The sequence below is a fragment of the Lontra canadensis genome, unplaced genomic scaffold (genome assembly GCF_010015895.1).
Source record: "Lontra canadensis isolate GAN:19392208 unplaced genomic scaffold, GSC_riverotter_1.0 scaffold92, whole genome shotgun sequence".
Taxonomy (NCBI): Eukaryota; Metazoa; Chordata; class Mammalia; order Carnivora; family Mustelidae; genus Lontra; species Lontra canadensis.
In genome coordinates this window covers 3,287,001-3,431,179 of record NW_022631086.1, presented here as the reverse complement: position 1 = coordinate 3,431,179, position 144,179 = coordinate 3,287,001, and the positions used below count along the sequence as shown (strand labels likewise).

At 36.0% G+C, this 144,179-nt stretch overlaps 1 protein-coding gene across 2 annotated transcripts; it reads right to left on the bottom strand.

Annotated features, from left to right (window-relative positions):
• Window positions 1–27,978: 27,978 nt before the first annotated feature.
• Window positions 27,979–99,539, bottom strand: OPRM1 (opioid receptor mu 1). Of its 2 annotated transcripts, XM_032836403.1 has the most exons (4): window positions 98,964–99,539; window positions 48,027–48,379; window positions 46,796–47,316; window positions 27,979–28,142 (listed from the first exon to the last, which is right to left on the bottom strand). In XM_032836403.1, exons 1-4 carry the CDS (start codon window positions 99,254–99,256, stop codon window positions 28,104–28,106), a joined length of 1,206 nt encoding a protein of 401 aa, XP_032692294.1. In that variant the 5' UTR covers window positions 99,257–99,539; the 3' UTR covers window positions 27,979–28,103. The 2 variants fall into 2 exon arrangements, with proteins under 2 accessions (XP_032692294.1, XP_032692295.1); XM_032836404.1 differs by lacking the exons at window positions 27,979–28,142; window positions 48,027–48,379 and having other exon boundaries at window positions 46,976–47,316.
• Between the last annotated feature and the right edge of the window lie 44,640 nt (window positions 99,540–144,179).

Sequence of the window (144,179 nt, the reverse complement as noted above, 5' to 3'; positions counted from 1 at the left end):
TCTATCTCTAGACTAGCCAACTTAACCCATTTATATTTATAGTGATAATAGATAAGCAAATTGGGAAATATTGTCTTCTATTTTCTGGAAGAGATTGTGTAAAACCATGTTTAATTATTTCTTAAAAGTTTGGTAGAATTCTTTAGTGAAACTATCTGGACTTAGAAGTATCTTTTTTGGGAATTTTTAAATAACAAATTCTATTTCCTTCATACAGGGTGTACAAATAATTTGATATTGGACAACTTGTGATAGTTTATGATTTTTAAGGAATTGGTCCATTTCATCTATGTTGCCAAATTTGTTTTGAGTTGTTTATAATATCTCCTTATTATCTTTTGATGTCTGCAGGGGCTGTACTGTTAACTCCTATTTTATTCCTGATATTGATAATTTATATCCTTTTTTTTCTTTATCAGCCTTGCTAGACATTTGTCAGTTTTATCTTTTCACAGATATCTTTTAATTTTATTAACTTTCTCTATTGCTTTTCTGTTTTCAATATTAGTTGTATTTAATTGGAAAAATAAGAAAAAGTACATTTATTCAATTTTCCTAGAAATGGAAATAGCTGATGAATACTTACTAGTAGGTCATCAGGCCTTCCCAGACTCAAATGCAATTCATTTATCTGCATTTTCTAGTGGTTTATACAAGTGAAGACAGGTTTTTTTTTTTAATTTTAATAAGTCCTTTTTATTTAATTAATAATTTGGGTTTTTTTTTGTTTATTTATTTATTTAATAATAACTTTAATAAGTCCTGGAGAAGAATAAATTCATTGACAGATGTGTATCCTAGACAATAATTATAAAAAGTGCAGATGAAGAAGAGAGAACTGTGTGCTGGAATGGTCAGGGAGGGCTTCATTGGGGAGGTAAGGTTTGAGTTGGATTTTGAGATACAGATGGAGCAAGAGGAAGAGAGGAACTAGGAATGTCAGTCTGATACACAAAGGGGCAACATTAAGTCAGAAAAACACAAGATGTATTAATGAAATAAGCTATTTAGCTTTCTGTAGAAAAGTAATCAAAATAAATATTAACTTCTTTTATTGAACCTGTATTATGCCCATGGATTTATATCCATGTGTATATGTATATATTAATGACCTGGTATTCTGCTATGTTAGAAATGAGACTCCGTTACTCTTGTTGGAGTTTCTCTATTCTGGAAAGAAAAACTTTAGGGAATCTAAAACTACTATCTAATTGAATAGAACTTAAAGAGACATGAAAAAGAACTAGTCTACAGCTGGGGTTAATATAATCCATCCACCTAGTTGATGGATTGTGGGACCACCCAATGAGAATGGACTAAAGAGCAAGATGAGTGGCAGAGCCTGTGGGACTGTAAAAATAGAAATTTGGCAGAGAGGGCCAAAGGTTGGAGGGGACAGATTGCTTTCTGAAACGATTATACTGATACTAAAACCAGGTAAAGTTAGGAGAAAAAAACCAGACCAATGTCCCTGATAAATATAGATCTGAAAATTCTTAAAGCAATAAAGTTCAGCAATATATAAAAAGAAATATGTGCCATGACCAAGTGGAGTTTATTCTAGGGATGCAAGGCTAATTCATTATTTAAAATCAGTCAACAAATCTACCATATCAATAAGCTAAAGAAGAAGAATCACATGATTATATTAATTGATATAGCATAACTTGATAAATCATATCTACCAAAAACCTATAGCTAACATTATACTTAATGGTGAACCACTGAATCCTTTCCCTCCAAGACTGGGAAAAAAAAGACAAAGATGTTCACTTTCACCACTCTTATTCATCAAAATGCTGAAAGTTGTAGCCTGTGCAATAAGACAAGAGAATGAAATAAAAAATCATAGAGATCACAAAAGGAAAAAAGAATACAACTTCCCCTTTTTTCAGATGCTACCATTGTCTATGTTGAAAGTCCCAAGAAATCTTAAAAAAAGAAAAAAAAATCCAGAAAAGCAAACAGAAGTCTCTTGAAACTAGTAAGAGAGTTCAGCAAAATCACAGAACTTAGAGTAAACAGACACACACACAAAATCAGTTGTATTTCCATATACTTACAATGGACACATGGATACTGAAATTAAAAACAGAATACCATCTATAATCACTCAAAAAATGAAGTATGTGTTAATCTGACAAAAATGTGTGAGACTTATATGCTATAAACTATAAAACAATGAAGAAAGAAATCAAAGAAATGTAAAAAACTGGAGAGACATACCTTGTTCACAAGTTAGAAGTCTCAACACAGTAAGGTTGTCAATTCTCCCCAAATTAACGGACAGGTTTAATGATATCAAAGTCCAAGCAAGGGGAGAAATGTCAACAAGACAGTGGAATAGGAGTTTCCAGTACTTACCCCTCAAAGAAACTCAATTTGAGCAACTATTCCCACTTGAAAATATCTTCGTGAGAGATAAGGAATCCATGAGAGAAATTATAGAACTTGGGTGTAGCACAGAAATAGACCAATATTACATACTGTAGAATTAAGAATGAATAAATGACCTATGCATGGTCCCAGATGTCAGGTTCAGAGTGAGTGAGGGTTAGGCTACTTGCATTTTCTCTGCAAGTCAAGTGTCCAAGCGCCCAAGGAAAGAGGAATCTATGGCACTACAGTTGCCATAGGTCTACATGGGAACTTGGTCATGAAAGGCGTGAGGCAAAGATGCATGGAGGCTTATAGACAGGGAAAGCTTTGTTGTGCTGCAGCCCAGGAACATGAAACTTCAGACAAGAGGGCTGGAATTCTAGCCCTGTCTGAAGTTCTGTGCACCAGGGCTGCCAGGAATTCCATCATCCCACTGTCATCAAAACTTTAAGGGAATAAATAGAGAAAGAATTCATGGAAAGGGCTGGACTTCCAGCCATGATGGCCCTGGGGCATATAGGCTGAGGCTTAGGGGTAGGGCTGACCATTAGAATATTTATACTAAGGGTATAAATAATAAGGGTATAAATAAGGATATAAATAAGGGTATAAATAATAAAGGTATAAATAAGGATGGGACAAACTGGTAACTTCTGACACTGATACACATTGCCTACATATTATTCGTAAGGCAATGTGCTTTATATACATGATTTCTTTTATGTGAGGTAGGTTTTATCCTTTTGATAAATGAACGCTAAAGCTCAGAGTGGTAATTGCTTTGCCCCAAACTGTGCATCCCGTAAGAGCTGGAAGTGGATTAGATTCCATTCCAGTTTGGCTTTGGCTCCATTACTAAGGCTATGGGACTATGCATGGGTTGTTTGTTTGTTCTTGCTTCCACAGTGTCTAGTACTGACTTATAATTGGAATGTAGCAAATAATGATTGTTTTGACCACGTTATGAGAGCATCTGAGTTTTTAGGGTGGGGCAATGTGGAAGCAGTCCACAGGAGGTTTGCACAAAGTGTGGGTTCTCTCAGAGGATAATCAATAGGGTGGTGAGCATAGAAATGGCGTCCCCTGTGGGCTGAGCTATTAAATCTATGCTTAATAATCTCTCAGAGCTTTCTGGGGCTGCACGTGATTCTTAGGAGGCACATCTATAAGAGGTTATTTTCATCAATAAATGGCTGAACTTTATATTATTTTAAGGTTGATGATGCAATAAATCATAGGTCTGGTAAGAGAGAGAAAGAGAGCTTGAAAGTTGGAGTTCTGAAAATCTTACTTCCTTTGGGGAGGATAAAAGCTGTGGTTCTTTTGTTGTGATAATGACGGACTGTCAGTGTCTGTGCCTGAATCCTGCTCACTGAATAAATGTTGGTAATTGCTAATTGCCTTGAGAAGAAAACTGACTCATCTGGAGAATGACTTGCATATCAATGTTTCAGGCCCCCTTTCAGCACAGAGGGAATGCAAACGGGGTTATTTGTCACTGCTGGAGTCTGCATACGTGCTTCCTCATCTTACTGTGGGGTAGGCTGATTCAAGTGTGAGATACCTCCACGGGGAAATTTAAAATGTGAGTAGTGGGATCTCATGCTTCTTGTTTCTGGCCATTTTGGTCTGCAGGTCATGTTTTTCCTTTCATACACGATGGCAAAAATGGAAGAGCGTTTGATTACATTTCTAGCAAGCCAGATAATAGGGTCTGATATGAGTGGCTACCCACACTTGCCTGGGTCTTGAAGTGTCTTTCACCCTGATTGCTTCTCTGAAAACATATTAGCTAGCTGTAGTCATAGTGACACTCTTCCTTTTCTTAAGGACAATTTTATACTAAGAAGGGTGTCCCAGTGATCCCCATGTCTGGTGCTCTTTCTGACATGCCAGTGACCAGATCGGAGAGAATGATCATGGTCAGGGTGAATGGGAACATGGGGTCACTTAAAGGGCACTACTATTGATTGCTGTCCTTTCCACTGCGGTTGTTTAACTATATGTGTTTTCTGGTTTGTGGTTTGCTGCAGGTTGAAAGAACATTTGAAGACAAGAGCTTCTAAGGGTAGAACTCAAGGAGTTTGAGATACATTATAAAGGGGAACCATGCTTAAGTCTCCAGCGGACTGCTCCTGACCTTTCCAAAATGTGGTGCACACCTGATCCTCTTCGCATCTTTTCTGCTGGATTCTGACACCTGTCAGCATAAAATGAGCAAACCTTTTAGAATCTCTAAAAGTAAGAAAGAGAGCTTTATTCAAGCCCAAGTTAGGACAGCTGCCCAGAATATATGCTTTTTATAGGGATGAAGGTGCTCTGGAGAAGGAACAGTATTTTCAGGGTTTTATACTTTTCACATCTTGTAAAATCTCAAAAGATTATGGATGATAGATTAGCATATAAGCAGGAGTCAAGAGTTTCATGGCAAAAGAATGGAGGTGTAGGAGCATTGATTGATATCTCAAGGACAAGATGGTTTTTCCTTAGGCTACTCATTCACAAAGCAGATGTACAATGCATGTGTGGTGGGCTCTCATCAGGTTTTTGGTTTTGAACAAAGTTTATGTGTTGACTTAGAAATCTAAACTGACTTCCTTTGTATATCAGCCCTTTAGAGAGTTTTTCTCTCATCATAACTAGTGTACAGACAAAGGATCATCAATCCCAGGATAACCACCTTGATACCCACAGTGAACAAAGCTTTGTCAGGATGCAGACTACAGATCTGACCTACAGAAATGGTTTAAGTCTCAGTTGGCCACCAGACTGCTCTGAAAGCCCCATGACCACATAGGAAATTGGTGGGAAACAAAGAAGGACTCTGAGACCTTCCCTTCTCAGCATGAAATCTAATTTAAGTAGACAGTTCCTGTCATCTATTTTTGATAAGTGGGCTAACTACGATTCCCATTTCCTCTTCTCGAATAACGTTTCTCTTCGACTCTTGTCCTAAAAATGCATACGAATTTTTAAATGAGCTGCTCAGTCAGCCAGTTTCTGGAAGAGAACTGCCTGTACTTTTGTAAGACTGTCTGATTGCTCCTGCAGTCTGGAGCAGAAGTTGGAATAAAAGGAGTCTGAATCATGGATGAAGCTCTTTTGACAAGTCGCTGTTTTGTGTGTGTGTTATTGCACACAGTGTGGTGTCTATATGTTATGTGTCCAGCACTTTTAGTGCTGAGTGTACTCCCTGCCTCTGCCTGGGAGTTAGAGAAAGCGGGAGTGAGAATGCGGGGGTAGGGTGGTCATTTGGGCACAACTCCAGTACAGAGCCATCGTATCTGCTCTCATTATCTTGATATCCCAGAGAACGATGCGTCTTTCCTGCAGACATGAACTGGCTCAAAGAAGCTGACACTCTCCTGATTCTCAAAACAAGACTTGGACTGAATGTTGGTGTACTGGAAAGGAGCACATTGCTAACTGTGTTTACTCTAACACGTGGGGAGACTTTTCCCCACTCCAATTCTAAGCATGAAACAACTTCTTAGCTTGGAGATTCTGGGGGGAATAATCCATTGCCTAGAACCTGGGTATAAACATAACTCTACTTTTAAGACTGGTGTCGGGGAATTTAGGTGGTTGGAGTCAGGCATGGATGCCACTTCTTAGTGATCTTTCAAAAATACAAATCTAATCATCTGATCTTCCTCTTAAAGATTTCTGATGGCTCCCCACTGTCCACTGAATAAAGTATACATTCCTTAAATAATATTCAAAGTCCTTTAAAACTTGATTTCAGCCAAACTTAAAGCTGCTTCATTGTTCAGCTCTCAAACCCTATCCTCCAGGCACAGGTCCTTCTCAGCAGGCAATACTTTGTAGTAATCAAAATCTCTTTGACCTTTTCTGTAAAAATCAACAAGCTGATTCTAAAACCTATATGGAAAGTAAAGGGCCAAGAATAGTAAAGTTAATCTTGAGGGCAAAGAACAAAGTTAGAGGCCTTATGCTATTAGATAGTCAAGACTCCAAATTTCTGTATCTAAAACATTGTCAGTGTTTCAGATAAGGATAATCCATTCCACCCAACCAATCGAATGGATTGAAGAGAAACAAACCTAGTAACATACAGTTACTTGAGTTATAGCATAGGTGTACTACAAGACAGAGGGGATCCCATCTTTCCAATAAATGGCCTGTTACTTGAATGTCCATATGGAAAAGTCTTCTTAATTTCATACACATAAATAATTGATGTTATGAAAGGATTATGGACTGCAAAAGTAAAAGATTCTAGAAAAAAACAGGAGAATATCTTCTTCATTTTTTAGTCAGCAAAGATGTCTCAAACAGGTTATAAAAACCACTATCATTGATAAACTAGAGTGTATTAGAATCTAAAAGTTTCATTCATCCAAATATGCCCATGGAAGAGTAAAAGGTCAAGACATAAACTGGGAAAAGATACTTTCATGAATATATCCAATAAAAAACTTGTATCCGCAGAATGTAAAGAACACCATTCAGAGGTCTTGAGCAGAAGAACAAAGGTGTGCTTCATCCAGTAATGCTAGGCAGAGAAGACATTTACATGTATTGGGATTTGGACTTATGTTTTTCTTTTCAAAAGCCTCACATTTATATCTTTTTAAAATACGTAACCTACAGCTATCCAAAAAAAAATTTATTTATTTATTTATTTTTAGACTAACTACCTAACAGTGAGAAGCATGAAAGGTCACTTTTTTTTTTTTTAAAGATTTTATTTATTTATTTATTTATTTATTTATTTATTTCTCAGCGAGAAAGAGAGAGCACAAGCAGGAGCATAGCAAGTAGAGGGAGAAGCAAGCTCCCTGTGGAGGAAGGAGCCTGATGGAGGACTTGATTCCAGGACCACAGGGATCATGACCTGAGCCCAACGCAGATGCCTGACAGACTGAGCCACCCAGGCATCCCTATCCAATATTATTTTAAAATTTTTCCTTACCATAAAGTGTTTTCATATGGAGATAACTACCCCATTCAAAAAACCATACACAACAACTTAAAGTATGCTCTAAAATTTACCTTAACAAATTTCTTATTTCTTGCAAAGTATTTCACTGCTTAAGATATTAAATTCATTTTTGAAAAGTAGACTAGAAGTGAAGGTGATGAGGGAACAGAAGACTGGCTGAGGACAAAGCAAAAGGCTGACACCTTGCAACCCCCCCCATTCCTGGGTGGGACATATGTGACATTCTTTAGGAATCTCCCAACTGTCTTAATGTTAATAGCTTGCTAAAAAGGGAAAAATGTACAAAACTGGTGAGTACTTTCTTTCCTCTTCCTTGACTCTCATTTCAGGGGCCCTTCAAGGAGTATGGTCTTATTGGAACACATTCATGTCAATTGCTTAGACAGCAATCCTCTAGGTGGCTACTCTATGGGGAGGAGAAAGTCTGACTTTTGGCTGAAGTTAGTACCCTGGCCAGAATGGTAATAAGACCCAGAAACTTGATGCCCTCTCTCTATTCTTGTTCTTATACAAAGTTGTCTGTCTTGGGCATGGGACAACCACCTAAGTCAAAAGGATGGCTGCCAATCTTAAGACTCCCATGTGAGGTTTCCTCCTGATTGATCTAATGTGATACCTTCCACATCCCTGGTCTAGCCACGTCTAGCCACAGGACCTCCTCTGGGAGCTGGCCGAAACCAGTACCCAACTGAGTTAAAACCCAACTGGGAACTGTTTCCTAGGGGAGTTGGCTATAAGGACACATGTGTCAGAATGTCACTTAGATCATGATGGATTTCAGTCTTTTACTGTTTCTTGTCAGTGTTCTCTACTAATTACTAAAAGTTATAAAAATTGACTAATTTCCCCCTGTAAAACTTTTCTGTATTTTCTATGGGTTAAAAATGGCAGGGCAATAACACAACTTCCAGAGTATAGGATGGCACAGTATCTTAGTCCATTCACCAGGCACCCATTTGTAGCCTAGGATGTGATGGGGAAGAGAAGGGATGCCAGCAACCCCCCCATCCCCAGGGTCTTTTATGGCAGGAATGCCTTCACAGAAAGGTAGAATGGTGATCAATAGCAATTTTTGTTGAGGTATACCTCTGGTCACTTTTGACACCTGGAACCTCTGATGTATCCTGCATGGGACACCACCCAGGAGTTGGGGGGGATTTTGGTAATGGACTTTCTTTACTTTTCTAGGAATATAGGATCCTCTTCTTCTGTGCCCAAGGATTCTCCCTTGGGATGCCTTTTAACCCACTGGAATCAATTCAAACTGCAAGATTTAAGAAAGTAAAAGATGATTTTCTTCTGTAACACTGAATGGCCTCAGTACTCCTTAGGAGATGAGGAAAAGTGGCCCATAAATGGGACTTTAAGTTTCAAGTTAATCTATCAGTGAGACCTCTTTTGCACGGAGAAGGGCAAATGGACTGAGGTCCCATACATCCAAGCCTTTGTGGCCCTAAATCTGGATCCAGACCTGTGGGCCTCTTGTAGAGTGTGTCTAATCCTCAGCCAGATTAACCACCCTCCCCAGATATGTTGGATGATGATTGTCTAAATAGGCCAATTCCTCTTAATAAACCTGGGAAGTTAGAGGAATCGCCGGCCAGTCAAAAGAAAGAGGACACTGGCTCTCTTGCTATCCCTCTTCCAAACCCCAAGACCCCTCTTCCCCCCTACACCTCACCCCACTGGACATACCATGAGCAGGATTCCCTATCTTCCAGGAGCACCATCTAAGTATGGGATGCATCCTCTTAGGGAAGTTGCTAATGGAGAAGTGGGCACAATTAGGGTCCATGTCCATTCTCCATGGCAGATCTGGCTCAGATAAAACAACAATTAGGATGATATTCTGAAAATCCCTCTCAATTTATTGAAGGCTTTCAAGAAGTATCTATTATGTTTGATTTGACATGGAAGGATATATATATATATATCATTTTAACTCATTGTTGCACCCATTGGGGGGGGTAATGAATCTGGGAGGGAGCATAGGAGTTCGCTGATGAGCTGGCAATGAGAGATAGGGATCATTACCCAGTTGGGGGTGCTGCTGTCCCTAGTACCGAACCACACTGGAACTATCAGGAGGATAGTCCAGGGAGAGAAAAAAGAGACCATATGATCACTTGCTTGATAGAAGGAATGAAAAAAGGATTTTCTAAACCAGTAAACTTTGATTAACCTCAGGAAGTCACACAAGGAACTGACAAAAATCCAGCTCTATTTTAGGGATGATTGGTAGAGGCCATCTGTAAATACACAAATTTGGACCCAGCCTTGCCTGAGGGAGTAACCACACTAAATATGTATTTTATAAGTCAGTCATCACCTGACATCAGCTGAAAACTAACTAAAATGGTTTTGGGCCCTCAAACTCCCCTCCAATGCCTACTAGAAGCTGCAATCAAAGTCTTTAATAATAGAGATATGGTCTTAAGGCAAGAAAAGGACCAGCAGAGTAAGATACAGGCTCAAATAGTGGCTGCCATTATTGTGGATTCCCCACAGCATCAGACTAACCAGAAGCAACAGAAAAGGCCGGTAACAGTCAGAAAACTAGGTAAGTCCCCATGCTATACATGTGACCAGTTCGGACACTGGGGCAGAGAATGTCCAAGCAAGTGCTCTCCACTAGGGCCATGTCCTGTCTGTAGGGCCTTGTCCTGTCTGTAAAGAAACAGGACACTGGAAGAGAGACTGTCCTCATCTCCAGAGAGAGAGGAAGACAGGAACCCACTTCCCTGCCCAAGAGTCAAAGCTGGAGGAACTGGCATTATGGGGCCCTGAGGCTGGTCCAGCTCCCTTTGACATCAGGATGATTGAGCCCCTGGTTACCCTGGATGTGGGAGGTAAGTTTGTCAATTGTCTTATTGATACAGGAGCCACTTACTCTATCCTTATTCATCACTCTGGCCCTACTTGTCTTTCTAACCTTAAAGTTGTTGGCATAGAAGGGGAAAGTAAAACATGCCATCAGACAATGCCTTTAACCTGTAAATACAAAAGTCCATCTGTAACTCATGTTTTTCTAGTCCTTCCATCTTGTCCCACTCCATTACTTGGATGAGACTTAATGTATAAACTGGGTAGCTGATTTGCTCTTACTGTAGAGGGGGATGGCTTGTTCTCTTTAATGTCTGGAAAGCTAAAACCATACCCTACTATCTCTTCCAAAGTCTGGAAGGAAGTAAATCCACAGTTCTGGGATTGTGATATCCCAGGATGGGCTCTTACAGCCCAACCCGTCAAGGTGACCTTAAAAGACCCAACCAGTATACCTCATAAAAAACAATATCCTCTAAAACCTGAGGCCAAAGCTGGGTTACAACCACTTATTGATAAATTTCTAAGACATGGTATATTAAAGCCTTGTCAATCTCCTTATAACACTCCAATTTTACCAGTAAAAAAGCCAAGTGAGGAATATCAAATGGTACCAGTTTTAAGAGCTATAAATGAGGCCGTAATGCCTATTCATCCCATAATGCCAAATCTGTACACTATTCTCACCCATGTCCCTAGTGACGCCAACTGGTTTATAGCTCTTGACTTAAAAGATGCCTGTTTTTTGCATCCCACTAAGTGAGGAAACACAGCTGTTATTTGCTTTTGAATGGACCTCACCTTCAAGCCCACAGTCTCCTCAATTAAGCTGGACAGTCTTACCACAAGGATTTAAAAGCAGTCCTCTTCTATTTGGAGCTGCACTTAGCAAAGATCTCTGTGATATATCCTTGCAAAGGGAACAATAGTTCAATATGTAGATGACATTCTAATCTGTAGTCCCACAAAGGTGACATTTGATAAAAATTCTATAGCTTTACTTAATTTTTTGGCAGATAGAGAGTATCATGTATCCTCTAAAAAGGCACAAATACCTCAACAAAAGTTACACTATTTAGGATACAAACTAACACCAGGTCACCTTATTCTATCTACTGATAGAAAAAGGGCCATACTGGATCTTGAACCTCCAACTACAAAAAAAACAACTTCCACGCTTTTCTAGGTATGACAGGTTTTTGCCCCCTATGGATTCCTGGATTTGGACTCTTAACCAAACCATTGTATGAGTCTGTTAAAGGTCCTGATGAGGAACCTTTGCTCTGGACTAAAGCTCAGCAGATGGCCTTTCAAACATTAAAAGCTAAAACTTCTGCCAACTCCAGCTTTGGAAGCTTGGAAAAACCTTTCACTCTATATGTAGCAGAAAAGCAAAGCCAAACCTTGGGAGTTCTCACCCAAAAATTAGGAAATGAAACAAGGCTGGTGGGCTATTTTTCAAAGTCACTTGACAATGTAGCCCAATGGTGGCTCACTTGTCTTCGTGCAGTGGCTGCCACGGCCCTCCTGGTAGAAAAAGCCTCAAATCTCATGATGGGACAGTCCCTGTAATGACTTCACATCAGGTCCAGAGTGTCTTAGAGACCAAGGGCCACCAAAGGATGATGGGAGGCTGCCTTACTAGACACCAAGCTATGCTTTTAGATACACCTGAAATAATACTTAAAACTTGTCAGACTTTAAACCCAGCTACTCTTATGCCTGGACCTGACCATCATACCTCTATAGAACATAACTGTTCAGAAATCATTGATCTTGTCTATTCTAGCTGGTGAGACTTAAAAGACTCCCCTATTAAAAATGCAGATGATAGTTGGTTTACTGATGGCAGTAGCTTCACAGATAAGGGAGAAAAAAGAGCTGGATATGCTATAGTTAGTCTGATTCAAACTATTGAGGCGAAACTCCTTCCAATAAATTCTTCTGGCCCAAAAGCTGAAATAATAGCACTTATCTGTACTTTTCAATTGGCAAAAGGTCTAAGAATTAACATTTACACTGACTCCAAATATGCCTTTCTGGTACTACATGCTCATGGAGCTATTTGGAAGGAAAGGGGATTGCTATCAAGCCATAACTCCCCAATCAAACATGGACCTGAAATCATTGCTCTTCTTGAGGCTATACCTCTGCCCAAGGAGGTAGCAGTGATTCACCTCAAAGAACATCAAAGGGATATGACCTTAGAATCTAAAGGAAACAATTTAGCAGACTGTGCAGCCAAAGAGGCAGCAAAAGGTAACCGGATATTAAGCCTTATACCAGTCTTAACTCCAATGGAGTCCATAACTCCTGTCTCTTCAGCCCAAGAAATTCACATTGCTCAGGAGTGAGGATGTTCTAAAACTACACAGGATCAGCTTGTTAACAAAGAGGGAAAATTTTTATACCCAAGAATAGTCAATGGAAGATAATACAGGGCCTATACCAGGCTACTCATTTGGGCAAAGACACTTTAAAACATTTAATTAAAAATATATTTGATGGAGTAAATTTGACAGCCACAATAAAACAGGTTTGCTGATCTTGTATTGTCTGTGCCCAAGTAAATCTGGAAGGTGCAGCTAGCCCTCCCCCTCTTTTAAAACCAGTCCAAAGGTGTGGATCCTATCCAGGAGAAGACTGGCAACTTGATTTCACACAAATGCTACCTTGCAAAGGCTATAAGTATCTATTAGTGTTTGTTGATACCTTCCTCTTGGAAAGTAGAAAAAACTAATCATACTTTAAAATGCCATCTTGCTAAACTTAGTCTAGAAACCCAGGAAAATTGGGTTACTCTCTTACCAATAGGACTTCTCAGGATAAAAACTGCTCCAAAACAACCTCTAAGACTCAGCCCTTTTGAGTTATTACATGGCAAATCATTTCTTTTTGTAGATCTGTTATTAGATGAAGATTATAATGCTTTATTAAATTATCCATTGGAAGCTGGTTTAACTCATAAGTTACTCAATGAGTATACTAATCATATACTCCCAAAACCTTATTTAACTATAACTGAAAACCCACCCCATGTAAATTCCTGAGACATGGTTTATTTAAAAAATTAGAAGTCGGATACAACAGAAAACCTGTACCTCCTTCACAGGAACCCAGTGAGCGAACTAATGTGACTTCATACTCCTGTGAACCCATAGAAGACCTCAAACTCCTCTTCAAACAAAGATGAAGGTTGTATATCTTCTCTTTGTTTTCCTTTCACCTATCTTAACTGACAACTCCTTCCCTACAGTGGGCACAGCATTATGCTGAACTACAAAATCAAATGGGTTGTTGGATACGGGGAATTTTGCCTATGTCAAATATGTCTGGGTTACCCTGGTGATTTTCCTCTTTACAGGCACTGATTGGCACTCTCTACAGGATTATATTTCAGAAATAATATATGGAGACAGTATGTACCAGGATAAATCTATCACTAATCAAGATGCTTCTTCCTAAATGAAGCAAGATGGGATTGGGAGGGAGATAAAACCATAAGTGACTCTTAATCTCACAAAACAAACTGAGGGTTGCTGGGGGGAGGGGGTTGGGGGGGTGGGGTTATTATGGACATTGGGGAGGGTATGTGCTATGGCGAGTGCTGTGAAGTGTGTAAACCTGGCGATTCACAGACCTGTACCCCTGGGGAAAAAACATATTATATGTTTATAAAAAATAAAATTAAAAAAAAAAAAGATGCTTCTTCCTGGCCCATGATCAGTAAGATATGGAGTTCACCAGGACATAACCAAACTTTTTCATACTCTCAAACTATTAAAGTCGTAACTGACCTTACAAGTCCACAAATTAATACACACCAACCAGGGCCTAAGCTACAAAACCCTACTTATCGCTGTACTGAGGATGGTATATATCAAATTTGGGATACATATTTGTGGCTCACAGCCTCTGTTGGACAGCTCAGTCAAAAGGCAGTTTTATGCTGGGAACGAAAAAATCATATATATTATACTTGGGCAAGTAACACACGACATCTAGGATGGCTATCATTAGAAGCATGTTCCCAAATAATAGTACTCCAAGCTACTGACTGGTTTGCTACATATTGGGTAACACGACCCGGCATCAGATGGCCAGGTCCAAATGGAACCCACTGGATATGTGGAACTAACCTGTGGCCCTGGCTTCCTCCAGGGTGGATAGGTTGCTGCACATTAGAATTTGTCTGGATTCATGGACACATTACTAAAACCATCACTACCTCAGCTAATCTCCCCAATTTAAAACAAAGACGGACACGATCCTTTTTAAATGGTATGATCACTTAACATCCATTTTTTGCTCCATCTGTAGGACTAGAGGATGTCATGTGGCATGTAAAAGCCCTTAATAAATGCACTGCAAAGGCACTCAATGATTCACCAAATAACATCTCCTTACTTAATATCAAAGTCACACAGATGTGCAAGGAGGTCTACAAAATAGAATGGCCTCAGATGTCTTAACAGCAGCACAGGGTGGCACATATGCAATTATTAAAACAGAATGTTGTGTGTACACCCCAGATTATCATAAAAATGTCACAGGACTAATAAAAGACATGAATACCAGATTGGGACTCTACAGGATCCTTCTCTCTCTCTCTCAGTGATTGGTTAAGTTCCTGGTTTAAAGAAGAACTATGGTCAATGATTAAAGATCTCTTTTTTGGACTTCTCATTCTTATAGCCTTACTAATCTTAATATGTTGCCTTCTTCAATGTTTCTCTACTTGGTGCTGAGACTCCATTGCTGCAATGACTTCCCATCGACAGATTATCCTGACTACACACAGAGACACTTCTTTACTGCCAGTGCTGGATTCAGCTGCTTCCATCTTTCCTAACTCCCCTACGCATTTCTCAACTGATCAGTGTTGACCCCAGTAGGTAGAGACAACTTTATGTCCCTATTCAGCAGGAAGAATTTACAGAAGATGAGACCTTCCACCTTCAAAACCTTAAAAATTTAAGGGTCAAAATTGTTCAGGGGGGAATGATGAGGGAACAGAAGCCTGGCTGAGGACAAAGCAAAAGGCTGACACCTTGCAACCTTCCCCCCCATTCCTGGGTGGGACATATGTGACATTCTTTTTTTTTTTTTTTTTTTTTCCACATGTGACATTATTTTAGGAATCTCCCAATTATCTTAATGTTAATAGCTTGCTAAAAAGGGAAAAATGACCTTGACAATGGCAAGGCCTCTGGTATCCAGTATCTTTTAGGTCCTCTTTAGCATATGAAGGTTCTATTGAAACCTCCCTTTCCCTTACCTCTCCCAGCCCCATCATACATAACCTGCCACCCCTCACAACCCTGGGGCAGCATCTCTTCCTACCCATGGGTCCTGTTCCCTTGCTTTAATAAATCACCTTTTTGCACCAGAGACATCTTAAGAATTCTTTCTTGGCTGTCAGCTCTGGACCTCTCTTACATTCTAAAACTTCATCAAAGGTACCTACATTTATTTTCAACACTGGACTCTATAGCAGAGGATTTTTTTTTTTTTTTCTCTACACAGTTGGATTAACAATTTTAATTGAAGGAGTCATAGTTGTCAAGGTTTAGGGACACTTTAGTTTTAAAAATACAAACTATTGAAGAGAAAAAGTCCACTTATTTCAATCATTTTAAAGTACTTAGTCAATATAGAGAACCAGAAAGACTCTACCAAAAAACTGCTAGAACTGATAAATGAAGTCATAGGATTTAAAATCAATATACAGAAATCTGTTGCATTTCTATACAACAATTATGAATCAATAGAAAGAGAAATTAGGAAAACAATCCCTTTGCAATTGCACCAAAAATACTAAGATATCTAAGAATAAACTTAGTCAAAGAGGTGAAAGACCTGTATTCTGAAAACTATAATACACTGATGAGAGAAATTGGAGATGACACAAAGAAATGGAAAGACATTCAATGTCCATGGATTAGAAAAATAAATATTGTTAAAGCCTATACTACCCAAGCTACTGTACAGATTTAATGCAATCCCCATCAAAATACCAACAGCATTTTTCAGAGAAAAAAAAAATCCCGATATTTGTATAGGACTGCAGAAAACCATTAGTAGCCAAAGCAATCTTGAAAAAAAAAAAAAAAAAAAGCAAGGTTGGATGCATAATAATTCTGGACTTCAAGTTATATTACAAAGTACTGTAGGGATCAAGACAGTATGCTACTGGCACAAAAATAGACACATAGATCAATAGAACAGAATAGAAAACCCAGAAATAAATCCACAAATATACGGTCAATTAATCTTTGACAAAAATAAACTATTATAACTTCATCAAGATAAAAACCTTCTGCACAGTGAAGGAAACCATCAACAAAACTAAAAGACAATCTTCAAAATGGGAGAAGATATTTGCAAATGATATATCTGATAAAGGGTTAGAATACAAAATCCATAAAGAACTAGTCAAACTTAACACCCCAAAACCAAATAATCCAGTTAAGAAATGAGTAGAAAACATGGATAGACATTTTACCAAAGAAGGCATATAGACGGCTAACAGACACACGAAAAGAAGCTCAACATCACTCATCATCAGGGAAATACAAATCAAAACTCTAATGAGATATCTCCTCATACCTGTCAGAATGGCTATAATCAACAACACAGCAAACAACAACTGTTGGTGAGGATGTGGAGAAAGGGGAAACCCTAGTGCACTCTTGGTGAGAATGCAAATTGGTGCAGTCACTGTGGAAAATACTATGAAATCTCCTCAAAAAGTTAAAAATAGGACTACCCTATCATCCAGCAATTGCACTACTAGGTATTTACCCAAAAAATACAAAAATACTAATTCAAAGGGGTACACGTGCCCCTATGTTCATAGTGACATTATCTAGAATAGTCAAGGTATGGAAAGAGCCCAAGTGGCCATAGATTGACGAATGATAAAGAGGAAGTGGTACACACATGCGTGCACATACACCCACCCACACCCACGCACTGGATTTTTTTTTTTAATTTTAGAAGCTTTTTTATTGTAGTGCACACAGGGATGTGAAAAATGCATCGTCACTACATTATGCAGGCATCTAGGTGTGCAATAATTGATCAACATCCCTGAAAGTGTGACTGGAGATAACAAATCATATAAAAAAGAAATGCTATTGTTTTAAAAAGGGTTTAAATATATACATATATTTATATTTATATACATATGAATTCAAGCAACACAATGGAATATTATTCAGCCATACAAAAGAATGAACACAACCATTTGCGACAACATAGATGGAGTGAGAGAGTTTTATGCTAAGTGAAATAAGTCAAAGAAAGACAAATGTCATATGATTTCATTCATATGTGGAATTTTTTTTTTAAGATTTTATTTATTTATTTGACAGAGATCACAAGTAGATGGAGAGGCAGGCAGAGAGAGAGAGAGAGGGAAGCAGGCTCCCTGCTGAGCAGAGAGCCCGATGCGGGACTTGATCCCAGGACCCTGAGATCATCACCTGAGCTGAAGGCAGCGGCTTAACCCACTGAGCCACCCAGGCGCCCTCATATGTGGAATTTAAGAAACACCAAAAACCCCCACAAACAACCAAAGGGGGTAAAAAAAAAAAACAACAGAGAGAAAGGCAAACCAAGAAACAGACTCTTGACTATAGAGAGCAAACTCTTGGGTGGTAGAGGGAAGGTAGGTGGGAGGATGGGGGAAATAGGTGGTGGGGATTAAAAAGGGCATGTGCTGTGATGAACACCAGGTGTTGTATGGAAGTGTTGAATCACTGTATTGTACACCTGAAACTAATATTACACTGTATGCTAACCAACTGGAATTTCAATAAAAACTTCAAAAAAAAAAAAAAGTACTTATCAAAGTCATCTGTTAGTCAATTCTTGGGTTCCTTATCTACAGTAACATTAATTTGGAGAATATTCTTTTTAGGTAAGTTATGTGCAAATGAGAAAGACAAGAGGAAAATTTATATATCACTATCAGATTTTCTTTATTAGTCATATATATCACTGTACATTACATGCAAGAAAATCACAATATAGCCCCAAATGATTATGTATTCTGACACAACAAGAATAATACAGTCAAAAGTTTATACATTTACATACAGCTATATTCAACAGTTAAGTAGGAATAAAGTAAAAATAGTTTACTGATGTGCTCACTGTTTGATGTATAAGTCAACATTCTAATTTGCACATGAGACCACTTCTTTTGAAAGCTAAAGCTGACCATCTTCTCCTATCTGGAAATGTGCATAAAAAGCAAAATGATAGCTTCATCTTTACTGCACATGAAAATATTAATTTTTCTACAATTAAAAAGACATTACGATGGGACCAACACATTAATTAAAACCAAACAAGAAACAAAAAACTCAAGAAAGACTACTAGACAAACATGAAAACAACATTGTATATTTTTAAACATTCCTCTTTGGCATTACCACAATCAACAACATACAGTTGATCCTTGAACAAGGTGGGAGTTGGGGGCAATTACTACCCTGACCACACAGCTTAAAATCTGCATAAAACTTTTGACTCCCCAAAAGCTTAACTACTAATAGCCTAATTTAGACAGGAAGCCAGTATAAACAGTCAATTAACACATATTTTTTATGTTACACATATTATGTACAGTATTCTTACAATAAAGGAAGCCAGAGAAAAGAAATGTTATTAAAAATCATAAGGAAGAGAAAATACATTTACAGGACTATACTGTATTTATAAAAAACGAAAAAACACTTGTAAGTGGACCTGTGCTGTCAAATCCATGTTGTTCAAGGGTCAGCTGTACTCATTTGTCTCTGTTTTCCTGGCAGGGCCATCTAGGTGAAATATACTACCTAGGGAAATATTTTTACCTATTGTGGTAAGAGCAGGTATGGGAAAATTTTTAAAAATAATCAGGAAGCATGTTGTGCTCACTGTTAAATCTATGAGCTTCATACTGTTTTTCTAACAATGTGGTTATGTTTTCATTTACTTGGCTAGAAAATCTGTAAAACACGAACAATTCTAGACTTTTCTTTTTATGCTACCAGTTGGCATTTGTATAATCAGCTCCATGGATATTTGCTGCATAGAAGTTGAATCTACATGCAGAGCAGCAGATCTGTTTATCTCCTTCAGTCCCCAACACATTCAAGGAGAAGGATCGGTTCTGCTTTTCTCTCAGACCCCTGAATGGGAGCCATGAGAACAAAATCAATGCGTAGAGAGTTGATTGCTTACTTTGGATCTGACTTCAAACTATAGAAAAAGAAAGCAATAATTCTGCTGCCATTTCTATTGCTAGGGAAAAAGTAGTTTGTGGATAGGGTGGGCATGAATCTCTATAAAATATTTGTGCTAAATCAACCACAGAGAATCTCATTTAATAAAACATTTAAAAAATAATATTTTGATTTTTCCAATGAAACATGGGTATCTTTTTAAGCTAAGTGTTTTTAGTTGCCTAAACTTCAAATATAATTAAAATCATGCAGCACACCTTCTCCTTTCTAATGGAAATTATCTTTGGAAAACAAACTGTGTCATTAATGTTACAAGAAATTTAAAGACAAGTGACATGTACCCAATGCTTAGATTCACACTTAAAAAAAAAAAAAATCCCTCGACTTTTTGCTATATTTGATATAACAGATTTTTGAACTTCTTTTTTTAAAGGTCCACTTGCAATTTCTTTTTTATTTAACAGAAGAAAATAAAGGAGCAAGATCACCTGTTTTAAGTTTCCAGAATTATTAAGTAGATGAAAAATTCAGAAAATGTATTGCCAAGAGAAGGATGTGTTATTGGAAACTGGCATTTCTTTTTTAAATTCCATTCAAATTAATGGGAATTTATATTTTTATACTCATAAGGTAGAAATTTTTATGGTGGGAGTATAAAATTATAAATTGTAGCTTTGAATTTTATGGATTCAGGATTTATGACCAAATTTTTCAGTGAAGTTAATGGTTCGGATGGAGATAAAAGCATAATTTGAAGTTCAAATTAAGATTTAAATAGAGAATGTATAGTTTAAAGCATTTTCTAATCTTCACTTTGTTTCTGGAGTATAAATGTAAAAAAGCTTGCAAGTAATTTATTGATTCAGGACCTTCCAAATAAGGAGCTAAGTTCTTCATAAATTTTATTTCATTAATTGCTTTCTATTTTGATTACAATTACCATATAATTTCTAAGGCTTCATTTTGTTACGTGTATATGTCCATGATAGTTATTTTCAAATATACTATATAATCCAAAGTACCTGACTGATAACAGAAACTTCAAACAAACCAGACATTTCAAGAATCACAGAGTCTTCTGATGTTCAAGAGGCTGCAGAGTTTGGAAGGTCACATGTTTGTCGGGCCAGGAACTAAATAAATATGTTTGAGAATATGTATAGATCTTTTTTCAAATGATTGTAGATGTTCTTATGAAATGAAATATACACCTGAAAGTCTTATTGACATTTTAGTTTTTCCATTATGGATTTTCTCAAACAGTGGGCTCTCAAACTCAGTTTTTTTGTAGGAATCTCCAATATCATAAAATGTTGACAAGAGCTTCTTAGACTTCAAAATATTGCAAAATACAGTTAGAAATCAAAGCTATTCTCTTTTAACATAACAGAGTCAAAATGACTTAGTTTATAGAACCAATCTAAAATTAATTTCCTACCATTTACAAAGACATCTGTGCACTATGCAAAACCAGAGCCAAAGGGAAGACTTCTAGCTTTTACATTCATGCCAGAAGCAGCATGACTGGTACATGGCAGTCACCACTCAGTGGATTCTTCTCTCCTTTCCCTCAGCCCTGCGTGAAGTATAGGGTGGCTTTTTCCCCATGGTGTCTTTAAGTGCTCAGTGGCCAGCTTTCTCTAAATGAGAAACAACCAGCACGATCACTTCAATGGTCTTTAGGATCAATAAGAAAATGAACCAAATTGATCTCCCAATTTCCTCCTGGAATCCTCAGCCTTGTTATGAGGAAAATACTTTAAAAGAGATGCTCATATTTTTATGTGTATATCCATGCTTATGGGCCAAGCTACATCCTGGTGCAGGTAACTTCAAGAGACTATCCCTGTTTTTAGATTTGACTGGAATTATTTCGTGGTGAATATTATTTATAATGAATGGATCAACATCCATTATTAGGAATTGCATTATACATTTGGTTTATGCATTTGTTTATGATAAGATATAGCTCATTCTTAGAAAAGGAAGGATTTCATAAAAGTGAAAATGAAATTGTGTCATCAACATTAACCCCACCTCCCATCCCCAGTAAATGGATGAAATTTATTAAAACAAACAAAAATCATGGGGCAGTTTAAAACACAAATTTTTCTTATTGTTATTATTTTTTCCCCCAGTCCATGTAGAAGTTATGTAATTGATTCATAGGCAGCAAGGGGATCCTAAGAACAACTTGCCAGTTTCTATGATTTGCAATATTGAGTTTATAAATTTTGAAAATAACCTGCTATTTGGACCTAATTTATACAGATATAGTAGACTACATGGAAAGTACCTAGCTGCGTAGGAAGCCTATTGGTTTGCTCCATTCTCTTGAGAATTAAGGGCCATGAATTTCCATAAGGCAAATGAGTTTTGAGTTAATACAGCAATGATCAGTAGCAGCTTCCCACTGAGTCAGAGCGCTGGGTGAGCCTGGGGGCAGATGGGAACAAATTGTCTCACAGCCAAAGAGAGTAACAGGAAGGCCTTGTTATTTTTCTGTTTTTTGAATGGACTCCTGCAGAGATGAGAGCAGGCAATAGGAAGCAGGTTTACCACCTGCAGAGATGCAGGAAAAGAATCGGCTGATAGGTTTCTTGTGCTAGTCTGGTTATTAGAGATTGAATTCTGATTGGTTCTAAAGTCCAAATGATATAGAGAAGAGGGACATTATTTGATGAAATGGGGAATGTAAATGGCCCAGCATGTTGCCAAGCCATGAGCAAAGATATGTCTCAATTTTCCATTATACTCTGGCAATGATGACCTCCTACACTGGCCATTACAAAAGGAAATTCATCGGGTAGAGAAAATTGAGGAACATGCATGTGTATGATGACAGGGTGAAGTCAAAATTTTTGAACAGCAACGAAAAATAAACCAACAACAATAATGAATCCCTAAACCAACCAACTAACCAGGCAACTAAGAAAGAAAAAAACCTCAAAGAGTTGGCAAAAAAGGAATAGGCATTCTGAAACATCTGATGGACCATTTTATTCTAATTTACTTTATAAATGGGAACTCTTTTCTTTTGAAAGTCTCCGGTAGTCAGTCTCCTTAGGGAATAACGTCCACTGGTTTTAGAGCACGGTATCTTGACCATGGCAAGAAAAAAGTCAGATGTACTACTCTGCCGAGAAAACTGTAGAAATTCATACTGCATTTCAGTGTTATGCCATATAACGGAAATTTCATGTGAATTGCATTGTCTCATTTTGGGAAAGTAAAAATTCTAATATGGGCTGCAAAAACCAGTGGGATCCATAGGTTAACTTTTGATTAGAGAACTTTTAAGGGCATAATAAAAACCGTATGCCTGTAATTGGCCCTTTCCAACTTAGAATTGGGAATATCCCTGGAAGCCTAATCTGTGTAGGCAATTGCAGACTCTGGTCTCTTCTGAGAGGCACCAACTGATCTTTAGGCTTGGTTGTTTTGATGTCATAGTGGTCTGGGGTGGTGACATTATGACTATTACCAGATGTAGAATGTGAAAAGTATCTCTACTTCCCAGAAGCCCATCTCTGAGGGAACCAGAGAAAGGACAGCCTATGAGACACACAAATTTTGCAAATATCGTAGTGTTGGGACATTGTTTCCCTCGACAAAATGGGGAAAAATAATTATATTTTTCTCAGTGACTCATCTGCTTTGGCCTCCACTATGGATGGTAAAATCGATCATCAGGTCACGCCAATGTGATTTCCTCTCCCTTTTCTCTGGGAATCATTAATTAAAACAGTTTTACTGTGCTTACATTAACGAAGCTCACTCATGCTGTTCAGTGTATGTGACTGTGTTCAGTTTTACCCAGACTCTCAAAAACATAGTGTCCCATCTATTCCCTCCCTTTCTCTTCTCATATCTTCCTCTCTCTGTCTGTATCACTTATTTTTTCATTTCCATTTGGCATTTTGTAACCCTGTGTATTCATTAAAAACTTTCTAGCTTTAGTGGGTAATGCTAATTGAATAAGACATTTATGTTTTGGAAGGAAAACAACAGAAATTTATTTTAAGAGAATTGGAGGTAAATATGATAGCCTGTTCTCAAGATTTAGGTTCTTTAAAAAATCAAGTAGCAAAGTAAGAAGAAGGAAGTTGTAGGTAATGTTAAAGTGCATCTTTTCCTGGAGGATTTTTGTTGTTGTTGTTGCAAAACATGCCTATTACAGAGCACATGACGATAATAAGATAAATTTCCCTGCTGTCTTCAAAAAGAACTCTGTGTTCTTTTTCTGAAACTATAAGACAAATATACATCTATTCTGTATAGGCAATGCAAACTTGCTAACAATGTGACACTATTAGCTGGAACACAAGTAATAAACTTTTTTTTTTTTTTTTTCAGTTGCCCTGGTTTAGATTTCATGGACATAGTTGTAGGGGGGGAAGCAAACTATGTTTGACTCATGAGATAGCTCTGAATGACAACAAATCATTGAGGTTTGCAATTATTGAGATGTATAGAGGCAAATTCAGTTCCTACAAAAACTGTATCTCCCCTCATGATGTATATTTAATATTACCATTCTTTCAAATTCAAAACCGAGGATACATCATCTGAAAAATCAAAGCATATTTATGCTTGCATTGAAAGCTTTGGGCCTGTTATGATTAATTTCAGACAATTTTTATACTACATAGGATTGTTTATGCTCTTTCTACAAGTATATAGAGGTTTCACTAAAACACAAAGCTATAAGACTTGTTTGCATTCAAGTGTGGTTTCTGTAGGTCCTGTTTCTTGTCTAATATAGTCTAAAGAACTGTTGCAACCTAAATAGATCCCTACCTGCTCTACATAATGCACACCTTTTAGAAACAATCTCTTTGTATAAAAGGTAGTGATGCCAACCAGCTCCTCTGAGTGGTAGTAAAGTATGATGCCAGATAATTCTGATGGTAGAATGATAAAAATGAGTAAACTCTCTTCTTCTGTCCTTGTCCCTTATGGTTCCACTCAATTCTTAAATCATTTTTTTCCAAATAAATAACAACTTTTGCATTGTTTCAGATGTTGTAGTACAGTCTAGAAACATCTTAATCTATTGTCATAGAGTTTTATTTTGTCTTTAAGCAGACAGGGCACTCTTTTGGATGTGACTGGATCAGAGATTTAACTAAGTTTCTGGAAGTTGGGAGAGAAGGAAGGAGCTTACTCCTTGTACCACATGAAATCACAGGGCTATTTTTTCAGGGAGGAGTCAGGGGTATGGGGACATTAGAACCCTAAGCACTCCTTTCCAGGTGGGTTGGCTTTGAAATGCAAACCTGAACCCCTTTCAAAGAGCAGAGGAAGAAGTAATTACCCCAATTTCCTCTGTAACATTGTAAAGTTTAGGTGCAATTTCAAGTGCAGATTTTAAAATTCTCACTTCATACAAGGTTATAGGAAATGCAAAGTGAGTTGAAAATGTATATGATGGGGAAAGCCCCAGAAAAATTGATCTCCCTCTGAATATGTGCCAAGGGTCTAGAATCATCTTTTCATATATTTGAGTCAAGACTGATATATTTCAAAGGTTGATACATTCAATTTTAATTTTTTCTGAGCCTTTAAAATGCCCTTAAAATGTATACGCCGCTATTCGATGTTACTTCAAAAGTACCTTGTTACAGGATGCACTTTCAGTCCACCCTCAATCCACTGTATATAATCCTAAAACCTCAGTGTCAATGGTCTTTACATTTGTAACTCAAGTGTCTAGGACACAATAATATTAGGTAAATCAAACTGAACTTGACTTATGTGCTGACTCCTTTAAAAAATGCCAAGACATTACATGACAAGAGCTTGAATATTTGCCACACACCATGGCGCACTAAGCTTTTGCCATTTGGTTTTGCTTACTTTTGAACAGCTAGCAATGTACATACCTCCTTGTGGTTTTAGTTTGATCTCAGTGGTGAACAATGACTGGGTTGAAATTATTATTAATTAAATTCAACTGCCTCCTGGCTAAATGCCACAAAGCTAGACCCTTTAACTGGCTTGTCATTTTAGGCTCTAATGTCCTAATGGCAGTGGTCTTAAATATAATCTGAAGGCTGTATTCTGGCACTATGATCCTGAAGCATCTTCTACCAGGGAAAGTACAGTGGTTAGACCAAGGCACTGATGAAGGTTGGTGTTTGTTCCCATCCCTCCCCTCATTGAAGGAATATGGCTCAGAGAAAAGAAATATGTTGAAAATGTAGGCAAAAATCTCGGTGCTTTTGTAATGGCAGCAAGGATTCCTGAAGACACCCATTTCCTATTCGTGGATATTTCTATGAAAAGGATTGTATTTGTGGCTGTAAATGCACAGCTATAGTAGGGGCATGTGTGGTTCACAGAGAAGCTGAGAAGTTAAGGCTACTATGCCTTACCCTTAGTTTACATCAATAGTCTGCTTCACTGGAAGAAGGCCAAACCAGAAGAAATCCTATCTGTAAGGACGGGAAGGTGAAATGAGAAGGAAGAACAAAGCAGAACATTACATTTTCTTTATATGCAGATTTCATAAGGAACTTTAGCTCAACCAACTGAATCAGGGCTGACACTTCCCCATTTGCCATGGAATATCAAGGCAGTTCTAGTAAATTTTGTGACAATCGTTTTGAATGAAAAACATTGAAAAGCATATTTATTATTTACTTCAGAATGTTTTAACTAAGAGCTGGTCATTAGGCAGAAATGATTGTTGAAAAACATCCTTATGAGTAGAAAGCAGTACTACGTCATCTCTCGAGAGAACTGATATTACAACCCATTAAAGGGAAGAATTTTCCTCCCCAGTGACTTACATACAGATATTTCATTCTCCTTCATTGTGTTTCATTTGAATTATCCTTTTACTTGTGGAAGCTCTAATTGTCTATATGCATATATGTATTTATACACAAATGCATTTATTTAACAATCCAAAACTTTTTAAGGCTCTGGTTTAAATTACTTTGATCAGAAAAAAATAAAAATAATACATATCATTTCTGGGACATAATATTTGAGAAATAGAGATTATTAGAGGCAAATGTAAGACTTCAATATTCAAGATTCAAGATAAAATATTATCTTTTTTTTTTCTTTTTCTTCTCATCCAATGGATACATGTGTTGGGTCCACATAATGACAGCTAGCTAAATCTGAGACAGTAAATTTAGTTATTCTGGTCCAGGGTGTCTTGGATATTTGATCTGGATGTCCAGTACATATTTGTGTCTTATTATATTGAGGAACAGATATAACTTTTAATATTGAGTCTACTGGCAGCTTATAGACATAGAAATACTTTTTTATAAAGGAAATTGGCACCCTGTCGTGTACTATATCTTCATAGATAACTACAATGTACATGACTCATTTAATCAACCCAGACAAAAGTTCAAAGTGGAGGGCTCTTTTTTGCATAGGCCATCTGACTTGACTGTCTATATAGATCAAATAAAAATGGGTGATTGCCAAATCTCTACTGTATTTTATATGAAAGAAAACCAGTCAAAGAGGAGAATTGTCTTACAGAAATTACTTAGAAGACTGACATTTTACAAAGGAAATCTTGACATTTAGCAAAGATCAAAAAGACCAACATATTGGTGATGACATTATATAAACACAATCTTCAGGAAAATATTCTTGGGTCACTGTTAATATTTCAGGTCCAAGTAACTCCATAGGATTGAAAAGAAGATTAACCATTTTTATCTATGATCACTTGCGTCTTCCTGTTTTGAGATTAAGTTTATTGGATACAAATTTTTAAAAAGGCTTAGACTATCATTTTATCACAGAATTAAAAAAAAAGATAAGATAATTTACAAAAGGAACATGCAGTATGGAGAAACTACTGAGAAATGAAGAATAAGTACATTTTAAAGCTTGACTTCCTCCCCAGGTGAAGTGATGAGTTCACTGATCCACAATTACCTTTTATGAATACTTAGATAAAAGATGGGATCCTCACAGTTAAAATTACGGAGCAAACAACTGAAAGCCTAAAAATGGACAATCTCCCATGGACTCTTGGGAAGTACCTGCAATGCACAAGAGTCAACCTTTCTGCAGCTGACACACTGTTGTGTTTCAGATTACATTTCATGCTAATTACTTCCTCAAAATTATGGAGCTAGGTAGGAGACATTATTCTTTAGAAGAATACAAAACAAAGAAACAAAGGTGGAAATGATGTCTTAGCCAATATTAAGGTTAATATTAAAGGTAAAAGATAGAAGAAAGTATTCCTTACAGAAGACTAGATAAAGTCTTGAGCTTTCCACACAAGTTCCTTTGATCAGAGGTGGACTTACTTTACATGTTACCATGCTAAATTTAACAACTGATGGTTTTTGCTTGATGAGGTCATAAATATTTGCTTGAAAACAAAATATTACACACAAAAGGGCCATCTTCTATGATGACCTCAATTCACATACCATGGTGCGTTTTGGTCCCATTGGACATCTTCTTAGTGATTATGTACACAAGCTGGACTTTTTATTTAGTGTGGTGTGGTCCTTCCTTCCCAGCAACTGACTTAGTTGAGATGTCCTTCACATGTGTAGAGTGGAGTGCGCAGAAGATCGAGTTTTGATGACTCAGGAGCAGGCACTTTCCTAGGAAACTAGAGTCTTCCACAGGTTCTTGCAGTGACCTGCTTCCACATAGATGGTGGCTTCTAAGCTCAGTGAGGGTCTGAATGGCATGAGACCCACCTAGGGCAATGGAGCAGTTTCTGCTTCCAGATTTTCTAGCTGAAAGAGGAAAGAGCAAAGATAGCATTTCAAATTGGGTTGCAGTGCACATTTATCAGGCATCTTCGGTGGGTCAGAATTGTCCTGAGGGCCCTCAGTATACTTTCACTTGTAACCTTCAGAGCTTTTATTAAATGTCAAGACATTAATTGATCTCTTGGGTTATTATGAATAATCTCTTGGATCATTATGAGTATGCTATCGCATTTGTACACACTAATGAATAAGAATTATACACTAGTAATCAAAGAGATATTATAGATATTGGCTTCCTTGAAAAAATACATTTTGAATCCAAATCCCTTATCTCTCTCTGTTCTTGACTCTCTTTCTCCTTCTTTATCCTCAAATTATTCATGACTTGACAAAAATTTCAAAAGAATAGCAGTGTCTCTTTTTGCAATACCTTTCATATTCTTCATTTCTAGATGAAGACATTTTTATTTTTCATTCAGTTCTCAAAATTAATGGATTTTTTTTTTTTTTTCTGAAGCAACCAATTTGAAGTTCAGGGACTTTTGCCACCCCCACTTCCACTGTAAAGCTGGCATATACATTGAGCAATAACATGACATTTGTTCACACACATAAAAATGTGTTTTGGTATTTTCAAATATGGGAAGAAAATTGTGGCAAAGAAATACATTTTGTAATTAACAAGTAATCTCTGCTGTCATTGATAATATATTCTTTGGTGAGAAGGAAAGGAGGTCTTTATAGAGTCAGTATAAAGGGAGGGCTTTTCCTTTAACTTTATTCTAGTAAATTTCACACTTCAGGAAAAGTGCAAGAATGAGAATAGCATAAAGAACATTTGTGTACATTTTATCCAGACTCACCTGCTATTAACATTTTATCCCATTTGTTTAATCATTTGCTTTCTGTTTTTTTTTTTTTTGCTCTTCTTCTACACACACACACACACACACACACATGCACACACACTATCTCTCTGAACTATTTGATACTCAGTTGACTTTTTGTCACTACAGATTTCAATATATATTTCCTAAGAATGAAGAATAGAAAGATCAGAATCGTCATTTGGAGAGGCAGTCTACCGGGAACCCTGGTTTTCCTGAACATCCTTGCTGACTGTGCCAAACTGCAAGGCTTAACCCTCCTCTGGCCTGGAATAGTTTCTGCAGGTGGTCACATAAGCAATTAGGTAGGCCTGGGTGACCACAGCATTGATCACTGTGTGAAGTGCCTGTTCCTAGGGAGGTTTGTTTATTACTTGCCCTCAAAAGGGCTGGGACTTTAGCTCTGGGTTCCTTAACTGTGACACAACCCATTGTGTGTGCAGCCACCATCAGGTCCCATCACACTGCCCAGTGGGATTTGGGGACAGAAGAGTCACTGCTATGCTAAAGTTTCTGCTGCTGTTGTGCTATAAGTACTAAACTATTGACTTTGGTCTACATTTGGCCCCTAAATAGTTGTAGCAAAACAACCTGCTTGCTTGCTTGCTTGGTTTACTCCTTTGGAATCTGGTTACTTATAGCCATCTTCTAAGAGGTTCTTCCCAAACTGGCACTATGAGCGGGATGTCAAGATAGACAATGACTTTTTGGAAGATAAAAGGCGAGGGCTCATGGACTGGGTTTGGAAATATGAAGAAAGTCCTTAAGACCTTGGGATGTGGTAGGAAATGTTCTGGCAAATGTGCTACAGAAAGAGTCATCCACTCCTGTCCTCGCTATTGACGAACACGACACAAGTCAATAGATGGGGGCTGAGTGATGAGGGATAAAGTCTAACTAATTGCCCAAATGGTGCCATGGTTGTTGCTTGCTCTTCTATGGACACGGAGGCTAAGAGAACTTTCTGAGCCCCACAAGGAAAGAAAGCACAACTTCACCAGTTTTAAGTCAAGACTAGAAACAACTAGAGGGCAAATGCCTCTATAATGAATACTAAGACATAGATCCATAGTGAGAGGGAAAATAGAGATATCTAGGAGTGCTTTGATCAATAGGTCGAGGAACAATTAGACATGTGACTGATGAAGGAGTTAGGGAGGTTATAGTCTTAATGAATAAGGAGACTTTCTTGAGGCCAATAAAATCCCATGAAACCCTGTGGAGAAAGCTACTCAAAGGCTGAGGCTGCTCTAGACTTGTTCTACCCTGAACAGAAAGACAGTTTGATTATGATCCCACATCCAGAGAATGTCTGGTTCACTTTTAAGATTATCCCCTTTCCTACAAGGTGGTAGCATTCTACTACTTTTTTTGGTGGGAGACCTTGTGTTAGAAGCTGTGCTTGCTAAGGGCCATTAGACACCCATGATAAAGATAGAACTCTCTAAACCAGGCATTCTCTGCAATTTAAGACAAAGGCCAAGATGGGACCATCCAATGTCCTCCAAATTATAAGGAAATGCAATATGCCTCTTAACCTGCAGGATCGCAAAGTAGAGGCAGATGGGATAATCACCAAAAAAATGCAGTCCACATATAAGGCTACGACAGGCCCCAATGGGGCAGTTAGTAGTTCATTACAAATAAAACTCTGTGCGCCTCCATAGAACCAGATTCTTTTGTGAAGACTAATCTCCCTTTAATGGGGAGCTAGGAAGCCATGTGGCTATCTTAGGGAAAATATCTCCTTTGGAACCCCTATTGTCTGACCCCCATTTCTGTATTATACTTTGAAAACCTTTAAAAATAATGGATGAAGTAAGGTATTTTCATTTACAGCAGGGATCAGAGATCTCATACCCTTAGAATGTCAGAATGGGGTAGGGGAGAAAGGTAAGGGGGGGGTGAATACACACACACACACACATATATAAATGAATATAAAATGAATATAAAGAGATATATATGTATGTATGTGTGTATATATATGTGTGTATGTGTGTGTGTGTGTGTGTGTGTGTGTATAATATCTGTGCCTGAAAGACTAACATGCTAGGTTCTCTTGAGAGGTGGGGACTACACATTCAATTAGCCAGATTTGAAACAGAATAAAATGAGAAAAAAAGTGACTGTTTGGATCCTTGTCATGCACCATTTTTGTTGCTCCCAAGACTGAATGTATAATTGGCATTGATAATTTACATGCTTGTTAGGTGTAGGGTTGTTCTCCAAGGGAGATGTTCCTGATATGGAAGAGCCTCTTGTGGGTGGGTGATGAGGGAGATGCATGCACAACAGATCACACCTCCACTTCAGTTTCCCTTCCATGGTCTAGAAAAGACCCAATTTAGAATTCCAGGAGAAGGCGAGGAAATCACAGTTTAAATGTAATACTGCTTATGAAAAACACTGTATCTTAATATAATAGTTCTGTGTCCCTGGTGAAAAAAGCTAAGGCGATCTGGAGGCTTATGCAGGATAATTGCCAACTGAATTCAGCTGGTGCTCCTACATCCTGGCTACTCCAGCCATTGTGACTATGACTGAAGCAATTGCCCATAGTGGCACCTGCTATGCTATCCTGAACTTTGGTCATGTCCTTTTCTCAAATGCTTTAGCCCCTGGAAGACCCAAATCCCTCACCTGGCTGAGCCCCCAGAACATACTGGGCTGCAGTAGTAATACTTGAACCTTCCTGCGATTTGCCACCAATAGGTAGGTTGACACACAGAACAAACCCTCTCTTTTTGTTGGTGACATGGTCCTACCACATTGATGATATTATCTTGATAAGCCCTAATAAAGTTAGCAGATGCTAACTCATATGAAGGCCCAGGAAAGCTTGTTAACAGCTTGTTAATCAGAATTAACATTCTGATAAGATATAGGGACCAACCATCCAAATCAAATTTTGGGAGCAATGTGGACTACAACTCAGAAGCGGATTGTGAAGACAGTAAAGAGAAGAGAACTATGGATCTCTGCTTTCAGGAAGGCAGTCTCACAGTTGCACCATTCAGGCATTGGAGATAATATGTACCTTATCAATGTATGTATTTGTTGAGTCTGAAAGTTAGTCAGAAAATCTGACAAATTTGACTGAGGGCCTAAGCAGCCCATAACCCTGGAGGTTGTTCCAACATCCCAGCCCTGGGGCCCTTTAAAGCTCCATAGGAGGAGGCAGCCTCCATGGGGAAAGCCTCTGCATGCCTCCTTGGTACCATTACCTACTTGAGTTGGGGAAGGAACTCCTTAAACGTTGGAGGTGCTGGGAGAGGGAAATAATGAACCCTCTCTTTGTCTCCAAATACTAGCTCCACAACCTGGCAAAATAATCACATGGTTCATTGAGACAAGAAGCATCTCTGACTGACAACTTGACCAACTGCCGAGTAGGTCTATGTATTGTGGGATAAGGAAAACTCATCAGTGTTTGGCTGGCCCTGAGTGACTCTACTGTGTCTAATGTTTTCAAAGAAAACTCCTAAATGTGAAGCCCCCTGCCCATGTACAAATGCACAGATAGATGTGATCTTGTTTTAGTCAGGGTCATACCAATTAATTTGCTTTTCCTGACACCTGAGTGCTCTTGGGTTATGCCATGTATGGCTATCAAGGCTGTAATTACTTGATGACCCTGCCCATATGGATTATCCAGATTAATGTAATGATGATCCAAAACAAATTTATCGACAAATTCTGAACTAAAGTAACCTGTCCCGTCAGTTATATGTTTGTATGTGGAGAGAATGGGCCACAGGATTTCTCTCTACTGGGTATGGTGGGGGCTGCTGGTTAACTCTTCTTTGTCTCCTGCAATTATTCGCAATGACACCATTTCTTGGATCACATTCCCTTTGTTAGGTCCCCAGATAAAGAGGGCTGTCCAATGCTGTCTGACCTGAGGGATATGACCTGTTTTCATGTAGCAGTGTGAAAATTGTGCCCCATCATCCAATTCCACATTGTACAGACAGTCAAGAACATATCCATTATATTAGCTACCATAGCCAATGGGAGATCAGCAGATCAGGCTAAACTCTCTGATTGTAAATGGAACGATTGGCCTTAGATTATGTTCTTGTTGATATGATTGAATTAATTTGTTGTGTTTGAATTAATATTAACACTGGTGGTACAGCTTATACATACTCTAAGAAAGAAAGCTAAATGGTTATCAGAAATAAGACCTATTAGCACTCTCTGGGACTTACTCAGTTGAATATAGATCCTAGAGTGATGACTGAGGTTAATACTACAGATTAACCTCATCCTCGGATATGATTCTGTGGATAATAAGTCTAATCAATTATAGATTGAAATAAATAGAACAGATTTGGGTTCTAGCCCCCATCAGTATGTCTAAACCAAATTGCTATAGGTGGCATCTGAAAATTGAGTTCAGCCAAAAATATGTTGAGCTGACAGGTGAGTTATTGGGAAGGATAGTTCTCCAAGCACCCTTACACATTCTTGCTGACTGAGTTGTGTTGCAAGCAAGGTCTATCTTCTGACTCTGAGATCTTTCTATGGTCACATAGTCAATTAAGAACTTTTGCTGCCTGACTGTGTGAGGACCACAGCATGGCCATTTTGTGATTGTTTGCTCCTAGGAAAGAGGATTGGTTTGCTTACTCCTTGCTACAAAAGGTGCTGAACTCCTAGTTCTGAGCTCTTCAGCTGGGTGCAATCCGCTGTGCGCATAGTGACAATCTGGGCCCATTGTGTTGTACCATGGGACACAAGGGCAGGGTATCAGGGCTCCCACGCTGATGCTCCTGCAATCCCATGAGTAGTAAATTGTTTTCTCTGGTCCACTGAATCACATTGTATATTTTTGGTACCCATGGAGTGGTGCCAAAACTACTTGCTTGTCGAGATATCTCCTTTGGAAACCTGTAACTCCTTTCTATTTCCTGAGTCTGGGATTCTTTCCCAACATGACCATACATACACATTTCAGTAAGTTTGACATTTGACATTGATACACTATTTTAATCTACCATCAGTTTTCTAATTTTGTCAAAAGTTTTTTTAACTGTTATTTTTTTCCAGGAAGTCAATTAACAAATCCTCTTGGGCTATTTTTTAGCTTATTTTGAACAATAAAATTTTATAAAGTTTTTAGATTAAACTGAGCTGATTTGAGGCATTTTTACTCTCTATCCACACAATAATTGGAGTTGGTTTCCTACCTCCGAAGGGAATTTAAAAGATTGTTATTTTGTCTTTTTTTAACCAATGTCATCATTCTATGGAAGGAAACAGAGGTCTTAAGTGGTAAAGTGACATACCTGAGTACTGGTCAAAGAAAGATAGTTCAATATTCTTTTTTTATTTTTTTGCAGCCACTTTTTTTCTACTTTTGTTTTCTCTTCCCTATTTGTGATGCATCCAAAGTTGCAAATGAAACCAATAACAGAGTTGGGTACTTTTGAAGCTGATCAGAGTTTCAGCCAGCAATAGGCTTCAAAATTTCATTATTATAGAATCATAAAAACAAAGCCACAAAAAATCCCTAGAGTTGATGCCTAATAGACAAAAGTCTCCATTTACCTCAATGATATAGAACTCATCCTTTTTTTCTAAGCTCCTTTGCCTGAATAGACATATTGAGATCTAGAGTATGACACATGGTCAAACTTCGGTAAAGGAGAATTCAAGGAGAAGTGAAATAATCTGGTAGTTCCAAAGGATCCTGACTCACTGTGCCATATGCTTCCTCCTGCTCTTAATGTGTGTTTATTTTGTTCAATATAATAAATCTTTTCTCTCATGAAAAGAAGCTTTGGTGGTTACTTTTGTTGTTCACTAGGAGAAATTAGTCCCCAGTGTCTGAATGGGGTGATCAGTCAAAACCAGAAAGGAGCCCTAATTTGTTGTCAGATAAAAGAGATCAGGGATGTCTTGCTTGGGAAGATCTCTTATGCAAAGACTGGCATGGGATGCCAAGCTCACATAGCTGGTTATTGGCAGCCTGGCACCAGAGCCCAGGCTTCTGGTCTTGTGTTCTTTCACAAGAAAGACTGTAATTATTCAACTTCTTTGGAATGCATCTCACTGTTGAGTATAGATGATTTTTAAAAGAAACCTATTTTCCTCAAAGTCATTTTATTCAAAACAGAAGAATGTACCAATTATGAGACTTATTCTTAGCAATGTGTGGTTTAAATCAGTGAAAACATATCCCAAAGCTACATAGACATTTTCCCCCTTTAGGATTGTAACCAGAAAGTGGCAAATTTCAAAACAAAGCAAAACAAAAGTGAAAACCAAACAAAACACAACCTGTTCAATTTCAAACTGAAGCAAGTTTCAGTATCTTGTTTGTATTTAGGCCATACATTTTAAATGAGTGAGACTAAGAGCTCAATGATCAATTTTAGAATCCTAGTTAATACCGGGGATAAAAGGATGTTGCCATTTATTCTAGTAAGACATTGAAGTTTGAAAATATTTGTGCCTAACTAGCACTTACGGTCTACAGTGGGCTTTGAAACTGCTTGGTGAAAGCTCCATTCTGTGAGATGTTAGGAGACATCCTTTGAAACATCTTTGAAACTATCCTTTACTTACACAGGTAAGTTTGAGAATGTTAGCTTAAAAAACAAAATGCAAATACACACACACATATGTATATATACATATATATGTACATATGTATATACATGTATATATATTCACATATATTTAATATATATAATACATATATTAAAAGAAACCCATTTATACTATATATGAAGTAAATGTGGCACACACACAGACACACACACACACACATGCAAAGCAGGGTTTTTCAAAGCCTTTACAATGTTAATATGCAGTACTAGTCCCCATGACCAAAAAAAGACATGCAACATTTCTGAAAATTTGTGTAAAGAGCTATTTTCTCATGGAACGTATATTAACATTTCACTGTAGTAGTGTGCTGTAAGATCCTTATAGAAAGTCATTTGTTCTGATTCCTTAGACATCAAATCTTAACACCCAAATTCTGGCCACATTCCCTTCCATGGAGGCAAATGCTTGAACATTCAAGGCCTCCAGTGACAAAGAAGTCTTTGTATCTCAAATCTTAGAAAAGTCTTTCTTTGGTTGCATTACAATCCCTTTCCCTGTAGCTTCCACCTGTTGGCTTTAATTGGAGTTGTACTGCATAAGTCCAATTCCCTCTTCACATCCATTCAAGTATACAAAGAGAACACTCTTATCCTCTCTGAGTGTCCTATTTCTCAGGTAACCATGTGCTGTTACTTCAACCATTCGTTATACTGAAGAATTTTAACTTTTTTCACCTTCTTAGTTGCTCATCTCTGGACATATTCTAATTTGCATATTTCATTCCTTGAAGAATGTGGTATATTAGAGTAAAGTTAACGTGTCTTAAGCTCTAGATACTAGACTTCTGTTGATATGATTATCTATCATTGCAATAGTTGAGATGGCCTATATCATATTGCTGATCCATGAAATAAAATCTATGACATTTTTTCATATCTGCTATCACTCACATTCTGTGTGTCTATAGATGGATTTCTGGAGTAAAATTTTTCCCTCGTAACTACTCTAGCTGTCGTTTTTGCTTACTCTTCTAGTATGTTTATTCCCTTATCCTAGCATCTAGGTTATTCAGCATTCCTCCATTGGTTGGGACTCCTAAGATGGGAATCTGCCAAAGCTTATAAACCTATCTCATTATACCATTATATCCAGATCATAATTCAACATATCATAGCATTATTAAAAACTGCAAGAGCTGGTCAAATCTCTTGCTAAAAGCACTAATGACACCGTGTTTGTTCTGTATCCTCTAAGAACACAAGATTCCTTTTACCATAGTTCTTAGAGAGCTTATCTTGCCTCCTACAGGTTATTGCTTCCTTTCTAAGTGTTCTCAAAATATATTTTAATAATTTGTTCTAGGTCCTAAAAAATTTAGTGCAAAGCTAAATATTCAGTGAGGGGTTTTAGTTGCTGCAAAGTTGCCATTAAAGCTGTGACTCTATTTCTTTCCCCCAGTTTTCCAGGAATGTCGCCCATTCTTCTTTGCTTCTGAGGTTATGATTTATGTTTCATTAATTGTGTTTCATTTACAAATTCTCTTAATGTTTCACAATATTCAGGATACCTGACCTTATTCTGAGTATCCTATTATCCTTTAACAGTATCTTCACACTTACTGTCCTTTAATTCTTTCTAAAAATGTTTTAGGCTGAAGATTTTTTTTTTTTTTCTGAGAGAGACACTTGAAAATAAAATAAGGTTTGAAGAATTGTGCTTTTCTCTTGTTTTTCATTAATACTGAGTCTTAATCTTTGCAATGCTAGCAGTGCAGAAGGAAGCTTTCTTTTGAGAAATCAGTGTGGTATCTCTCAGGATGCCTGGGATCTAACTCCTATTTTGGGACACTGCTTTAAAGACATCACAACTAATTTCTTCATCATTTAAATGTGGTTGTCACATTAGATCAATAGTTCTCAACTGATTCCTCCCCTCTCCCTGCCACACCCCTGCCACCCCACACCACGGGACATTTGGCAATGTCTGGAGACATTTTGGCTGTCACAACTAGGGGTGGGTGGCTACTGCTTGCATCTAATGGATAGAGGACAGTGACACTGCTAAACATTGCAATGTACATTCCCTCGAAGCAAGAATTAACCAGCTCAAAATGTCACCAGTACCAAGGTTGAGAAGCCTTGGCTAGGACCAAACTTATGATTCCTTTTGTCACCATTCTTTTATTCCTTTTTAATTTCCTTTACAAGAGCCGTAATTCAATTTCTTGGGGAAAAGAAGAAAGGAGATGAAAAGTGTAAAGCCTCATTGACTGGCTTAGAATAATAATGCTAGCCAGTTTCTTGGCAAAGTATGTGGACTATGGTGTATTATATTCCATGAAAACTAAGTGCTAGCTGCTACAATTATCATCATTTTCACAGATGTATCCATTGAAACTGGAGAGTTTCAGGACGTGGTCAGTGGTAGAATCTAAATAAATAAACATACCACCTAAACTTTTAGGATTTTATATTATATCTGCTATTGTTATCTAATTATAAAATGTTCCCTCACCTGCTGAAATTTTTAAATAAATTTTAAATAAATTTAAATAAATTTAAAGATACCAGAGTATATATAATACATATTAGCCTGACTTTTTCTTTAGTCATAAAAGTTTTCCTAAACTCTATTTGAAAACCAGATACTTGAAAAGATTCTCACTATCATCTTTTAAAATATTTGGGAAAAAAAGGCACAAAATTTATAAAAGTGTGTATCTGGCTTATACTCCTCATTTGTAGGATAAGGCAGTTTGTATTGGATGATCTCTAGTGTTATTTTTCCCATTACAATCACCTAAGAACTGTGAATATTTTGCATATGCTTGATAAGTCCATTTGCCTTAATGGGATTTAGATGTTGATATTTATGTATAGTGTAGTCATTTGAGAGTCTACTTGTCCCACTGAATTTCTGAAATAACCAGAAAAAATTTCAGTTGTTAAAGTATATGGTAACCATATTGCAAGCTTCCATCTCTCTGCAGCATGGTAAGGTTCTGGGAGTGACATGTGTCTCTTCTATTTCCCAAGGACAATTCAAAGAAATCATTTTTTAGGTTGATTTGAATTTGAATGAACCCATATATAATTATATTTGCAGATTTTTGAATATAAAGACAATTTGGCTAACATGATAGAGGAAAAAAAAGAATGGTAAGAGTGAAATATTCTTGCTAAATTGGTAAATTATAAGATGGATTAAATAAGTGATCATATTGTCAAATATGATCTTTCTTGAGTAAAATATTCTTATTTCTTAATGTAATTTTCCATAGCCTTTGCTTTCTTGTTTTCCAATCAGATGTCTTAGAGGTAAATATCTCATCCCAAAAAGAAAAAGTTATGCATTTGTTATGCTTTAAGGGACTTAGGCATACCATTTTGGAATTCTGGATCGTTTCTTTATCTATCTCTTTTGACTTTTATGAAGATTTGATAATGTAGGTGGAAAAAGGGGAAACAACCAAGTAGGACTGGATAGATTTCCTAGATTTCTGGTGTCGCTAGGATTCCTGGTATCTGTATGGAAAAAAAAGAATGTGGCTGATTTCAAACACAAAATGTACTCTTTTCCTCCGTCCCTCTCTCCCTCCCTTCCTTTCTTCCCTCCTTCTTTCCTTATAAATACTATGCTTTATAGACAAATGACATGAATTATATTTCTCAATATCCATTCTTGGACTGACAGAGCCATTATTTTAAGTCACAATGAGACTTTCAGCTTATATTTATTTAATATTTGATAATTATAGGGAACTAATTTATCAGGCTAATTACTTATTTGTATGTATTCCTAGTAAGTTCAGTTGTTATGGAAAGAAAAAGTAGTTCATTTTCTTTTATTCATAAGCAATAAAACAATAACATTAAATTATACTTAAACTTACCTTCCACTCAGATATGATTAGTAAAATAATATTTATGGGTATTTGTTCCTTCAGCATTCATCACTGGTAATGCAGAAGATCAAACTCATGACATCTTGAGAGCTGGCATTATAAACTTTTGGATATGTATCATGAAAACCATTCATTTTTTTTTTAATTTTTTTTTATATTTATTCCTCTTGTTCTAGGGCTGGGATTGGTTTCAGCAACTAGAATCTACCAACCTGATTTTATTTTTTATTTTATTTAATTAATTTATTTATTTTAAAGATTGTATTTATTTATTTATTTGACAGAGAGAGAGAGAGAGAGAGAGCACAAGCAGGCAGAGAGGCAGGGAGAGGCAGAGAGAGAAGCAGGCTCCCCGCTTAGCAAGGAGCCCGATGCGGGGCTCGATCCCAGGACCCTGAGATCATGACCTGAGCCAAAGGCAGCGGCTTAATCCACTGAGCCACTCAGATGCCCCAAAATCATTCATGTTTTCAAAAAGTATTATTAAAACTATTTAGCATTCAAAATAAATCTTGTTAGTAGTCTCCTCTTATCCACTTTCTACTCACTTCAATGCCAGGAACTCCATTATATAAGAAAGAAATTTCTTAGTGTAAAGGGAGAAGGGCAACAAAAGTTGTGACCCTAGGTTCTTGATTTCCATGGAAATAATAATTAGAAAAGAAAAATCAAGACATGTTTTGTTTTAGAAACTTGTAGTTCTCACAAAGTAACCCCCAAAATAATTTGTCATTTGTAAAATTGTAGCAATTTGCAAATACTTATTGCAACCTACCAAAAGATACAGCAATCAGAATGACATTCAAAAGTTAATGACTGGTTTGTGATAGGTCATCTTCATTCAGTTTGTTTGGTATGAAGAAAAAAATGCAAAAACAAAAAAATACTATGTAACTGTATTTCAAATTCGTAGAGGTGGAAGGAAGAATAAATGTGTTGTAGAAAGTTAAAAGAGCAAAATATCCACCTTTCATATTTAGCTCCTAAACTATATAGATAGCAACTAAAGATTGACATGTTTCAAAACACTAAATTTTCCATGATAAATGATTATGAAATAGCAATTCACCACTTAAGGCCAGCTGAATAAGTAACACCTCATTTAAAGTTAGTTTTTTAAAGATGAATATATTGTTCTATTTTATCAGTTAGTTACATCAGTTGAAAAAACAAGCACAGGAAAATACTGCAGTAATTATATTAGTTAATCTAATATTTGAAACTTAACCTCCCTGAAAGATGTGAACATTCATTCAAGAAGAACGCTAGCTAATTCATGCATCAAGGTTCACTGTATGGTTCTGATATGCAGAATAATCTTCTGGTTCAACCCGCTCATGCTGAAGTTGAAAAAACTGAGCTCTTATAAGATGAAGGGCTTTGTTCCATCACATGTTGGACAGGCAAAACACGACTACTAGAACATTCACCTGACTCCCTGTCCTGGTCTCTTCTGGTACCATCACCCACCAAGCTGCCTTTTCTAGTAGGATAAACAAGATTTATGAAAATACTAAGTGAAACTCTCTCACATGAATGAAAAATTCTACCTATGGAAATGCAAATGGTATCACTCAGTGAGAATTAATATGACCTTAATGATGGCAAAAAATTTTCATTCAAATAAGGGAACTCATATATTCATAACCCAAGTCCTTATTATTAAATTTATAATTTCCCAAGCTATTCATTAATCTATTTGGATGTTTATCATTATACACAGATACACAGATAGCTACAAATACATCTAAACAAGCCTACATAAAGACCTTATGAGATTTGAATCATTAGTACGTAAATACTAAAATTTAGTTCTAAGAGCTACCATTGAGAAGAATGACAACCAGTCTGGTAGGGCAGTAGGGCATATAGATTAAAATCAAATTCAACTGGATTCATTCCCCACAGTTCCTTTTGTAACTATGACCTCGGACAGGTGAACTCTGTAAACATTAGTTTCCTCAACTGTAGAGATAAAGATCCCTACATAATGAGGCTAAATAAGATATACTGGGCGCAAACTGGGCAGTAAGTGTTATTTCTAATAGTCTTAAAACCAAATGTTTTCTATGAATAAACATATTTTTTAATTAAACAATATTTTCTCCTCCCAGATTATGGCTGAGTTATAGAAACATGACATTCTTATTGTTATTTATTAAAGATATTATTCATTTAAAATCTAAATACATTCTAGGCCTACATACACATAAAGAGGCACTCCAATATCATGCACATGTGCACACACATACACACACACACACACACACACGTAACTGGATCCATTTTCTTTTTAAACCCTAGAATTGAAAGAATAGCCATTTTGGTTTTATTCATAAAATATGCATTAATGTGATCAAGCTCTGTAATTTTGTGAGCTATTCCCATTTGGGGCTTTTGTGATGGAATTGAAATTCTTTTCCTTCTCAAATTATCTCTCCACAGATGTTTTATAAAAAAAAGTCAGATGTAGTTTTTGAGAATGATGTGGTTGGTTTAAAAAATTAGGCTTCTGCTTTTAGTTTAGCTGGGGATAATATAGTTTTGTAGTTAATACTATTGCAAAGCATCTCCTAATTTCTGGACATGTGGCTTGCATTAAAATGTCAAGAAAATGCTTTAAAAACAGTAACCAGGGGTCTTAGGGCTGGACTTGTCATGTTAATGAGAAGAAGTTGGCAGAAGGTACCATAATATTAGGTTTATCAATGTTATATCACTATAGCCTATAAAACTCACTGATAGAAAACTAAGGTTTTGTCCAACTATAGCTCTATAGCTACACTGTTTTGCTAAACACAAGACTAATTTGGTAGAAAATTTCTTGCTAACCAGCTTGACTAAAATGGTAGCCAGGTTAGACAAAACAGTAACTTTAAGCAGTATTTGGATAAAGTTACAATTTAAATCAGTTTTCAGTTTCATGTTTTATTCAAAATTCAGATACTTTTCCCCTACCTTGACCCAGCGAACCAGAGTTTCTTGGAGGAGTGTCTCAGAACTTATACTCTTAATAAGGTTTGAGAACTTATGGTTGAGACCATGGAATAATATTTGGGCACAAAGTGGCATTGTGTAAGAAAGCAGAGGAAAGCTTTGGATTAATATTAGAAGCCCAGGGTTCTGCCTCTTACTGGTGGCTTGATCTTTATGATCATTGAGCCTCCCTAAGCATGCAGGTTTTCATGTTTACCCATCAGGTTTGTTGTAGGAAGCCAAGGTGATAGTGCACTTTTTAATCTGTATGCTGCGATACTAATGTAAGATAGCATTATTATGATGGTTATGGTTAGTACAAACTCTTTAAATAATAATCCAACTGGTCTAAGAGTGTTGTTTCTTTTCCCATATAATGTTAAACATTAAAGGACATAGTCTAGGTATCACAACAGAAATGCATTATGGAATGCAGTCAGGGTGGGAAGCCAACCAGTGAAGGTGGGTTGCAGGGCCAGCGTCTCAGGTCTGAGCTGATCGGAATTGATCTGAGCAAATGGGGGATGAGCTCTGAAGCAAGGTTGAGTCTAGCAAAAACTGTCGACTGGTACCTGTACAGAGAAATTAAATTGCACGGATAGCAGATGCAAAATGAATGTCTTTGCCTAAGTCTATCTAATAAAAATCTAGAAGCCATAAAGACAACGAGCTGAACATAAATCAGGCATGGAGTTTTACAGCTGGAGAAGGAGCCTGAGCCCTGGAATTCACAAAAGGACATGAGGACATTTTTTATTTTACTTTTTTATACTTAGTCAGGGCAAGACCTCTTTAGGGCACTGAATCCAGTTTGTGGCCAGCTTATCAACAGCACTTGTTAGAAATAAAATTAGAAGACAAGCACAGATGTAACAATTTTTTGTTTTGAAAGTAGAAATTTTGATCAGAGGACTAGCGAAAAGAAAAAGAAGAACCCCTCCCGTGAATATTTTCCAGTTACTGAAGGGTTAGCCTGGAATAACGTCAGAGTGTTATGCAAGCATTGGGGTTGTCCATCAGTTGCTTAAGAAAGGGGTCATTCTCAGCCCCTTCCATATCTCCTGAAATATCATGAGCCCTCTCATCATTCATTCATTCAACAGATGTTTTTGGAGTAGTTTTTGAATGTGTCAGACACTGTTTTAGGTAGATGCTGGAGGAAGAAAAAGAGCAAGGCAGATGTGGTTCATGGCTTCAAGAAGCTATGTCTGTCCAGGGCAGCATGTGCCTACTGTAAGTAGGTACTCCTTTGCAATGTAACTGCAGCTACTACCATCAGGAGGTAAGGTCTGTTTTGCCACACCTTGAACCTAGAACCTGGAGCTACCATGAGGACAGCAGGGCTAATACGCCACCCCCTAGGCTGAGCCTGGCTAAAACTGGAGGAACATTCTAGGCCAGCCCAGCTCAAACTACTGATCTACGGAAATGCAAACTACATAAATGGTTGCTCTTAGCAGCTATGTTTTGGAATGATTTGTTAGGTAGCAAAAGCTGACCGAGTCACCCTTAACTATGTAAAAATGATGCAAAGTTTATTTGGGGCACAGAATTTTCTCACATGGCTTATGAAATTACCTTGATAACTGCCAACTCTTCATTTTGCGCTGTAGGGACATGGTCTCAGTGTACAGTTGTCAGAATACAGACACCCTGGGAAGGTTTGATATTGGATCTCTGATCTGCAGAATATGAAGTTGACTAATGTGCTTGAAACGTGACATATAGCGTATAATCTATTTCTTGGAGAAAATACAAATATGTAGGCGAGACATAAACATCTACAACAGTACCAAGTCCAATCAAGCAGTCAAAAAGTTCATGCAAATCCAATTAGCTTTGCTTTGCAACATAATGGATCATGGTGTTAAAACAAAAACACAAATGAACAAAAAACCCAAAAACCTATCTGTCAGTTTCTGAATTTGTCTGACTAACCAACTACATCCTATATACATGGCCATAAAGTGTCTGATTTTTTCCTTCAAATAATTTCATTATTTTGATATATTATTGAAACTCTCACCAAAGGCTTATGTATTGTTCCAGAAGTCCCTGTGTAACCGTTGCGATTCTAATGATGACACATCAGTGGAGATGAGTGAAAGAGATCTTTGCTTTATCTTAATTTTCAAGTATGTCAGAGTGTCTTTTCCTCTTTTCCTGGCAGCCACTCTTCTGTCCAGCCCTCTCAGCTGGGCATTTTGGGAAGGCAGCCAATTCCAGGGCTAATGTGTTTCTGCTGTTATCTGACACTGATCCTGCTTCATAGAGGCAACAATGAAGATAAGCCCTAATTGGATGTATTTTTAAAGCAAACCTTTTAGTTACTTAGAACAGAGCTTCCTCAATTAGCTTCCTTTCCCTGCTCTCTGGCTGTGCAGGAACCACACTAAATGGGAAAATGCTGGATCTGCACGGGAGTCAAGAACAGGGTTGGGACAACGGAAGGATGATCATACTGAACTCAGGAGAAGCGCTCCATCAGACAGGCCAGGAGCCGTGCCTCCAGGAGAGCTGGTGAGGGAAGGGCACTGAGAAATTCCCATGTGATGAGAGGCCCCGCAATGGTCTAGGGTAAGGCTACTCACAGCCACACCCCAGCATGTCTGCAAGAGAGGGAAGGTAGGGCAGGCCCTGACAGAGGGAGAATCAATACTTCATAGTGGGCTCCGTCCCTGTGCTCCAGGGGAAGTACTTTGTTCCAAGGCAAAATGTGTTAACCTTGGTTTAGGATTGAGAGTTTCAAATTGCATTCTGTGATGTATTATCCTCAGGTCAGAGAAAATCTCTTTGAATCCTTACCCTCTCTAAGTTACTCACAGGGTTTTGATAGCTGCTGAGAGCGAGAGCTGCTTAGTAGAAGAAGCAGGTTTAGAGGTCTCGATGTGGAAAAAATAGAAAAGAAGCAGAGTAGATTTCTTTCTGTCTTTGACTCAGTCGAAATGGAGCTAGAAGTGGCACCAAGTAAATGAATAATTTCCCTTTGGTTGGCAGTGAGTCGACCATCATTACCTTAGACTGCCTAGAGGGTCCCAAGTTCTGGTGTTCCTTTTAACAATATTTAGTATCAGAGGTGTGAGGATTAGTGTCGCCTATGGCAGACCATGTGGACCTCCTTAAGCTAGACCTGTGGTCAGTAGGAAAGGGTGAGCCTGGGCAGGGTTGAGCTGAGGGCCTGTAGTGGGTGTGGGGGAGACAGAGTGGGACCTGGAGAAAAGTAAATGAAGAGGAAGCAGCTGCTCTGTACTGCAAGGCTCTTCTCGTCTGCCTCCTCAATTAGACTTCCTAGTCATTTTTATAAAGGCATCTGTTCTCACGTCCTGGCCTCTGACCAGGTTCTGACTCAAGGATTTACTTCACTGGAAGTTGAATTTCAGTTCTGTGTTCTAAAATTATGGAGGCAGTGATTTTTGGATGCTGACATTATTATTTGAAACTTTACTTATTTACATTAATATTAAGAGTTAAGTGGTATGTTTGATTTACTTTCTAGTCAGATTCCACAGTTTGCACATCAGTGGCTTATCAAGGTCATATTAACTTAGAGACACTTTTTTCTCTTTTCTGATTCTCATGTGATTATAATACTGTATATAAATCTTGACTTCTCCCTGCAGGCTGCCCTCTGTACTCTGTGCAAGGGAATATATCTTCCAAAAAATAGTCACTCCTCGCCATATTAACTCTGACTGGTATAACGACTGTTAAAAAAGTAAGTTAGTTCCAATAATTAAGCGATATGTTTGAGGTTTACACTAGAGTTCAGGTGTAAAAATTGACAAACCGATGACTGAACAAGTTAGAGCTGGAAATTTTTTTTTCTATCTTTTCTCCTTTGCTGTGACATTGATTTGCTGGGAACATCTGGCACCCATCACCACAGTGAGTGAAGTGATGACCCTTTCTGTTTAACTACAGGGCCAGAACAGGACTGACTTTTAAGAAGTGACAGGGATATTGGAATGATATGCATGAAACATAAACATTGGGGAAAATGAGGACAAGTCTAGAACATCATCACGTCCACAACGTGCTATCATCATTAATTTTGTATAGAAGCAACAGCTGTGAAGATACTGATTTTTAGTAGCTTTATGGATTTCTAGTTGGTGTACCTCTATATCTAAATAAATATACACAGATACACAGAGCTGTTTAAATAATGTCAAGTACCTCTCTGTCACAGTGACCATAATTTGCTCTCCTCCCTCAGTCTTCATAAGGGGGGAACCTCCATCCCTTAGTTACTAATTCACTTCTAATGGTTTAAAAGTTTGGATTGGAACAAAAATCTATAATTTTTACGGCATCCCCCGTAGGTGTACCCAGTTCTAGAAGCTGCATACCTGATGGTTAGTCCTATCCACTGTATTGGCCGTGGAGGGGTGGTCTCGGGTGTTCTGACGGATTCGAGTGGAGTTCTGTTGCTCAATGGTAGAGGAAGTTGGGATACAGAACTCTCTGAAGCATCGTTTGAAGTTTTCATCCAGAAATGCGTAAAGGACTGGGTTCAGGCAGCTGTTAGTGTAACCTAGAGCAATGCAGAAGTGCCAGGAAACAGTCTGGAATGTAGTTTCTGGGATTGTAATCAAGGCTTTAATGATGACATAAATGTGAATGGGAGTCCAGCAGACAATGAACACAGCCACAACCACCAGCACCATCCTGGTGATTCTTCGCAGATTCCTGTCCTTTTCTTTGGAGCCAGAGAGCATACGGACACTCTTGAGGCGTAAGATCATCAGTCCATAGCACACGGTGATGATGAGGACGGGCATGATGAAGGCAAAGATGAAAACACAGATTTTCAGCAGGTTTTCCCAGTACCAGGTTGGGTGAGAGAATGTGAGTGTACAATCTATGGAACCTGGAAAACAATAATTATAAGGCAGAATGAGCAGCAACAACTAATTACAGCTTTGACCAGAGCTAACTTAAAGCCGTTAAAGAAAGCCAATAAGGGAAGGTTTAAAGAAATTGAGGGAGAAAGCTCTCTGTTGATTTTCAGGGAGTTATTTTTAGATTTTTTTTTCTAAATATCTCATGTTTCATCTATTTTGATCACATTAAGGTTTCATTTAATGAACAATTATGGAACCTTTCACTTGAGCTAGATCCCCTATGAGGTCCATGTTGACATAAAAAATACAATCATTGTCCAAAGTCTATAGGAAGTTCCAGGTAATGGAAAAATTCTTTCCACTTTTTGATAGGTGGTTCATGATTTTGATATGAGGACTAGAAAAATAAATTTGTCATGTTGACAGCCATTTGAAATTTTAAAACACCTTAATGTTCTTTTGGGTTTAAGTCTAATTAATCTTGTAAGAGATATATTCTTATTTTCCCATCATTTTGATGAAGTCAATACAGAGAAATCAGGGAACAATAGATTATATTTTCTTTAAAATGTTTAGCATCTTAAATTTAGGAGAGAACTCCTATTACAAAACATTCAAAGTCATTTTGCTAGAAAAAAAATCACTGAAATTACAATTTGACTAAGAAGTTGGACCACTCATGACTTTACCAGCACGTCAGTCTATAAATCCCTCACCCCTCAGGCCTGCAACTTACCATGCCTGTACTTTGTTGTTGCCATGAACATTACAGGCAAGCCAATGGCTGAAGAGATGATCCAGTTGCAGACATTGACAATTTTGGCATTGCGGGGAGTGCGGAAATCCAGGGCCTTGACAGGATGGCAGACTGCGATGTAGCGATCAACACTCATGGTACAGAGGGTAAAGATGCTGGTGAACATATTATAGTAATCTATGGAGATCACAATCTTGCAGAGGATGGTTCCAAATGGCCATGTGCCCATTAGGTAATTGACGCTCTGGAAGGGCAGGGTACTGGTTGCTAAGGCATCCGCTAGGGCAAGGTTGAAAATGTAGATATTGGTGGCAGTCTTCATTTTGGTGTATCTAGGGGGTGAAGGAGGAGCAGTGGCAAAGTTAGAAAGAGACCAGTGTGAAATATAGATAAGCTTCCAATAATAAAAAAATATTGCAATGGTTAGTGGAAAGTACTTGAGATGAGATATGGGAGAACTCGTTTCTGATACTAGATTGGCTATTCCTAATCAAGTGTCTATGAGCTAAATAAAGTTTCTCTACCTATCAATTTTATAAACTGTAAAATGGTCATAATAACAGCTAACAAATGATTTATTGAATTTTTTTAATGTGCCAGGCACTGCGATAGATGTAATAGACACAGGGAGTGCTCAGTCATATATCCAAGTCTACTGATATTCATGAAATGAATATAAAATGAATGATAATTCATTTTAACTCTAAATATGTAAAAGAAAAATTTCAGATATATATAGCTAAAAGTATGGAAAAATGTAATCATGCAAAAATGTGTATGTATATATATCAATGTAATAGTACAAGTGTGTTTCTATGTGTGTATAAATATATATTGGTGTATGCACACACCCACACACACCGAGACTATTTTGGTGGCACAAAGAAGAAATGAAGGGGAAAGGTAAGGGAAGAAGGAAGGCATCCTGGAATTATAAATGTGCAAGTTTAATCTTACATTAGTAAGAGTAGGTTATTCTGGATAGAACACCTAAATAAAGGCATAGAGTTGAAATGGCAAGATGTGTGTATTTTAGTAGTGCCAAAAAGTAAAATCCCACCAGAGAAGGACAGTAACTCTGGCTGGGTAGGAATACAGAGGCCAGTTCATGGAGCGATTTGTATGCCATGGTAAGAAGGCTGAACTTTATCCAATCCATGATGAGGATGTTTGTTTTGTTTTTATTTTTTAATAGCTTTATTGAGGCATAATTGACATACAATAAATGGCCTATAATTAAAGTGTATGATTTGATAAGTTTTGACATATGTACACACTTGTGAAACAATTATCTTAATCAAGATCAGGAATTGGCAAACTACAGCCTGCAGACTCGGTTGGGCTACTGCCTATTTGGAAAGAACACACTCACATTCATTTAATTACTTCTTATCTGTAGCTGTTTTGATGATGCAGTGGCAGAGTTGAGTAGTTGTGACAGAGACCATATGGCCTGCAATGCCTAAAATATTTACTATCTTGCCCTTTACAACAAAAAATCCCAACTCTTGATCAAGATAGTGAACATATCTATCACCCTCAGAAGTTTCCCTGGGAAGCTCCTTGATCTTTCCATTTTCCCTTCCCTGCCTTGAACTCCACCCTTTGCAATCACTGATCTTGATCTGTTTTCTATCATTATAGGATGGTTTTCATTTTCTAGAATTTTATGCAAATAGAATCATTCTATATGTACTCTTTTTTGTCTAGCTTCTTTTGCTCTGCATAATATTTTGAGATTCATCCACATCTTGTTGCATGTATCAATAATACATTCTTTTTATTACTAAGTATGGATATTATTATTATTACTGAGTATGGATATGGATATCATTGTGTGGCTATGACAGACTTGTTTATCCATTTACTTATTGATGGGAATTGAGTTGCAGGTTGTTTTTGGATACTGAGTTAGCTGTTCTGAACATTAATGAAGTCTTTGCATGGAAATATGTTTTTCTTTCCCCTGTGTAAGTATCTAGGAGTGTTATATGTCTTCAAAGCCACAAAAATTAGAACTTAGAAGGGATGAACAGGTATATTGACAATACTACTAAATTATATATGATGGTAGAGGAATATCTTGCTAATATATTGTTCAATTGTCAGATGTATTTGACATTCTGTATCTATTTACCTTAATGTTAGGAACCATACTCAGTTTCACTCTGGGAAATGACCTTTTCCACCTTTAGTCTGTAGGCTTTGCAGCCTCCAAGATCAAGTGTAGGCTTTGTAGTGGGCTCTGTTACTAGTTCAGTGCATCAAGATGTAAAGTGTTTGGGGCCATGGTGAATGTTCAGGACTGGTCTCATGTTTCCACCAGAGCCCTCTGAGTATAGTATTTTTAGATAATTAAACCTGAGAGAATGTAGGGTTGTTGGAAGGGGCTGTGTGAAAGTGGATCCAATACGGAGGATGTGGATTTGAGAGAGCAAGAGAGGAGTATCTGCCTGATGCCAGGAACTTCTTGTTTACATGGGGCAATCAATTGTCTCAACTTAGCCTGTGTTTTTCGGTCCCATGAAATTAAAAAGCTAACTCATCTAGCCCAAGATGGCTGCTGGTTGGAGGAGATAGTATTATGGACTCATTTTCTTAGGGCCTTAATTCAGTGTTGAGGGAAGTTGGTTTGATTTCAGTAAGCACCAGGAAGCTGCAGTTATAATGAAGGATTTTATGAACCCTCTCAAGGTCAAGAGGTTCAAATTGTTTATTCGAGCTTTAAAATTCTGAGACACCAACTTGACTGTCAAACTTGAGGAAGTTGCAGGAATGCCTGCAAGTCTGATCTGGGGCCTTTTGAATCGGTTTAGAAGTTTTATTCCTTTAAAAGATTTAAAAAGACCTAGAGAAAGCCATTTAATCTGAGGAGGTAAACCAACCCTGACGTTAGTGAGGACTCTAAATGTGGCAAACAGAAAAAGGGTAATTCAGACAAGATCCTCCAAAGTTCAACAACAAGCAAATAAAAACAAAATTCAAACTATGACTTTAAGGATTTTAGAATAACCGACCTGGATGCTGAAGAAGTTTTAAAAAATTTGATATTTATAAAAATAAATTTCCTCCACAAAAAAGGGGGGGAAAAAAGAACCTTATTAGCTACACCACTGATAACAGACCTGCAGGATACAAAAGCAGGCTTGACTGTCTTAGTCACTTCCCACTCAGCTGACCTTACACTTTACATCTTATCTTTAAGAGTGTATTATGTTAAATAATCAGGTTCTTTACTGTCAGTTTTATGACTCAGAATGCCTCTAACCTTTTCTTCAGGCTCATCTTAACACTAGGTATTTATTGATGTATGTTTATTTCAGTTAAAAAAAATTTCCTCCCCCAGAGCGAGATGTTTATGAAACAAAATTAGGTTAGGGTCCTCTATCACGAGAGTGAAAGTGAGTATCTACAAAAGCTGTTTCAATTGGCATTTTACAGGAACAAAGCCGTTTGAATTTTCTCAATTTATCCAAAGAGCTTTTCTCTAAAGATAGCCAGTGTTCTTACCCCAATTACTCACACTTTGAGTCACAGCAACATATAAAAGAGGGTTTAGTAATTTCCTAAATATATGTAAGAGCATTATACAAGACCAAAGGTTTAAGAATTCCAATTGCCTCCAACATATCTCTGAAGGCTTGAATCTAACAGGACAGTCTGATCAGAAAAGGGGTCATGCCGTCTAGCAAACATGAGCTTTTCATTCTGTTTCATTTCGTTCCAATGCAGTGATATGAATTTTGCCTCAGAAAAGTTACATGAACAGTTGGTCACACTGTAAGTTACATCAACAGTCGGTCACACTGATGTATACAAACCAGTGTTAACAACCATGACAAAGAGGTTTACCCAAGTGGACCTGAGAACATCTCGTTCTGGGGGAAGGAAATTTTTTTAACTGAAATAAACATACATCAATAAAGCTTCTGGATATTAACACACGAGCCTCTTGTCATCCTTTGCACCTCTTCCTTCTTCCTGTGCCATGAATGAGTTTGGTGACAAAGTTGGCAAAGTGAAATGGGAGGAATACATGGCATGTCCTTGGAGTGTCTCTCCTGAACTCACAAGGCCTTTCTGATCTTGGCCGGTTTTAGTGTGCCCTCTGAATTAGGGATTTTCCTCGAGGCAGAGGCTTAATCTATTTTTTTTTCTTTCTATTATTTTCTTTTCTTTCTATTATTTTCTTTCTATTATTCCCATTGAAATTTTCCTAGTATGTATTTTTTAAAAACCTGTTCCAAGTGATTGAGTAGCTAATTTTCTATATAAATCCAAATATATTGCCATGTAATTATTATTTTTGAAAAATTGTATTCTCCAGACCCACAGTGTTGGACCCATTTTATGGAGCTTCCAGATGCTGTGTTGGGGGAAGCATTATGAATCCCATTTCATTGGCAGCTCAAATATTTTCCCAAGTTTCATGTGCACTTTTTGTTTGTAAATACCCTTCCTTTCTTTGTGGTCATAAAAGAACTTCTGTTTATTTTCAGACCTGTTCTTGGTGTCATTTTCACAATTATTACTACTTGAAAATACATCTTTACGTCTTTACCAACATATGTTAAATGAAGCCACACTGAATAAATTACTTGTGTAAACCCAATGCGCTTTGCAAACCTTTTGTTATGGTTTTATTTTGAGTTAATTTTTGAATTGTGATGGCCTTGTCTCTGGCCAGAAAAAAAAAATAATGAAGAAAGCTTGAAAAGAAGAACATATTCTAGAGTCAAGCTTGTCAGTTTTATACCATGTCAAGCCCTTGTCACAGTGCTCTGCTACTCTCTCTAGGAATTCACAACACAGCCAACTGGGATGTGCAGAAGACTTTCACCTCTTTTTGGGCTAATTTTCTGCTCTTTCATGTTTTTACCAAATGGAGGTTTTTTTCCCTCTTTTTCCCTGTTTGCCAATCCCTGTGAAGTAGAAAGGCATCTAATCCAGTAAGGATTCAATCAGCCCTTTCCAGCACTGTGCTTGGAAAGATACTTTTATTCTATCTGCCCTGACTTCTATGTCTATCCACCCTCACATAAAGAAATTCATATGTTTAACAGAGAAGATAAGGTATTAATTAGATGAGCAAAGTGGTCATATGACTACCTACTTAAATTTCTCATTTATTGTCCATTTTATTTTGATATTTCAGGCAAGTGTGTGTGTGTGTGTGTGTGTGCGTGTGTGAGAGAGAGAGAGAGAGAAAGAGAGAGAGAGGGAGAGTTTGAGATCTAAAATCTAAAATAACCAAAGCCAAGGCCAGTGATGATACTCTCATTAACATAGAAAGAGACTATATACTAATTTATTATTTTCTTTTATGTTCTCCACTAGTTTAGGGCAAGAGGGAACAGGGATTTCTCATTTTTGCCATAGAATGTTTTAAAATATTTCACTTACATTTATTTTGAAGTGGTTTTATGTAGTCAGTGATCAAATTTCTAATAAGCTTATACTAAAAAAAAAAAGAGACAGTAGTAACCTCAGACCTCCAAGCCCTGTGGACAATAAAATGTTGCCTGCTAGTTTGGTTCAAAAAAGAAAACAGAGAGAGGTTTGTAGGAAATTAAACAAAGAGACACTTCTTTTCAGAGGTTAATTGGTTCTTTCTGTCTCTGTGTCACCAGAATGTGATGACCATCAGGTACTTTTTGGTCGAGTGTTCCTTTCTCTTTATCCACACTTGCTTTATTTTTTATTCTCTCTTTTTATTCTTTCATTCTCCTCCATCGCCCACTAATGATAATTCATGAGAAAAATATCTTTCACCCATAGCAAGGGAAAAATCTGCTTTCTTGAAGTAGATTGAATGGATGAACGCTTTAAATAGAAAATGTGAGTTGAATAAGTGATTATATTTTGCATTCGTGGCTCGGAAAAATCAATGTATAATCCATGTTTCCTCTTAATAATTGTGTAGAATCCTAATGACATTACAATCAAATACATTTCTATTGTATCAATTTTACTGCTAATCTCATCATTTCCTTTTCTATTGCCTATTCTTTGCCAATTTTCCTCTTTATTTCTCTTATTTTCTTGTATGCATTTTTGTTAGATTCTTCAAGTTCTCCTTTTGGAAATGGAACTGAGGTGGAGGATGGAGTGAGAACATGGTCAGATGCCAATGCACCACGCGTCTGGTCAGAGGAAAAAGTGAGAGACTACCATTATGGCTAAGAGAATTTGTGTAACCATTTTTTTTTTTTTTTTGGATTATGCTTTTTGGAAGTGCTTATTTCCTGCTTTATTTCATTTCTGGAAATTTTGCCTCAGGACATGAATAGCATTTATTTCATCAGAAGTTTATATGAAAAAAAATCATCTTTTGCCTACTTGATGCCAAATTCTGTGATAAATAATATTATGTATCATAGAAAAATATTACTATGCTAAATCCTCTGATGTACTTAACCATTATAACTGGTTGAAATATTCTTATCTATAGCTTTAGATTTTTGTTTGCAGGAAAATATCATTTACTTAGACAAACTGACTTCCAAAACAGCATGAGAATATTTACCTCAGAGATAGAAATTTTTGGTTAATAGAAAACAATGTTTTGCTTTTATTTTAAAGGACTGATTTTTAGAACTTAGAAATATCTTAGACTTCAAATTTGGAAGTTCTCAGAGAAAAAGATAGGTCTTCTATTAAAAATTTTGTATATAAAAAAGAATCAAGTGTATATTACCACTAACTTCAAATAATGGTTTATCCCTAGGTACTTGTTTAATAATGAAGGAACAACAACAACAACAACAACAACAACAAAAGAACACAACTTCAAAATATGATAAAGCAGTTCTACCAACAGCAATATTAGAAAATTGCTTTCTAAAGAAGATCAAGCATATGCTACAGATTATAAATTTTTAGAAGGCATAGTCTTCCTGTAAAATTATTACCTATTATACTTAATACAACAAATATAAGGCTTCATTTATACTTTTGGTGATGATGTACATATGATCACTCACTATAAGTAAAATATGAAAGATAGCACAAATGGAAAAGTTAAATAAAAATAGAGAAAATTATCCATTCAGCAAAGACTCAGCACAAAATGCTTAGCAATAAGCAATAAATGCTTATTGAATGAAATTAAATATAGAAAGAAGGGGGTGCCTGGGTGGCTCAGTGGGTTAAGCCTCTGCCTTCGGCTCAGGTCATGATCCCAGGGTCCTGGATCGAGCCCCACATCGGGCTCTCTGCTCAGCAGGGAGCCTGCTTCCCCCTCTCTCTCTGCCTGCCTCTCTGCCTACTTGTGATCTCTATCTGTCATATAAATAAATAAAATCTTAAAAAAAATAAAATTGACTTAATGTTAGAAAGAAGAATTTGTGTTATTTTATCTTATTGTAGTAAAACAAGCCAAATGTTTTTTAGGGAATCAGCAGTTTTTAAAGTAAAAGTAAAGAGGGAATATTCTTTTTTTCCCCCATCAGTTCATTTTCAAATTAAAAAGAACTTGGATCAAAAAGTCATGTAATTATAAGAAGGTACTGTAAGGGGCTTTCTAAACCACATTGTCTGATCACCTCGTTTTATGGTAAAAGAGTCTGAAGCATGGAAACACGTACAAATGTTTGAGATTTTTCCTCCCATTTATTTAGGCTTCACCTAGAAGTACAATGTGCCTTCTGTACTGTAATGTGGGCCATGTACATCTCTGGGAGTGCGTTGCTAGCAACATTGCAAAGTACTTTGCCCCAAAAGTGTTTGGGCATCTAGTTAAAACATGGTAGATATGCAAAGCTTTTTAATCTAAAAAATGGCCATGCTGGGAACATCTTAGAAACTTTGAGACATTTTCTCATTATATTGAATGTTGTAACAGAATCATAGTTTTTAAAGAGTGGAGTTCATATCTTTTGCTTTACTTTCTCACAATCCTTTATCAATTCTATGTAGTTGATCCACAACCTCTCTCAGGTTCTATGACTCCCTTTCCAGCTCTCTTTTGAGTATCCGCACCTGCCATTGGCTTCTCAAGTGCAGTATTTCCCCAGATGTGGTCATTCTTTCTTACTCCTTAATCACCACCTCCACCACTATCACACAATCAGCAAACACAAAATAATTAGTAACATCATTTAAGAAGATGTAACAAATGGTGAATTGAGGTAATTAGGAAGAAGGGTCAACTGGACTTAATTACTTTTAAGAGATAGGGAATAAAGGAGGAAGGGTATAATATGAGTCCTAAATTCTACTACGGAAGAATGGAGAGGGTAGTAGTACCATTATCTAACAGGAAGGGAGGACAGGAAAAGCAGATTCAGTACTGATAGTTTGATTTTGATTTTTTTATGTTGTGGGACAAAGGAAAAATTATTGTTTGAATTTCAGCTAGAGCAGTTCATTCGTAAGTCATCAGCCTCTGGATGGTAATTCCAATCATGCAAGGGGATGAAATCACTTTGTGGTAAGATGCAAAATGTGAACAGTGTTAAGACAGAGAAAGACAATGTTTCAGAAAAGGACAGAGAAGGAAGGAAGTAAAGGAAAAGGAGAGAGGCAGAGAAAGGGTATAAATGTGTTACACAGGACGCATTGGAGTGTGAGTGGGAAGGAAATGAGGTTTGAAATGTCAGAGCTAGAATGTGGGCACGTCTTTTAATCACCAGACAGATACTTTTTTTGTAAGTGGGGAGTTTGACTTTTATAAATATCCAATCAAAATAGTTCTTCCCTATCATGACTATATTTGATTATATAGTATAAAATGCAATTACTCAAAGATAATAAAACTATGACAATTGTTTGAAATAGAATTTATCAGAATTCTTGATTTTGAAAGCATGAATTTGTAACAGTCCTATAGCCATTAGTGTATCTATATGTGAAATTGCATATTTCATGCCTCCTAACATATTGGATCACATCTTACTTATTTGATAAATGTTTTTCTGATAAATCTTATAGCTCATGTAAGAAATTTGATATATATTTCCCTAAATTTGACAATTTATAATTTTGTACCATTCCACCATCAATCTGTAAAGGAAAGAAATTTTTCTAAAGAATCAATAAAAATAAATAAATTTTGATCGTTTATGTTAGAGGAAAATTAAATTGGTTTTCTTCTTTTTCATGGAAAATGACAGTTCAAAGTTGTATCAAGTGAGGAGGCATTCAAAAAACTATATGGCCTAAAATTTACGAAAGTATTACAGAGTATGGCAGGGAGTTAACTAATAAAAATATTATTATTATGGATTTTGTGATGTTTGTGGTATTTATCAGCTTTTAAAAATTTGTAGTTTGGGGGCATGTCAGTGGCCCAGTTGGTTAAGTGTCTGCCTTCTGCTCAGGTCATGATCCCAGGATCCTGGGATTGAGCCCCACCATGGGCTCCCTGCTCAGCAGGGAGCCTCCTTTTCCATCTCCCTCTGCTGCTCCCTCTGCCTGTAAACTCTCTCTCTCTGTCGCTCTGTCATAAATAAATAAAATCTTTTAAAAATTTGTATTTTTAATGATTTTTCAACATAATTATTTTCTTTAATTTCTAAGTTCAATTCAATTAATTTAAATTTAATTTCTAAAATAATCTTTAATTTAATTTTTAAAAATCAATTTCTTGGAGTTCCAAAATGTATGAGCTTTGAGCTCTACCTCACATATTCTGAGCCCATCCCTGCCTGCTTCTCAGCTCCCACCCATAGGGAACTTCTTGAGATTCAATCCCATGATCCTTTTGGTTTCTGTCCTGGGCTTTCCCCCACACAAGTTAACTAGAGGGCTCATTTACTGCATGTGGCAGGGGTGCCTCTGGATGGCACAATAGTTCTCAATTTCAATAATCTCTTATATCCCATTTTTAGATCTCCACCATATAATGCAAAACCATCTCAGTTCCTCTCTCTGCCTTGTTCTGCCTTGCAACCATTTTACTCCACCATCACTATTCAGTGGTACCATGGGATGCTCTGTGAGGCATCTCATCCCAGAATTCCAGCCAGGTATGAGATCAAATCTCTTATTGTTTTGAGTTCACAGATCTGTGATTTATATACCCATAAAGAATTGGCCCCTGGAGTAAGTAGCCATGTGGGCAAGTGATAAGGGCAGGGGCCCAAATAAAGAATTGACCTATTTGTTCTCTTTTTCCTGTCTTTCAAAGCTGAGAAAATTCTCTCTCCTCTCTGTGTTGCAGGAGAATCACAATTTTTGCTAGCTTTTCTGTCCTAACTTATGGTTTATTGTATAAACTCTACTCTCCCGTCCTTTAGGCTGAGCTTTCCATAATCAAGCCCAAATATTTTCCTTTTTTGTCTACCTAGTCATGCATTTTAAAGCTAAGGCTTTCAAAACTCCATCATGGAACTTACAGTCAAGAACTTAATTTTTTCCATCCTCCCTGGGTTCTTTCATAGTTACTTCTTTTTTGGAAAAATAGAGATTAGCCCCATAGTTTGATTTTAAATATAAAAGAGCTACAGGATTAAAAAGGAATTAATGATAGGGAAAACATGCATTAGGTAGTATTTTAGTTTATTCTTTTGCCAAGTACCTATTAGATATCTGGTGAAAAAATGAAATAGGTAGTTGGAGTATGCAGTCTAGAAGAGGACATACTGGCAAAGTGGATATGGGAGGGGTTAACATTTGTATAGTATATAAGCCTGGGGCCCTGGAAGACCAGTTGAGAAGAAAGTCTCTATAGGGAGAGAAAATGGCTCAGGTTAAAGCCCTGATAAGGGAAAAGGAGAGTAGAAGTGAGTTGGGAGATGAACTATGAGAGGGAGATGAACCATGAGAGACTACGGAGTCTAAGAAACAAACTGAGGGTTTTGGAGGGGAGAGGGGGTTGGGGGTTGGGTGAGTCTGGTGGTGGGTATTAAGGAGAACACGTATTGCATGGAGCACAGGGCGTGGTGCATAAACAATGGATCTTGGAACACTGGGAAAAAAAAAAAAAAAAAACAAACCCTCATAAAGATGGAGAAGTAAGGAATAGCCAGGATTTAAAGAAGAAACTTAGAGCTGGGGTTAAAGAAACCAAGGAAGAGAAAAGTGTCATGAAGTCTATAGTGGTCAACTTCACTGAATGCTGCAGAGATTAAGTGAAAGGAGGACAGAGATATATTTGTTTGCCTTAGCAAAATACAGATTATTAATGGTCTTGACAAGTGCTGTGGAGTGGTGGGGGTGGAAGATATGTAGATAGAGTTAAAAAGCAAATGGGTAGATATGAACAGATACTTCTCCAATGAAGACATACAAATGGCTATCAGACACATGAAAAAATGTTCATCATCACTAGCCATCAGGGAGATTGAAATTAAAACCACATTGAGATATCACCTTACACCAGTTAGAATGGCCAAAATTAGCAAGACAGGAAACAACATGTGTTGGAGGGGATGTGGAGAAAGGGGAACCCTCTTACACTGTTGGTGGGAATGCAAGTTGGTGCAGCCTCTTTGGAGAACAGTGTGGAGATTCCTCAAGAAATTAAAAATAGAACTTTCCTATGACTCTGCAATTGCACTACTGGGTATTTACCCCAAAGATACAGATGTACTGAAAAGAAGGGCCATCTGTACCCCAATGTTTATAGCAGCAATGGCCACGGTTGCCAAACTGTGGAAAGAACCAAGATACCCTTCAACGGACGAATGGATAAGGAAGATGTGGTCCATATACACTATGGAGTATTATGCCTCCATCAGAAAGGATGAATACCCAACTTTTGTAGCCACATGGACGGGACTGGAAGAGATTATGCTGAGTGAAATAAGTCAAGCAGAGAGAGTCAATTATCATATGGTTTCACTTATTTGTGGAGCATAACAAATAGCATGGAGGACATGGGGAGTTAGGAGAAGGGAGTTGGGGGAAATTGAAAGGGAAGGTGAACAATGAGAGACTATGGACTCTGAAAAACAATCTGAAGGGTTTGAAGAGGTGGAGGGGGTCGGAGGTTGGGGGAACCAGGTGGTGGGTATTAGAGAGGGCTCGGACTACATGGAGCACTGGGTGTGGTACAAAAAACAATGCTGAAAATAAATTTAAAAAATGATTAAAAAAAAAAGTAGAGCATTCCTGGATTAAAGCCGAACCCTATCATTAAAAAAAAAAAAAAAAAAAAAAAAAAAAAGTAAATGGGTCCCCAGCAGGAGGAAGACGTAAAATGTTCTGCATACTTTTGCTATGCAGAACAGAGGGAGTTCAGGAAAGGATTTTTTAAAAACTTGATCTGATATTCGAGAGAGAATGTGTGTGTGCTATAGAATCATGTAGCAATGAAAATTTGATGAATTGAGGGAAATAGAGGATACTAGTGAAAGCAATGTCCTTGAGAATCTGAAAGGAGGTAGGATTCACAGCACACGTGAATGTCTGGTCCCTTCTTGATTACTACGAGCAGCAAGACTAAAAGTAGGGAGACAGATACAGACAAGGTCTTCAGACTCGTTGAAGTTTGTTTGCATGCTATATTTTTCCAGCGAAATTCTTCTCTTGACCTCATTTTCCATTTTGTGGTTTCCATTTCTGATTTTTGTTTCACCAAGTTTTAGGAAAATAAAAAACCCATATGCACTGTTTTCAATTCTACTCTGTAGGGACACAATAAATATTTATTAAATGAATGAATGAAGAAAAAGTCTGAGGTGTCAATGAACAAGGTGATGGAGCAAGAAAGATGGGAGATCTGGCAGAGAGGAGAGTGGGAAAGTAAATTCATCAGAGAAACATTTGCTTGGCAGTGGTGGGCACTCACTTGAGATTTGTAGTTTGCAAAACAAGTGGTTAGAAAGAGGGATGGAAACCCTCAGTTTTGAGGGAATACCATCCTCAGGGTCTGAATTAGGAGCTATTAGTATGAAAGGAGTAGGGATCCTTAAAGGGGAGATTTGGAATTGTTGATGGATAGTGGTAGGGTGTGACTATACAAGATGAAGATAAAGTCAAGCTAGAATAAAATATCACCAGGAAGCTCCATTCAAACCCCATCCTTCATGATGCCTCTTATCCTTCCCAAGTCGTGATCTAGACATTTCCCGTAATGATTACTGTTGAGATGCTGGATGCTGCTTCTAGTACTACCATGCACTCTTCTGGTCCTGGCTCATTCTGCTGTTTTCCTGCTTCCTTCTCTTTCTCTTTCTCTTCCCCTCCTTTCTTTTTTCCTCCTGCTTTTCCTCCTCCAGTATATATGGTTTGCATGCAGTTGTGCACTTGTTCTATCTTCTGTAGCATGCCATTCTTTCAAAACAGGTATTGTGTCAAACTTGTTTTTTTTTTCTCTTCAGTCTTTAAATTCATTCCAATTCCTTTATGGTAACACAAGTTATACACAAGTTCTGTATGAAACTAAAGACCTTTGAAGTACCAACTCCAATATCAAACTGTTGTCTTTTCCCAAGCACATATACACACACTCTTCTTATGGCTTTGGTCTATTACACCACTTTTACAATAATTATATGCATAAACATGTACCTTTAGAAAATGTGCAATGCCGCATTATTTTCTTAAGAAGTACCATGCTGTCTGCAGTATTTTTGAGTTTCTTTAGTTTTTCAGTCAGCAATATGATTTTGAAGGCTTTCCATTTTAACACCTGAGACCTAATTCATTCTTTTTAACTGCTTTCTAGTAGTTCTTTATATAAATATGCCTCATTTTACATATCCTTTTAGCTGGTTGGCATTTACATTGTTGATTTCTTCAATATTAACAAGAGCACGTGGATTTCATGCCCGTCCCTTATGCTCATTGCAAGTCTTCCTCTGGACCCTCACTGCTGGGTCATGGATGATGCATGCTTTCTGTTTAGAGAGGGTCTCCCTGATAACTTGGCAAAGGGGCTATATTCCCACCTCTAGCATGAGACCCTTTCTGGTTCCTACATGCTTCCCATATTTGGTGTTAACTTGAAAACATGTATCAGTCTGATGAGTGATATATACTATCTTATTATCATTTTAGTTACCACTTATTACTCTAAAGGTTGAAAATAATTTCATGTATTTCTTGGTACATTGTATTGCCTACTCAATATCTTTTCATTTTTTGCCCATTTTTGTTAGGTTATCTTTTTCTTATTGATTAGTAAGAGGTTAAAAATATATGTTGCAAATATTTCCTCACAGACTACTGTTCTTTATTTTATGTTATTAGTGGTTTTTTTTTTTTAAATCCTCCAGCTGTATCAAATTTTGACTTACATTATGGGGGGGTATGTGTTTGTGTGTGTGTGTGTTTGTGTGTGTGTGTTTGCGTGCACACACACCTTTTTCACAAAGGCCTCTTTTATTCTATTTCAGAGACCAGTAAAATCTCTAAAATTTCCTTTCAATAACTTAAGAAAATTTGAATGCATTTTTGAATTTAAAAATGATGCATGCTTAATGTAAAAATAAGTCAAATAATACAGGAAAGTACAAAGAGTAAAAGAAAAAATCAACTGAAACTCTAGCCACTGGAGAGAGAGGGGATTTGGCTATTTTGGCTAATATCCTTCCAAACATCTCATATACGCGAAGAATAACGTTTATTAATGCTGGCTACATGCCTGTTTTGCATTAACCAATTTACAAAATTGATGGGACAGGCATTTTATCATCTCTATTTTAGAGATGATAAACAAAGGCTCAGGGATCAGCAGTCTTACCCAAGGTTGTAAAGCCAGTGAGTGACGGAACTGGGATGACCCTTGTCTGTTCACTGCTCTGTGTTCCCTCCCCCAAACAAATGAAAAGTCCCTCAGGGCCAGAGTCTGAGTCTTAGTACTCCTCCATCAGATTTACAGTAGGCACTCAGAAGTGCTTATTTTATTTGGTTACTTAAAAAATACACTTAACCTCTTTCAAAGAAATCCCTGCACATAATTTCATCCTGCTGATGAAAGATGCTAGTTTCTCTTATTCTGTCTCATTCCTATTGTTCAAGTGATCAGTTTTAGTACTTGGAATGGATTTTAGTGTTTACTTCAACATCTGTAAATAACATGCTTCTAATGTATGTAGAGGATATAACTTCTAAAATAGTTTTGTCATTCGAAGTAGTTCTTGCTCACCTTGAAAATACTACTCCATCTTTGTCTTTACTCCAATGGCATTGATGAGGACTGATTTTATTACCTTACATCATGTTATTTTCTCTTCTCTTTCTTTGAAATTTTTACCTCTATCTATTATGCTCTTGAACCTCATTAAAATGTGAGAATTTCTTTTTAAAGAATTATTGTTCTTGGCATTCAGAGAACCCTTCCAGTTTAAAGTCTCATCACCCTCTTCAGTCGCGGGAAATTTGGGGCTCTTATTTCTTCAAAAATTGTGTCTCTTCTATTCCCTGTGTTCTCTGCTTCTGATAGAGACATCTTAGCTATTCTATCTTCCCTTCTGGTACCTTATTTGCTTTTTCATTCTCTATTCCTATCCCATTTACTATATTCTTCCAACTCACTGACACACTGTTTACCTCCCTTCATTTTGTTTTTCAGGTCACCCATAGAGTCTTGAATGCTAAAAATTGTGGCAGTTATTCTCAGGATTTCAAATTTGTTTCTATATGTCACAGACACGTAAGTGTCAGCTCTTGCCCTGAGTTCTTTACAAACATTAAATAAATAGGTAGTTATTATGATTAACTCCACTATACAGATGCAAAAACTAAGACAAACAGTGGCCAAATAAATTAGCGTAGAGACTCCTGACTAGCAATTGCTGGGGCCAGGATTGAGTCCAAGTTATTTGGGTCCTTAACTACCATCTTTTTAAAATTAATAACCATTTCTTTTATCCTAATTGCTTCTTCTTGTTTCATGGGCATAATACTCTTTTTTCTCCCCCTTGAAGATACTAAATATAACATCTTAAAGTTCTTATATGATTGCTTTTTAGTTGTTTCCTTAAGTGTAAATCATTTTGTTTACTGTATTCTCCCCCAGATGCCATCTCTTTTATGGTGTGGTCACTCATTAACAATATGATTACTGTTGATTTTGAGATGATCCTTGAAATCAATATTCCTTGGTAGACAGTTCACACATCTGCTGTACAGCCTGACCAGGAGCAGAATTTGGAAACTGCTCCTGAGCCTTGTCCACCACAGTTTTCCACAAGAACTGACGGTAGGATGGGCTTGAGTAGACATAGTCCATTGGTGACTACCTTCTAATTTTTAGTCCATTGCTGGTCTCTTAGGTAAAGCTTAGTATCTCTGCTCCAGGCACTGCATCAGTTTTAAAATGGACTTTGTTGCTTTTGTCTAGTTTGTAGACTGGAAAATACACAAAGGTCAACTAACATGGCTGCTAGTGCTGTGGAAATCCACTCTATTAAAAAATTCCCTCCGGGGTGTTCTCCACAACCTGAGGCTTGGATTGTCTGTTTTTTTGCCCCAGATATTTGTTCAGGGTTTTAGTTTATCTGAGGTGAAAGAATCTTTTTTCTTCTGAATTCATATTTCATGAGTAGAGTCATCAGTGACTCAAGAATTCAATCTCTATTGCATCATTCACTCCTTTCGAAAGGAGGAAGAGTGACATATCTAGTTTATATGTTTAGGGATTGGATATGTATAACTCTATCCCTTCTCCTGTCTCTTTCTGAGACTCATATGCTCAAAGGAAACGCATGTTATATCCCACAACCTCACGTTCTATATTTTAAAGGGGTTGATTTCCATATGGGGAGGTCACTAGTGGTCCAGGACTATGAGTAGGTGGGTGAGTATATTTCATTCTGGATTTATAATTAAGAAACCATGAATAAGGCATATCTAAGTCACACCTACTAGAAAAGTACTTATCCTAATAAAGCTGATATTTTTTCTTCATTCACTGATTCATTTCATCTCATCTCTCAGTTGGCTCAAACATTAGCAAGGAAATTAGGCATGGCATTTAATAGCCTCTTTAAACATCCACATTCCCTTCCAAGAATTTCTCTGTAATTTTCATAAATTTACATGTGTCTATTCACTGATTTATTGCTCTAATTTATGCCATTTTAAAAAATAATTTGTGGGGTGCTTGACTGGCTCAGTCAGAAAAGTATGCGACTCTTGATTTCCAGGTCTTGAGTTTTGAGTCCCACACTGGGGGTAGAGATTACTTTAATAAGTAAAACTTAAAAACAATAGTTTCTAAAAGTTGTTCTAAAGTTTGGAGGCTGAGTGGAGTGCTGTGTTTGTTTTAATCAATCTGAAAATGAAACATTGTATGTATTTACCCTCAACAAGTACTTGAGTATTCAAGAAAAGCAAATCTTGTACTATTAGTGATTTTGAGAATAAATTTCAGCCTTTTGGATGCTTACACATGAGATTTTAGTGCTGTGCAACATATGTGGTGATTATATTAGAATTAGCTAATTGGACTAATTGGACTCTTTTGGACTGTAAGCTTCTGGAATATAGGGACTGTGCTCAATCCCTCCTCTACTGCTTGCCCGAACAACATGATGAATTCTCCCGACTCAAACACCTGCATCAATATATATCTCTTTAAATATGACATTCCTCTTCACCTCATATTCCTAAGGAATTCTCTCTACCCTAATAGAAATAAATCATACCTTCTCATCTGATGTCATCTTATCACTCCCACATCAATCCCCATTTTTATCTCTTCCCTATTGCCAGAGGAGAGCAGGGGATGGCATATAATGACAGTGAGGCTGAAGAATATGAGGGGAAAAGCCCCTGCCAGCTTTCACAGAGCTAGCCTAGTTGCTAACAGCCAGGCTGTGGTATTTTTCTGTGGAACATAATTCTATAGAATATTAACATCGTAAGAGAACTCTTCATGGCTGTGATGCCACAAGACGAAAACCAGTTGACTCTATAACTATGTCTGAACAGAGATAAAACCCAAATCACCCACAGCCATAAAAATGCCAAACATCTCCTCTCTCCTGGTTAGCATTAAGTGACCGCTGCTTCTTATTCAATGATGACTCCAGCCCTACTTTGTTTATTCTGTGTCCTAGATTTAAAAAATTTTTGATGCTCCTACATTAGATTAGTCTTACTTGGAGCAGTACCCTGTCCAGATAGACCTCTGCTTCCTTGAATTCAATCTTAAATCACTAAACAGGAACTAAAATTCCTGTGGTGTACTGTCTCTTTCACTGCAGCAAGCTTACTAAGTCTAGTTTTGTTTGGCTCCAGATGTATTCCTGGTGGCTTTCAGCTGGTGAGCATTGATAGTAGAGTGTACTTGGCTCAGGACATTGTACCAGCATCATCAGGCTAACAGCAATCAGCGATTGGAAGGAGCATTAGTAATTTTCCAGTGATGTCCCCAGATGGGTATAGGCCATTCAGAGGCATTGTAACTACAACAGCTGCCTGCACCACTGGAATCCTGGTGAATGTATTCACTCAATGTCTGTCTGTAGCAGTCAGAATCCTTTCCAGATGGTCCTGGGGGCGGGGGGAGTGGTGGTGGTGGTGGTTCATATTGGTTACCATCTCATCTTTTTCCAGGGCTGTTGTCCTCTTTCTGAGCCTATGACCATGCACTGTGCCAGTAGCTGGATCTTCCCTATGCCCTCGGTAACTCTCCGCCTACTATGCATTGCATTCCTGCAAATACTAATTGAATGTGGTTTTTTTAGGTCTAGGAGTCATGGAAGCAAAAAATCTGCTTGCTCAATTATAGTCATATGTTTTGTATTTATAGTGTTTCTTTTCAATATCTTCTTAAGATACTTCAGATTTTATTTATTTTTAAAGATTTTATTTATTTATTTGAGAGAGAGAGAGAGAGAGAGAGAGAGTGAGAGAGAGCATGAGTGGGGTGAGGGGCAGAGGGAGAAGCAGACTTCCTGCTGACAGGGAGCTTGATGTGGGGCTTGATCTTAGGACTCAGGAATCATGACCTGAGCAAAAGGCAGACGCTTAACTGACTCAACCCCCCGCTGCCCTGAGATAGTTCACATTTTAAAACGACTATCTGATATTTTCCTAATTAAAACGTTAAGTGTCAGGAGATTAAACAACAAAAACCTTACCTTTTAGAGGAGGAACATTCCTGGTAATTCTCTAGTCCTACGAACTGCTTCCTTACTCTGAAGACCAAGGCCAGTCCCATTAAAATGTTATGAATAACACTTTAATGTTACTGAATAACAAAAACTACCTTGATTTTGTTAATTCCCCCCAATTTAGCATTTTAATCAAGTTGGGAGTAAAACAGTCCCACATAGAAGGAAGAGCACTCAGTTTAGAATTAAGATACACAGGTCTGAGTGCGGTGGCTTGGGATCTTGGCCAAGTGGTTGAACTTCACAACTGTAAAGAGATGATTATGTTACCTCTAAAAATCATCATTAGACCAAAAAGTTATGATGGTGATAGGTGCTATTTTTAATGATTGTAACCATAGTCAACATTTACTGAATGCTTTTTGCCAGGCATTGCTACACAATAGTGTCCCTTGTCTGTGGGGACGGTGTTCCCAAGGATGCCTGAAATTGTGGGTAGTATCAACACCGTGTATACTATGTTCTTTCTTATACAGCCATACCTATGATAAAGCTTGTTTCTAAATTAGGTACAATAAGAGATTAACCACAATAACTAATAATAACATAGAGAAACTCTATCAATATACTATAATAAAAGTTATGTGAGTGTGGTCTCTGTTTTCACCAAAATGTCTTATTCTACTATGATCAAACTTCTCGTGATGATGTGAGATGACAAAAGGCCCATGTGTGGAGATGACATAAGGTAAATGATGATAGACATTGTGACACAGCATTAGTCTATTGACCTTCAAATGCTACTTTTAGAAGAGGGTCATTTTCCCTGAGGGTACTCGTAACTGAAATTCCGGAAAGTGAAGCCTCAGACAAGGGGGAACAGCTGTAAGCAGTTTACTTGGATGTTTTTGCCAGTCTTCCTAACAGACTTATGGATTGCATATTAGCACTTCTTTTTGCAGAAGAATAAACTGAGGTCCATGGAGGTTAAGTAGCTTGCTCAGGAATAACAGTGGCAGAGGCAGAATTTAAATTCATATCTGTTATGGTTTACGCTCTTCACTATTATGTGGCATTGCTACAACACATACCATACAATATAAGCTGTCTATATAATAATGACTAACTTTTAAAAAGTGCAGCAAGGTTTACAAATGCTTCTACATAACAACGTGTAAACTAGTGCTCACAAAAGTTCTATTGGTAGCTGCAGGCACCATGGTTATTGTCCCCATTTTAAGGAGAACAGAGGTTTGGAGCAGTGTCCAGACAAACATGTATAGCATTATACATTTGAAATACCTGGAGGTTTTGTTGCTATGCAAGCAAAATACCTATATAATTTAGATGTTTTGCATGTGGGGTGTGTGTGTGTGTGTGTGTGTGTGTGTGTGTGTATCCTCTAGAAATAAGTATTTCAAGTGTTTAACAACAGCACAGCATGTTGGAGAGAATCATGAATTAAGATACTGTTCAGGGAGTTGAAATAGGAATGTTCACATTGCTCCTGAGTTTTGCAACAGAGAGATTTAATTAAGATACATGAAGACTCAATTTCAAATTCCATTTGTCAAAACTGTTGATGAGCGTTCCCTGTTTACCTCTTCTAATGTGTCATAGAACCTGCAGTTATCTAAATATTTGGCATTCAGTTAATTCCTGCAAAAATAGTTGTCGAAAATCTTTCAGGACCAACTGAGGGAGAAATAAAGGTAATACAATTAGCTTCTCTAGATCTTCACTTATGTAAAGTAGTCTATTTATGCTGACTGTTTTCCATCCAAGAATTATAAGTTCTTTATAACTTAATGATCATGCCTACCTGGGATTTTTCTAGGAAACAGAAGTCAGTTTATTGAGTTTTTTCCTAAGTATTTTCAGGCAGAGAGATTTTTTTGGAAGGTATTTCCCTTCCCCTGTGGAGAATTCAATAGCGCTTGTTGGGAGAAAAAAAAAATGATTCAAAAATATACTAGTAACTTGGCAAAGCAAATAAGGCCCATTAGTTTTTAAAATTTGAACATTTAGTCTCATGGTGTGATAAGAGTTATTAAATCAAATGGAGCTGTCTTTCAAAATGTCTATCAACATTTTCAGTTACAATTAATGTATGTAACTGTACTTTTAATAGGAAAACTTCAAACAACGTCTCAATATATATTGGTGAAATAATGTCTCAACTTATATATTGGTGAAAAAGCCCTCTGATGAATATTTTATTGCTTTTCAAGATCATCTATTACTTTAAAAAAAATTTCTCCCCTTTTATTTTCATATTATTGTGTTTTTCTTCATTATAAGATTGCATACCATTGTAAAAAGTATGAATATAAAAAGTGAAATACAGAACATCATAAGCTAATGTGTAGATACAAACTCTCATAACATTTTACTGTATTTAATAGTCTAATTTTGTGATCAAAGTTATACACTTCACATTTCCTTTAACTTAATATAAAAATTATATGGGACTTTATATTATGAAATAGAACCTCTGAAGAATTATAGGCATGTCTTTAATTTTTATAGAAAACATTTATATTTTCTTTTTTAACAAAAAATATTATTTCTTCATTTTTCATGTTATATGTATTTTTTTATTTCAAGCTTTTATTTAAATTCCAGTTTGTTAACATATAGTATAATATTAGTTTCAGAAGTAGAATTCTGTGATTTGTCACTTACCTACAATACCCAGTGTTTATTACAACAGACCTCTTTAATACCTATCACCCATTTAAGCCATCCTCCACCCACTGCCCCTCCAGCAACTCTCAGTTTGTACTCTATAGTTAAGAGTCTATTTTATGGTTTGCCTCTCTTTTTTTTCCTCCTTCCTCTATGTTCACCAGTTTCATTTCTGAAATTCTACATATGAGTGAAATCATATGGTATTTGTTTTTCTTTGGCTGACTTATTTTGCTTAGCATAACACATTTTAGTTCCATTCATGTCATTGCAAATGGCAAGATTTCATTCTCTTTGATGTCTGAATAATGCTTATTGTGTGTGTGTGTGTGTGTGTGTGTGTGTGTGTGTGTGTGTAGCTCCCACATCTTTATCCATTCATCAGTTGGTGGACGTTTGGGCTTTTTCCATAACTGGTTATTGTTGATAATGCTGTTATAAACATTGGGGTGCATGTTATCTCTTCAAATCAGTATTCTTGTATCCTTTGGGTAAATACGTAGTAGTGCAGTTGCTGGGTTGTAGGGTAGCTCTATTTTTAACTTTCTGAGGAATTTCCATACTGTTTTCTACAGTGGCTGCAACAGTTTGCATTTCCACCAACAATGTAAGAGTGTTCCCCTTTCTTTGCACCCTAGCCAACATCTGTTGTTTCCTGTGTTAACTACAGCCATTCTGAACAGGTACAAAGTGCTTTCTCATTGTAATTTTGATTTGCATTTGCCTGATGATGAGTGATGTTGAGCATCTTTTCATGTGTCTGTTAGCCACCTGTATGTATGTCTTCTTTGGAAAAATGTCTGTTCATGTCTTCTGCCCATTTCTTAACTGGGTTATTTGTTTTTTTGGTGTTGAGTTTGATCTGTTCCTTATGGATTTTGTATACTAACCCTTTATCAGATAAATCATTTGCAAATATCTTCTCCCATTCTGAAGGATGGCTTTTGGTTTTGTTGATTGTTTCCTTCATTGTGCGGAAGCTTTTTGTCTTGGTGAAGTACCAAGTAGTTTGTTTCTGCTTTTGTTTCCTTGTCTCCAGAGTCTTATCTAGTAAGAAGCTGCTACAGCCAATGTTGAAGAGGTTACTGCCTGTGTTCTCCTCTAGGATATTTATGGTTTCCTGTCTCACATTTAGGTCTTTTATCCATTTTGAATTCATTGTTGTGTATAAGAAAGTGGGAAAGAAGGTGTGTATAAGAAAGTTTCTTCCACAAATGGTGTTGAGAAAACAGGACAGCAACATACAAAACATTCTTTTGTATGTTGCTGTCCTGTTTTCTCAACACCATTTGTTGAAGAAACTGCCTTTTTTTCAATTAGATATTCTTTCTTGCTTTGTCAAAGAGTAGTTGACCACATAGTTGTGTGTCCATTTGTGGGTTCTCTATTCTGTTTCATTGATCTATGTGTCTGCTTCTGTGCCAGTACCATATGGTCACTACAGCTTTGTAATATAACTTGAAGTCTGGAATTGTGATGTCTCCAGGTTTGCTCGCTCTTTCTTTCTTTCTTTCCTTTTTTTTTTTTTTTTTTTTTTAGGATTTCTTTGGCTATTTAGGTTCTTTTGGGTTCCATACAAATTTTAGAATAGTTTGTTTTAGCTTTGTGAAAAATGTTATTGGTATTTTGATAAGGATTGCATTAGATGTGTGGATTGCTTTGGGTAGTATAGACATTTTGACAATATTTGTTCTTCTAATCCATGAGCATGGAATGTCTTTCCATTTCTTTGTGTCCTCTTCAACTTCTTTCATAAGTGTTCTGTAGTTTTCAGAGTACAGATGTTTTACTCTTCGTTATGTTTATTACTAGGTATCTTAGGGCTTTTGATGCAATTTTAAATGGGATTGATTCCTTGATTTCTCATTCTGCTGCTTCATTATTGCTGTATAGAAATGCCACAGATTTCTGTATGTTGATTTTGTACCCTGTGACTTTACTGAATTCATGTATCAGTTCTAGCAATTTTTTGGTGTTTTTTGAGTTTTCTATATGGAGTATTATGTCATCTGTAAATAGCTGAAGTTGACTTCTTCCTTGCTGATTTGGATACCATTAATTTCTTTGTGTAGTCTGATTGCTAAAACTGGGACTTCCAGTACTGTCAAATAACAATGGTGAGAGTGGGCATCCCTGTCTTTTTCTTGATTATAGAGGAAAAGCTCTCAGTTTTTCTCCATTGAGGATGGTATTAGCTGTGGGTCCTTCATGTATGGCTTTTATGGTGTTGAGGTATGTTCTATCCCTCTATCCCTACTTTGTTGAAGGTTTTTATCAAGAATGGATGCTGTGGGTCCTTCATGTATGGCTTTTATGGTGTTGAGGTATGTTCTATCCCTCTATCCCTACTTTGTTGAAGGTTTTTATCAAGAATGGATGCTGTGGGGTGCCTGGGTGTCTCAGTGTGTTAGAGCCTCTGCTTTCGGCTCAGATCATGATCCCAGAGTCCTGGGATCGAGTCCCATGTCGGGCTCTCTGCTCAGCAGGGAGCCTGCTTCTCCGTCTCTCTCTGCCTGCCTCTCTGCCTACTTGTGTTCTCCGTCTGTCAAATAAATAAATAAAATCTTTAAAAAAAAAAGAATGGATGCTGTGGTTCATCAAATGCTTTTTCTAAAATGCTTTAATGGATCATATGGTTCTTATTATATTTTCATAATTACTTGTTTTACCACAAAATCCTTTGTTTCAATATTAAGTCAAACACGTGTTTATTTAACACCTTTTAATTTTTATTTTCACCAAATTTTGTGGTAGGCAATGGTTATCAAATGAGACATAACCCTCCTGCCTTGAAGGCATCTATAGTCTGGTGGGAGAGGAGAACTGAGTGATTTCAAAATAGTGTGTTAGATATTATGACAAGTGGGGGAGATTTAACAATGTTGAGAGGAGAACCTGACCTTAATTCAGTGTCAGGAAAATTGCAATTATTCAAAATTTGTTTCATTACCTGAGGAGTATCCATGAAAATATCATATTTGCTTCTTGGGATCATATGCCTGCTCCATGCTGTGGAGGATTTTGTCTCTGATGGAGGTAGGAAGGGATTAGTAGAGGGTTGGCCCCAAATAAGACAATCTATTATCTGTTTTCTAGAAATAAAAGTAAATCTTTTTTTTTTTTTTTACTTAGTCTGTACCTGTATTATGTATTGATTTTCCAGAAATATTACTAAATACATTTAAATTGGCAAATTTTACTACTCACTTTACTGATAGGAATTATCAAAATTTTATTGCCAGTTTATTTTATGCTGTGTGAACTAGGACTTCTTTTTCTTGATCTAAGCTTTGTATTTTTAAATGTCTGTGGGATGGTTAGTCCATCATATGGATACATCAGTAAGATGAATCTATATTTCTTAGTTATACATTGTCTTATAATTTATTTCTTTCCATTTCCTGGGGAAGAACCCCACTCTTATTTCCCCTTGTTATTGTGGGCATTGTCACCTCGTCTTTCTTCTCCTGGGGAGGTGTAGTCTACTGGCTTTTCAGGGGGAAAAAATATCACCACTAAGAATTCTCCTAATGTTTGCCTGCTTTTGGTCTATCATGTTTATGCAAGAAGCAGAATTCCATTTACTCTTAACTTCTTGGGGTACTTTATATTACCCATCTGTCTGCAAGGTATGGGATGTGGAATGAAATGGAGTAGAGTGTATGGAAAGAATTTGGCATGGGAGTTGAATAGGCTAGGTTTCTATACTTTTCACAAGTGGCCCCATAAGCCATTTGAGAGAAGAAAAAAAAAAAAAAAAGAGTGTCACAGGTAAGAGCCACAAGTGAGAAGGGAAGATTTCTATTGACTCTATCTAGGTTCCCTGGAGTAACACCAACATGCCTTGTTATTTTCATCTGGAGTAATTCCAGCTAACTTGCCTCCAGCCTGTCCATCTGGTGTTTTGCTCACCAGGAAGATAAGGGCATGGAATAGCATGCTTTTCTTTGAATATTTAATTAGGTGAATCTTTGGCAAAGTCCTGAGTAAAGGCCTATCTTTCCTTGCAGAATTTCTTCTTGGATTCTTCTGGAATCAATTCTTCCAGATTCAATTTTTCCCATTCTCTGTTATCTCCTTGCTGCCCTTATCCCATTTGGATTCCTTGGGACAGTTGGAAGAAGGAAAAAGCAGACAGTATGGACTCAGGTTCTCTACTTGAATGTGTAAAACAATCCTGGAAAATATCTTTGCTTCTAAATTAAATAACAGAATTTTATTTTATTATTTTTTTCTTTCTTTCTTTTTTTTTTTTTTTTAGATTTTTTATTTATTTGACAGACAGAGATCACAAGTAGGCAGAGAGGCAGGCAGAGAGAGAGGGAAGCCGGCTCCCCACTGAGCAGAGAGCCCGATGCGGGGCTCGATCCCAAGGCCCCAGGACCATGACCTGAGCTGAAAGCCGAGGCTTTAACCCACTGAGCCACCCAGGCACCCCTAAATAACAGAATTTTGGAATAGAATTTTACTTTTAAGAATTCTAAGCTTATTTCAACCATTAACTCTCAGAGAAGAGATGATACAAAAGTTATTATTTTCACAAAGTAGAAAGGGGACACTTAAACTCAGATGGTTGAAATTAATCTGGCATTAATATAACAGTGTAATCAATTCAATGTACTGAAACATTTCAGCAACACTATGTCTTATGACTGTTTCTTACTCTTTTGGCTTGAGGATAAAAGAATGAAAAAATATATATATACAGTCAAATCCTCAAGGAGCATACATTTTCCAAATTGGAAATTTCCTTTTTCCAAAGATGTAGGAAGGGATCACTGTTGTAAACAGAAATATAAAAATGACATGGTGTTTGCCTAGATAACTGATTCAAAAACCAAGCTTGATCTATAGCTGTCAGTGCTGAGTCTGTCATACAAACTGTCCCCTGATCAGTATGTTGATATGAATTATTAGCATCCATTTTTCACAACATAAAATCAGGTTATTGGAAATCTATTCAACTTAGACAGCTGCTTTGGTTCACAACTGAGTTTCTGTAATTGGAAAGCTTTACAGAAAATGGATTCTATTAATCAGAACTAATCAGTCTGCTTTTCAGTTGAAAAGTAGACTCAATTAGAGACCTAGGTCAAGTTAGTCCAAAGGCATATGTTCACTTCAAAGTGTCACAGTCCCATATTAACGGGAAACTCCAGATTTACACCCTGTAAGGACACAAGTTTTCCCTTTGTTTCACTTCCATTTCAGTGGGGGCACAGCCTATCAACAAAAGGAATATCATGAACAGGTTGTCAATTGGAGAATGTCCATGGAAGTACAATGTAGAAGGTAAGATGAAAGTCTAATCAGCAGTCTTGATGAAGCCTTGAGAAATGACTTGAAAATCTCACCTCGATGGAATTAAACATAACAGGTTTTAAAGTTAAATTTCAGGATCATATATCTTGATTCAAATCTTAGCTCTATTACTTATTAGCTGGACAAACTTGAGCTTCTTACATTTCCCAAGTTCTATTTTTCTCTTCTGTAAAACTTGGGATGTAATTAGTAGTTTCTTTTTATGGTTCATGTAATGAAATTTTTTAAAAAGTGGATTTTTAAGGATTTAAGGATTTTAAGGATTTCATTTAAGGATTGTTAATATGGAGTCTAATGGGTAGTAACTTGTAACAAATGTTAGCTCAAGGAAGAGTATTTCAAATTTAATGAGGCTGACATTATTCTCTGATAAGACACTGGTAAATGTTCTGTTACTTTTGTTTTGCCTGCACTAACATTGTTTGTAGTATGTTTCTTATGTGTGCTAAAGTTGCACTCTGACCTATGGTTATTCTAAAAATCCACAACTATATTCTTTGACCAATAGTTCATTAAGTTCATGACCTCATATATGTTAGCTAGAAGGCTGATTGGTATATTATGTTTTACATAACAGCTTAACTTCAAACAATTGTGTGAACAAAACATCCCAGTTACACTAATGCATAGAATAGCAGAAGCCATATAACTTTATATAAAATGTATTTTACAAGGCAATTAAAACAAGGCTGTGTAGATGACTTGTTAATTCATTGGTTCATACATTATTATTATGAGTTTCTAAATTTTTGAGAAAATAACACTCTTGTGGAAATGATCATTGGTGTGGTTCATGTGTTTTAATATGTGTGTTGTGGCATTGATTCATGTAGTAATGTCTTTTGTGTAAATGTGACATATTTATTTTTATGCAGGAAACCTCTTTGTTCAGGGAAGTAATCCTTTTCAAAGGGTGGCATCAATTTTTCCTTTGAAACTTCTATCCTAAATTCCATAAAAGGATAGTAATTTTAGAGAACAGAAGTTTTATGTCTGACTTCCAGGTTGAGCTTTCTGCTGCCTGTGTTCATGTCGTAAGGCATTCAGAAGACTGGCCAGTCTTCTCATTCCAGGTTCAGCAATCTGAACCCTGGCCAGGGTTAGAGCACTAATGGCACTAATGACACTAATGGCACTAGTGGTTGGATATCTTAAAGCAACGATTCTTGAGCTATTTCTTCCTCCTTGTCCTGTTCATTCAGGACTCTTCTAATATCCTTATTAATTTGAAAAATGTTTACAATACCTACTTTGAGAAACACTTGTAAATTAGGATTGAGAGGAATCTCTTTCCTTGTTTTCTTAAATTAACCAGGGCCCTGTCCACTCCTTTTTCTCTATCTTGTCGCCGAGACATAAATAATACCTTCAAAAAATTTTGGAAAAGTGAATAAACATTTAAATTAGGAGTTACCTCATTGCTGGGTTTGGTGATAGAGAAAGAAGTCCTATACTGATGAATTGTTAAAAAGCTTGGGAATAGTATTTGCCTGACAGTATGGTTGAAAAACATAGGTTGGTTGTTGTAATCCTATCCTTGGCATTTATCAGCCAGTGACATGGTTTGATTTTCTTCTCCACTACACTGGACTTTTGCAGATAGGGAAGACTGTATCGATCTTCTCACTACTTTATCTGGAGTCTCTGAGAGAGTGCTTTGTACATGGTTAGTGTCCAACAATCATTGCAAATAAATCCCTGAGCCTCAGTTTCATTCCTCTTTAGTATTAGACTAGTTAACAATTTCTTTCCCTAGGGTCATAAAAATTTTATGAAATTCAAATTAGTCATTGTAATGAAAAAATTAAGGTCCTTTAAAATTGTAAGGTATAATCTTTATTATTTAGATATATGTTTTATTTCTTTTACAGAGACGTTAAATAAGCTTTCTTTTGTTTTCGGAAAGAAAGACTTCAGGATCTCAATTTACGCTGTCTGACTTTTACGGGACCTCTTATTTTGGTGTCTTGGACCACCAGCATCATCAGAAGCACACTCATATTTAATTTCTTTCAAATTATATGGTTATCTTTTTATAGGCCATGGGGCCTGGATAAGTATGAAATTATAATGTCTAGTAATTTCTCCTGTTCCTGGCAGATGAAATCAGGTTCTGATGTTGAGGTTATACTGCTAGCAACATTTTTCAATTAACATTTAATACTTCCCCTCAAAATGCTCAATCTCTCATTGGCACTGAACCCACTGTTTTAGTGGAAAAATGTTCAGAGACAAGGAAGGCCTTCCTTTCATTGATCTCCTTGTTTCCCACAGCTTTTATATTGAAATAGTTTTAATTCTCAGGGACACTAAGCCCATGGATGTTATTTTTCTACGCTGTGGTTGCTTATTTATACAATTCATTACTGTTATGGCATTTACATACATTGCTTTGCAAGTTCTGAAAAAAATCCATTAAGAAGGTGTTAGAAATAGACAGACACACAGATTCACTGTACCATCATTAATGCATCCATTATGAAGAGCTCCACCTTTTTGACCAATTTTAATGTGATTAGTGAATCAGACTCATATAAGAAGGTAGGATTCTCTTCCCAGAGATGGAATTCTAAATGCCTAAATTTCCAATGCTAGTGTTTGAAAACACCATTATTTTAAGTTATTTCTTCTAATTCGAATAAACAATGCTGCTGGCTAAAAACAAATTTCATCATATGCAATCAGCATTTAAACTTAAATTCTGCTTTAGATGTGACTATAATACCAATTTAAATGTGAAACATTTTTAAGTAACAAAATAGCTATTTTCTCCCCCAAATAATTGGTTTTCATGTTTTTACCCAGTGAATTTATTCAGTGGACAGTATAAAAAGAAAGACTTATCAAAATGGAATCAAGTAAATTGCACATCTCTGTCTTTAGAATTTTCTTGGTAGCATCACGGTAGTCAATAAGATGATCTTGAAACCATCCAGTGTTAGGAAGGAGTTGACTAGGATGAAGAGAGGAATGACAATATTGACACCCATGCAATGCCTTGCTTTGTTTCTGCAGAAATCATGATTCCAAAAAGATAAGCTGTATTTCAAAATATTATATCAGGTAATATATATGACCTTAGCGAAATCAAAACACTGGGTGAGTGTTCAGATCCCACATGCTAAAGGTGTGAACCTAGTGGGAAGGAAGATGAATTCTCAATAGGAAGGGAGCAAATAACAAAACTCTTTACTTTTATATAGCACTTTTAGTGTTCACCACATACACACTTCCGTATATCTTGTATAATGTGGACTTAAAATCCATGTGAGATTGAATATGGTTATTATTTTTTAGTAAAGGTTAGCTAATGAGATTTAGGGTGGTTGAGTGACAATGTTCACTAGCAAGAGGCAGAGATTCAAATGCAGTTCTTCTCATTCCAGGTTCAGCACTCTGTCCACTCCACTATGACTATTATGAAGGGAGCCAATTGGTCAATTTTAGGGAAATTTTGGAAACATGCTGAGCTTTACCTTTTCTGAAAAGGTAAAGGTAATTGAATTTGCTACTTACTCTGTAAACAGCTTCTTCAAGTTCAGAGAAATAAGACATATGTATAAACCCCAAACCTCCTTGACAAACAAGCTGCAGTTTTCACATTCATAAAATGAATAGGTTGGACCACATCTGTGACCCTTAATCTTGGCTGAACATTAAGGCTTTCCTGCCTATTCCCCAAAACTACCCCCAGAGATTCTGATTTAATTAACCTTAACTTTAGCTGGAGGTGGGCTTCCTTTTTTTTTTTTTTTTTTTTTTTTTAAGCCTACCCAGGTGATTCTGATGTGTAAACCAAGATTGAGCACCACAGGAATGGTTGATCTGGGAAGTCTCCTTCTAGTTCTTCTTTTATGTGCCTAAGCATATTACAAGGATTTGTTCAATATTTTGATGTTCCAAGACTTAACTGGAAGGAAACTCAAATTTTATTATTTATTTTAACCTGTTTGGGTTCCTTGACAGAATATAGATCTAATTCTCACATAAGTGATTCTAGGAACTATAGAATTTTTTAGCTGGACTGTATATCACCCAGTTAAATCTCTTCTCAACTTTGCTCCTCTTGCAAACTTATATCCAGTGGCTATTTGGCTAATCCAAAGAATTGCTTACATGCCAGAAAGTTTTCTCTAAGCACAACTCTTTAAAGTAGCAGTCATTTGGAGACAGATGGGGACTGAATTAAAGATGGGGAGCTAGGCATAAAAGAGATTTCAGTGAATCCTTAGAAAACCAATGAGAAAACCATGGATAAGAAACCACTGGATTACAAACACCACAGAATGCTTTGGCCTAACTGATGCTCCTTTTTATCCAACTAGCCAGTCTGAATACTAAAACACAAGGGAACACATTTTTCAAAGCAAACTTTGAGAACTGAAGAGAACTGTTCTTTTATTTTTAAATGAGCAAGTTACATAAATTAGAAAGAAAAGGAAAAAAAAAAAAATCCAAGCACGAGCTTTTGTGCTTGAAAGGGCATAATGAGAGGTTGGGTGAAATGAAGCTGCCAGTCACCATCTGGGTGCATGAAGGTGGGTGCAGAGTGGCTGGTATGCAGACATAAGTGTCTTTGAGGACAGATTTTGTATTTGCTAAGAAGTTAATATGAATTTGCCGATGACAGTTTCAATTTTTCCTGAAAGCTTCAAATAGTTGAAGATGAAAATACTGTGAGAAAGCCTAGAAAATTGCACTGATTTAAGATAACCATAAAGCATGTCCAGTTGAGGGAAACTTTTCAGCAATGCTATTTTCTAAGCACTTACTTCCTGATCACTGGCTAAGGGTGGTAATGAATGTTGCAAATTGTCTGGTGGGAGAAGTATGAATGATAGTGGCATAGGAGGATCTTGAACTCACCTTCTCCCACAAACACAACAAACCCACAGCTATATATGGAGCAATTCCTTCTGAAAGCTAGCTGAGCAGTGCTTCCATAACAAAAAATTAAAAGGCCACATCAAAGTGGACAGGAGAGGCAGAGACATGGTCTTGCAAGAAACCCCACCTCCACGTGTGGTGACCCATAGTCAGGAGAGGTTTTTTTCTTTTCTTTTCTTTTTTTAAAGATTTTATTTATTTATTTTGACAGAGTGAGAGAGCATGAGCACACAAATAGGGGGAGTGGCAAGCAGAGGGAGAGGGAGAAGCAGGCTCCCTAGTAAGCAGGGAGCTCAGTGTGGGGCTCAATGCCAGGAACCTGGGATCATGACCTGAGCCAAAGCCAGAAACTTAACTGACTGAGCCACCCAGGCACTCTAAGGGGAGATTTCATAATACAGAGCTTATCCCTCAAGAGTGAGGGGTTTGTGTCCCATATCTGGCACTTCTACCCTTGGGAACTGCACCAGACAGATTAGCCCCCAAGGAGTTTGGTCTTAAAAACAAACAAGGCTTACTTCCAGGAGAACCATAGAGTATAGGGACAGAAAATCCACTCTCAAAGGGCTCAGCACAGACTCACATGGAGACCAAGTACAAAAGCAACCATTTGAAAGGTAACTAAATCATATGAAGAGACTCATTTGTTAACCTTAAAGCATCTTTCAAAGAGGCAAGAAACTGTTGGGATTCTCTCTGAGGATGGAGGTGCTGGCAGGTGCCATTTTTGCATTCACCTTCTGCCTTCTTGGTGCTGGAGCTGGTGGGTACCATTTATCACACCTGCCTTCTGGCCTGTTTGCTTCAGTGGGAGTGTCCCATCCCCTCACACTAAGCCATAGCTGTTGACTGTCTTGCCCCCGTGCACCACAGTTGGGCAGTCAAGTACCTTACATTTGATCTTGGCCATGGGGTGTCCTGCCCCAGTTACCATGTGTCACAACCACAGCCTGTCTTACTACAGATGGTGGGTATGCACAGCCCCTTGAGTACCTGGCTTGAGTGCCTGGCTCTGGTGGCCAGTGAGAATTGTGTTTCTGTGCTCTTTAGGTCTAAAATAATCAGAAAGACAGTCCGTGGCAGGTTACCATCTCTAGAGTAATGCATAAACAGCAGACTGACACATATCTCCAGTCTTCATGAGAAAAATACTTTTTTTTTTTTTTTGTCCTAGAGTTTCAGCCTGAGGGGTAGGCTTCAGATTTGCCACACATCCAGATGCTACAGAGGTATTCCCAGGGAATGTGGGCAGGGAGATACCAGATTAAAGCACTCCCTTGGCTTTGCCACAGATCACTGATGCATCCCAGAAATGAGCTTATACACATGACTAAAGCCACATTTTTTGCAAATGTTGCAAATGTTGAGGGGACACCTCCAACTCTTGGTCTAGAAGTCAACAGGATTTATGATCACAGACTCAAAAGACTGTATCTATATCTATATCTATATCTATATCTAATCTATATACATCATCTATCTATCTATTTATCTATCATCTATCTATATAATAAAAGCTGCTGTTTGATGATGGTGCCTAAAACTAAGCACTATTTGAGATCCATCCCTTTGGAACACTGACAGGTCTTACACACTGTCAACAGCTGGGACCCATCAAAAACAAATCAGGATACATAGATAATCAAAGAGGTCTGAGAAACAACCAAAACCTAAGGCAAGGTTGAGTGACAAGGTTCATTTCCTTTATAAGGCCACTCTTTCAAGACTGAAAGACAACATTTATTCCAAATGAAACAATAAGACAAAACCTCAGAAAAATACCTTAATGAAATAAAGATAGGTTATCTATCTGATAGGTTATCTATCTATTATCTATTTACTATTTGTCTATTTATTATATATTTATCTACTTACTCTTTTATTAAGAATTTAAGGGTCATAAAAATATTCACTGAACTCAGGAGAAGAATGGATGAACACAATGAGAACTTCAACAAAGAGACAGAAAACATAACAGGGTACCAAATAAAAGCCATAGATCTGAAGAATGCAATACTGAATTGAAAAATAAGTTGGAGCTGTGGAACAGCAGACTAGTTGAAAAAGAAGAATGGATCAGCAACCTGGAAGATGAGACGGTGGAAATCACCCAATCAGGGGAACAAAAGACAACAGAATTAAACAAAGTAAAAATAGTTTAAGTGATCCATGGGACAATATTAAGAGAAATAATATCTGCATATAGAGGTTCCAGATGGAGAAGAGAGAGAAAGAGGTAGAAAAGCTTTTTAAAGAAATAATGGCTGAAAAGTTCCCTGATGAAGGAAATAGACATTGAGGTCCAAAAGCAAAGATAGTTCCAAATAGGATGAACCCAAAGAGATCACACTAAGACATATTATAATTAGAAGGCCAAAGATTAAAAATAAAGAGAAATAACAGCATCAAAAGGGGGAAACACACACACACACACACACACACACACACACACAACAACAACAACAACAACAACTTGTTATATACAAGGGAACCTACATAAGGCTATCAGTTAATTTTTCAGTAGAAACTTTGCAGGCCAGAAGACAGAGGCATGATATATTTAAAATGCCAACAAGAAAAAGCTTCCAACCAAGCATATTCTACCCAGCTTGGTTACGATTCAGAACTGAAGGAGATATAAAGAGTTTCTCAGACAAACAAAAACTAAAGAAATTTATTAACACTAAACTGACCTTATAAGAAATGTCAAAGTTATTTATTTAAGCTGAAAAGATAATATACTAATTAGTAACAAGAAAACATATGGAAGTAAAAATCTCTCTGGTTAATGCAAATATATATTAAAGGTAGTATATTAACTGCTTACAAAGCTAACATGAAGGTTAATAGAAAAAAGTAGTAAAATTAACTATTACTATAATAATTTGTTAATGGATATGTAAAACAAAAGATGAAAAATATGGTATTAAAAACAGAATACACAGGGGGGAGAGTAAAAATATAGAATTTTTAGAATACACTCAGACTTAAGATGCTATTAACCTGAAATAGACTGTTAAATATCTAGGATAGAATATGTGAACCACAAAGCAATCTATAGTAGATACACAAAAAACGTGATAAAGATATGGTAAACATAACATTAGAGAAACTTACCAAATCACAAGGGAAGCAAACAAGTAAAGAAACAACAGAGAGGAACTATAAAACAACCAGAAAACAATCAACTAAATGGCATAAGCATATGCATATCGATAATTATTTTAAATGTAAATAGACTAAATTTTCCAATCAAAAGACAGAGTGGTTGGATGGATGAGGAAAACAAAACTCAAATTATGTTGCCTATAAGAGACTCACTTCAGATTAAAGGACACACTGAGACTGAAAGTGAGGGGATGGAAAAAGTTGACCCATGCAAATGGGAGCAAAAAGAAAGTTGGTGTAGCTATGCTTATACCAGGTAAAATAAACTTTTAGAAAAGACTGTAGTAAAAGACAAAAAGAGGCATCATATAATGATAAAGAGGCCAATTCAACAAAAGGATACAACAGTTGTAAATATTTATGCACTCAACATAGGAGCACCTAAATATATAAAGCAAATATTAACAGAAAAAAGGGAGAACATGGCAGCAATAGAATAATAGTTAGAGACCTTACTCCATTTACATCAATGAATAGATCATTCAGACAGAAATCAGTAAGAAAACATTAGCTTTAAATGACACATTAGACTAGATGAACTTAATAAACATATACAGAACATTCCGTTCAAAAGCAGGAGAATACTAGTGCAAATGAAACATTCTCGAGGATAGATGCTAGGCAACAAAACAAGTCTCAATAGATTTAAAACGATTGAAATCATTATCAAGTATCTTTTCTGGCCACAATCGTATGAAACTAGAAATCATTTACAGGAAGAAAACTAGAAAAATCAAATATGTGGATATTAAATAACATGCTACTGAACAACCACTGAGCAGCAAAGAAATCAAAGGAGAAAAAAAATACCTGGAGAGAAATGCAAATGGAAATACAACAGACCAAAATTATGGAATGAAGGAAAAGCAATTTTAAAAAGGAAGTTTATAGTGGTACAGTCCTCTCTCAAGAAACAAGAAAAACTCAAATAAACAACTTAACCTTACACCTAAAGGAACTAGAAAAAAAAAAAAAAGAATAAACAAAGTCCAAAGGGATTGGAAAGAAGTAAAGAACAGCGATAACATGGAAATAAATGAAATAGAGATTATTAAAAAGACAATAGAAAATGTCTATGAAGGTAAGAGCTGGTTCTTTGAAAAGATAAACAAAATTTACAAACATGGGGGGCCTGGGTGCCTCAGTCCCAGTGTCTACCTTCAGCTCAGGTCATGATTCTGGGGTCCTGGAATCAATCCCCTCATCAGGCTCCCTGCTCAGCAGGAAGCTTGCTTCTCCCTCTTCCACTCCCTCTGTTTGTATTCCTATTCTCACTGTGTTTCTCTCTGCCAAATAAATAAGTAAGATCTCAAAAAATTACAAACATTTAGCTAGATTCACTAAGAAAATATAGAAGATAGATAGATAGATAGATAGAATCAGAAAAGAAAAAGAGAAGTTACAACTCATACCACAGAAATACAAAAAATCATAAAAGATGACTCTGAACAATTTTAGCCAACAAATTGGACAACCTAGAAGAAATAGATAAATTCCTAAAAACATAAAACCTACCAAAATGAATATGATGAAAGAGAAAATCTGAGCAGAATGATTACTAGCAAGGAGATAAAATCGTTAATCAAAACCTCCCAACAAACAAAAGTTCAGGACCAAAAGTCTTCATGGGTGAATTCTACTAAACCTTCAAAGAATATTTAATACCTATCCTTCTTTTCCAAAAAAAAAATTGAAGAGAAGAGAATGTTTCCAAACTTATTTATGAGGCCAACATTACCCTGACACCAAAACCAGACAAAGAAATCATAGAAAAAGAAAATTACAGGCCAATATTCCTGATGAACATATGCAAAAATCCTCAACAAAAGATTCAAATTCAACAACACTTTAAAAGGATCATGCATCATGATCAAGTGGGATTTATTTTAGGAAAGCAGAAATGGCTCAACATCTGCAAATAATCAATGTGATACACACATCACATTAACAAAATGAAAGATGAAAATCGTGATCATTTCAACAAATGCAGAAAAACATTTGACAAAATTCAACACCCATTTATGATAAAAACTCTCAACAAAGTGGATATAGAGGGAATGTGCCTCAATATAATAAAGGGTCATATATAAGAAGCCTAAAACTAACATAATATTCAATAGGGAAAACTGAAGGGTCCCTCTAAGGTAATTATTAAGAAAAGGTTGCCCATTCTTGCCATTTTGTTCAACATAGTATTGGAAGTCCTAGACTTAGCAATTAGGCAACAAAAAAGAAAAAAAAAGTCCAAAGTGGAGAGAAATAAAACTGTCTCTCTTTGCAGATGACATACTTTAGATATAAAATACTAAAAACTCTACAAAAAAATTGTCAGAATTAATAAATGAATTCAATAAAATTTCATGATACAAAATCAACATATAGAAATTTGCTGCACTTTTATGCATTAATAACAAACTATCAGAAGTAAATTATTAAGAAAACAATTCCATATATGATTACATCAAAACAATAAATTACTTAGGGGTAAATTTAAGGAGACAAAAGATCTCTCTAAAAACTATAAGATATTGATGGAAGAAATCAAAGAAGACACAAATAAATGGAAAGGTATCCCATGTTCATGGATTGGAAGAATTAATATTGTTAAAATGTCAATATTACCAAAAGTCATCTATAAGTTCAATGCAATCTCTATCAAGATCCCAATGGCATTTTTATAGAAGTAGAGAAAACACTTCTAATATGAAACCAGAAAAGACCCCAAATAGCCAAAGAAATCTTGAGAAAGAATAAAACAGGAGATATTACATTTCCTGATTTCAAGCTACATTATAAAGCTATCATCATCAAAACAGTATGGGACTGGCATAAATACAGACAAATAGACCAACAGAACAGAATTAAGAGCTCAGAAATAAACTCAAACACAATGGGCAACTAATATTTGACAATGGAGCAATGGTGAAAAGACAGTCTCAATTAAATGGTGCTGGAATTATTGGATAATCACATGTAAGAGAATGAAACTGGACCCATACCTTACACCACTCATGAAAATTAACTCAAAAGAGACTAAAGACTTGTGTGTAAGACCTGAAACCATGAAACTCCTAGAAGACAACATAAGAACAAGTTTCCTTGATGTAGGTCTTGGTAATGATTTTTTTGGATATGACACAAAAAGCACAGGCAACAAAATAAAAAATAAACAAATGGGACTACATCAAACTAAAAAGCTTCTGAACAACAAAATAAACCATCAACAAAGTGAAAAGAGGACCTAAAATGGGAAAAAGTATTTGCAAGCCAAATATCTGATAAAAAGGTAATAGCCAAGTATAGAGAGTACTTGTATAACTCAATAACATGAAAACAAATAAACTGAATAAAAAATGGGCAAAGGACCTGAATAGACATTTATCCAAAGAAGATCTATAAAAGGGCCAACGGGTACATGGAAAAATGTTCAACATTATTAATCATTAGGGAAATGCAAATTAAAACCACAGTGATATACCACTTCATACCTCTTAGAATGACCATTATCAAAAAGTCAAGAAGTAACAAATGCTGAGAACTGGGGACCCTTGTGCATAATGTAGGTTTTTAAATTTGTGTGCCAACCTAGGTATCTAGTGACAGACTGATGATTGATTCATATGGGAATCCATTTTATTTTCAAGCTATTCCTTTTGATTATGATAAATGAAAATAAAAACATTAAACTTGTCTTCATGTCATGAAAGTGTCATTATATTTAATGTGGAACATAATTTCTGATTTTTTTCTTCAGCTGTGTTTTTAAAATATTTCCTTGTAAAACATTTGCATATGCAGTCAAACCTCATTATGAATGGATTCTGTATCAGCAAACAACCTTACATACTAGAATGTATTTTAACCTTGAAAATCTTTACTTTTGGGTTTTTGTGGTCATTTGCAGATATGTACAGAGTTATGAAAAATTTGAATTGCTCTGATGGGCAAGTTCTCAGCTGAGGTAAAAGCAACACTCTGCCGTCCCATTTTAGCTGTCAGACTCTAAATGTCTCCTTTCTGAGGTTCATTAAGTGATTCATTTATTTTTTTATTATTTTCTAAAATTTAAATTGAATTAATTAACATATAGTGTATTATTAATTTCAGAGGTAGAGTTTGATGATCCATCTGTTGCATATAACACCCAGTGCTCATTACATCATGTGCCCTCCTTAAGGCCTACTACTCAGTTACCCCATCCTCACCTCACCTCCCCTACAGAAACCCTCAGTTTATTTCTTTTAGTTAAGAGTCTCAGGGTTTGTCTCCCTCTCTGATTTCCTTATCTTATTTTTCTCTCCCTTCCCCTATGATCCTGTTTTGTTTCTTAAATTCCACATATGAGTGAAATCGTATGATAGTTGTCTTTCTCTGATTGACTTATTTCACTTAGCATAATACCCTCTAGTTCCATCCATGTCATTGCAAATCATAACAGCTCATCCTTTTTGATATTCGAGTAATATTTCATTGTATATATACCACCTCTTCTTTTTTTTAAAGGTTTTTTATTTTATTTATTTGCCAGAGAAAGAGATGGAGAGAGAGGGAACACAAGCAGGGGGAGTGGGAAAGAGAGAAGCAGGCTTCCTGCTGGGCAGGGAGCCCAGTGCTTGTCTCAATCCCAGGACCCTGGGATCATGACCTGAGCCAAAGGCAGATGCTTAGCAACCAAACCACCCAGGCATCCCTATACAACATCTTTATCCATTCATCTGTCGATGGACATCTGAGTTCTTTTCATAGTTTGGTTATTGTGGGCACTACTACTATAAATATTGGGGTGCAGATGCCCCTTTAGATCATTATGTCTGTAACCTTTGGGTAAGTACCTAGTAGTGCAATTGCTGAGTCATAGGGTAGCTCTATTTTTAATTTTTTGAGGAATCTCCATACCACTTTCCAGAGTGGCTCTACCAGCATGCATTACCACTAGCAGTGTAACACGTCTTCACAGGCAAGGAAAACAAAAGCAAGAATGAACTATTGGGACTTCATCAAGATAAAATCTTTTGCACAGCAAAGCAAACAGTTGACAAAATCAAAAGACAACCTACTGAAAGGGAGAAGATATTTGTAAATGTCTTGTCAGATAAAGGTCTATTATCCAAGATCTATAAAGAACTTACCAAACTCCACACTCAAAGAACAAATAATCCAGTCAAGAAATAGGCAAAAGACATAAACAGATATTTTCCCAAAAAAGACATACAAATGGCCAACAGACACATGAAAAGATGCTCAACATTACTCAGCATCAGGGAAATACAAATCAAAACCACAATGAGATACCACCTCACTCCAGTTGGAATGACTAAAATTAATAAGTCAGGAAATGACAGATGTTGGCAAGGATGTGGAGAAAGGGGAACCCCCCTATTTAGTGACATACTTATAGCATTTTTGTACTTTTTGTTGGTGATCTCAGTGTTTAAAATGGACCTCAAACAGAGTGCTGACGTGCTTATCAGGTGTTTAGGTGTTTCTAAGTATAAGATAGTAGTGATGTGTCCAATGGAGAAGGTGATGAGCTTCTTAGATGAGCTTCATGTAGGCATTAGTTATAATACTGTTGATCATACATTCAATGTTAATGAATCAACAATATACACTAAACAGACACCTTTAAAACAGAACCACAAATAACAGAGAGTTATGTTTTGATTAATTGATACAAATGAAATTGGAGGTTCATAGGAACCTAACCCTGCATCTCCTCTAGAAATAATACAGTCTTCTGTAATTTACTAATCACAATGACTTCATAGAACATAACTATCATGAATAATGAGAACTGACTATTAACTTTTTATTTTTCTTACTCTTTAAAATCTTACTTTCTGTATCTCAGTCATGAGTTCGATCTGTTTCCTATTTAAAATTTTTGGACTTACACATCTATCATCTATCCATTTATCTATCTATCTATGTGAATTTATTTATTTACTTGTGTGTGTGTGTGTGTGTGTGTGTGTGAATTTATGATTTGCTGATATTAATCTATTGGTACAGATCAGTTTTCATGACTCAAGTTATAAAAGCTAAATGCCCATGAACAAAGCAGTGAATGCAGAGAATTGATCAATGAAAATTTATATCTGAATACTTTGAGGTGAATTTGAAATGCTAAAAACTTTCAATTGTAAAATATTTCAAAGATGCGTGGTTCTTTTGTTAAACCTTAAGATGTTTAAATTTCTTAGTTACAGCAGAAAAAATAGTTGTACATCAAATCTTCAATGATTAGGAAAAGACACTTTGTAAAAGCATGAGAAAATTCCCAGATTTTTCACAATCAGAAAATTTATCATGGATTATGCTGCAGGGAGCTTGGTTGTAGAAGTACTATGAGGAGACGGCAAAGAGACATGGCTTTAAGTTGAGACTTGAAGAACAAGGCTTTTATTAGAAAAAGTAGATGATAGGGGAAAATAGAAAGAAGTAAAGAAAAAGAAGTAAAGAAATAGAAAGAAGTAAAGTAAAGTAAGAGAAATTAATATGTAGTGTATCTGGAGATAGTGAATGTGTTAAGTTGGCTTAATTAATTTATTATTTTAAAAAAATATTTTATTTATTTGTTTTGAGAGAGAGAGTGAGAGCACACCAGGGGAAGGGGCAGGAGAGGGAGAGGGAATCTTAAGCAGACTCCATGCTTAGCATGCAGCCTGATGTGGGGCTCAATCCCATGACCTGAGATCATGACCTGATCCCAAAGCAAGAGCTGGGCATTTAACCAACTGGGCCACCTAGGTACCCTTGGTTTAATTTATTTATCATTAATTTAAATTATTAAGAATACTTTTTTGTATGAATGATTACCATTTGAATCACTTTAGAACATCTTCTTATATGTAAATAAGATAACACATGATTGAATAAGAAAAATTATACAACTGTAATCGACCGTATTCTTGCCTGGGCAGAAACTTATATCCAGAGCAGAATAATGTCTCTCTTATTAAAATGCATCCCAGTTTCCATCAAGTGTAAGAGCCCTATCCACCCTAGTTTAGAATGCAACAACTAGAATATAATTAACTTCTGAAAGCAAATATTAAAGCAATCTTTACATGAATTAAAAGGAGAATGAAAAAGAGAGAGGGAGAAAGGAAGAGAGAGGGTGTTAGAGAAGGAGAGAGAGAAAGACATAGGAGAGAAGAGAAGAGAGGTTGTCAGGGTTTAAGCTGAATTTGAGGGGTCTGAGTTCAGGCAAAATCCTATGTGTGAACTTTGAGGCCCAACCATAGGCAATTATAAAGGCTTATCTAACAGGCTTCATGGGGGGAATCTGCCCTCCTCACAACAAACTTGGTACATAATCTGGAGGAGGTTGTGATCAAGGACTCATGCTCCTTTTCCAACTCAACAACCATGCTCTTAGATGTGGTATATATGTGTGTGTCTATATAGATATATAGACACACACACACATACATACATACACACTGGAATACTATACAGCCATCAACCCCCCCAAATCTTGCCATTTGCAACGATGTGGATGGAACTAGAAGGTACTATGCTAAGCAAAATAAATCAATCAGAGAAAGGCAATTATCATACAATCTTTGGTTCTCTGTGATATAAGAAGGAATTTGAAAGGCAGGGTGGGGGGTCGTAGGGGTAAGGGAGGGGAAAAATGAAACAAGATGGGACCAGGAGGGAGACAAGCCATAAGAGATTCTTAATCTCAGGAAAGAAATTAAGGGTTGCTGGAGGGGAGAGGGATGGGAGGGATAAGATGGCTGGGTGATGGACGTTGAGGAGGTTATATACTATGGTGAGTGCTATGAATTGTTTAAGACTGATGATTCACAGACCTGTACCTCTGAAACAAATAATAATTATATGTTAATAAAAACATTTAAAAAGAAAAGATGTATATGCGTTGCTAGTCCAACAGCCTCCATTTGAAGTCTCCTTGTTGAGGAGCCCTTAAGAAGGTTATTTCCAAGTGTCTCTGTTGAGACCTCCATATCAGGAGTTCTAGAAAAAACTTCTCTCCTCTCTTACTCCATACTTTCCCATTCCTATTCTTTTACCTCTCCCTCCCTCTGGTCCGTGGGTAAATAAAATATGTTTTTTGGGGCCCTCTGTACAGCAAGATGATGGCCTTCTCCCCCCCGCCCCCCGCCGTCACATCTATACTCATACATGTAACCTGGTGCTCTTCTGTTGGGAAAAATTGAGTGGGAAGCTGACACCTTTTTCCTGTTTCATGTCTTGCTTATACTCTCACAATAAGTGAATAAAGTCTTGACTATTGCTTTCGGTTAGTCTCATTGTATTAACTGACAAGCACAAAACTGACAGCTCAGCATTTTCTCTCTCTGGCAGACTCCATTTGAGCTTATTTAGAATCCAAAGGGTGAGATGGAATGAAACCAAGGTTATTTAATTTGGTAGATCATTACTTTTTTCTCTATATAGTACAGCTACAAAAATTATGGAGAAACAGTCCTTGAAGTTGCCATAGGAATTCTTACTACTAGAAGGGACTCCAAGATTTTTAGTTCAATTCTCACATTTTGTAGGTGAGGAGAATGAGGCACAGAACAATTTGAAGTTAAGTCACAATTGACACTTAGGGTTCTGAGCTAAAGCCACTTTTTTTTTATTCCATGTAACCTTTCTATTCTAAATGTCTATCTTGGTTCAAGGACCCTCAGACTGAAGAATTTGTGGAGAAAGAAAGTGGCCTGAAGCGACACAGATGGCTAAGGGAAAAGAGGTGCTCAAATAAACTCTTTATAAAATGTTTCTTATACATGACATTTCTTGTATCTGTTGTTTCAGCTCACTTTAAGGATCCTGAAATTTTCTTGAGCCCAGTTATTATAAGAACCCTTATAGTTATTATACAACTTGGAATCTGTGGAGAAGGGGGTGGTAGTTTTTGTCTTCTGATAATTTGTTAGAAGGCACAGGAGGTTTTATTTCTTTTCCATATCAGAGACCCTACTGCCACCATCCTCTTGAACTCAAGAAGTAATCTGGACACCACACATGACTGTTGTCATAAAGCAAAAATGTACTAAGAAAGACTTTCCTGAATCCTGAAGCAGGAAAACAAATAAAAGGAAAAACTTCACTCATGAACTCTCTTCATTGTTCGAATTTGGGTTACTTATTCAAGTTTTTCTTAAGAACTTTTTAATTATTAAGAAAAACCTAGGGGCACCTGGGTGGCTCAGTGGGTTAAGCCTCTGCCTTCAGCTCAGGTCATGATCTCAGGGTCCTGGGATTGAGCCCTGCATCGGGCTCTCTGCTCGGAGGGAAGCCTGCTTCCCGCCCCCTGCCACCCCCACCCTGCTCTCTCTGCCTGCCTCTCTGCCTACTTGTGATCTCTGTCTGTCAAATAAATAAATAAATAAAATCTTAAAAAAAGAGAAAAACCTATATTCTATGACAATGTAAAGACTGTTTATTGGTAAGATTTTACTGTGCCAAAATGTTGTAACCCATTATAAAATAGCAGGAATTGGCGTGAAGGCGAATCATTTTGGAAAGCAACTGTAGGGAAGAGAAGTGGGACCAGAAGTGGGGGAGTAGGAAAGTGAAACAAGAAAGAAGGAAAAGAATTTTCTTGAAATGGGCACAATGTGGAACACAAATTCTAATGTGCCTTGTGGTCTGCATCTTAGAACTCGATAGAAGGAAGCTTAGGTGATATTCACCCACAGTCTCTCATTTCCCCAGTCAGTGGTTGTTTCATGGCGTGGCAACTCCCTCACACTTTCTGATCTGTTGTATCACAATGGTTTTGGTGGAGGGTGGTGGAATCAGAGAACTTCCAGAGCCAAAGGCAAGGGGTGTAGATGTAGCTAGGGTAGAGAATTAACAAGTTATATCTGGGCAAAACTGACTGTCATACCAATCACTGAAGTAAAAGGTGAGCTTCAGGATGAGAGGTGAGATACAACAAATGTCTGAAACATTATGAAAACCATTGTTTTACAATATTACCTGAGGGTGCTCTAGAAATTCCTTGAAGGTACTTTGGGGACCCTAGTGGACTGTAGGATGGGGGTAGCAGTTGAGCAGTACTGTCTGGCCGCAGCATGTGATTAATCCTGAATATTTCCTTTGATCTCTTTTATATATTGGCCTATAAGTTCTTGAAGTAAGTGTCTATGTCTATAAACAAATTTGGAGACTACTGTCATAAATCATTATTTTAGTTCATAAAAATTAAACTTCATGAAGGTTAAAGATACGAAATTCTCATATTTTAGCATTTCACATGTTTAGTCTTGGTATTTATCATTAACGTATGATTAATGTCACATTGCTTTACATTATTTATGGAAACCAAAATAATTTTATTTTAATTAATACCTAAAGTGGAATAATGGAAGAAGTAACATTTTCAACTTTAACGTGTAAAAAGTTCTCTAAGATATTAAAAATCTGGAAGTAAGTGTTGTTAGCATTTATTACTTGAATGACATTTTGAAGTAGTCAGAAACCAATTATTTTTATTTCCTTCTTGGAATAGAGAAATTACACCTAGGTTTTATTTATGAACAGATTTACTTACTGTAGCAGTTGCCAGAAATTTTTTCCCCAAATAGTGGATGTAAGTATTAATGAAAATATTAGTTCAAGAAAACACTTGCAAAGAAATCTTTACAATGATTTTTAACACAAATTTACAGATAAGTTAAAAGTATTAAGGAGGGCTAGTTCTTTGACATCTTGTTTCTATCATGATCTGCTGGAACTAGAATAATTCTGGGAAAATAGTGAAATTATGTCTAAATTAACATTAATGTAAAATATAAATTTTAATATGTAAAGTTCAAAGAACATGTTTAAAAGATTATATTTTGGGGCACCTGTGTGGCTCAGTGGATTAAAGCCTCTGCCTTCGGCTCAGGTCATGATCCCAGGGTCCTGGGATTGAGCCCCGCATCGGGCTCTCTGCTCTGCAGGGAGCCTGCTTCCCCCTCTTTCCCTCTGCCTGCTTCTCTACCTACTTGTGATCTCTGTCAAATAAATAAATAAAATCTAAAAAAAAAAAAAGGAAAAAAAAAGATTATATTTTGTTGTGGAAAAACACATCAGAAATAAAAGTTTAAAAATATTTATGTGAATAATAACCACCAAATTTGCATTAATAATAGTCTCTGGGGAAGCAGTATAATAGGAGAAGAAAGGAAGTTTCCTATACATATATATTACATATATATATAATGTAATTTATAAATTATACATTATTATAGATATATAATTATGTATTACATAACATATAGCCATACATAATTATGAATTACATATTGTATAATATATATAAATAATGGATATTATTATATATAATATATATTACTAGAAGTATATATAATTATTATAATTATATATAATTTTTAAAGGTGAAGAATCTTCTATTACTCTCTATACATTCCTTTATGTTGGAAATATTACATAAAATATAAGATAGCTGCTTCTTTCAAGAAGGAAAGATGAGAAGGAAAAGAAACTGATTGATAACACTATGTGAATACAGACATAGCATTCAGTTGAGGAAATGAAAAGTAACTTTTGTTTTCGGGACACATGGAAGAAAACTGTTCTGACAGAATTAGCACCTGTGTGGGAAACAGCAGTTAAAGTTGAAATTGTAATAGATGATACTAGAAGCTCTCCATTGTGAAGTAAAAGGAATACAATTAAATTCTTATGTTTTCATGTAAACCATTATGTCAAAGACAGATTTTCTTTTTTCCCTTTGAATCCAACCTCTAACTAGGATATTTTATAGTTTTAAAAAAAGAAAATGAGGGGTGCCTGGGTGGCTCAGTGTCTTAAGCCTCTGCCTTTGGCTCAGGTCATGATCTCAGGGTCCTGGGATTGAGCCCCACATCGGGCTCTGCTCAGCGGGGAGCCTGCTTCCCCCTCTCTCTCTGCCTGCCTCTCCGCCTACTTGTGATCGCTCTCTCTGTCAAATAAAAAAAAAATCTTTAAAAAAAGAGAGTGAGCTTTATTGGTACTTGAGCTTTCTAAATAAAAAACTTTTATTTTATGAAAATTACTAGTGATCATATTCAGGGACATAAGCACTGAAATTAATTCATATGTATATATGTATTTGTACATAGATTACATACATAAATCCAACATATATACATTTACATAAATATTGTCATTCCTTATTTTCCCAGCAACTTATATATGAAGTAATAAAGCTTGTAGCTCTGTTCCAATCAGGTGTGACTGATCACTTCATAGTTTAAACCTGAATCAAATACTTAGTATATAGAACAAGTGTTTTAAAATGAGAAATACTTTTTAGTGAAAGAAAAACGACAATAAAATCTTGCATATATTTAAATGCTCTGCTCTGATAACTAGTCCTGTTAAGAATTCATCTAGTCATACTAAGAAATAATCTGAAAAATGAAGACAATATTGGGCTCTCTTCATTGGTAATTTATTGGGAAGGATGGTTTACACAGCTCATAAAGATCTAATGGTTACCAACCCTTTACTTTTTTAAAATAGTGTGTGCATAGGCCATATTCATGACTATATGAACAAATTCTTGGAAGAATATATCACAAAATAAATACACATGTGACAATATCAGTTTTTAAATTTATGGTTAATTCTATACTTGGGTCCAGTGTTCTCACAAAGGGAAGCATGCTGGTTGCTATAGCTTTGTGTACTATTTTGGTTAATTTAAAAAAAATTATATTTCTTTTAAAAATTTAACTTTTAAGTAATGTTCACACTTAACATGAGGCTTGAACTCACAATCTCAAAATTAAGAGTTGTGTGCTCCACTCTCTGAGTCAGTGAGGTGCCCTTAGTAAATAGTCTTGACAATAATAAAGTATCATCCCATTTGAAATAATTGCTAAATTGTATAATATTTTATCTCCATTTTCTTTAGAATCTGTGGTAATTTTTATGATATTTATTATTATTATATTATTATATTATTATTAAATTATTATAATAATATTATCTTGCAAGTAATATTTTTTCTTTAAAACTGAAAAAGTTTCCATGTGGTGAATAGTTTTAATATTTTTATCATTTAACATTTAGATTTTAAATCTTTGGATCATATGATAGTATCTCTTTTCCTCCCTTATGTTCCTTAGAATAGCACAGTGTAAGAATTCTACTTAAGTTAATACTATTTAATAATGTTGTTGATGATGGTATGATGATGGTGGAGTTGAGACATAGAGCAAAAAAAGTATGAATCATGGCATCTGTATTGCCGGTTACTTTTGTTGTTGTTTTGGTTGCTATAGTCATCTGAGACTCATAATTCATTTGATATATTAAAACGTTCTAATAAATATCACCTTAATCTGGATAGAAGACTGTAACTTGACCATTAACTGCACTTGACCATTCAAAAGTATTTGTTGAATTTTAAATAATAGCAGGAAGTAAGCATTTCACCTCAATAAGATGTAGCATTATAGTCATCTTTTTAACAGGGACAATAATATCTCTGAACTATTATTTTGTAGTGAAAACACTACAGCCTGGAGATAGTCCAGTTAAATATTCTAAGCTAAATAAACATATTTTATTCAATCCCCAAATGTTTTCTTCACTACTTCATTGTTCACTAAATTGTCCATTTTTCTGTTTCACTGTCATATTCCCAGAGGGTTACTTGACTATGGAATTAAACACCCAACTTGTCATAGGTGGATATTTGGGGTAACCTTTCAAATCATACTGCATTTTGTTCCAAATTTTGGTAAAGAGAAGTAAAGCATAATGTCATGTTGTTACTAAGACGCAATGTCCCTATGCTTCTCCAAGTCATCAAGAGGTCAGAGGTAATGTCTTTAAAAGAAAATCAACCAGCAATCACTTAAACACTGAAATAAGACCAATCTTATTTCACAGCCAGTTTCTGCTTTATCCGGTCTCTCTTAATAGAAAAGCATAAGCTAGAGGGGAGAAAAATAAGGAAGGACAATATCAGGAAAAGCAATAAAAGGGAATAAAGGGTTATGTTTCAGACAGCAGGATTTCTAGAGACCTCGGTAATCTCTCTTCATCATTTATTCTCCAGGATTCCAGACATAAATTTGGGGTACTTTCTTATTTCCACATTATTACTGCTAATCAAATCTACTTTGCAATATTTTAGTTGAATTAACTCAAATCATGATTTACCACTCTAATAACAAGAAAATTTTATTGGCTAAGATAGATATTATATTGAACTAATACAGTGTTACTGAACTAATGAACTACTGTCCTTGAAGAAATCATTAATACTTTCTGTGCCTCAGTTTACTCATCTACCAAAGGTAAACTCTAGGTTCCCTTCTAGCACTATCAGCTTATGAATCTATGAATATTCTTAGGACAAATGAGAAACATATTTTCTCTTCATAAGGAAGATCTTTAATTATGATTTTTATTAAAAAGGTAAGTAAGACTGGGTTTTTATCTTTGATAGGAGTCTTTGTATTACATTATACATGGTAAATATTTAAAAAAATAAATTCTATTGATTTCCTTCCTGCATTTTCCCTTCTGTTGTTAGCCCTCTTCTCAATAGATGGTGCTCTTTTCTCAGAGACACTATTTATCTTATTCCTCATCAAAAGATTAGAGAAATTAGTTTTATTCTTTAACAATCATTAAGTCAATCAGACATACAAGAAATAATCAATTACAAACAACTCACAGAACTTGATCATGAAAGCATAATAGGAAAAATGAATGTTAAATGATTAAGGAACTCCATTAAAACCTGCAGTACTTGCTGAATAGATGAAAAATATTGCAACTAAGTATGAAATTGCCATGTTCTCTACATACATATAACCCTGAGTAGGAAGAACATCTCAAATTAGAAATCATTTTAAAGTGTTAAAATATTTATCTACCTTAACAGAAATGCATATATAGTATTCAATTATTATCATTAGGACTTGAATATGCACGCCAACACTAACACAGTTAATATTGAAAGCTTGCACACTCTTTGCCAAATAAACCTGGAGCATCTAGGTAAACAGAAAATGGGCCACAAAATCTTGAAATAATTTCATGGATAAAGACAGATTTTCCTCCCAGAGCAACCACTGTAACTTCCTATATAATAGTTTTAATCCAGAATTATGCGCTTTTGGTCACTTCTAATTGGCTTCCACTTTCAGAGGATTTGGAAAACAGTCATGCTCTGCATTTCTCCTGAAACACACTGTCTATTTCCAAGTCAGTTTGTGACCCCCTAGCAGAGCTGGCAGCTGCCAACTGCAAAATGGTCTAGGCAACACTACTGTCACATTTGTTACTACAAAACAACACTATTTACTGCAGAGAGACACCAGAAAAACTTTCTCACTGAGTGTGTCCTCAGGATAGAAGGATCCGTGGGGTAAGGACAAGTGTGACAAGCGAATGGGGGTGGTGGTATGGTGCAGTAAAGTACAGGTGAGCCAGCAGGGATAGGAAAGTTGCCAAGGTTCATGTCTGAAAAGAACTGAGAAGGAGATTGGCCCCCTCACCAGGAAACCTAACTAGAATTCCTCTTCCATTATTCACAAATTACCGTTTCCACAGCTCCTGTGGAAGGGATTGTGGGATTCTGTGCCCAAGAACCCTCTTGGCTCAGTGTAAGTGAGCTCTAAGACAGCATATATATGTATATATATACATTTTTTTCTCCCAGAGCTTTACATCTTCTACCAAGGCAACTTCTCTGCTACTGAAATTTTTGATTTCTTTAACAGTGGAAGGGAAAATCGAAAAGTGAATTTTTGCACTCACGATAACCACTCTATTCATCGTCACCCCCTTATTCACCTCCCTTCTCTCATCCTCCCACCAAACACTGCCTGGGGGGTCAGGTGTCCCTTTATGCCCTATTAGCTGCTGAAGTCTCTGGTGGGAGTCCTGGCGCCTTCCTTACCTGACAATCACATACATGACCAGGAAGTTTCCGAAGAGACCCACCACGCACACGATGGAGTAGAGTGCCATGATGGTGATGGCCGTGATCATGGAAGGACTGCCGGTCGGAGGGCACGAGCTGTCGCTCCCGCCCAGTGCGGTGCGGTTCGGACCGCATGGTTCGGACAGGTTGCCATCTAGGTGGGAGAAGTTGACCCAGGAACCGGGACTAGGTGCCGGGGAGCAACTTGAAGAGTGCGTATAGGGATCAGTGCAATTGCTGGCGTTGGTGGGGACGGTGCTGCTGTCCATGGTGCTGACGGCTGGCTGGGACCTCGCTATGAGGTAAACCCGAGCACCCAGACTTTTCCAGGTTCCACGCGTCTTGGCCGCTTCCTCTCGCCGCTGCCACAGTTCCTGCTATTTCTTACAGAGATCAGCCCTGGTGCAGCCAGAGAGGAGCGTCAGGTAGAATGGGAGAGGGGGGATCTGACATTATCCACTGCTTGTAGCCCCCTTCCGCCGTAGTAGTAGAGACACATCCTCAACCTCACACCGCTATGGGGAGGGGAGGGAGGGCTGTGCGGGATCCGGAGGCTGGAGGGGAGGGAGGAGAGAGAAGGGGTGGATTTTGCGCAAAGCAATCCGACCAGTTGGTCTGCCTCCCCATTCGGCACTCGTCCGTGCAAGCACCACTAAGGAGGGGCAGAATGGGGAAGGGAGTTGGAGGGAAGGGGCGGGGGAGACAGAGAGTTAGTTCTTGGCAGCAGTAAAGCAAAAGAAAGGGGGCTGACATCGGTCTATTTTCCCAGCTCCGTTTTCTCTGTGTAATATGAAAGGAAAGACGTTGGCCTGGTGCAACCGGGACAATCCTTACATCCCATCGCTCTTCCAGCCCTCCAGTCTGCTGAAATCATTCGGGACAGGTTACACAAACTCCTTTTCTTTGCCTTTTCCTTGCCTCAGTCCTGCACGTACACACAAAAGTAACCATGTTTTTTACATCACTAAATCAGAATTTTCAACCCTTCAAACCTGTCTGGAAAAAAAAAAAAGTGGTCCTGTCTCTGAAAAAAGAAGTGAGAAACAACTTGTGTAGGAAACCTGTTCCTTTCATTCCATATTCCCCTAATTTCTCTTAAAGTAGAAGTTCTAGTTACACCTGATTTCTGTCTTGGTGGGGACGAGGCACAAGAGCTTGTTACAGAAATCAGGGGGTTGTGGCATCCAGGAAAGCCAACCAAAAATAATGGTGAGCCTCAACATCTTAAATCTCAAAGATCCATTTAGAATTGTTTATTACCCTTTTATTGACAGACTTCCTACATGGACATGAACTTCTCAGTAGCAGTTCTCAAAATCAGACATTTGTATTATTTTAGTCTGTTTCCTAGTGTAGAGATTCCAGGAGGAATTTCGCAAACATCTGGAACTGGAGCGGCCCACACAAAGTTGGGGAATATTGATACATTTTAAAATTTGATACCTAACTCCCAAGACCCCAAATACTTCAGTTTTGGAAATAAATTTGTAAATCAACCAGGGTTAAGATGTTTTGATTGTTGTTGTTTATTTGTTTGTTTTTTTTTGTAAATTAACACTAATTGTGAGGTAAATCTCATAACTGTAAGTGTATTTGTGTATGTATATATGTATATATATGTATATATCTTTTAACAATATTCATTGGTATTAGATATACCCAATTGGTTGTAGAAAACAGCACTCTTGGGGAACAGGAAGAGAAGTGGGTTAGGGAGCTTGGAAAGAACATTTAATTCCCATATGATTTCTACCATCTTCTTGAAAACAGATAACTCACAGGTAAACCCCATTAATCATAGGTTACTTTACCGATTTTCAGCATTATTTTTATCCTTTTACACTAAAGGTATAAATTCATCAGTAAAAGTTCATAAAGATCTCCTAAGGACTAGTAAAAATACCTTGCAACATATTCTCATATGAACTAGTATACGACCTCACACACATTGAGCTGAAATCTGTCTGACATTATTTAGTCTCTTGAGGACATATAGAATCAGTTTAAGCTTATTTCATGTGAAAGACAAAATAAGGATAATGTAATAAGCCCTGGACTTGGGCTCAAATAATTTTGTGAATTTTGGATTTATAACTATTTAGCAGTGTGAGTTTGAATATGTTATTTTATCTCACTGAGTGACAGTTTTGTTATCAGTAAAAAAGTTAATAATACCTTATAGGTGTGTTAGCAGGATTAAATAAGGTATACAATACAATACTAGTTATTTAATAAATGATAGCTTATTACTCCATTTCATATATTTGAAAATAACAAAGTAGTCTCTTCCACAAGTTAAATATCAGCTTCTTTTGGCTATTTCTTATAAAGTATAGTTTTGTTTTTTTTCAGTAGGCTTCCGTTTTTTCTATTCACATTATAGTTTGTACATCTGTTCTTCTTCTTCTACTTTTTTTTTTTTTTTGTATGTCAGTTCTCTGTTTGTAAGGTAGAGCTCCAAAGCTAAAAACAATGCCCTAAGTTGGCATGACCGATAAAAACTGAGCAAGATTATAAACTTTTCTTTCTACCAATATATGTATTGGAAGGTCCCATTAACTTTTTTTTTTTTTTGAAGTCACATGCTTTCTTGACACTCCTGAGGCCTAGTACTGACAACATTCTCTAAACATGATCCAAATGAGTTCAATAGATATTTATTAAAGATCTACTTTGGGTCAGGTGCTGTAGTTTTAAAAGATAGATACAATTGTTTTTGGACACAGGACCTGACTTCTCATATCGTGTAATTTATGTTTATCTTTTCCTATAAATTTATAGTTGTTTAGAGAAATCTGAGTACAACAAATAGGTTTTTAATTTTTAAATTACATCTTGTTAGATCTAGTTTATGATTCATATCTAATAAAATCTTTTGGAATTGTGATTCTGTCATCTTCTGTATGCCTGCTTCTGACTTTATATATTTTATTTACCTTCCCAGCTTTAACTGACTCCTGAGGGTGGGCTTGTTCACTATGTACTTAATACATAGTGGACTTTTTCCTTCTTTATGTATTAAATACATAGTATGTGTACATATATAATATGTTAATTTAATTGAGATATAATATATACATATAGCATATGTCATATGCTATCTATATGCTCTATATAATATTATATATACACATACATGCATACATATATATAAATATAATATAAACATATACCATATGTTTTATAAATGCTACAGACTGTCACTGAATGTTTGTGCCCCTCCAAAATTCATATGTTAAAATCCTAACATCCAGTGTGATGGTATTAGGAGATAGGGTCTTTGAGAAGCAATTAGGTTATGAGGGTGGAGGCTTCAGGAATGAAACTATTGCCTTTATTAAAAAAAAAACTCCAGAAAATTCTCTAGCTCCCTTTTCACCATTTGAGGGTACAATGAGAAAAGAGCAGTTTGGCAGTCTGCAACCTGGAAGAAGACCCTTATCAGAACCTGACCATGCTGGCACCCTGATCTTGGAATTCAATTTCCAGAACTGAGAAATAAATTTCTCTTACGTAGAAACCACTCAGTTTATGGCATTTTTGTTATAGCAGCCCAAATTGAGTAAGACAATAATATCATCTAAACTAATCTGGGTGATTTTTAAATGGTACAGCTTGGGAAAAAAAACATTTTAATGAATATAATAATAACATTTGCCCTTTTAAATTCAGTATATTCTGTTAACTAGTCAGCATTTAAACGAACAGACATATGGAGAGCTCATGAAACTTTTCTCTTAGAATTACTGTCACAGAGTACAAATTCCCATTATCCTTCTCTAGAAACATCATTTGTTTATCATTCTATTTTATAAATATACAATTATTCTATCAAGTAAGTATTTGAATTCTGGGCTTTAATTACATATTTTTAACTGAAATTTGATGCTTGGCTTTTCTATTTCTCTTTCTCAAGTTTTATTAAGGAAATTATTATTTCTATTTTGAATGCAGGATTTTCTGGACACCAATGCAAGTCTTTCATTGTAGGCTGAGTATATCCTACCAATATAAAATTTGAGAAAATCCAAGACAAACTTAATTTCTCTTTCAAATGTCATAGGACAGCCTTGAGAAACCCAGGGAAAAAGCTATTACAGAAATAAAATTTGATACCACTTAATATATAGTATAAAAGGACCTCAAGTTCCAGTTTTGTCTTATCTTAGTTGCCCTATGGGGTGTTCTCCCTTTTCTCCTACTTGCATGTTTCTTACCAGAGTTGTCCTTTTTTTTTTTTAAGATTTTATTTATTCACTTGACAGAGAAAGAGAGATCACAAGTAGGCAGAGAGCTAGGCAGAGAGAGAGAGGGGAAGCAGGCTCCCTGCTGAGCAGAGAGCCCAATACAGGGCTTGATCCCAGGACCCCGGGGATCATGACTTGAGATGAAGGCAGAGGCTTAACCCGCTGAGCCACGCAGGTGCCCCTCTTACAGAGTGGTCACAAGTCTGCTGTGAAATCTCAGGTCTCTTGTAAAAAGAGGTGAAATGTAAATACATAAGTCATTTTATAACATGCTTAATTATTTTATATAACTTAAATTCTAACTATATAATCTTTAATTTCCTTAAGTCTTAGTACTTATCTGTATAATAGGAATATCTGCATTTTTGTTAGTATTTCTTATTTATCCAGGATTTTCTATTTGAAGAAAGAAAAACTTATCTACCAGTCAAAACTTAACATTACTATCAAACCCTTATCATAAAACATTTTTCATAAAAATATTTGCTTCAAAGCAGTGCATTTAGTAAAAGAATGGATTCTAGACAGGTGCTAAAAGCCACTCACTGAATTTGAAAATATATTAGCTTTAATTATTCATATAATTGCCATTATCCCACACATATTTTAATAGCTTAGTCTTAATTTTTTCTGGAGACTGACTGTTAATGGAACACAAGATTAACGGTTATTAATGAGGAATACAGACATAAATACAATGTATAAAACTATTATAGTGGTTTGAAGCTCAGGATAAAAGGGGATATCTAAGATTTCATTAGAAGAACACTTTATGTGTTTATTGACTGATATTTTCTATTTATTTAACATCTGAATGTGTATAACTAAAGAAAATTTAAATGCATTATGATGCAATATTATCCTTGACCACTGTATTGTTGCATAAACATTCAGTAAAGTGCAACAGGTATGTTTATATGGTAAAAATAAAACAAAAAGGAAAAAAATAATTTCACAATCACTTCAACTCGATAAACCTAAGAGAGAGATGTCTGGGATAGAAGAGACAAAAACCCTGGACTTTATTTATTTAAAACATTAAAAAATTATTTATTTATTGAATTATAATTGACATACAATGTTATATTAGTTTTAGGTGTACCACATAGTAATTCACATTTAGAGGGGTTTGGATAATTCTTTATTGGGGATGTGGGGGGTTCTGTCCTATAAACTTTTTTTTAATTGAAATATAGTTGAAATACAATGTTACAGTAGTTTGAGGTTTACAACATAGTGATTCAATAACTCTGTATGCTGTGCTCACAGGTGTAGCCACCACCTGTCACCACACATTATTATAGTACCATTGACTATAAACCTTATGCTTAATCTTTTATTCACATGACAATTATTTTATAACTGGAAGACTGTACCAGCTACTCCCCTACACCCATTTTGCCTGTCCTCCCTCTGGCAACCTGGAGTTTGTTCTCTGTCTCTGAGTCTGTTTCTATTTCATTTTATTTGTTCCTTTGCTTTGTTTTTCAGATTCACGTATGAGTGAAATCATGCAGTATTTGTCTCCGAGTTATTTCATGTGTCATAAAACCCTCTAGGTCCACCCATGTTGTCATTAATGACAAGACTCCATTCCTTTTCATGGCTGAGTAATGTTCCATTGTATGTGAAAGTATTTATCCTTCACCTTTTGGATCTTTATATCTTGTTGAATGTGGCTTGAAGATTAGCAAGATGAATTACAGGAAATATTACAGTATATTTAATAGTGCAAAAATGACTTTAAAGGGCCTGATTCCTTTAAGGGCCTGAAGATGGTATCTGTGAGTCCAACTCAGTTAATTCTCTTGAATAATTTATAAAAGCAGGTAGTTTAAGTGACTCATAAGCCTAAATATCTTCCTTAAAATCTGGATCATTGCTACTTGAGTTTTTCTCTTCGATTTCCAGTTATAGAGGACTGCCGTTACTCTATTATAGTCTTTTATCACTTTATACCTAAACAAAAAGTTGTCAGACTTTTTTGTCTCAGGAATCTACACATTTAAAAATTATTGACAATTCATAGAAACTTTGGTTTATGTAGGTTGTTTTCTATCACAATTTGTAACATTAAAAATTAAGACAAAACATTTAAAAGCATTTATCCATTCATTTAAAATAAAAACAGTAAACTTATTATAGGTAAAAATTTTTTAGGGAAAAAAAAACACTGTATTTTCCAAAGTAAGAAAATATTTACTGAGAAGAGTGGCATTGTCTTACATTATGTTTTTTTTTTAAATGTCTGGTTTAGAAGAAAATATTTGGATTCTCATATTTGCTTATTCATTCAATCAGTTGCAATATGTTGTTTGGTTGAGGATATGAAGAAACTATGGCCTTACACAAATATGTGGTTGGAAAGGGGAAGAGTATTTCAGTGGCCTTTGCAGGTAATTGTGATATTTTTCTTTGATAGTAAACCCAAAGTTCACAAGTGCTAGTTACCTAAAGGTTAGTTGGAATGTAGAAATTGAAGTAGTGATTTTTTTTCCTTTCAATTAAAATCCAGTGGTTTATCTTCCACTTTCAATGAACTCGCTACTGTGCATGATTTTGTAAATCATGTATTGATCATTTGGAAAATGTTGGTTTATTGGATTATGTCCATTTTCCAAATGCTGGACCAGTCCACTAGATATTAAAAAAAATCACATTTGTTAATGTCACTACTGGTATTATATGAAATTTCTTCACATATTGGGATGTTGGCAAGCTGCAATGGAAGACAAATTTTTCTAATTTTCAATTTTTCTTGAAAGACTGGATTTTATCATTGGTAAGAAATATATTGTTTTCCTTGAAGTGATAGGCTCATTCCCTTCATTTTTAGGAAAATATTTTCTAGACATACAATTCTGAATACATGTAGTTTATTTTCAGTCGTAAGTGTAATAGTAGTCCATGGAAGAGTTCAGTTCATCCCACATCACAGAAATACTTTTCCTGGAGAAAACCATCCTACTCCAGTATGCAGCAGAAGTGTTTTATGTGTACTTCCCATTTCATCATTCAAAATATCAAAAAGACATTTACTCAAGGGTCAAGATTTAATAAAATTATTTTTACTGATCTGTCAATGACATATTATTTTACTTTTTATTTTTAAAAATTATTTTTATTAACATATAATGCATTATTTGCTCCAGGGGTACAGGTCTGTGAATCATCAGGCTTACACACTTCACAGCACTCACCATAGCACATACCCTCCCCAATGTCCATAACCCAACCACCCTCTCCATCAATGACCTTTTAAAGGTGAAACTTCTTTTTTCTTTTCTGTGAATGTGTGTGAAAAATACAATGACACAGTTTTGTGTCACTGCCTTGATTCCTACTAAGGTGCTAACAGTTTCAACCCATCATTTCTTTTGTACTATTGATGCAAATTGCAAGAGTGAGAAAGTTGTAGAACTTTCTAGGGTTATTATAAAAACGGTTTTGACCTCATGGATCCCTTGAAAGAGTCTTAAAGACCTCCAGGAATCCCTAGACCACACTTTCAGAACCAGCAGTTTAGACTTTTATAAATATCTCCTGTTTTCTGCTTTTATTTCTTATCAGTCTACTGGACATATGTGTCAGTGCTATATAAATCTTCTTAAAATCATTCCTTGAGCAAATCATTCCTTTGTACCATAGCTTTTAATGATTGATCTAAACCAACTTTATCAACCTTTATTTTTTGTACAGACTACTTTATATTTCCTTTTTCTTAATTCATTTCCCCATTTTCCGCTCCTTAAACTTCCATGCTCCAAAGATCACATAGAAAGTGATGGTGGCAACTTTTTCCTAGCGTGTTAATTCTGCATTCAAGCAATTACACATCTGCCTTTGTACAAAAGACCTTCTACTTTGGTGTTAATAAAATCAGACCATTCCATTCTCATTAAAAAGGCACTTTATTCATGTTTTTTTCTCTAACCCAAGCCCTGCCCTTAATCTTCCCTCTCTTTTCTCACAGCCTCATTTACTCCTCCACACCTAAAAATCTGGCCTTCATTTCTAAGGACATTAGGTACTTTCATAATGCTAACCTACTGACACTTTAAGTCTTATAGGATTTCTCTTCCTGATACTCTTTAGTGCCTCACCTCAACTCTATTTCTTGATAATCCTATTGCTCTGATCATATATTTTCATTTATTTTATTTTAATTTCAATTAGCCAACACGTAGTATATCACTAGTTTCAGACGTAGTATATCACTAGTTCAACAATTCATCAGTTGTGTACAGCACCCAGTGCTCATCACATCCTATCCTTTTCATTTATTTTAATTGTTCCTTTCTCCATTACTTGCTCCTTAAATATTGATTTTTCAACATCTCCTCTACTAACCTTCTCAACATGCATTTCCAAAGTAATAGCAAATCACTCTTGACTTTAACCTATATGCTGACGGACCCAATCATTCACATCTCCAGCTCTGACCTTTATCTAAAGTTTCAGATTTTAATGTTAGGTAGACATTTCTACTTGAACAACTCATGCGTACTGGAGATGCCATACGTCCAAAGTATTTTCACCATCCAATCCAAACATACTTCTCTTAATGGTGTCACTATCCCCTGAATCTCCCAAATGAGAAGCCTGACAGCCATACTTGCATTTCTAGATGGGCAGCATGTAGTGGTTCGGAGTGTAAACTCTGGTGCCCCATTCCTTGGTAAAATCCCACTTTAACCACAATCAAACCATGTGACTGTGGACAATGTACTTAATCTGCTAATAGCCAGTGTTTTCATCTATAAAATTGAGTTCCTGATATGGCTTTTATGGGTATTGCTTGAGTTGTTGTTAATAAATACTTACAAGAGTCTTTGGCACATGTAAATGTGATAAAAATATTTGTTAAATAAACTCATAGACTGCTCTCACTCTTTTTATCCCCTATCCAGTTATCATGACTGCTGATTCTACCTGTTAAATTTTCTCTTGTTCTTGTTATCAGTCTTCTAATGTAGGCTTTTATTACTCCTGTAGAATTAAATAATAAATTCTTAACTGTTCTCTCTTTCTCTCTATGCATTCACCTTACACAGTGTTGCCAAAAGGTGATGTTAAAAAATGGAAATCTGCGCTGCTACTGATCTTGTTTGTTGGCTTCCCATTATTGATAGGATAAAGTTGAATTTCCTGTTATATATGGTCCCTCAGGATAAACCCTGTTAGCTTCATCTCTGGGGTACTCACTGTTTGCACTTTACTCCCTGTGAATATTGAATGACTTATATAGTTCCTAGTACTTGCTTTACTCTTTCTTGTCTCTGTATTTTCATCATTTTCTTCTCTGGCACACAGGAGGTATTTAATAAGTATTTGTTGACTGAATGTAAGGCACTGTTTTAGCCCCATTTGACCATGGAGACTGGTACAGTAATGGAATAGAGCAAATCTTCAGTAAACATCCTGTAACAACTGATTGGCAGGAAAGTGGAGAAGACCCAATGGTTAGATGCATTCTAGATATACAGAGAAGAGTATCTCAGAACTTAGTGCATTTGTGCCCAACACAACTGATTGGTCATTTCCCTCTTGAGGACCTGTAGTAAAACAACAATGTAAAATTGTCTAAATGCCAATATTTTTATATTAACATTAAGTGACTGTGTTTTTGAAATAGGATTTAAAGAGATATAAACTGTCACAGAGCTTTTGATGGGGTTAAACTATCATAGATTTTCTTTAATTCCCTTTTTTCTTATTGTTTTTAATATAAAGTTAAGACAAACTTCTATGATAACTCCACCATTAAGTAACACTTGTGGCTGGAATGTGGCTTTCTGACCATTACCTTGGGTTACACATTCTAACCTTCACCTGGGTCCATTTGCAGGTTCAGAGAGATATGTTAATATAATTTTCCCCTATTTTTTGTCTTTTCCGTGATCCCTTTTCTACAAGAACAATGAAAGCAATACATATATTTTTTTAAAGTTGTTTTTTAACTCTGGATGCTTCTGATCTTCATATAACTTTCCTCGCTTTCCATGAATAGATTGCACAAAATTTGAGGTAGGACAATAATCTGTCACCTAAACCTCTTGCCCAAACTCCCTATACTTCCCACGTCCTGTGAGGAGAATATCCCAGAATTTTCTTTACTAAAAACAAATTTGTGAGGGGAAAGCTGAGTACACATGATTAACACAATTTTCCTTTTGTTTTTAGCTTATAATTTTACTTTTCACCACACTTCTCTTGAAAGAGTCTAGGCAGACAATAAGACTTTTGATTCAGACAAATTAACACTTCCATGCTCATACTTGATAATACAATCCTATTAAAGTTTTTAATTCTTAAAGGAACCAGACATAGTCCAGTTTTGAATTTTTATAATTTTCCTCAGCGTAAGTGAAAATTTCTAAAATCCTAGTGTCTCCATACTATCAATTTATTCCCTTCAACAAGTTTAAAGAACCTCAAGAGCAAAAAGCAAGATTTACCCTCCTTTGTATATATGTTAATATACATTCTTAAGTGTAAATGCATACCTCAATAGCATGAGGAAACTCTGAGAAGGGTACAATATGTCAGGTCTACTCTGAATGTTTAAGGGAACATTTCTGAATATAAATATAAACAGGAATTTTTCTCCAAATTTTCCCTGATAGGAACATTCAGAATTATCAATGTTAGTCCATCTCATGTGGATAGAAAAAATCTCACCTGAAATGATGCTTCTTTATAATTATTAATGTATCTTTTAAAATAGCTGCAAGTGTTAGAGTCTTCTTTCTTTGAGGTTAAGATTGATTTTCTAACATAATAAAAGGGTCATTTAGAGCCAAGTTTATCTGTTCTGCTTTCATCATTTTATTTTGGGTTTAAACTAAGATAAGATAGTCAACCCTAGAGTATGGAGATGGATTTTTAAAATATTTGGTTTATACATTTTTTTGTAGGCAATTTCAAGATTAGTTCTATAAGTAGGAAGCTTTTCTAAAAATATAATCTTATAAAATGACCATATGAAAAAATACTTTCATTTATGTTCTAGAGTGCTTAGTTTTTTTTAAAAAAACATTTAATTTGTTGTGATGTTGCATGTATATTACCTTAGAAAGTGTCAGTCTTATGTATATTAAATATTTTAAGGAAAGCTCAAAGCATAAATGGGCAATTTTTTAATGTATGAATTTATATTTGAGCTCAGTGAAGGCCCATGGAAGGGATATGGAGACCTGTACAAAGAGGAGGGGATTCTATAAGATGGACCAAACAAGATGGTCATATTGTTAGAAAAGTGACAATAGAATTAAAAAAAAAACCTTGTGGGGGAGGAATTCCGTGTCCAGAAAGAGGAAAGATGTATTAACAGGGTGGGAATAGACTGGCTGGAAAAACAGCTCAATGATGGATCCAAGGAGGGGGTACCTTGCACCCAAATAGAAAATGGTCTCTTTTTCATACATCATACTGTGATATATGAAACACAAAAGGAAAGATTATCATAGATCTGAGCATAGTACTATTTTCAGGACTTGCATACCCATTCCTGGGCCTGAAGTATGGGTGAGAGAATAACACTCTGTCTCAAAGAGAAATCTAATGCTTTCTGCTGGAGCAATAAGTGACCTTAGTCTACTTTTATTATTTCCCAGAACAATAATAGGTTTTGGATTCCCATATTTTTGATAAGCACAAGTAGAAGAGACAAGTAAGGGAATTGCTGGCGGGAAATGGAAAATGAGAAAGAACTTTGAACCCACGGATGCGTTGGGTTCTCTTCCACATTTACATGTAGATGCTAGCAGCTAAATGTTATACAAAAGTCGAGAGACGCTGTTGAATTGTTGCCTTGGGTAGTATTATAAACAGCTAAATAATTCCATAAAGTTCAGTGTATTTCACATGGTGTGTGATCATAAATATGTGCAGTTTCATTGACTGAGCAGGTAGCTTATTTGATTAAATGGTTTGAATGGGTAGATGGCAAAGGATACAGCCTAGGAATTCCATTTAAATTGTCTGATATGATTCTCAAAACAATCTGGAAATGGTAGCTTGAGTAGAAATCATTTCGTTTCCACTTTACTAACTCAGAAACTGAAGCTCAAACTATTTCAACAACTTAACAATGATCACCTGTATGGCAAATAGTAGACAGAGACTTGAGGAAGTTAGATGTTAGGGGGCAAATTCCTTCAGTCTTCTTTCTTCATCCCTTCTTACAGCATATAAATATAAATAAGACATTTCCTTGCAGGCTACTTTATGCCAGGCACAGTGGTAGTGCTTTACCTCGAATGACCTTAAGAGATAAGTTCTATCATGAAGACTTCTATACAAGTGAGTAATGGAGCTCTATGAGAAGTTGGAGAGGAGGACTTCAAAGGCTCCTCTTTAGTCACTACATTCTGCTGTTGATCTCATGTACCTCAGTGTCACTAAAGGCCTAGAGATTATGCTGTGCATCATAAACACCTGGGTTTAGACACATGGTCAAACACATTAGAACTTTGTATGCCAAGCACTGGAACCAGATAGTAGGATAAAAGAATGAATAAGTCCTTGTGTGAATGGAGCTTACATTCTAGAGGGAGGGAGGGAAAAAGTGTTGGGGGCAGTGGGAGAGGCACAGGGAGAGAACAATTAGTCTATGACTAATTTACGATTAGTCAGATGATAATAAGTGCTAGGAAAAAAAAAAAAACAGGTCAGTTTTGTGATAAAATCATATTGGTAGTCCAATGAGGAACCAAATTGAGAGGCCTATCAAGATATTTGGATTTGATTATATAAATGAGATCATAGGCATTAAGAGAATAAAGCTCAACCATATTTTTATTTCCTCAATTATAACAATTGAGGTTTTAATTAATTTATTTTAATTAATTTATTTTTAATTAATTTATTTTAAGAGACAGGTGTGTATGTGGCGGGGGTGGGCGGTGGAGCAGAGAAAGAATGCTAAGCAGGGTCCATGCTTAATTCAGAGCCTGAGGAGTGGCTAGGTCTCATGATCCTGAGATCACGGCCTGGGCCCAAATCAAGAGCTGGATGCCTAACCAACTCAAGGTGGCCCTTGAGGTTTTTATTTCTAGAATCTTTTTAGTTTTGGCTGATAACCTGATTTTCAACTGGGAAACTTTCCACCAGACTCAATCTCCTTCTCCACAGTATAATGGGAACACCTATCACAGCAAAAAATACAGTCCATAAATACTGTGCTTTCACAAATGCCAAAATATCTGTTATGTATGAGGAACTGTAGAAAATAATCTAATTTCATGTTAACAATTTGGAATTAGAATTTCCAAACTTGAAAATGAATTTCAATATAAATTCTTTAAATTCAGCTCTAAAACTTATTAAGCAATTTAAACTCTCAGAGTGAAGATACAAAGTACTTTACGAAAGTTTAGTTACTCAATACCTACTAAGTTTCTTTTTTCCTCTCTGACTTAAAGCTAAGTATTATAATTATTATTTTTTAGGGGTAATTTTTTAAACTGTGTTTTCTCTATGGATTTTTAAATTACAAATAGTTTTATATATATATATATACACACATATATATATTTTATTAAAGATTTTTATTTATTTGAGAGAGAGAGAGAGAGAGCACATGAGAGGAGGAGGGTCAGAGGGAGAAGCAGATTCCCAGCTGAGCAGTGAGCCTGATGTTGGATTTGATCCTGGGACCCCAGGATCATGACCTGAGCCAAAGGCAGTCGCTTACCACTCAAGTGCCCTAGTTATACAAATATATTAATAGTGTCCTTCCATTCTTAGACAATTGTTAGCACATGATAGATTTTTTCTTTATTGCTTTCTTTTTTTAATTAAAAAATTTTTTGACTTTTTTAAATTAAAAAAAATTTTTGTTATGTTACATTAATTGCCATACAGTACATCATTAGTTTTTGATGTAGTGTTCCATGAATCATTGTTTGTGTGTAACACCCAGTGCTCCATGCAATTTGTGCTCTCCTTAATACCCATCACAGGGCTAACCCATCCCCCCACCCCTTATTGCTTTCTTATACTTTGTGCATGTTAACTTTGTAATCAATTACTTTATTTTTTTTTAAGTTTTTTTTGTTTGTTTGTTTTTTTTTTTTTTTTAGAGAAAGAATGAATGATAGAGAGAGAGAGAATATAAGGGGGGGAGGGATAGGGGGAGAGGCAGAAGTGGATTCTCTGCTGAGCAGAGAGTCCCACGTGGGGTTCCATCCCAGGACCCTGGGATCATGATCTGAACTCAAGGCAGACACTTAAAGGACTGAGCCACTCAGGCACCCCTATAATCAATTATTTTAATTGATTTTATAATAAATTGAAAATTTATTTTAATAAATTTTCTGGAGATAGCACATATTTGTTATTCCTTCCTTCTTACAGCTGTAAGCAACAAATTATTATGTGGATGTTCCACAGTTTATTCAACCGATCCATTTTGATGGACATTTGAATCGCTTTCAGACTTTTGCTACCACCAATACTAGTGCAATGAACACTCCTATGCTTTTCATATTTTTGCCAGTATGTCTTTTAGATAGGTTCTTGGAATTACTGCTGGATCAAAGGGTAAATGTGTATATAATTATGCTAGGTATTTTTAAACTCTTCTCATTGGGAATTTCATGGTTTACAGCTTTAACAGAAAAATTTGAGTGCCTGATTCTACATTGAATTACCAACAGTGTGGTTTCAACCTTCTGGACTTTTTGTTTATGTGGTAGAAGAGAAATAGTATACCAGAAGTTTCACTTTGCTTTTCTCTTTTCTGTAAGGTTGAATATCTTTTCTTAGAGTTAGGAGCCAGCCTTTAGTTTTCTTTGTGCTCTGTTCATTTAAAAAATAGGGTCATTAAATTGTTGAATCATTATATTGTATACCTGAAACTATTATAACATTGGATGTTAACTGCTGCAGAATTAAAACAAAATCTTTTAAAAAAGTTAAAAAAATAAAAAAAATTGAGGTGATTAGTCTTTTTTATTTTAGGATCAGTTTATATATTAGAGTTATTAACACTTCAGTTAGTATTTTTTCCCCAGGTTTTCATTTGTCTTTGTAATTTGCTTAAGGTCTTTTGCCATGCAAAAAATATCTTTTTATTTTATGCATTCAAATATATCCATGTTTCCCCATATTCTGGAATTTGAGCAGTAGGTAGACAAAGATTCCCAGGCTATAGAGGAATTTAATCATACTAACTTCTAGAACTATGATGTTTCATTTTTTATGTCTTTTTTTTGGTATTTTTGGAATTTATTGTCTTTTATGATGTATGGAATGGGTTTAATTTTTGTTTTTTTTTCATATGACTATCCAGTTATCATAATTCCATTTAATAAACAGTTCGTGTTTCCCCTCAGACTTGAGATACCACCTCCTTATTGTACTCTGTTTTATGTGCGTATATGTAACTGAGTTTATTCTGAATGTTTTATTCCATTCCATTAGTCTCTCTGTCTTTTTAATGCAACAGTTTCCATACTGTTATGAAGCTCCACAGTGTATTTTAAAAACTGATAGGACTGGCCACTTCCCTACTTCTGTTTCAATATTTTTGCTTATTTGTTTTTTCAAATGAAATTTATAGCTAAGTTGTCCAGGTCTGGAAAAGAAAAAAAGCCTGATGTTTTTCAAGTGGTATTGTATTAAAATTCTAAATTACCTTAAGGGAAACTAATCTATTTATAATGTTGATTCTTCTTAAGCACATGGTCTATTTTTTCATTTGTTAACATTTACTTTTGTGTCATGTAAAAGTGTTTTAAAGATTTCATCATAGAAATGTGGATATTTCTTAAAATTTGACGTAGGTAACATATTATTGTTATCATTTTTAGCCTCTGCAAATGTGTTTTTTTCATTATATCTTCTATTTGGTTACATTATATATATACATATATATATTCATACATATATATGATATTGCTTTTTGTATGTTAATTTTCATACATGTTATTTTATTATTTATGATATTTTTTTATTTTAGGGGATTTCAATTTATTTTTGCATGGGGTCACATATTTTAAATAATAACCATTGGGAAATTATTTCAGTTTAAAATTCAAAGCCCCAGAAAATTTCCAGAAATACATATACCACATAAAGTAAAGAATATCTGTACTCAATGAGCCTCTAGGTAATAAATCCAAGACCATAGCCCACACTGAAGTCTCAAATCTCTGTTTGGTTGGGCTGTATTCTAAATTCAGCATAAGCAAGTTGTAAATTACCTTACTTTGAAGAGCCATTAGATTTCCTTTAAGGTGTATATACAGTAGTCCTCCCTTATTTGCAGTCTCTCTTACTGTAGTTTCAGTCACCTGTGGTCAATCAAGGTCTGGAAGCAGATGATTCTCCTTCTGAGATATTGTCAGAAAGTCAGTAGTAACCTGGTCCTACCTCACAACACTTATGTCATCCCCTTCAATTCATATCATCACGTGGGTATGTTATCCTCTCCTATCATCACAAGAAGAAGGGTGAGTACAGTAAGTAAAATATTTTGAGAGTGATCACATTCATGTAACTTTTATTATAGTATATTAATGTAATTTTCTATTTTATTTTCAGTTGTTAATCTTGTACTGTGCTAATGAATAAAATAAACTTTATCATAGGTATGTATGTAGAGGAAAAATATAGACTATATAAGATTTTCTACTGTGTGTGGTTTCAGGCAACCACTGGGGATCTTAGAACATTATCCCTGTGGGTAATGGGGAACTACTGTATATAGCTTTGTGTCTATGAGTCCTTTTGTAGAATTTACCCATTTCTCTTATAGTCTATAGATACATATTTCTCTATGGCTCTCAATTTTTCAATTTGCATGGCAAATTTTAGCCTGCCCAGCATTTTGTCATTTGTAGTTCCCCTAAATAGTTTGTTTCACCTCATCTCATAAAATTGAAACGGGTTTTCCTCTTACTTACAAAAAAATAAATATACTTTCCAGGGCTCATAAGGCCTTATAAGATCTGTGTCTCAATTCACTTCCTTCCACCACCTGTGTAACCTCATCTTCTACTTCTATCCCTCATTTCCTCCGTATTGCCTCATGGTCTTTGCACTTATTTCTCCTGCATATCCCAGTGGCTCACCCCTTTGCCTCTTTAAGGTATTTAATCATATAGATCATATAGATCAACAACTCCTTTCCTGATCATTCTTTTTTTAAGTAGCTTATATACTGTGGTTGATGTATTATTGACCCCATTTTTTTACCCCTCCCTGTGTCTATACCCTTTACTATTAACTCTCTAGTTCTTTCTCCCACTGGGTGGGGTGACATACACAGTTCTTTGAGTCTAGGTTCAGCAATATGACTTTCTGTGGCCACTAGAATTAGAAGCAACAGTGTGTTAGTTTCAAGTCTAAGTCACAGGAAACCTTGGCTGTTTCCTTCATATGTTCTCCCACATCTCTTACAGGGCCCTGAGAACCTGCTCAGACCAGCCTGCTGGAGGTTGAGAAATATGAATTAGGTCTGAGTTGCCCAATCACCTTGATCAAGATTGACCTTGACCATCCTAGAGTCAGCCAATCCTAGCTGACATCAGCATAGTTGATATATGTGCAATAAATGCTTACTGCTGAATGTCACAACTTTGTAGTAATAGTTAACTAATAGGTACACCATTGCCACTTTATTCCACTTCACAGCACTCACCTTTATTTAGCACTTACCACTTATACAGTCAATTACAGTGGATCTTTGAACAATGACAGGGTGAGAAGTGCTGACACCCACACAGTTGAAAATTCACATATAGCTTTGATTTTCCCAAAACTTAACTGCCAACAGCATACTCTTTGGTTGGAAGCCTTCCTGATAACATAAACAGTTGATTAACACATATTTTCTATGCTGTATGTATTATACATTGTTACAATAAAGTATTCTATTTCTACAATAAAGTAAACTATAGAAAAGAAAATGTTATTAAGGAAATCTCAAGGAAGAGAAAATACACTTACAATATTATACTGTATTTATTGAAAAAAAATCCATGTATAAGTGGATTATGCAATTCAAACCCATGTTTTCAAGAATCAATTGAATATATGTTGCTTTTGTGTTTATTGTTGTCTACCATTCAATATTACTTCCATGAAGATAGGGAATTTTTCTGGCATGAGTAGATTCTCAATAAACATTTGTTAGATGAGTAAGTTCGTAAATTATTTCCATAAGTTTTGCTAACATACACTGATTATTTCAGGCACTTGAACGACACTGCCGATAGAGTTTCCCAAACTAATTATTTTCTCACACACTTACACTGGTGATTTAAATTAAGAGCATATAGCTGTCTTTAACTATCCTTTGAATTTTGTACATAATTCTTTGAAAATATCATGACTACAGTTGGTTGGTATTCTACAAATAACCATTTTCGTTGTTCTTGTTTTCTCTGTATTATTGGCTGATTTAAAAAGGCAGGAATCAGACTGTTTGGGGGCTCAAGGTTAATACCCACTTGAAATTTTCCTCTCCTCCTTTGCACACCTAACTGAATAAGGATAGTGAACAATAAATATTACTAAGCAAATTTTCTCATATTTCATTTATTTTTGGAAAATATTTCATTGATCTTTTTAAATCTTTGAACATTGTTGAGAATTAATAAGTTTAAAGTTAGAGAAAATGTTGTTAATTGACTGAAATCTAATTGAAAATATAGAGCAATCTTAACCCAAATCTGCTTTTAATGTGCGACTCTAGGCTAGGCTCTCAGGTGCCAGAATGTGGTATTATTTGTCACTTCAACCCTTTGGAGGTATGATACCCAAGAAGGGCTCAACAAATCAGATATCATCATAAATGCCAATAGTGCCAAAAGTGGGGACTCCACAAATTTGTATTTTCAGCTTAAGTTTACCCAACTCCTCTTAGAGGAAGAAAAGAGATGTAGCCATTGATAATCTAGACCAAAGGCTGATGATCTACTTACTGTTCCTCTCTGAGTAGAACAATTCAACAATATATGCTATGGAAAGCTTCCATCATGACAGCAATTGGAAAACAAATGTTTATTTCTGTTGAACTACACTTGCAATTATTTCAGAAATTTGTCAAATATTTAACCACCTTTATAAAAATTTCATCTTGTTATGTTTTTATTATTTAGCCTATATGGCCATTTGCTGAAGGAATGATTATAAATATTCAGTTCTATTGGTATTATTGAATTGATCCCATCACATAAGTGCTAAGGATGTAATTATTTCTCTCTTTCAACTGAATCCTTAAAACAAAGACTTCATGGCACAAGGGAAAGAATTCAAGGTGATATTTAAGTTTTTACATTTGGAAGTGGGAATGCAATAAAAATTATTTTGTGTATAAAGTATTGCTTAAGTTACTTGGAAGGTCTTCTTATCTTGTTTCTCAAAGTATCACTCTTTTTGGTTCTGAATGGACTTTTTTTCTCATATTTGAATTTAAATCCCACTTCTCTTCAAACATTGCTGTAACGTAATTTTAATAGCACCATCTATTAGGAGTCCATCTGTGAAACAAATAAATGGGACCTATTTTGTTCTCCATTCCAAAGCTGCCAAAGACTTTTTTTTTCCAAAGAAAAATGTCCTGTATGTTCTAAAATTGTCTATACATGATTGAAATGGAAAACTTACTGTGGTCAGAATACTTTTACTTTTTCTTGTAGCATCCAGATAATTGAGACATATGTATTATTTCAATTTAAATTGCTTGCCCTTAAAATCTTTTTGTGTGTGACCATGTATGAATGCACAAAGACATGCACACAAATAAGCATACAGTCCTAAGTTAGTTTGTGTTTATATTGAAAAACAACACTTTTGTCAAACTTTTCATCTGTTGCAGCTTTTGTCTCTTCTTCTTTTAGCAGATTTTTCTAAATATTTAATTACAGAGTTAGGAGCCCTAGATTTCCCTCTGTTTTCCAAGTTTCTAGATGTATAATAAAACTAGGAAGTAACCACAGGAACTCTAAAATAACTTGTATAAAACCATACTTCAACCTAAATATTACTTATCCCATAGCCATTCTGGAAAAACACAGATATGCACACATACATGCCTTTTATTTAACTCTCAAAATTGTTAATTACTTTTTTTATGTTTGCTGTCCCTCATTTTTCTGCTCTTCCATCACACGGACAAGTCAGAATGCATAATATTCAAAAGATGAGTCTTAAGTAGCTCTTACTCTGCTATTCCAGCAAATTCAGTGGAAAAGGTTCTACAACAAAACAAATCAGCCCTATCTTCCCTGTACCATGTTATTTCGGTAATGTGCCTTGTGCTGCTGCTTTTCTGCCACAATATGAGAGGATATCAGAGTTCTATGCTTCAGGTTTCCCGGAAAGATTTTGATGGGATGCAAGAGCTGGTCCTTCTCATAGAATAACATTTATTGCATCTAACAAACACAAGAACAAGAGCTGCAATTATATAAAAGATAGGAGTCCTTTTTTATTATCTTAGAGCAATTCAGGTATGCCACATCTACTTGACTGAATTCTCCTGTTCATCAAAGAAAGAGGCAATTAATGCAGGCAAAATCATTACTGCACACTGAATGGAGAAGCCTTTCCAACCCAGCTGTTCCATCTTGTTTGCTTTTGTTTTTCCCAGTGAGTTTTTAGAATGCAGACTTAGTGCAAGCTTACAATATTGTGACAGATCACACTTCCCTAAGCTCTATGGAGTACTCTCCCAATGATCCTGGAAGCCTTCCCAGTTTTGGTGCTGATAGATTTAGTTGCTGTACTTCTCAGACAAACAAAGACTTATTAGGGCTCTGGGGTGGGGAAAGCTTGAACAACAAGCAAATACATAAGCAATGATGAGACAAAGACAATATTATCTGTATTTTGAAATTAAAATTCTAGTTGTCTGTGTTCTGATGTAAGCTTAAAAGTGACTTAGGGTGATTGGACTGGGAAGCATCTTTGCTCGCTGAAGTCACTAGGAACTCCTTAAGAGGGTAACTTTACCAAAGAAAGAACTACTCTTATACTAATGCCTATCATTTATTAAAATCCATGGTCCAAGTCCTGTTTAATTCATTTAAGTCTCATAGCAATGTATGAAGTAACTATTATATCGCTTTTATAAATGAGAAAACTGAGATCGAGTATAAGAAACAACCTGCCCAAGTTCACAGAGTTAATATGGGGTTGAGTTGGATATCAAACGGAGGCAGCCAAGTTCGCAGCCTACAGTCCTGTTTCCTTCTACTGCTGATCACTGTGCTCCATCTTTGGAAGCATTGGCTCTAGAGTTGGACAAGCTGGGTTTACACCCTGGTTCTGGAACGTACCAGTTATGTGTCCTTGGGTAACGTGTTTAACTTCTGTAAACCTTAGTTTCCTTATCTGTAAAATTAAAACAATAAGATCAACCTCATTGTGTTCAGTAAGAACAAATAGAATATGCTTGGAGTCCTTACTTGGGTGGGAATTATTAAATTAAAAAATAGTCCCTTCACCTAAAATTCATATGTTTTCGTAGTAAATTATAAGACTAGTTTCTTGACTGTTCCCTTGCAGCTACATGTTCTCCTCATTCCTTCACCTATGCTTATTTATTTACTTTTCACCTGCCATATATCACCAAATACTGGGAGAAAAACTAAAGAGTTTTCTTATTTGCTGAAAATATCCTGTGCGTTTGGCTCCTTTCTCAGTAAAATTTCAGGAAAATCACACCTGGAAGTTAAATCTGAGGTCGAACTCTATCTTCATTCTGGTTGTGCTTAATGCTTTTTTTTTTTCTTTTAAATGGAATGCTTAGTTTTATATAGTCAGAGAAAGAGAACTTTCATAGTAATGTCACATGACTAACTGCGTTTTACAAGAATTTGCATCAAAAATCATTTCCTTTTGTTAAATAGAAAAAGGATTATTTCTGATTAGGCAGTTGTTTTGTAAAACTGTGTTGATGCTAATGAGTTTTTGCAATAGGTTGGTTTGCACAAATATCGGTAGAATGGATTTCCACATATCTTTCAGGACTATGAATGACTATGCAGCTTTTCTTCCTTGAGGATGCTAGATGACTTTGATTTCTTTCCCTAACTTATTTATATATGCTTCAAATTGGTACGTTGGCAAGTATTCAGGGTCTATTTTAGCAAGGAAAGTGAGGAACCATATATATGTACATATATACAAATCTCTTGACTCCATGGTTCCCTCTATTTGTGACTGCACTTCATTGATTTTTTTTCAAAATGATTTTTCCAAGTTATTTGTCACACACGCAGTCTCTACTTCTTCACTTCCTACCTCTTCTTAACCTGTTTAATCTGCCTGTCATTTCTAATGCTTCGCAAAAACTCTTCTTCACAAGAGTGCTACTGAGATTTAGAACTAATTGACGCGTCTTTCCACAACCCACTCATGTTATCTCTCTCAAAAGATAACTTTTCTCTTTTGGCTTTTACGATAACACACTGTCCTTTCCTGTTTGATACTCCTCTTCCTCTGTGCGAAATCTAGGTGTTGGGGTTCCTTGGTATATGTTGGTCAGAGTTCTCCCGAGAAACAGAATCTCTCTCTCTCTCTCTATCATCTATCTATCATCGTCATCTATCTATTCATCTACTTATCTAAAAGGTCTTGGATCAATTGATTGTGGAGATTGAGAAATTACATGATCTTTCATTTGCCAGCTGGAAACCCAGGAAGACCAGTGACATACTTGGAAGGCCTGAAAGCTACAGTGGTGGAGATTCCAGTCTGAGTCTGAAGGCCTGGGAACCAGAAGTGCTGAGGGCAGGAGAAGGGTAATGCTCTAATTCAATAGAGAAAGGGTACTACTTTCGTCCTTTTTCTTCTATTCAGGTCTTTAGTGGTTTGGGTGATGGGCACCTGCAATGGGGAGGGTGATGAACTTTACTCAGTCTACCAATGCAAATGCTAATCTCTTCTGAAAACATCCTCCCAGACACACCCAGGAATAATCTTTAGCCTGATATCTGTGATCCAGTCAAGCTGACATATAATATTAACTATCACACTTGAGGTCAGTGTTAGGCTCTCCCAATCACCTTCTTTTCTTAGGTGAGTTTATCCAGTTCCATGCCTTTAAATATAATCTAAATTTTAAAAACTACTGAAATAATATTTCCATTTCAAATTCCTCCTGTAAATTATTTATTCAACTGGCTACTTAATATCTCTATTTTGATAACTCCTGAGCATTCCAAACTTAAATGGGGGCCAAGTTGAATTGCTTTCACCTCCAAACTTTTTCCTCATTTAGTCTTTTACCATCTCGGGGATGGTCACTGTTGTTAACTTAGCTGCTCAAACCAGAAACTTTCCCCCACCTCCATGCCTATCCATGCACAAACTCACTGTTCAAACATATAGTCACCCACTCACTGCATCTCCACCACCTCAGTATATTTCACTATCATTCTGATCTGGACTCCTGCATTAGTCTCCTACTTGATATTATCTTTTCCAGTCTTACCTTCCTCTGATCTATTATACATCCGGAAGTCAGAGGGGTCTTTTGGAAACAAAAGGATGATTCTGCTGTCCCCGTGCTTTAAACTGTTCATGACTATTGCAAGTAGGATCCTGTGTGGTATGGCTTCTGCTTCTCTTTCAACCTCATTTGTTCCACTCTCTTCTTTGCTATATTTCAACCACAGTGGCTTTATTTCAAATCTTTGAACACACCAAGTTCCACTTTCCTTTCTTAATATTTCAGCACAAATATATCTCTATGCCCACTCTTTTTTGTGCTATTCCTGTGATTGATTGTTTTCATTTGGTGGATCATTTTATAACTTATTGTCTAAAGACTTTTCTATATTATAAAAATTGATTTTTAAAAAATTCTGCAGCATAGTCCCTTGTTAATTTTCTTCACCTCACCTAATACAATTTGTGTTAAATACTTATTTGTTTATTTGTGTTATCCATTTCTTCACTAGATTATATACTTTGCTAGTAAAAAGACTATTTTTTTGTTTCAGATATTATAACCTCAGTGTCTCACAGTGTTTTGAGTGGCTATGTTCAATAAATATTTCCTAAATAAATATGTAAGTTAAATAGAGCAGAAAATTTCTTTGAGAAATGGGTGTGTGTCAGCATTCCTTAGAGCAGAGCAAAATAAAGAACAATTACAGTTGTAGACTTTGGGACAAGGTTTATGAGTTCCCTGGGTTTACATTTATTAAAACTTCCATGAACTTCAACCCAACTACAATATCAAGTCCATAAAAGCAGCAGTAAAAGGGAAACACAACTGAGCACTATTCATAGTCTTCCCCAAATTATTTCCAGAGTGATTCTCTACATTGTTCTCAATACAAAAAACAAAACAAAACAAAACAATTCAAAACAAAAAACAAAACAAAACAAAAATTAGCTGAATGACAGCCAGCCAGTCACTGAATTTGGTGAAATGTTCTTCCTTTGAAGTAGCTGATGGGAAAATGAATAAATGATAGCAGTTGAGAAAATAAGAGCTGGGGCAGACTCAGATGTCCTTAATGGGAGAAATCTTTCTTCCCTTTATTGTGTATGAAATGAAAAATATTAAGGTAATGTCAGTTCTTACCATTCTGTAATAATCCATTTTATTTTACCAATAATTAAATCCTTGGGAAGAATCAGGGTATACTATATGAAATTTGGAGTCTACTTCTATTAGGGATCAGTACTTTGTAAATTCAAATCTTCAACTCTAGGACTTCTGCCTCCAGTGGAAATGCAGTAAGAGGAACTAGACTTAACCTATTAAATAAGTAAAAGTACATGAAATACATACAAAAGTGGTCTTTAAGATACTGGACATTGGACAACAAAGGACAACAATGCCTGGGAAATAGGAAACAAACAAGGTGAACTTGAGCTTTGTCCAAATTCTTGCTTGAATGAAGTTTTATGGCTGTAATACTGAGAAACAAAAACGCATTTAGAACCTGCTGGTCTCCTTCAACTGAGAAAAGAGGGCTCAAGTCCATGGAGGCTGCATTTAGAGAGACCTGTAGAGTTCTTTCTCAGGTCTTCTTATATAGGTTTATACTGATACATACATGTATGTGAGGGACTGAATCCAAAGAAAGAACCACCTGAAAGGATTAGAGAAAACAGTACTTGAACTAGGGCTGAGAATAGTTCCACCAACCAAAGTAAAAAACCTCTTAATTGAAGGGATATCAAAAAAAGTCCTCAAAAGGCTTTTATTGCAGTGGTGGGATAATTCATCATAGACTAAATACTGCTTGGTCTTGCCTAGCAAAGTTCAAAAGCAAGACCTGAAAGAATCCTACCAAAAAACTTCTCTCTATTCCAGAATAAAGGCAAAAAATATTTATAGACATACAAAAGCATCCAACATACAAGGTAAAAGTCATAATGTTGGCAAATAATAGAAATTATTACCATGTGTGCCAAAGAAGCAGAAAAATATAAACCTTAATGAGCACTAAAACTAAAAATTAACTGAGACAACCAAATGATGCACATAATAGAATTAGTAGACAAGGATATTAAAGCAGTTATTGTAATCATAGGATACCTCTTCATGAAGCTGGGGAAAATGTATATATCCCCTTATTAAACTTCTCAAGATGAAAAATATAATGTTTAAGATGATAAATACACTGGATGAAATTAATGGTAGGTTAGACATTGCAGAAGAAAGAAATCAATGAACTGGCAGATATAGCAAAAAAGAATATTCATAATGAAATAGAGAGAGGTAAATAATGAACAAAAATGAAGATACTATCAGAGAGCCAAAGAAAAACTTTGAGCAATGGAATCTCCAAATAAGGAGAATAAGGAAAATTATAAAGAAATATTAAAAAATGGCAAATAAATTTAAAGGGAAATGATGGGAAAATGTACCATGATAACAGTAATGAAAAGAAATCTGGGGTGGTTACATTAATATCAGAAAAACTAGATTTCAGAATAAATATTACCAGCAATAAGGGGAGCCATTTCATAATGATAAAGGGGTCAATTAATGAAGAAGACTTAATAATCCTAATTGTTTATACATTCAATAATAGAGCCTCAAGGCAAAACTGACAAACATGAAAGAACTTCAAAGAAAAATAGATAAGCCCCAAATTATAGTTAAATAGTTCATCATCTACTCTTAAAAAAAAAAAAGACTATTCATTTATTTGAGAGAGAGAGTACAAGCAGGGGTAGGAGCAGAGGGAGAAGCAGGCTTCCCCTGGAGCAGGGAGGCTCTTTCCCAGGACCCTGGGATCATGACCTGAGATGAGACACTTTACTGACTGAGCCACACAGGCATCCCATCATCATCGTCATCATCTATTCTTAATATAAATAGAACAAATAGACAGAATACCAGTAAGAATATAGAGAACTTGAGTAATACTTGCAACCAATTTGAATTAATTGACATTTATAGAACATTCCCCCTAAAAAGGCGGGGGAATGCTTAATTTTTAATTACACATGGAACATTTAACAAGGTAGACCATGTTCTAGAGCATAAAATGAGTCTCAATAAATTTTCAAAGATTCGAGTCATGGAAAATATGTTCTCTGAGCACAGTGGAATTAAATTAGAAAGCAATAATAAAGAGAAATATTTCTGGATTCTTAGAGATCTTCTAAGTAAGGCATAGGAAAAAGAATTCAAAAGGGAAATTTAAAAATATATCGAAGTGAATAAAAATGAAAACACAACTTCTTAAAATTTGTGTGGTGCAGATAAAGCAACACTTAAAGGGAAATTAATAGCACTAAAGCTTTTTATGAAAAAAAAATGTGTCTCAAGTCAATGATCTCATCTTGCACTTCAGACTATTAGAAAAAGAAGAATAAATTAATCCCAAAGCAAGCAAAAGAAAGGAAGTAATACAGGTCAGAGAAGAAACCAGTGAAAGAGAAAACAGAAAAACAGTAGAGAAAATTAGTAAAAACAAAGGCTGATTTTTGAGATGATAATTAAAATTGCAGTAAGATCATTTCTTGTCCCAACCCACATACATTCGTGGGGTTTTTAACTAGTAGATTAGAGGACCTTCAGAATAATCTACTCAATGCCTTCTAAAATAGGATGTTTTTGCACTTGGTCGGTAGAAATGGGCCCTCTTATCCTTTCTCAGCCTTGCATACCTTCTTCACACATGTGCACTGTTCAGTGCTATGTTGAATACTCAAGAGAGAGCTTCTGCAGATGTCATGATCCTTTTCCTGGGCAGCCCTTTCCTCTCCAGGGTCCTGCTTGATGACATCTAGCTGTTTGGACTATTAGCTCTCTCTCATAGCTCACATTCTCTGTCCATGTTTCCCCTTCCTGTGACAGTGGACTGGGAGCTCTTTCAAGACAGTTAGTTGGAGAATTGTGGGGTTTACCTCATTTATGTTTCTCAGGGCTCACTGTCCTTTGTTGCCATAGACCAATGCTTGAAGGTTTTTGTTTTATATATCTCATCCTATTTTTGATTGTTTCAATGGGAGTGTTAGTTAAGTCTCTATGACTCCTTTTGGCCAATAGGAGAAACTTACTCTTTTTAAAACTACATTTGGCATGTATTGCATAGAGCACTGGGTGTGGTGCATAAACAATGAATTTTGGAACACTGAAAAAAAATAAAATCAAATTAAATTTTAAAAAATAGAATAAAAAAGTAAAAATAACCATTTGAATTTGTGTTTGTTCTGTTTTCTGTTTTCTTTTTATGCTTCTTTTCTGTGCCTCAGTATGTTTGGACTTTTTCTTCTCTCTCTCTCTCTCTCTCTTTTTTTTTTTTTTTTTTGGTTTATCATTTGGATTTTTAACTGTGTCATTCCATTATCTCCTAAATTGAATTGAAATTTATACATTCTACATTTTTTTTTTTGATGGCTGCATTAACAGTGGCAGTTAATAAGTGTTTGATTGCTACAGAATACTCACAGGACCTAGAATTATAATGATTACAAGCCTACAGTTTTCCTCAGGAAAAGGAAACAATATAGCTACTTGGGATTAATTTAATAACTTCCAGACAGCAATTTGCTGAGTGCTTTTGATATTCAATATTGGTTTGTAACCATAAGATACCAAAATAAACATTGAAATCACTCAGTGTAGCACTGAGAATTACTTAGAATACAAAACTCATTTTACGCTCCTGTTGTTTAAGTATTGCATACCACCTTCATTTGACCCAGAAATCATTTAAGGCTACTACTGATGGCACATATAATAAGTTAAGATTGCTAATGTTTTGGGGTGCCTGGGTGGCTCAGTGGGTTAAGTCTCTGCCTTTGGCTCAGGTCATGATCCCAGGGTCCTGGGATCAAGCCCCACATTGGGCTCTCTGCTCTGCAGGGAGTCTGCTTCCTCCTCTCTCTCTCTCTCTGCCTGCCTCTCTGCCTATTTGTGATCTCTGTCTGTCAAATAAATAAATAAAATCTTAAAAAAAAAAAGATTGCCAATGCTTTTTCATTAAAGACTGTCAGAAATATAATTGTAGTTGAGCAGCTTTGGTTTATTGCTTATTTCATCTAAGGTAAATCTTTGCCCTCAAGAACTATGAGTCATTTCAGTAGGAGAGTTTTAGAAACAACTTTGTAAAATAAGATTTGGGCTTGGTTTATCAATTTTGAAGAGGATTGAAGAAGCAGACTTTGTTCTTGATTGGATGCTGTCAGAAAGTGGAGGTAATTTTGTCTTATATATCATCAACAGGGAGAGAATAGTAGACTAAGGTTTAAATTTTAGTCATTCATATCAGCCAGGATAAGGGGATGTGCAGACATTTTTATGATTTGGACAATGTTAATATTCTTGTCTGTGTTCAGACATGATTACAGTCTTGTCTATTTCTTTCTTTCTTTCTTTCTTTCTTTCTTTCTTTCTTTGATCCATAGAATCACAGATTGGCCTTCTCTGATATTGACGTTCTCTGAAATTATGTTCCATGGGAGAACACCATGGCCTAGCTATGAGTGCCAGACTGGCCTGTGGCTGTCAAGAATTGCTTTCCTCTTTCCCAAGATATATTGGAATGAAAATAGCTAAGAGAAATCAATAAAAGAGACATGAATAATAAGAAAGATTAAAACTAAAAGGATGCCTGATATGTAAAATATGCATCACTGTATATTAGTCAAGGTTCTCTAGAGAAGCAGAACAAATAGTTTGTATATAAAATATGTGTCTGTGCCTGGTGATTCACAGACCTGTACCCCTGGGGATAAAAATATATGTTTATAAAAAAAAAATATGTGTGTGTGTGTGTGTGTGTGTCCTTTCCAGCACAATAAATTTGGGTTGGCCTTTGACTATGTTAACCAATAAAATGTTATAGAAGTGATGTTATTCCAATTCCAGGTCTAAGTTTTAAGAGGCCTTTCACTCATTTTGGGAGTCTCTGACTACTATGTAAGAAGCCTGGTTACTGTTCTGGAGATATCACAGGGAGAGGACAAGTTCTGAGACTAGAAGGGAGAGAAAGAGAGAGAGACAGAGACACCCAGGTTTTTCAGTATCTTAACCACTACACAACTGCTACTGTGTTAATGACGTCAACGGACATCAACCAAATAATTGCTCAGTTGATTCCAGTCAACGAAGAACAGAATCATGAAAAACAATGACCCTATTGTTATTTTCAAGTCACTAGGCTTTGAGAAAGTTTTTTACACAACAACAGATAATCAGAATGTGGATGTGGAAAGGCAAAAAAAAAGAAGCAGCCATAACAGTTAAAAGGTTACTCAGTGGTCCAGGTCAGAGATGATGTGGCCTTGAACTAAGATTTCAGGAGATAAGAAGAAATTGAAGTTAGAGATAACAAGATTTGTTGATGGGCGGCTGGTGGGGTGAGATAAAGAAAACAATCAAGATATTTTATGTTTGCTGACTGGAGCAACCGAGGTAAAAAAATTTAGAGAAAAGTCTATTTAAGAAAGGCAAATAGAAGTTTAGCTTTTAGATATCACTGTTAGTATAACTACCAGACAGAAGTAGAACTGTCATGTAAGTAGTTGGGTAAATACCAGGGGCATGTGTAAAAGAATAGATATTTTATTGTGGTGGACTTGGTGAAACAGGATGAGGAGGTTATCTGTTGAGCCCTTCCGATTTTCCTGCTAGAATGATGTTTTGGGAAGATGTTGGTGTTCTGGGGAAAAACAAAATACTGTGAGATAATCGTCTCAGTAGAGTAAATGCTGCATACATCTGGAAGCATATTGGAAGTGCGGAGTTTCTGTCTCTCCACAGAAGAGTGATCTGATCCTGACCATCTGTCCTGTTGTTCTGCATTCTACCGTTTTGCCCAAAAGTTATTGTTGAAATTGTTCTGAATTAAGGTTGCCATAGAGCTTATGCATGGAAACTGAGTGAATCACCACAAATTCCACATCTGTTGGGGACAAATTCAGGATAGGTGTGCTGTTGGTCAGGACACCTGATTAGACTCTATACAGGCAGACTGCAGGAGTGCGTTTGCTTGTCATTGTGAAAGTTTTAGCAACACCACAGGGCGGAATTATTTCCAAGGATGTAATTCCATTCTGGAGGCAGAAAATGTATTTGCTCCACAGTGACTGAGGTTTGAAGCCATTCAGCTGGCCTCAGGGTGGTTCTTTGTTTTTTTGGCTAACTATGAATTACTGTCAGTGTGATACCATTCTGTCTTGCAGCTCCAGCATTCTCTGCTAACACATTTTCATCATCCATCAACAAAGGTGTTCTTTTTTTTTCTGGTATATACTTATTTATATACTTTATACATAATACTTATTTATCAACAAGGAACCTCAGAACTACAGGAAGATCTTAAACTCCTGAATTACAGATTAGTGGTGTCCAGAAAAGTCTGGAGGTTATATATATATTATATATATATATTATATATATGTAATACATATATAGAGAGAGAGAGACCGAGGGACTGGTGAACTACACACACACACACAAACACATATTTATGTTTATATAAATATGTAATATATATGTAATATATGTTTATATAGTTATATATTTATGTTTATGTATGTTAATATATATATCTCCCGATTTTTAGAAAATAATCATTCTATTATTCAAGGTAGCAGAGCCTGTTTAGATTTTAAAAAGAGATCAGTTACTGTATTTAAAAAAAGAAAAAAAAAGAATTATCCAACACTGTAGAGGGAACAAGTAGGGGGTACTAGTGATGGAACCCATGGAGAAGTAAGAGGGAAGTGTGACTTGTCTTCCTCAGCACCAAAAAGGAAAAATCATGGCAATCTATTTTTAAGCCATAACTTAGGTAAAACCAGACCTGTATGAAAACAAGTATAACTGTCCAGACAGTAAGTATTGATATGTCATGAAACACATACTGATACAGAGAATACATTTATAAAAGATAAATTTTTGGTGCCAGCTCAGAAATGCTCTAAGTGTTCTGATGTTAAATAAAACTCTTCGGCCAATTTCAGAATGTCATTTTCTGCACTGCAGTATATTTGTAATTTTAGACCAAATGTAGGACTTTTCACTTGGGGATAAAAACATCTGGCTTTGAGTCACTGAATTATCTAATGGAATAAGCAGTGGAAGCATTCAGAAGTGATAATAGGCAGATGATTGAAACATGCTCTTTAGCTTCCTTAGTTCCCCTAGGGGATAAATATTTCATTCTGCGGAATGAGAATTAGCTTTTGAAGTAAGAGTGATAGCACCCAGAATTTTCCCAGCTCTAAGTCTCTAGAGAAACTACCTAGTTGAAGTAATTGAACTTTTGGAAATGAGACGGGTGAGCATTCACAGACTGAGGTTAAACTCAGACCAAAGCATGACAAGAATTTATTTGGACATAAAATAAGTCGGGGTAGCAAGGCATGGTCATACATCAGTTATTGTAAAGGCTTCAGGGTGAGAGGGCTGAGAGGGTGTATACTTCCCATGCACTAGAGAGAAAAGCCTAGGGGGTACCTGAGGATTCCTGTCTTTGCAAAGATGGAACAGAATAGGATATTCTGGGCTCTCAATAAATACTGGGAATTAGAATTGTAACTGTCAGAATTATAACTATTGCTGTGAGAAATGTTAAAGACCCCAGGTTTGCATTTCCTCATCTATGAAAAAAGCTTCATGATATGGACTTGCGTTTAATTGTCATAGACTGTTTCACTTTTCACCTAACACATATAGAACGGACATACTTTTGGGTATTTTTCTGATCTATTGATGTTGGATGTGGATGAGGAACTCGGGCATGATGTGACAGTAATATGAAAGCTTTCATTGTCAGGGAGAGGTATTCCAGGGTGCTTAGAGTTCAGAGACAAAGGACAAAGCCTTTCAGAACAAACAACTACTAGTTTAGATCCAAGTTGATGTTTATGGCAAGGGAAAAAATATTTTTCTCTTTCTCATATGTGTATTTTTTTCAGAAGACATGGGGAGTGTGGTTCTAATTCTATTCTATCTGCCACAGGAAACAAATAGAAATCTAAGAGATTTGAAGGATTGAAATCATATAAAGAAAAACCATAAGGGCCACAACTACTAAATGGTGGCAATTATAATAACCTTGGCTTGAGGTGCTCAGAGAAACAGTATGCAGAGGACATTAAAGTAATTCTAATCCTGACGGCCATGGGAAATCTTTGATAGAGAAAGAACAACAATAACAATAACAACTAACCTGCTTCTGGGGGAAAAAATACCAGTTAGGTGGTTGAATAACTTCAGCTCTCAAAATATTCCTCTCTTTCCCATAAAAGCTAAGTGAGGAACAGAGTAGTTGAAAAGAAGGCAAAAATACAGCAGTGGTAGGCCTGGAGACAATTATCCCTGTGGTCTCATGCCAGCAGACTGTGCATAGCTTTTGACCTTCTACCTGGCAAAAGCCTTGGAAAATAGCAGACTGAGCAGCACTTACCATCATGGAACTTGGTTTCCCAATAACTCAGAGTCAGAAGTTGCTAAAGGAAGTGTCAGTCATTTCTGTCCTTGAGGCCAGGAGAGCTCAAGGTTCTGAGGAGAAGAGAACTTCTCCCAGGTACACTGGCAGGAAGCACTCCTAGTTCTATATTATAGACACTTTGCTTCTCATCACCTGCACTGACTGGGGAAAGAAAAATTCATCTTGTCTAAGGCCACCCAATAGCTGTAAAAATGATTATCAGCGAAGACAAATAGGACATTTTAGTATAATATAATTGATTTCATAGGCAGATGAAAAAATCTGGGGACTTCCCTGGCCCAGATTTTAAGGAAATACAAATGTATTACACAGAAGAATGTTTTTAGAATTAGAAACTACTTATGTTTACCCAAATAAATCCATTTTGTGGGTGAGTTGAAGGAACCTATTGTCACTGTTGAAACCTGAATTAAAAGCCTTTGAAGTTAAAGACCGTAAATTATCTCAAAATTCAGAGTAAAGACAAGGAGATAACAATTATGAGGAAAAGGTGAAAGATTTAGTTGATAAGTCCAGGAATCTAACATGTGAATAATTTAAAAAGGAAAGAAAAGAACAGATAAAGGATATGTACTGCCTAAAAAGAGAGAGAAAAAAAAAAACACCTCTGCGTTAAGGATAAATTGAACCTATAGACTGAAAGGAATAATCAAATTCCTTGTAGGAATGATGAAAACATGAAAGTGTCTAAACATATTCTGATAACATTTATTGACCCTAAAGATACAAAAATCTTACAAAAGTCGATAGGGAGAGAAAAAGTTAGCATCTGGCAATTGACTATTCATTTGCAACACTGGATGGTCTGAGTCATCTATAAACCATCTCCTGACCACTGACAGAAAAACCTGTGACTCCAGAAATTATGAACTGTCACAACAGGAGAATTCATATAGGCTCTCCTGGAGTAAGCAGCCTTGAAACAGAAAAGACAGCATAGCCACGGATGAAATATTTCAAGAAATGAACTGTGGCATGAAAATAAACAAAAAGCCACCAGAAAAACCTGATTGATCTGAAAGAGAAACAAGTAAAACTTTTAGAAATAGAAAGTGTTCGTATAACTCAAAGTATGCAGGTTAAATATAGCACAGAATGAATGAACTGGAAGGTATTTCTTGAAATAATTAATTAGAATTCATCCCAGAGAGACAAAGAGATGAAAAAAAATATGAAAAATCTTAGGATATAGGAAGGAAAGAATGAGAAGGTATAACCTATTTTAAGTGGACTTCCAGAAAAAGAGGACAGAAAAAAGTGGAGCGAAGGAATTACTTGAAGAGATAATGTCCGAGAATTTTATAAAATAAAGTAACAAATCCATAGACTTTTAAGAAAGCAAAACATCTACCCATCTGGATAAACACGAAGAAATTTCTGCTTACATAATTTGTGATGAAACTGCAGAAAACAAAAGGTAAAGAGAAAACTTTTAAAAACCACTGGTGGAAAAAAAAGGTCATGCAAAGGTTAAAATTGAGTAAGCTAAGCAGCCAACCTAAGAAGTTAGAAAAAGATCAGAACAACTTTCCACTATAAGATGAATAAGGTCTGAGGATTGAATGTATCACATAGTGAGAACAGCTGATAATACTGTATTGTATAATTAAAATTTGCTGAGAGTAGAACTTAAATGTGTATATATATATATATATATACACACACACACACACACATATATGTGTATGTATACATATATATAACAAAATATAAAATTTTCTTCTGATATATAGATATGAAAATTATATATATGTTACATATATAACATATATACATATAACATATATATGTATGTATAACATATAACATGCAACAGAATAAAATTTTTAAAAGGTGGAAGAAGGATATAAAAAAGGTTACCGTAGAAAATAAAATAGAAACCAAAGAAGACATAAGGAATCTCAACCTAAATTTAGTTCTTTGGAAAAAAAAAAAATTTTTTTTAAATTTGTAAAATTTTAGAAAAATATATTGGGCAAATGAAATACGATTAGGTGGATAAAATGGGCAGAAATTTAGTTTACTATAATTTATTAAAAATAAATAAAAATTCTGAATACGTGAAATTAACTCTAGTTAAAAATTTTTCCCCCAAGGTTTATACTTGAGCTAGATGGATTTACAGACTGATTTTCACAAATTCTTAAGGAGTAGAGTATTGTAATCTTATACAAATGATTCTAAAAGAACAGGAAAAGAGAGAACTCCTAATTCATACATTGAATTCAATAGAAACTTGATGTCCACATCAGACAAAATTTTAAGCCTAACTCAATTGAGATGCAAAATTCCTAAGCAAAGTTAGTGAATGAATTCTATAACAGAAGGATACCTGGGTGGTTCACTTAAGCGTCTGCCTTTGGCTTAGGTCATGATCCCAGGATTTTGGGATCCAGCTCCCTGTCTGGCTCCCTGCTCAGCAGGGAGTCTGCTTTTCCGTCTCCCTCAGCCCCTCCCCCTTCTTGTGCTCTCTGTCAAATGAATAAGTAAAATCTTTAAAAAAATTTATAACAGAAAAAGAACATATCATGACAAATTGAATTTATCTTAGGAAGGCATAAGTGTCCAGAAATATCTTCTACCACATTAACATATCAAAAGGAAAAAGACTTGTGACCATATTAATACATGTATGAAAAACCTTTGATGAAATTCAACATCCACTTATGTTAAAAATTCTTATCAAAATAGTAAGACTTCCTTTATCTGACAAAAGACATCTGACATAAACCAAAAGCAAACATCTTGAATGGTAAAATATTTTAAAAAATTGTTTTAGGAATAATATAGGAATAATACAAGATTACTATTACTACTGTAATACAAGAAAATTAAAAAATATGAAGATTAAAAAGGAAGGAACAAAAATGTAATTATTCATAGATGTTCTATTATTTACATATAAAACTAAAAAGTTACACTTTCAAATTGTTAGAAGAAATAAGAGATTTCATTAACATATCTGAATATAATGTCAATGTATAAAAATTTATTGCATTTCTGTATACCAGAAATTAAGTTGCTAAAATGAAATGCCCTTTGAAATTAATATAGAAATCACTTAGATTTAAGTCCAGCAAAAGATATGTGAATCCTATATGGAAAAAAAAAATGTAACTGTTTCTGTAACATTGTCAAGAAAATAAATGGAGAAATGTGTTGTGGCTTAGGTTAAAACAATGTTGATTTTTCCCAAGTTGATCAGTTGAATATAATTCAAATAAAAATTTCAGTGGGGTTAAAATTTCAAAAGAATATGTAAATGAAATTTGACAAACTGTTTCTAAAGATGGTTGTAGGAAATTGCCCTACTGATCACAAAACCTTTATAAAGATATGGTAGTTAGTTATATGTGGTATTGGACTTAATAGAGATAAGATGACAAATCATATGGACACAATAGATATGAAAAGTAGAATTGTAGAAGAGGGAAAATTAAATAGACAGTGTTGTGAAAATAGATTGGAAATGAAGAAAACTGAAATTAGATCTCATGTCATATTAAAAAATGGATTTCAGTAGATTAAGGAAGTAAATGTAAAAAGCAAAATGAAAACTTTGGAAAAAATGTAGGTTGAATCTGTATGAACTTTGACTAGTAAAAATTAAAAAAATAACACTTAGAAAGTGATAATAAGTAAATCACTTGACAAATTTTCCCTATATTAAATTTGTGAACTCTGCTCATGAAAAGACATCACTAGAAAAAGTAAAAAGCAAGTTATAGAGTGGGAGATGATATTTGAACACTTTCTGATCAAAATTCAATAAAAATTATTCTATTCACAAGAGACCTGGAGAATAAGGGAACACATATTAAAAGAAAATTAAAAGAGCAGAAAAACAAAAATCAACAGATAAAAACTTCCCATAAAGAATTATTTGGTAAAAGAGGAAATTTACACCAAAACTACAGAATATCTAAAAAAGAAAAATAACAAAAAGATTACATATCTGAATCTTTGACACAGACATGGGATAAAATAACTATAACTAAATAATCAAGAAAAATGAAAGGAAAAAAAATTAAGCACTCAACATAAGAATTTAGAAAAAAATAAAATTAACCTAAGGAAACCAAAGGAAGAAGCAAATAAAAATAAAAGCAGGAAATAATAAATAAAACAAAAATCATTAGAAATAATGAATAAATCTTGTGCTGGTTCTTTGGGGAAAAAAACAACAACGTCACAAACTTGTTAGCAAAATCAATCAAGGAAAAGAGAGGACTACATCAATAGAAAAAAATGATAATGAGGAAATAATGAAAGTTTAAAAAGTTAAGCATGTAAAGAAATGGTTCTGTCCATATTTCTGATTTTAATTTGATGAAATATATTTTCCACAAGCATGTAAGTTGCCCAAATTGTCCCTACAAGTATTGAAATAATAGAACTAAAATCTGTATTTTGTGCCACACACTGTTCTAAGAGTTTTACATACCTACTTATTTTAATCTTCACAACAACCTTATGGAGGCACTATCAGAACTTTCTATCATTCCTATTCTCCACTGAAGTCATGGAGGCACAGAAGGACAAGAGATTTGCCTAAGGTCACAGCCTGTAAGGGATAGAACCAAGATTCTAAACCATGGGCTTCTGCACCAGGGTGCACACGTTGAGCCATTTACTTCATTGCCTTTAAGAAAACATAAGCCAAATGCCACAAAGGAAATGGGAATTGCTTGTCTCATTGTTACTTTCTGGAAAAAAAGCCACACAAATAACAACAACAACAACAACACAAAAACAAACAAACAAACGAAAAACACCAGGCTTCAGAGAGGCAAGAGAATTCTACCTTACTTGGAATGAGATCTCATCAATATTATTTGACCAGTCCCCGAGGAAAGAAACAGAAGAAAAATTCCAATTTATTCTATGAAGCAAACATAGCCTCGTATTAATGCCCCTCAAATACAGCACATTAAAGTAGATCAGGAAGCCAAGATCACATATAGATAATGATATAAACATTCTAAGTAAACAGGACTCCAAGGAAACAGGAATGGAGCAACACATTAACAGCATAATAGACTTCATTTTAACCAGTTAGATGTCAAAGTTTCAGCACTGGGAAATCTGGTAATGTAATTCATCAAGTAATACATTAAAATGAAGCAATTTTACATACACAGAAATGCTGAAAATGAAGTTGACAAAGATTATTATATGTGATTAGAAAATTTTCTTAAATGATGTTCTGAAGCAGGAAATTGATTCATTCACATTGACAGTCCATAGGCAATAACTTTAGTATTGTGGTACTCCCAGCCATATTCCCCTCTAAACAATTGATAAAAAAGACAGAGAAATGAAGTTCAATATTGAGAAAAAAGAGAATAAGCACAAATGTGATTCTGCTACACACTCATGAGAATGCCTATAATTAAGCAGACCAACAATACAAAATCTTGGCAAAGATGTGGTGCAATTAGAACTGTAGAGCAATTTGGAGTGTAAATTGGGACAATCCCTGGGGAAACTAAATTTGCAATAATATTCCTAATAAATATCTACACAACCCCGGACCCAGAAATTTTATGCATACCCTCATGTGTGTTATATAAATGCATTCAAGAGAGACAAGTACCCACATCCACTCAAAGATTTGTGTATGAAATATGTTTTTGAAATTCTTTGTACAATATGTAACAGCTTATTTATAATGGTCCCAAACTGGAAAAAACCTAAATCCCTATCAGTAGTACAATGGATAGATACGATATGCTCTATTTACACAATGAAGAACCACACAGCTACAAAGTAGCTACAAACCACTGCTACCTGCCACAACCAGCATGAATCTCACTATCATAATATTGGGCAAAGAAAACTAGACAACAAGAGTGCATAACCTATGATTCCAGTTATATGAAGTTGAAGAACAAACAAAACTGATGTTTGCTTGTACGGTGGTTGTTGTCTGGGTGTGGGTGAAGAGTAGGTTTTGGCTGGGAAAAGACACAAGGGAAGCTTCTGGGATGCTAGAAATCTTTATCTTGATCTCAGTGACATTTACAAGGGTATATGCATAGAGGCTTATTAAACATTTGTCAAGCTGTACACTCAAAATTTGGGCCCTTTATAGATCCTTCATCACAACAAAATATTGAAAAATAAAATAAAAAATAAAATATAGAGGCAAAATTTGTGGGTTTTGAATATAATATAAGGAAATATTTCTGTTATACAAATAGCATGGATGAAATTAACAGATAGATCACAGGCTTGGAGATGATTCTGAAGCAATATACAACTAAAAACTGTTCTTAATAATTTATAAGAAATCTTAAATTCATAAGACATTCTTTTAGTTTAGACATAATAAGAGAGGAAAATCTCTGATTAGCCAAGAAAAGATGTACTAGATAATTACATTCACAGAAAGAAACACAAATACCTAAAAAGTAAAGATTATTCAATCTCAATAGTGAGGAAAATTATTAAATTAAAAAGCAATAATGACATGCAAATATTTTGCCATCAAAATTAAGGTCAGGTATCAGTGTGGAAAACTAAATCTCTTCCTGCTTCTGAAATATAAGTAGGTTTAACCATTCTGCGCAGCAATCTGTTGTGGATTTGTGTATGTAGGTGTGTTACCACTCATTAACTCTTTCTTGAGATGTACTTCTGAGAAAAAACAGTGTACATACCTGTGAAGCACTTGCCCGGCATTGCTGGTACAATCAGAGTGGGGAACAATGTTAATGACCAGAAGCAGGGACAGGGAAAGTAAGATGTGGTGCCATAAAGGATGGAATACTTTGCCACAGCGAAAAGAAAAAAAAAAAAACCTTCTCTACCTATAAGAAGCAGGATGGAGGAGTCCGAGGTAATCTTAGTGAGAAATTTGAAGTAACACAAAGAGTCGAATAACCGCAAATCATTCTAAAAAACTGCAGTCACATAAAGTATGGTGACATGATGGGTTGGGGGAAGATGAGATAATATTAGGGATGATATACAAGGGGATAAAGGGAAGGAAAATTAAAGCACATGGAAATATATTTAAAAAGAAAAATACAAGAAGCAAGCGTTAGAGCATGCCACAAGCTGATGGATCTCACATGCACCTCAAGTCCAAAAGAATAAAATAACCTCCCAGAAAACACAACAAAATAACTTAAACTATTTTCTATTTCCTTCAAATTGCAATTCATGCAACTAAATCATGTCAAAATGAACAAATTGGAGAAGGCAAGAATAGATTTGGAATATACTTTGTTGCTAGAACTTGTTGAAGTTCGATCTATGCTTACCTTATGTAATATTCTCCCACTTTTTAAAAAAGATTTCTTTTATTTTGGAGAGAGAGAGAGAGAGAGAGAGAACGAGTGGGGGGCAGGGGTCGAGGAAGAGGAGAGTGAATCTCAAGCAGACTCCCTGCTGAGCATGGGACCCCAACTTGGGGCTTGATATCAAGATCCTGAGATCTAGACCTGAGCTGAAACCAAGAGTCAGACGCTCAACTCTCTGGGACACCCAGGCACCCCAGTCTGAGGTTTTCAATTAAAATTAAAATGTCATTAAATATGTTACGTTTGAAAGATAATACAAGAAGCCTGGCTCAGTCAGTTCGACTCAGGTCATGATCTCAGGGTCCATGGATCAAGCCCCACCTGGATGTGGAGCTCCTTGCTCAGCAGGGAGCCTGCATTTCCCTCTCTGCCGCCCCTCTCCCTTGCTCATGCGCGCTCTCTCTCTCTCAGATAAATAAATTCTTAAAAAAAATGATAACGCCATTTTCTGATTTCTAAAGATCTAGGTGTCAGAAAGGTTAACCAGATTTATTTTTACTAATTTCAGTATGTCAGTTTAGCTATGATAATGTAATTATATTCTTTTTTGGGCAATTAATATTCTTTATTAGAAATCTACAGTAATAGTCCTATTAGCTAGTCAAATTTTGTATAAGACAATAAACCGAGAGTGTGCTTGAATAATAATCTTCAGAATGGTGTTAATTTAAGTAATTTGTGATTTCCTCACTGTAGAACTTTTCTATATCATTACAAGAGAATAGGGAAATTGTGTTGCTAAGTAATGTACCCACTTAAGCTCTAATTTAATGTATGATCAATTCTGGAAATTCTACATGTTTCACCTGAAGAAACCCACAATTTTATTGATAGAATTAATACCACATCAAAATACTGAGAAATTTAAAAGAACTATACAAATTTCAGCTATAATCATCACAGTTTTCATCCTATATTCTAACATGTTAAATTTACAGGCAAACTAGTTCTAAGCTCATTTTGTTAAGTGAGAAAAAGCCAGAGTCATGATGAATTGCAAAAGGCCATTATCTTAGTACAAATCTGCAGGTGTTTCTTATCTGTAGATAACAGGTCACACACTGTAGATGGTTAATATCAACACAACATATCCATTCTTTGCCACTGCACCATTTTTGTTTCACCTTGAGAAAAATCAATGTCCATCTCTAATGCTTGGAGCGGCAACTATGGAGCAAATTCCCTGGTTTCAAATCCTAACCCCCCTCTTAGCACTCTGTGTCGCTGTGCATAAGACATTTGATCTTTCTGTGCCCCAGTTTTCTCTTGTGTTAAATTGAGCAAATGTCATTATGACCTCCTATTTGGGTCTAGTTAATTAGTGCCCAGAATATTGTGAAAAGAGGCAGAGAGCTCAGCAATATGGAGCTTAGCCAAACACATCTCCCTGCTAGGTGCCTTTGCCGTAGCAAGGAACACCCCCAGAGCTCCTCAGAGCAGGACTGTGATACACCCAAGTTTTCTGCAGGTGATGGGCACTAAGGACTTCACTGCCACACGCTGGTGTGTCAACCGCCTTGACAACTTTAGCTTTCAGCTTCAGAGTATGCTGCTGCCCATCAGGACAAGGGTTTGCATGTTGTGAGGAGGAGTGGTGTCTCTGGCACGTAGGAGTTCTTGCATGCTTTCCCAGGTTGATGTACGGAGGTAGGCAGGGGCTCTTGGTGGGTGCACTTGCCCCAATCTCTGAATTTCTGTTTTTACATATATCAGATACTTTTATCCTTTTGTGGTTGATATATCCCTTTTGTGATGTTTATGCTAGCTATAGAATATTGTTCTAATAATGCATGGACATTTTACAAATTAAACCTACATCAGTAATTTGAAGTAGTTGAGTTGACAATGTTGAATTGGGCTTCAGAATTCATTGTCATTTCCATAAGCGATTTTAAAAATTAATTTGACAGTGAAAGATAAAGAAAAATTGTTGGAATCTTCAAATACAATTTCCAAAAAGGTAATTTTATTTTTTTCAGCAAACTAATGTGAATAAAGTTTTATTGATAATCACATAAAAAACTTGACTATATCATCATGTAAAAAAGCCTTGACCAGGAGCTTCATCTTGCCATTTCAAGTACAAGACCTGATATTAAAAAAAGACATGTTTACAGAAACAGTTCAAGTTTTTCAGTTACATTTTTGAAAAGCTGTAATTTGAATGTTTTATAGAAATTCATCACACAATACATAACTGAAGACTTTTTTTTTCTAATTATAAACTAATATAAACTATATAAAACTAATATAAACTAATTATAAACTAATATAAAAAAGAAACAATTATTTTTTTCACCCAAAACCATATAGATCTCACTAGTATGACCAAGTCTTTGGTAGTCACCCCATTTTACTACAGAAATATTATTTTTCTTGCATGCCACGGTGTGAATAATTTGGGGAAGTACTTCACTAAAGTGTAATATAAACTCAAACTGGAATGAAAAGAAAAATTAGACTTGTATTATTGATAAGGGGAAATGTCCAGACATGGTAGACATTAGTTCTCACCAATATTCCTGGGCATTATTGATAGAGTGCACTTCCAATCTTTTTCAAGGCTAGGTATGAACAATTGACTAGAGCTGACATGTTGTCATGTGAACAAAAATAAGGCATATCATTTCTGATGTGAACTTTTTTCTTTCTTTTTTTCCTGCTGTGGCAACTAGCAGCATTTGAAATGGTAGAACTATGTGGAGTAAAGTAGCTGTCCCTGAATCCAATGAGCTGAAGCAAATCTTAACATTTATGTGTGAGTCCGCTGATCATTGAAGATTATGTGTTCCTTTAGCATAAGCCTAGCTTGTCCTGCCCAACTCACCAAAATATTAAATTAAACAATATCAAAGAATAGACTGAAAAATGAATGGGGCTTATTTCCAAACTATATTAAGAATTATTCAAAGAAAATTAAAAAAAGATAGATGGTCTAGTAAAACTACAGGCAAGCGTCTTGGACAGAAAGAAGGATACATAATGCTCAATAAATATAGAATAAGGTGATTACAGAAATGTAAATTAAAACATAATGACATATATATCAGAATGGCAGAATTCAACACACTGAGAGTACTAAATTCAGTATGTTCATAAATATACAGAACAATGGAAATGCTGACAGAAATGTGAATGGGAATAACCACTTTGCAAAACTGTGGCATTGTCTACTAAATTTGAATGTACATTGTCCCAATGACTCAGCTATTCCTCTGCTAGGATTTCAACAACCAGAAATCCATGTAAAAGGGCCAAAACCTGAACACGAAAGTAGAATAGATAGTTAAATGGTGCGGTATATTCATATAGTGGTAACCATTCATCCATAAAGGAAAACAAATGAGAGAAGACATAATTCTGCAGGTAAATACCACAAACATAATATTGACTCAAAGAAGCCATATCTCAAAGAAGAGGTACCGTATTTTCCCTTTGCATACATTTCAAAAGCTTGCAAAAGCAGCCATCATGTTAAAAGTCAGGATCATGTTCTATGTGGGGAGAAAATGGGCATAGTGACTGTGAGATGATTTGGGGGGTTTGGGGTAAGATATTACATCTTCCCTGGAATGGTGGTTGCCAGGGTGTTCACCTTGTGATAATTCACTGAGATGAATGTTTGTTCTGCATATGTTTCCTGTGTGTTTGTTATACTTAAATAAAAAGAGTTAAAGGGAATATTATTAAGGCAAAAATCTCTTTCTGATAAATATATGTGTAGACAAACAACATAGTCTGGGAGTATGTATTTCAAAAATCTCATTTTTAATTTTCTTAAACTATTATATCCCTTTACATTGTTTTCAGAAGCATTAAATTTAATGGACTATGTTCATAATACTGTTTTAAAAATCTCTACATTTCTGTTTAATTTAATGACTGGTTACTGATTTTTTTTTAACTTTTACTGTACCATTAGTAATTTTATTTCAACTTTATTTATTTATTTATTGAAAGATTTTATTTATTTATTTCACAGACAGAGATCACAAGTAGGCAGAGAGGCAGGCAGAGAGAGAGGAGGAAGCAGGCTATGCAGGGCTTGATCCCAGAACCCTGGGATCATGACCTGAGCTGAAGGCAGAGGCTTTAACCCACTGAGCCACCCAGGCGCCCCTCAACTTTATTTAATAAAATTAATAAATTTGTCTGGAAAACTAAGCCACCGTTTTTGTTAGTTTCTATTAGAGCTATTAAGAGTAAACAAACTTCTAAAATGTGAAATCTCTTTGATAACTTGAAGCCTTTGTTTTTAAGAAAGTGTTTATGTGAATATATCCCACAGTTTGTGCCACAGGAAGGAAGTTTGGGTGCATACAAGTGCACATAAATGCATATTTTATTGTCATTTCTCAAAGTAATCTCTCTGCCCCATGTGGAACTTGAACTCATGACACTGAAATCAGGAGTCGCACGCTCTACCTACTGAGCCAGCAAGGCGCCCCCATTTATGCATATTTTAAATTTTGTTTCTCTTTGTGTATTACATAGTTTGTGTATACCTGGTGATTTTTTTTATTGTCATAGGATAAATTTTGTCATAGAAGGTTATAACTGAAGTAGTATTTTCTAAAATGTGTTTTGTGGGGATTAAACCTGAGAGGTTTTAGACACACACACACACACACACACACACACATACACACACATCTTGTTTTCAAATATATCTCAAAGTAAGGTACACTCCACCTTCCTTAGGAAATGAACAAAAATGAAAATATTTCAGATTTCAAGCAGTCT

Excerpts from the sequence above, each read along its gene's own strand:
- OPRM1 (XM_032836403.1), bottom strand. The coding sequence starts at position 99,256 with ATGGACAGCAGCACCGTCCCCACCAACGCCAGCAATTGCACTGATCCC. Across the intron at positions 48,380-98,963 it reads GTCATGTATGTGATTGTCAG|ATACACCAAAATGAAGACTG; the intron begins GTAAGGAAGGCG and ends TTCACCCCCTAG. Across the intron at positions 28,143-46,795 it reads TGGATAGGACTAACCATCAG|CTAGAAAATCTGGAAGCAGA; the intron begins GTATGCAGCTTC and ends TTCCTCTTTCAG.